Source organism: Ceratotherium simum, chromosome 25 (genome assembly GCF_057802395.1).
Source record: "Ceratotherium simum simum isolate JZ-2026a chromosome 25, ASM5780239v1, whole genome shotgun sequence".
In the NCBI taxonomy this organism is placed as follows: domain Eukaryota; kingdom Metazoa; phylum Chordata; class Mammalia; order Perissodactyla; family Rhinocerotidae; genus Ceratotherium; species Ceratotherium simum.
The window spans coordinates 21,012,276-21,156,454 of NC_141924.1; the positions used below are offsets into that span (position 1 = coordinate 21,012,276).

Here is a 144,179-nt window from a genome sequence, read left to right on the forward strand (position 1 = left end):
GGCCATGAAAACTGCCTAAAGTAGACTGTAAGTCCCAGGAGGGAAGAGATCTTATCCATTTCTTCTCTATTGAACTCCCTGCACAGAGCATAGTTCTTGACTCAGAGCAAGGAGCTGATAATTATTTATTATACAAAAGAAAGAAAGAGAGAATGGATGAATGAAATGAATGATTAATTAACTTCATTGAAGATGCATGAACTTTTGGGGCACTTTTCCAAACATGTGTTTCTCCATCTCCTTAACACACACACATCTTCATAAAAGAATGCCGAAATAGTTCTTCTTAGATTCTGTCCCTGATTCCATTTCAACATGAATTTTAGATATTTGTAAAGAGCAGTGTGATCCTTTGCCAAGTGCCTTTTCTGGGAGATCTCACGAGGAGTCAAGGACTGGCTTTGATTTCCCCAAAGGGCTTTGAAGTCTTTTACCTTGATGCTCTGTTGCCTCTCTACAATTTCCAGAGAGCAGCTAGGGTGAAATTTTTCAAGGGCAATTATGATCATGTCATTCAGCCACTGAAAACCCTCCAATGTCCTTCCATTGTGCTTACAATAAAGCTCAAACTCCTAGCTGGGATCCCCAAGTTCCTGCCCTTCCTAGCTCATGTCCATCTCTCCAGCCTCATCTCTTAGCATCTTTCTCCCACACTGGCCTCCTTTCATTTCCCTGACCCCCAGAACCTGCAATCCGTTCCCACCAAGGCCCCTGCATCTGCTTTTTCCTCTGCCTGGCCTTCTCCTCCACAGCTCTTCCTAAAGGTGGTTTGTCTTCATCCTTCAGGCCTCTGATCCACTGCCCTGGGACAATGTTATTTAAAATGGGCCTCCTCTTTTCCATCACACTGTCATCATATGTAGTTATCTTATTTATTTGTTCCCTTGCTCGTTATCCCTCTTCCCACCAGAATAGAAGCCCCATGAAGAAAGATAATTTATTTACCTTATTTACTTATTTATCTTATTCAGCCCAGGGTCTAACTCCTAAGGTTGTGGCTTGTTCTTGGGCCTAAATGTCCACATTGTTTCTCAGGTCATAAGTAGACTGCCCTGTTCTCCCTGCTTCTCCCTCTACCTTATTCTTGTTCACTCTCCTCCCACTCTAGGAGTTAGAGTCCTGGTCCTTATCCCAGTCCCTGGGCTGGGGCTGTGCTGCTGCTGACCTCGTGGGACCCCTCTGGATCTATCCCCATAGCTCGCATCAAAGTCTTTCCCATTCCCCTTCCCCCAACCTTCCCTAGAGCAGCCAACACCCAGATGTTAAGTGCTATTACACCAAGAGCAAGCAAACTTGGCTTGTCCCTCCTCCATGGAAGGGGGAAGGGTGTCCCCAAGATCTTGAAAAGGAAGAGGAAGTGGGTCTGTTTCTCTCATAAACACTTAGAATAAGAAGAAACATCAGCATTTTAGATTTGAACTATTAAGTTGAACCACGTGAAATTCCCAGTATGCCATCTACCAAAAATAGAAGGTTTATATCACTCAACCTAAACATCTCCCGGCCTGCCTCTCCCACCCAGGCATGGCACGCAGAGCTATTGTCAGCTATTTTGAACTAATTTGGAGTGAAGAAAACATGGACCTTAATTAAAGGGCGAAGTTTGGGACCAAACAACTCTATGGAGGAGGAAGACTTCCAAACCCCTTTGCCATTGCTTAGGACACTTGAGTCAAGGGTTAGAAGGAACTATTGGTCATTCATTCTCTTCCTCAGCACAAATGCATTCAAGTCCTACTGTGTGCTAGGAATTATGAGTATAATCTAATATTATCTTTATACCTTATGTTTAATTCCAGCCTTATTCTTCCTTTCTAGGAAAGAATATATTTGTGTTATAACAGAAACAGCACTAGTTTAAAGCCAGAAAAATCATTGTTCAGCTCCCAGGTCTGTTCTGTACGTAGTTGTATGACCAAGAGGCAAGTTTCAGACTCTGAATTCTCAGTCTTTTCATTGATAAAATGGGTATAAAAAATACCTACACTCTACTTTCAGGATGAATTAAGTTGATCCATGGCAAGTGCACTCACTATGGGTAAGTTCCCTTCACTTCTCCTTTTCTCTTAAACCCTTTATTTATTCTCAAGTTTCTTCGTGGCAGCCATGGCCTCTGGTTTAAACAGGTTAGTTCAGGTTGGAGCAGACACTTATATTAAGTGGGAGAAAAGTCTAGGATAAGGTTCATAGACACCAGGTGAAGAATCCCTGATGTATGCTTAGATGGTTCAATATCAGTGGATGACTCTGACTCCGAATGATCAATGTTGCTGTTTGCTTTCCTGCTCTATTTTCGGATGTTTTATAAACACACCTCTATCAAAGAGCAATATCAGAGTTCGGCTGTCACACTGGACTTTGCCGCTGCTCAAAGCCCTAGGCCAACGTGACCACTGGTCATGACTAATTGTTGGCAAAGCTACAAGGAGGAGTCACTTCTTATATAAATTGAGAACACCTTTTGGAAGACAATTTGACAGTCCACATTAAAAACCCAGAAATGTATATAACTTGCACTCTAGAAATTCACCATTAAGAATATCTGGTGAGAAAGTAATTCATTAGATGTTCATTTATAAAAACTCCGGGTGGGAACCCCTCAATATCCAACCAGATATTTAATTAAATCAAGTATGGCTACTCATCAAATGGAATACAATTGAGCCATTAGAAATCTCATGATGAAATGAGAAATGGAATCTATTGCTAAGTGAATAAAGTTGATTATAAAACAGCACAGTACAATGTTTATCTTTTTTTACCAAATACACCAAAGTTCAACAGTGGTTATATCTGCATGGAGGGATTATGGGTGATTTGTGTCATCCACTGTGCTTTTCTATATTTTCCAAATTTTCTGCAATCTGTATAAAGTACTTATAACACTTTCAAAATTAGGAGGTAGGGCGAAGGATTAATCTTTTTGTTTCTAAGTAGTTAACTTAAACACAACTCTTTAAATAGCACTCCACCACATGGGAACAGAGCAGAGAATAGGGACAAATGGCTACTGTTACATCATGGTTATGAAATAGTTAAGGCTCAGCCTTATTGCTATTTCCCTGTTCTGTACTGGTACGTGTTTAAGGATGTTGTTGTGAGTTTTCCAGGCTACATGTAAAAAATTGCCTTGGCCAGTCTCATTCAACTCAGTGAATAATACAACGGAATGTCAGCACAGCAAGGAATCTTAGAAATCAATTTGTTTTACTCCCTTCCTTAGAGGAGGCATCCAAGCTCAGAGGAGCCAAGTGACTTGTCTTAGGCTGCAGAGCTGGTCATGTCCCTACATATGGCACTATGTAGCAAGTACATTGGGGTTCATTTGATGAATAGGGAAAGATTATCACAGATTAAGAGGACCGTCACAAAACTATCCATTTGGAACAAGGTGGGGTATAAAAAACAGTAACAAAACAAGACGAAAATGATGTTCGCCAGCATTCCACTTAAGGAGAGCTCAGCGTTTGTTTCAAGGAATGTTGTGATAAGCTTGCTTGGACTACAAGCTGAGGCCTTGGGGCCGTGAAATGGTTGGTGCCAAGGCTTTGGGAGGGGGGCCAGAACCCCTCTGCATAAGAAGAGAGCATTGTATTTGTTCCTTAAAACAGGAAGGAAAGGGAAAAAGGAAAGAGATGGCAAGTGTTGGGTCATGAAATGTTGGTGAGTAGATGGTTTTTTTTGAGGTCCATGAAATAGCTGAGTTCTGTATCCAAGTTGGGGCAACCAGTAGGCTGACTTATGCCAACTCATCCCAGTTTGCCTGAGACTTTCCCAGTTTTAGCAGTGACAGTCCCATGTGCCAGAAACCCCTCAGCCCTGGGCAAACCAGGGTAGTTATTAACCCTAGAGCAACATACACAGTTATGGGAGTTGGAGACCTCATCTGACATCTAGGTTACAAAATAATTTTTAAAAATCCAAGAGACTTTCAAATTTTGCAAAACATTGTCAAGTTTTGCAACAGGTTAAATGAGCAAAACGGGAAAGAAAACATCTCTTCTCACATCCAAATAATCTATAATTTTTCAAAACCCACTTCCTTGGCTATAACAATTCTTTAAATTATTTACAAATGTGAGAACCTTAATTAGAAAGCTTCTCTCTTGCCATTCTTGTGCCTGAAGACCAGAAATTAAATTCCTGCCCTGCCAATTGTGCAACTCACCAAACCTCTGTGATATATGTAGAAATTACATCTCCTGTAAATAAAACCAAACTTCCACATGTAAAATGGAGATGTAATTGTTGTACTACTTCAAAGTACTGAGGTTTAAACGAGCTCATGTGTGTAATGATGACTTATAAATTGTTAGTTTCCCTGGCTTTGACTGGTTAGAGCTGTTGTTTGCCTTTCTATCCCAGTTTTAGATCCTCTACAAATACGCTAACATTGAAGGCAGAAGAAAGGCAGATGTAAAGCCCCACATTGTAGTGCTGGACCAGGAGCTGCTCCCTAGACTGTAGAAGCTGCTGCCACATTTTCCTCTCCTAAGTTTTGTCACTTTTTCTTTCCTAGTCTATCTAATTCTCTGCAGCTCCAGAATGAGGATTTGGGGTGCCAGGCTCGTGCTCCTCCTCCTTCAGAGGAGAACCCGTACTTGGGAGGTTCAGACCAGGTCGGAACAGATGTACCTTCCTCCTGGTCATTCCATTAAAGCCCCTCAGGGTTTGGCATAGCTCTCATAATAGCTTTTCTCATGGTATCTTCGTGGTTGTGATGGTAAGATGGAGTAAGGGGGAGGCGATGGGAAGATGTAAGTAATACTGTCCATTGCACTCCTAAGTAGGAGTTAGGAGGATCTGGGTCTAGTGAATAGAGATTAATGGTTCTCAATCCTGCATGAGCATCAGAAGCACCAAAAAAATTTGTTAAAAACAGAGATGCCTGGGGATCCATTATAGACTTCCTCCATCTGTAGGTCAGCTATGGTCTGAATGTTTGTGCCCTCCCAAAATTCATATGCTGAAATCTTAACCCCTCAGAGGAAGGTATTAGGAAGTGGAGTCTTTGGGAGGTGATTACGTCGTGAGGGTGGCACACTCATGAATGAGATTAGTGTCCTTATGAAAAATGCCCCAGAGAGCTCCCTTGCCCCTTCTGTCATGTGAGGATACAAAGAAAAGTCTGCAACCTGGAAGAGGCACCTCACCTGACCATGCTGGCACCCTGATCTCAGACTTCCCGTCTCTAGAACTGTAAGGAATAAATTTCTGTTGTTTATAAGCTACTCAGTCTGTGGTATTTTGTTATAACAGCCCAAACAGGCTAAGACAAGCTTTATATTTTTAGCAGGCACCTGTGTATTAACGACCTCCTCAGGTAATTCCAGTGTATAGCCAGGGTCAAGAACCTTGAGTACAGCATATGTGTGGTGCAATGGGTCTCACACTGGGTGGTTCCAAGGCAAGTGGAATGTAGACTGCACTTTGAGAAAGGCTGCTGCAGTGGTTAAGAGCACAGATTCTGGAGTCAGGAAGACCTAGGTTGGGATTCTAGCTCTGCCCCTGTGTAATCAGACAAATTATTTAACCTGAGTTCTCACTTTCCTTAAGCATAAATTTGGAATGGAAACAGGACGTTCCTGTTAGATGAAAGGAGAGAGTGTTTGCAAAATGTTTAGAAACACAAAACAAGGTATACAGTAAATAGTAAAAAATGGTCATTACTCTACTTCTATTTAGTCAATTAATCCTCTATGAGCTTCAACATCCTCATCCATAGAATAGAGTGCTCTCAAGATCATCTCTAAGGTGACTCTCTGCTCCAACTCTCTACGATTGAGTAGAATGCAAAGCAGGCAATGGCAAATTTTTTCTCTTAAGGAGCAAAGAGTGAATATTTTAGTCTTTGCAGGCCATAAGGTCTCTGTTGCAACTACTAGACTCTGCCATTATAATGTGAAAGCAGCCATAATTAATACACAAATGAATGTGTGGCTGTGTTCCAATAAAACTTTATCAACAGTTTAGCCAACAGGCACTGGGCTAGATTTGGCCCTGGGCTGTAGTTTGCAGAACCCTGATGTAAAGGAGAAAAGGAGAAGGTAAGTTCTCTCCACTCTGTGCTAGTCAGAACAACTGCAGTAGTGTGTCTTCTCCCAGGTACTACACTTTTAGAATATACCAAGGCACAGAGAGGTTACATAATATGCCTGTGGTAGCTTATATTTTTCAAATACGGCCATAACAATATCTCCCATTACACATACTCTTCATACAATGAGACTTTGACACTCTTGTCGTCAAGAGGTGGTGGCCTTGTTTCTTACCTTTAACTCTGGGCAAAATTATGACTTTGTCACAGGTAGCACTCTGTGACTTTTGAGACAATGTCACAAAATGTGATACAGCTTCCACCTGGTTCCGTTAGAATACTTGCCTTTATAACCAGACGCTATGCTGTGAGGAAAGCCAAGTCACCTAGTGGAGGGAAACTAGCAGTCAGCATCACATTGGCAGTCACGTGAATAAGCCATCTTAGAAGTGGATTGTCCAATGCTAGATGAACCATCCCAACTGGGAGAAGCAGAGATGAAACATTCCTGCTGACCACCGCCCAGGTTGAAGATTCATGAACCAAATAAATGATTGGTTTTACTCTAAGCCGTAAGTTTGGAATGGTATGTTATGGAGCAACAGATAAAGAAAGTTTGGTACTGAGAATGGGAAAAAAAGTAAAATATACGACAGTGGCTCTGGAATTGGACAGTGGGCAGAAACCTAAAGGGTCTTGAAGAGAGTGTTAGTGAAAGCCTAAAGAGCCTCAAGGAGGTGTCAGAAAGAAAAATGAATAAAATGTTGTTTTGAAGCTGGAGGAAAGAGTTTCCATATTGTGTAGTGGCAGAAAATCGACAAGTCAGTCACCTGGAGTAGCATAGCCAATAGGAAATGTACCTAGTGAATATGATGATTTAGCTAAGGGGATTTCCATGAGGAATATTGAAAGTGCTACCTTGCTTCCTTTCAACACCTATGATAAAATGTGAGAGGACAGAGATGAGCTAAAGAAAAAAACATTACATACAAATGAGTCAGGATTTGTAGGGTTTGAAAATAAAACTGTGTCTCATTCCAAACCTATCCAAAATTGTCAAATCCATAAATGGCTTCAAGGCAAAGATGATCAAATACAGCGTGTGACTATAAATCCTTTTGTCAAAACTTCAGAAATATTTAAGGTGGTGCCTCAGAGATACTTTCAGACAAAAGGAATTCTAGGGATATGCGGGGTGTATATCACAGATACCCTCCATTAAATAATAGGGTTTCCAAGAATCTTAAGGGTGATGTCCTTCAGGAGACTCACAGGGGCCCAAAGATTAAGAGCCTGTCTCAAATAGCTTCATGCGTGTAACTTTTGTCTAATGGGTAAACATCAATATGGTTCATAGAAAATCCACAATGTTTTTAAGATAACTTTTCTGGTGGAAACACTGCCAATTTGGGCTTAAAGGGACAGAGACTGTACAAAATTAAAAGAGACCTTTCAACTGAGAGGTGGACTAAGAAAATTACTCAGCTGCAAACATGGGCTACAGTTTATAGAAGATAAAGGATAATTCAGAAGATAGAACCAAGAGTCCGAGGGTAAAACCAAGATCTGTGGAGAACCATTCCCAAGGAATAAGATGAGCAGGAGCCCCTAATCAAGGAGCTAACAATGTGTGCCTGGCTGGATTCCAGAATTATTATGGCCCCAAAGAGTTGTGCATTTCTTATTTTCCTCTTTGAATGGAAATGTCTATGAGGTTATTCAATGCCTGTCCCAGATTACATGTTGGGTGTGAGTAGAACAGATGACTTGCCTCTTTAGTCACAGGTCTTCAGAATGGTATTCAAACGGTTGTACCTGATGCCATAATGGGATGAGACTTGGAGATCTGGGAGAGGAGTTTGAGTATATTTTGCATAAAGGATGAATGTGAATTATTGTGGCCAGAAGATAGATTATAGAAAACTGCATTTTCTAAAAATAGTCATAACAATAGCTCCAACCTCACATCCTCTTCTTAAAAAGTAGCGTTGACACCCCCTATCAATATGTGATGCTCTGTGATTTCTGAGGCTTGGTCATAAAAGGTGGTATAGCTTCTGCCTAGTTATCTTGAAATGTTCATCCTTGGAATCCAGCCACCATGCTGTGAGACAACCCAAGCTCCCTTGTGGAGAAGTCCATGTTAAAATTGCCAACCATGTAAGTGAGCCATCTTAGAAGTGGATTTTCCAACCTTAGATGAGCCACCCCAGCTGACACATCTTATAGAGCAGAGATGAGCTGTCCTCACTGAACCCCACCTAAATTGCAGATTTGTGCTATAAATCAATGATTGTTGGTTTTTAAGCCATTAAGTTTTGGGGTGGTTTTTCACAAAGCAATAGATAACTGGAACACTTAGCAAATGGTGGAGCTCACATTTGAACATAGGCATTCTAATCCCAGAGTCCATGTTTGCAGTTGATGCAGAATGCTGCACTGCCCAGAAGCCCCTTCAGGACTGAAAGGCATATTCATTCAAATGACGGGAGTGTTGCCCACCAAGAGCTCTTGGCTCTCCAGCCACTACAGTAATTGCCCTTGGCTGAAAAGAGCCACCTTGCCCAAGATCTGACTCTCTCCAGGGGCAGCCTGCATCCGATGTCTGGTTGATGCGGGGATATAGATCTCAGCCTCCTTACCCCTACTTGGGCCAACTCTGAAGGGCTACTCTCTGTGGGGTCAGCTAAGGCCTTGTTGTTGCTGTACCACAGTCCGACTTCTCTCTTTTTCCCAATTCGCTTCTTTCACTTCCTCCACACGTGCTGATCCTGAGAGACCTTCCCCAAAACTTCCTGCACGCAAATCTCCATTTCAGAATCTTCTTCTTGGGGAACCCAAACTGCAACACTATTCTTAAGCATCATTAAAATAGTAAGCATAGAATGAGATGTCTACAAAGGTGGCAAGCTGGAGGCATTTGATAGGAATAGGATAGAGAGAAGTAAGTCTATGTAAACAACTTTTATTGAATGCCTACTGCATGGGAATATAAAGATAAGAGATTGACTTTATCTAGAAAGGTCTATCACCAATAAAAGATATAGATAATGAAACAAAATTACAATACAGTGTAATAAGTAGTTGATGAGAAGGATTTTAAAAGGGCCACGGGGATCCAGAGGGCCAGGAAAGGTGTCTCTGATCTCGGAAATATGGGAGAACATAGCAGCGTATAGAGATCCATAGGCACTGTCGAAAATACAAAAGGTTGGGAAATGGTAAATGATGTAGCTAGAAAAGTTGGCATGGGCTAGACCAGGAAAGGCTTTGAGTACCCTGGTTAGTGGAATGCATTTTCCTTTATAGGAAATTAGATCTTCACTGAAGCATTTCAAGAAATGGACCATCAGTTATATCCACATTCTAGAAAACTCACTATGGCCTCATCTTGGAAGATGATTTAAAAAGTGGCAAGACTGGAGACAGAGAGAGCATTTATGGTTTGCTGTTGCAATGATCCAGATGAGAAATTATGATCTTTTTAATTATTATTCAGTGGTGACGACTAAGAGAAATGGAAAATCTGTACCTCTCCCCCAACTGCCTGCCAAAGATTAAACCATCTAATCTGGGCAGTCTATGCTAAATGTGGCTGCCTGTACTGATTAAATTGAGCAATTAGCTGATTAATCCTCTCCTCCACAGAGAGGCTGAGAAAGCAGAAGAAACAGCAGCAGTTCACCAGTTTCACAAGGGCAAGTTAGTTCCTCTATCCCCCGGCACTCCAGAAAAAGCACCAGTTCCTCAAAATGAAGATATATGTTAGACACTTCTGTGACACGCCACTGCCTGGCCAAATGTTGAGACATTCTGAGTACCCCTAAGGAGTGGCTTCCCTGTTCGAGAATGTCATGACCACTCCAAGGACTTTTCTCAAGGATGAGGACGTTTCTGCTGGCAATGTATTATCAAAAACATCTAGTCCAGCTTGAGCCAGGACTTATTTGTTGTTTGTGTTTGTCTTAAAAACATTCATCAGCCACCATTTTCTTGGTTCACAGGCAAGCAGAGACCTGTGAAAAATGCAACAAGCCTGGAGGACGTCACTTTCATGATTGGCTTGGAATGGACTAATCCCAACATTAGGGCATCTAAGAGCTCCAGAAAATTGCTAGAATCCTTTGAGATCCAGTTCCCTTGGGATTAGCAGGTGGTAATGGAGGTAGGGGAAGAAGTTCCTATTTTATATTATTAACTACAATCTATACACACATCTACTTCAATTCGCTTAAAATTTTAATTTCTTAAAAGAGGTTTACATGAACATATTAAAAAATTAGATAGTATAACAGATTATAGTAAAAAAAATTTCTCATTCACCTTGTCTGCCTTTTCTCCCATTCTCAATTTCCATGCCAGAGAAATCATTGTTTCCAATATCTTCTATATCCTTCCAGTGATATTCTATGCATATATAAGTATATATATATATTTTTTTTACACATATGGTAGCATACTAATCAAACCATTAGGCATCTTGCTTTTTTTAACTTAATAATATACATTGAAGATCTTTCTGTATCAGTACAGATAGAATCTTCTTATTTATTTAGCAGCCACATAGGGTTCCAGGATATGGTTGTGCCATATTTTATTTAACCAGCCTCCTTTCAATAGACATTGAGATTGTGTCCAAAATTTCGCTACTACAAATAATTCTGCAGTGACTATCCACGTGTGTATTTGTACAGATGTGTGCATTTATCAAGTGCATAAATTCATAGAACTGGAATTATTGCACAGAAGGATACGTGCATTTAAAATGTTGAAAGATACTGGCAAATCGCTCTGTAGCTTTGCTCTTGATGCCCCACCATACCCCTCCCTCAGTCACTTGTGGCTTCCGAGCCCCTGCACCTCTTTGCCTGAGGCATTTCCCTGGCTATAAGAGTGTGCTTTGTCCACCCACAGGGTAGGCCAGAAATGCTGAGGAGTGAACATACACAAGAGCAGTCCTCAGTCAATGACAAATAGGAGCTGATGTATAAATGTCCCACTTTCTTCACCCTTTGGCAGAGGATAAAACTATAGAGGTCCCGAGTGGAACTGAGCCTCAGCTGTTCACAATGGTCACCCTCTCATTAAGTAGCCTTCTATTGGTTTCCTTTCCTTTCCTCTCTCGTTTCCCCACTCCCTTACCAGTACTACATAGGATCAGCAAATAAACCACTTGCCTTCAAATCTTTGTCTCAAGGTTGACTTCTGAGGAAACTCAAAATGTACCCTCCACAAAGGTTGTAATAATCTGTACTTCCACCAGCAATGTCTGTTCCCCATCCCCACCTCAATTCCATTCCCACCCCAACTCACCGTCAGTTTTATCTTTTAGTCATTCATTTATTCATTTGTTCGTTCAACTCACCGTCTGTTTTATCTTTTAGTCATTCATTTATTCATTTGTTCATCCACTCGATAGATATTTGCTGAGCATTTTCTGTGTGTCAGGAAGCTTGCTGACCCCTGGATACAATACAGAGCACTGGAGATCAGACATACTGTCCCCATTACCTTCATTCCTCCATTAAGTTAACACCTAAATTTTTTTAAGAACAGTAAGTCCAATATTATTCCACAGTGGAGCAAAAGCATTTAAAATGCATAATCTTGACTAAAGTAACACACGAGTGAGGGATTCCAGCAATCTGTAATCAGCAGCAACAAGACTGGTTCTCAAACTCTTCCCAAGCTTGCTGAGGGATGGGGCCAAAGAGAATAAGAGATGTCAGATCCCTGAAGTAGGTCAAGAGGACCTGAGACAGATCTTCAGAGATTCATGTGTTGATCCAGACAAGGGTCTGGTCCAGGACAAAAAGAAGCTTTGTACCGAGCAATTTTGTCATAAGGCTGCAAATGTTCTGCTTTCATGATTTATGGACGTGTTTTTGTTTTTCAGACTGCCTGTTTTCATAGTAAAGAGCTTTATTCCCGGAGTATTAATTAATGGAGATATTATTGTTCGTAAAAGAACAAGAAGGAAAGTCACCCCTATCCTGGATAAATGCCACAGTCTGCCTTCTCTGCCCCTAAGCCAGGCCTGCCAAGCTTTGCTGGGAAGAGGTCCCTCCATTCTATAATCACCAACTCCAACCACAGCTGGGCCCTCGATGCTCTGAATAACACTTGTACTTGTCCATGGTCGACTTTCTCCCATTCTTCTCAGTGGCTCTTTCGCACTTTCTCCTTCCTCTTTAAACACCCTGCTCTTCTGGTTTTTCTCTTGCTCTAAGCGCATGAACCTCTTTTCTATTTTAAGGAAAAAACTGGGCAATCCAAACATGGGCTTCTCCATCCACGAACCTCTCCACAAGTGCCTCCATCCCCTGCTCTTGGTTACTGGCTTCTCTACCCGAGGACCTCACCTACTTCCTCTGGTCCCCTCCAACTCATTACTCTACAGCTCACCTCCCATACCTTCAGCTTCTCGAGGCTTCATGACAGCGCTTTGTCTTCAGCAAATAAGCACGTGCAAATTTCTCCATCTTTAAATAAAAAGGCTTTCCTGTCATTCCCTCTAGCTGGCTCCCTCTCTCATTTCTTTGATGATTTAATGCTTCGAAAGAATCCTCTATCCTCACTGCCTTCTCTTCTCCCCCCAAGCATTCCTAACTCCTTGTATCTTCTTGCACCCACCACAACACAGATACTGTTCTCCTTTTCCATGTTTTCAAGTCCAATAAACTCCTTTCAAATCGCACCTTACTCAAAATCTCTATAGCAGTGGTTCTCAAAGGCTGTCCTTAGACCAGCAAAAAAATCATCACCCAGGAATTAGTTAGAGACTTAAATTCTTGGGTCCCACCCAAGACTTACTGAATTATAAATGCTGGGGTGAGACCCAGCAATCTGTGTTCTTGCAAGGCCTCTAGGTGACTCTGATGTACACTCTGAGTTTGACTTCTACACTGCTAACCTCTCCTCTTCCTTTTCGAAATTCTTTCTTCATTTGGTTTCTGTGAACTAGATATTGCTCGTTCTTTTACATTTCAAGCTGTTTCTTTTTAGTCTCCTCCTTCCCTTCACCCATAAATATGGTTATTCCTGGTGCTTTAGTCTCACACTATCTTCTGTCCATGTGATGTCATCTATTTACAAAACATTAGTTACAACCTTTATTAATCAGGACTCTTGGTTATAAATGGCAGAAAATGCAATTCAATTTAAGTGAATTTAAACAAAAGATAGAATTTATTGGTTCACATAACATGCTTGTCTTGATCCAAGATCTTAAATAATGTCATCAGGATTTGGCCTCATTCCCTTTGTCTCTCAGCTGTGCTTCCATCTGAGTTGGTTTTGTTTCTAGTCCAGGTTCCCCTGTGCAGTCCCTTGAAACTCCAAAAGTACATGTTCACAGTTTCATGGCCATGCTGGCTTATGGGCCCAGCGTAAAGCAATCATTGTCACCAACAAAGTAGAATACGATGACTTTCTTAAGCCTGAGTCTCATCACCATCCCTGGAGGTAGGAGTGAGGTCAATCTTAACCAAACTGACACTCATTTATTTAACATACATTAAGTACCTACTGTGTGCCAAGTACTGCTCTTGGTGCTGGGAATGCAACAATGAACAACAAAGTCCCTCAGTTCATGGAGCTTGTATTCCAGAGGGAGATAGGGGCAATAAACAAATAAAATGAACAAATAAAAAGATAACATAAACACAGGAGGATAAAGGGATAGAGAGTAATGAGGCTGCTGACTGGAGACAGGGGCGACTTCCCAGAGAATATCAGGATGTTGTTAACAGAAGGATTAATGAATTCTAGGTGCGTAAAAACAAAAGATACAATTCCCAGGTCTACATCTTTAACAATTATATCAAATTGCCCATCGACCCTGTCACTTAATAAGGAAATTGAAATGTCCCAAACTGAAATCAGCATATTCCCTACTTTTCACTTTCTACTCAGTTTTCTTTGAATTGATTTTTCTTTTTAAATAAGTGATTTTTTTAAACTAATAGGAATCAGTATCTTCTTTCCACCCCCTCATATTGGAGATAATAATTAACAAGGGTAATAGAATGGAAGCCAAAGAATAGGAATAGAGAGAAGCTACAAGGACTATTTTTGAGAAGTGTGAGGTAGGAAGCTTATTGAACGATGGTCAGGGTGAAAAGAAATGACCTTCCTAAGAAGTCCTTCCAATCCTCCAACCAAGTACTCTGGGTAAAACCTTAAATTTAGAAGGACTTAATTTGTCCATTGTCTCTAGCTTCCATCTGATGATTCACGATATGTGCAAAGCCGATTATCCAATTGCCCAAGCCCAGTTTCACTCACCACATCAAGCCAATTCTGCATCCTTAATGTTTCTGGAAAGTATTCTCTGACCTACATTCTTGTGACCACTTCTCTAGTCCATGGACCATCATCTCTTTTCTGAATATCTCATCCGAATCCTACCCAGTCTTCTTGCTTATAGTCTTGTCCCCTCCCCCAATATTCTCCACATTATTTGGGGGATGGTCTTGGATTTCCTGAAGGTTGACTTGATGTTTGTGTTCAAAAATCGAACATGAGGCCACTCAGCCTGATTATGTGTTTTCTTCAGCCACATTCATCTGCTCAGGTGCAGGCATGGAGTTCAGAGAGATTCAGAGTTGGGGTTTTGCCTGACAAGCACGATGGGAAGAAGGATGGATAATGTATATATACACAAGCGGATGGGTTAAAGTGATGAGTCATGGAATCTAAGTTGGATAAAGAGGGAAGCAAGGGCATGAGGGGATAATAGACAGGAAAATATGGATTGGATAAATCAAAGGATTGGAGACTTCAATTGGCGGCAAAGAATGGATAGAGGAAGAGTAGTAAAAGAAGTGAGCTGGAAAGACAGAAGATGTTATGCAGGGAGTGGGATACTTGAAGATTTTGGAGATAATTCTTTTTGTTTATTTGTTTGTTTTCTTCCCTGAGAACATGTTTATCTAGCATATTCTGAAATCAATGAAAAACTAATTGAATTTGATTCATGCTTCATCATTCACATTGGGATTTCCATGTGATAATATGTATTTGGTAATCTAAGTAAGGAGAAAAAGCCACAACTGCAAATAGGGATTTGAACCCTGGACTCTTGGATTAAAGGTCTGATGTGCTACCAGTTGAGCTATCCAGGCTAGAGGTAACTCAGTTAACAACATCTATGGTATAAGCATGGCGGGTGATAGCTGAGGTAGACTAGAGGAACAGATGATTGGATGAGAAGTGGTCAAGGAGTTGAAAGACCAGGTAGTCAGATGGACTGTCCATATGGATGCTGAAGTCCTCAAGAACGGCGACAAGAACAATAGTGGAAAGAAAGGCAATGATCCAAACAACAAATCTTCAATGAACAAAGGGGAATGACCAGGAAGACAATGGATAACAGCAACAAGCTGGGAGAGAAGTGGCATATTCTGATAGCTTGTACTCCAAATGAGCTAGACGTGGAGTAGCTTAGAGAAGAGAGAGTAAAAATCAGAAAGCAATTATAGGGAATAAGGAGGACACTTATCCATCATCTCCAGACTTTGTTGTGCATGAAATATGACAAGAAAAAAGGATACAGTCCCAAGAGAAGGCTGGAAAAAATCACTATCCTTAAGAGGGAGATGAATTTCAGCTAGAGCAAAAAGGGGAAGCAAAATAAGATGAAGAAATAGGGGATTTTGCTGATGACATGTCATGAGTTCCAGAGGGCACAGTAGAAGAGTTTGCGGAAGGGATATAGAAGATTAAGTCAGATTAAGTAATGTGCAGAGCAGTATAGAGAGTTCCCATGATGAGAGGTGACCTGGAATGTAAAGAGAGATCAAAAGCAGGATCAGGTTAGTACATGTGATCTTTTAGAAGGAGGTGGTAACCAGCTCTGACTGTAGCCTCCCTTCTGAGACTAGTCTCCGAAGCAGTTTTCAGTGATGAGGTGGGAAGCGTTGGAAAGCAATATGATCTTGCTAAAAAGCCTGAAAAGCTCTGTTAGCCTTTCATGGAACCCCAAAGCAATTCCTATTAAGCTCTGGGTAAACTGTAACCTTTCCAGGAATTCTTTGTATTTTTAAAAGAGGCTCTTTTCCTTAAGTAGATGGAGGAAAGGGATTTTGAGCCTCTGTATCTTGCCTCCTCTGACCTACCTTTATGTATGCTCCTACTTCACCTCAGCTAATCACCTAGAGAATTATTATGGTAGAACAAAGATTACATTTGCAACTCTCCCATCATCAAATCACCAAAATCAGATAAATGCTAATATTTGATGTCATGTCTCTCAAAATTACAGTTGGTAAATATAACAGAAAGATCAATGTGACTATTTGTGGTTTGAATAAAATTTCAGAATCTGAAATCCTCTTGAATAGTTGTTTAGGTTGAATATTTAGATTTGGTGTCCACTGTGGATTAATGACAGGGATGGTAAATTTTACAGTAGGTGATAATTTCTAAGGGCTTTGCAGTCATTCACTTTAGCTGGCTTATTTCTCAAGGCTTAAATAAATTTGGAAATACTCAAACAGTTTGAAACAGGTCACGCTGACCTTGACCCAACTTTTCCACCAAGGAGAGGCCATCAGGAAACTCTGTATACAGATAACACAAAATATGTTCCCAATTGAAGAACTTTATAGGTTAGTGATTTATACTAAATATATACAAACATCCTCATACTAACAACATCTACTACTATTATCTACTACTATTAAGCACTTTTTGTGTGCTCAATCTGTGAAGCAGGTATTGATATCCCAATTTTATAGGTAAGAGGTTTGCCAGAGAATGAATAACTTGCCCAAGGTCACACAAGCAGTCGGTGATGCTGCTGGGATTTAAATCCTAATCCAGAGGGCCTGGCCCGGTGGCGCAAGCGGTTAACTGCGCTCGCTCCGCTGCGGTGGTCCGGGGTTCACCGGTTCGGATCCCGGGCGCGCACCGACGCACTGCTTGGCAGGCCACGCTGTGGCAGCATCCCATATAAAGTGGAGGAAGATGGGAGGATGTTAGCCCAGGGCCACTCTTCCTCAGCAAAAAAAGAGGAGGATTGGCAGATGTTAGCTCAGGGCCGATCTTCCTCACAAAAAATGAAAATAAATAAATAAATCCCAATCCATCTCAACCCAGGATTATAGATAGGAAAATTCACAGAGAATGAGTAACTTGCCCAAGGCCATAGAACTATTCGGGATAATTTTGGGATGTAAATCCAGGTCTTGTCTCAAGTTCTGTGCCACCTATTTTGGGGGAGAGTTATTTACTCTTTCCAACATGATGCTTGTGTCCCCCCACCTAAACCAGCCTGAAGCTTGGCTTATCCACCCGAAAATCTGTTTCTAAACTGTTTTTCTCTTAGTGGCGCCTCTCTTTTCTAAGGCACACAAATCTAGAAGAAATGCTTTTCCCAGGAAGGTGCTCATCAATGCATCCAAGAAGCTGTCCTATTTATCATTTGCCTCTTCTACAAAGTGCCACACGAGTGAACATATGTAGCAAAAATACACATTTCTTCCCTCTTGTTCTCTTGCCCAGTTGAGATCACCATAGCTCTGTACATTATCCCTCATCAGATATCTCTTTCTCCATTTCAATGAGATATCAAATGAATAGGCAGTTGGACCTGAGAGGGCTTCTAAGGTTCCTTCCAATTCTAAAACTCCATGAGCCTATCAATACTGTACTTCGGATTGTTGTCTTGAAACATGGTACGTTAAACACTAGCAACAGATAAATGCTTTTATTGCCCCCCTTATCACCCAGCAAGAATATGCATAGTAATTATTTTCAATGTTTGATTTGCATTTCTGTAGTTTCTTCTATGATGTCGAGTAAAAAGGTTTGATCGTGAAGTGGGAAGATGGTTGTGGGTTTCTGTATATGTCCATCCAAGTTTCCAAGTACTTAGTAGTAAGATGAAAAGATGACGCTGATTGGCTTGTCTTTGAGGCTGAGGATAGGTATGTATTTATCAAGTGGTTCATGTTCTTCATCTAGATGTCTACAAATTGACTGTTTTACAAACTGTCTTGGCAATTTACCAGTTGAGCTTTGTCTATTGCAGTTTCTGATTTTCCATGATTTTTATCCTGGAAGCTACCCACCTACATCTAGCACAATTTTGGTACAGTTCTATGAGACAGATTAAATTATTCCCTGTCAATACACTAAAATTATCATATTTATAATTCAGTTATATAAGCAGCAGTACCTAATTCACGAATAATTTGTGTTTTAAATGTTCATTGACTCAGAGAAACCAGAGGTTCATGAAGAAACTGAGTCCTGGGGACATTAACCCACTTGCTTGACTATTGGCTATGAAGTCACACTACAATACATAAGTCCTTATATTTATCCCAATTTTCTTTTTACTTAACCTACTTTTAAGAGATGTTTTCTTTTTTTTCCTAAAGAAAATACTGTTTCTATCCAGTTGGAATCAGATCTTTAGAAATCCTTGGCACTGATAAACTGTGATTTCTCCTGCTTCCCATAACAATAATTTTTTAAAAATTAAGTGGACAAAAGTTCAACAAAATAATGCTTGTGGTAAAAGGAAGGAGAGAAATGAGGTGGTAGCTAGATGGGGAAGGAGAATCAAGATTGGAGAAGTGCCAGCATATTTATGTGCTGATGAGAATGATGTAGGAGAGAGAACTAATTGAGAACACAGCAGAGAGGGGAAGGATTTCTGGAGTGAGGTCCTTGAAGAGGCAAGAGGGGATGCAAGTGGCAGTTGGCCTCAACTAGGAGCATGGACTTTTATGTCTAATAATAGGAAAGAAAACAATATACATGGTGACAAAAAATGGGTGGGTAGGTGAGTATTGTGGGAGGAGCTTGCAGACAGTCTCTTATAACTACTTCTATCTCTTTGATGAAACGGGAAGTAAAGTCTTCAACTAAAAGTGAGGATGGTGGTGGAGGTGGCAGAGACTTTGGGAGAGAAGAGATCTGAAACAGCCATCTACAAGAGGAGGTGGGTGAACAGACAAGGGAAATGGAGTGTGATTGCCAGGCGAGGTCAAGGGCCCATTCTTCCCTCTCTGCCCACCATAGCAATAAAGACATAACAATAATCACTTAATTTAGCAATTGATCACATGTTCAATTTAACACTTCATGGTTATATCATCTCTTATTTTTTTTTTCCCCGAAGCCCCAGTAGATAGTTGTATGTCATAGTTGCACATCCTTCTAGTTGCTGCATGTGGGACGCGGCCTCAGCATGGCCGGAGAAGCGGTGCGTTGGTGCGCGCCCGGGATCCGAACCTGGGCCGCCAACAGCGGAGCGCGCACACTTAACCACTAAGCCATGGGGCCGGCCCCTATCATCTCTAATTTTTTTATGTTTAGTGTCTCTTAAACAAGATAGCAAGCTCCTCAAGGTCATAGATCATGTCTTGTATTTCATTGTGTCCCTACCGTGCCTTCCAAAGGAGCTGGGCACATAGCAGAAGTTCCATGAACAATCACTGCATTCAAATAGAACCATAACGGCTACCTCTCTAGAATCAAAAACTGTCCTGATGGGGCAGAGCTCACAAGCCTGATGCCAACGCAGAAAGAGAATGTGATTCGGGATGGTTGATTTTGAGCTCCTTGGTCTTTTTGGCTTGGAGATTTTGGCTTGGGGGTCATGGTTAGGAGGGCACCAACTAAGATGCAAATATCCACACTGGAGAGTCATCAGCTCCGTTCAGACTTCAGAGGTCACTTGGGAAGACTTACTTGTGTTCATTATAACGTTGCCAGGCAGGCATGACAAAACCTTATCTGGCCCATGGCAAATACAGCAAAGTCTTTACCTGTAGCATTTAGACGAGTTAACTGAGATTTATTCTTCATCCATTTGCTTGCTCATTTTTCAAGAACATTTGGATATTTGTTTCCTACCTCTGTGCTTTCAATTTATAGAAACTACAATTTCGAATGAGGAGAACATTTGATTCAGCTTATAGTACTAAGCTTATTCTTTCAGCTAAGTGGTTTGAGGCAACTTGAGATTTTCATTTTTATTATTACTTCTTTAAACCGTGATTACTATAACAGGTAATTTTTACATGTTCAATTTTTTATAAGAACTACCTCTAGACTCTTATATTTCTAATGTTATTTCAACTTTAAATTATCTACCATCGCTCGAGTCCAGCCTATTTTCTACCTGCACTTAAAAAAAAAATTACTCTGGGTTCATGTTGTTTAGTGAAAGCCCACAGTCAGTGCCCATAGCAGAGTTTCCCTTTGTGTCTCTAGGAGGCCTCTTTTCAAAGCGGGTTGATGACACAATCAATTAATCCAGGTATTGGGTAGAAAAATAGAGACAAAAGAACATACGTTGTATTTTTAGTTCTTAGCATGTTGCCTATTATGCTCAATAACTATTTTATGAAAGAAGGAACAAATATATGAATGAATGACTACATACATGCATAAATGCATAGAAGAGGAGAAGACACGAAGAAAGTGATATGGGAGTTCAGAGGGATGATTCACCACTTCTAGTCGGTGCAGGGCTGGGGGCATGGAAGAGAGGGCAGGTGCACTGAAGAAGGACAGGTGGAACCTGTGCCAGAATTTTCAGCCTAAAGGGCTGGGGTTGAGGTGGGGATGAAGATACATTAGCAGGAACTAAAGGTACAAATGGGACAAAACATATCTAGAGTGTAGTAATCTAGAGTGTAGTAAGTCATCCAATATGGCCAGGGAGACAGATGGAGTGATGTAATATGAGGTATATTTGTTTGCGAAGACCAGTTCAGACAGAATTGTAAAGGGCTTGGGAGTTGTGTTGATTCCATAAGAACTTCAACAAAAAAGTTGGTGTGATTCAATACCTTACCCTCCAGAATAAAAAACATTGTGAAGGAGACATCTACAGACAAAAAGTCTAAACACTTTTTAAGAGGACTCATTAGAAGTTGCTTAGAACTAATTCCTTTTAGAGGAGATTTTGAAATCTAGCAACACAACAGACAAAACCGTCTTTTTCTGATCATGCAAGATGTTGAACGGTCTGATTTTACAAAGGTCAGTTACTCAGTGATACAGTTGAGCTGATCTACATCTGCATTCACTTTCCATGCCCCTAGACCTTTCCAGCGAAGGCTGTTTGACAGGAGAAATGAGCATGGTGCTGTGAGGCCAAATTGGAAAGAAAGATCTCAGATGGAAAAGTCCTATAGTATTGCCTTCACTTGCTCTTTCTTTCCTTTTTATCTTTCTTTCTTCCCACTACTTTTTACACGTTTGTTTTGCTTTGCACACACACACTTACTTAACTGGAACTATGGGATTTAGCACTGTAATTCCAAACATATCAGATTTCAAGTGCGTCTCTGTCTCAATTACTAAAATCAGACTTTCTGAGCAAAGAGAAAGCCTCCACTTTGCTCTCAGCAAATGATTGGGATATAATGAACATCTGGAATGTATACTCTGCTTCTTTACATGATTACTGATAGACCCAATCCCATTGCGTTCTTTCAGGACTATAAAAATGTGTTAACATGGTTACATCACACACTTCAGCTGGTTTGTATAAGGTATGATTTTGCCACATGATATTTATTTAAGAAAGTAAATAATAGTCCCATTCAAAGTGATGCTATACCTCAGGGCACCCATGTCAGCCCAGCCCTGGCATTTCCTGCCCATTTTCTGGACTTAACCAAATTGCTTGACACTGAGCTGTGTATATTTATTCTCCAGGCAGCATACTTTAGTAGTTCCAAGAGAATGAAGTTTTCTCTAATTTGAGGTGACCCTAGCTTCATTGTGGGTGGTTGGACTGCCCCAACTGATGAGTTGCATCTTCCAGACGTGTTTGAGAAATGGCTTTCCCTTCACAAAGAATATCCCTCTTACGTAGGGTAACACAGCCCTGGGTTTGCCATGCTTGGGACATGGTGGCCATTGAAATTTTTCAAAAGGGCTCAATGAAGATCCTGTGGAATTGTTATTTATAAACTGCAAAAAATGTAAATTTATCACCACTGGTGCTAAATGCTGACGATTGCCATTCTCTGGTTATTCCTGACTACATTTAGCGTCTGTTCTTGGTTCTTCTCTCCCGCTGAAAAGATTCCCTTCATTGCCCAGGAGCATTGGGTTTTATGTTTTGTTTGTTTCATGTTTGGGTCCTAAAAGTTGGTCAGGTTTGGATCACAAGATTCCCTTGCCCCATTGAGGCTGTCCACCAGCTCAATACCTGGCAAATTGTCTGTGGTTTGAAAACACTTGCTTTATCTGCAAAATCCACAAAAGTGAGTGGGTCAGCAAAGTCCAGACATTGGAAGATTTAACCTAGACAACCTCTTGGGAAAAACAGATGCCCTCACTTAGCAGTCCCATCCTCTCTCCAAATTTTGCAAAGGCTACAATTGCCTCTGGATGTCTCTTGCCTTCTAAGGCCATGGAGTGAATTTAACAACCTTGGCATCTTGCAGAGAAGTTGCCAGTCCGGGATGTAGGATTGCTACCTTGATGGGAACCCAAGCTGGGAAGGAGCCTGCCAGTGATTGGTGGTGCTCTAGGCCTGGTAAGATCCAGATCTGAAGTCACCATTTTCTTTGGGAAGAATCGGATCTGTAAAGCCGGGGAGCAGTTGATTAAAGAGAACTAGTTCAGCTAGTATTCACTAGCCTGGGAAAGAAGGGGGATAAAAAAGATCACAAAGAATAACAAAGACCAAAATACCAGTCAGTGAACATACAACCTGGTCTAACCATCCTGCCTTGAATTGCAGGAAAGTCAGCAAGACTTTAGAAATTGTCCCTAATCCATCACAAGCTCCATTTGGGACTTGCCAGACAGCAAAAGCAATTGCTTTCTGAGAACCCCCAAGCTGCACAGATTCTAAGGGAGATTGAGAGGGATTTGCTAGGTTATCTATCCCATGACAACCTGTGGATGCTTCAATAACCTTAGGAAGTATAGACACCAAAGACTGATCTTGCCCTGGCCTCTAGGACTCTAAGAAGTAGAGCATAAACTGTCCTTAAGTGAAAAATGTTAAGGTCTTTATGTCTCATCAGAACAATTTATCTAAATCAGAGTGGGCTTAGGTAGACAGATGTTTGGCAGTGTGAGTTGCTTTATTGCAGTTCCCACATCTAAAGCTCCAGTAAGATGACGCCCCAGGAAATCTATCCTCTGTTCTTCCTGTAGTTGGAGGAGTATAAGTGTAAGTGGCCTCCTGTCTGAGGCAGGCTTTGCCTGTGCTTCTGGCTTGGACTCTTGTACCTCTTGCTTCTGGAGAACAATTATCTATTTCTGCAGCTTTGGTTGCTTGTTTTATTTTATCAGAGGCGACATAGTACAGTGAAAAATCTGTAGGGACTCGTTTCCTTCTCTGTATTCTCACAGCAGCTCAAGCTGGAAGTAGTGCGAATGAAGACCAGTAAACATAATCTTTCACTGTTAGTTTCCCCTAAAATGCTCCAAACATGGCTGTAATCAGACTCTATCCTAAGTATACGTCTCTGAACTTTTCAGCCTGGTTATATTGAAAATGGCTTACACAATTATGCTAAACTCATGTTCAGAATTCGTTACCCTTTCTTGAGCACCAGTGAAAGTACAGCATTGTACTGTGGGGAATGTGGGGATTATATAACAAAATATTGAAAGAGATCATCCACCTACTAAAGATGTATAAACCATGTATCAGACCGATTGTGTATTAGACCAACCTGAATTTGAATCCTGGCTCTGTAATTTACTAGCCATGGGACATTAGGCAAATCATTTTACTTCTCCTAACTCAATTTTCTCTTCATTCATCCAAAAAATATTTTTGAGAACCTGGTGTGTTCTCAGAACTGCATCAGGCACTTTGAAACGAAAGTAGTAGTAGAATATCTATTTCATTGAGGTATGTGAGAATTAAGTGATATAATTAAAACAATATGAAATAAGGAATTAAAAATAATAGATATTCAATAATGCTAGTGGTTATTATCATTATTAATTAACAAATATTTATTGAGAATCTATTAAAAACAAAGCACTATGCCGGGCTAGGGATACGCTGGTGAACAATAACACGTTATGAAGACTCATGACGGGCATTAGCAAGAGAGGAGACTACTGAGGAAGGGAGTGTTTTGAAAGGCAGGAGGGAGACTTAGACATGACCAAGGGACTCTGAGGAAGTGTGAAATACATGAACATGGCATTTGAGGAAGATGATCCCAGCAACCAGAATTAGCGAGACTGCCACGCAGAAAGACTGTAAGAAGCTCATACGATAATCCAGGAACTCATCAATCCAATCTAGAACAATCCTGGGCAAATTGAGAGGAAGAGGCTGAACTTTGGAAGAATGAGGGTGAGGTTTGATGAGTGAGTACATATAGATGTCACATAAGCAAGCCAAGACCAAGACAACAATCACAGAGACTCAAAAGCTTTGAAGAATAAAGAAGTAAATTGAGTCACTAAATACACATCCACACAAACACACACACATATGCTACATTTTCAGTCAATACTAAGGACAGATAACACCTATCAATGAGTTTTTTTTTTTTCCACTGAGGAAGATTCACCCTGAGCCAACATCTGTGCCAATCTTCCTCTATTTTGTATGTGGGTCACCGCTACAGTATGGCTGCTGACAAGGGGTGTGGGTCCATTCCTGGGAACCCAACCCTGGCTGCCAAAGCGGAGGATGCTGAACTTAACCACTAGGCCATGGGGCCAGCCCCTCAATGATGTTTTAATGACTTTTTGTGAGACTATTCCTGACTATAAAAGTAATATCTGCTGAATGTAAAAACTAATAATAATTAGAAAATATAGAAAAGTATTAACAAAAAAGCTAAAAACACTTGTCATGCTGCTATTCAAGGGCCATGGTCCCCTATAAGGCCAGGCATAGAGTCAGTCTCTGGGGGCAGAAGCACATGGGAAACCTCCCTCTCTGCTTTGCCAAAGAGCAGGACATCATCTCACCCCAAACACCACCTTAGGCCTGCAACCTCTCCATTGGTCTAAACAGCAATTTTTTTTTTTTTTAGGTGAGGACAGTTGGCCCTGTGCTAACATCTGTGCCCATCTTCCTCTATTTTGTTTGTGGATCACCGCCACAGCATGGCTTGATGAGTAACGTAGGTCTGTGCCCAGGATCCGAACCTGCAAACCCCGGGCCACCAAAGCGGAGTGCACCAAACTTAACCACTGCACCACTGGGCTGGCCCCTAAACAGCAATTATTTACATAAAGGAATGAACACACTTATTATTATCCAGAGAAACTAAGCACATATGTTTATGTGTGTGTGTGCATGTGTTTGAGTGCTATGAGTGTATGTGTATATGTGTAATATGTGTGCTTGTTCACCTTAGTGGTGGGCAAAACAAAACACTGTTTATTTTCTTGTCATCAATGAGCAGTATCTTTGTAAAATACTAATGACATAGTCAAGGCAAGTGCCTATGACTTCCTTTTGGCAATGATCAGGGAACAGCAAGTGCAGAAGCTAAAGGTTTAAGAAAAATGTATGGGGGCTGGCCTGGTGGCTTAGTGGTTAAGTGCTCACGCTCTGCTACTGGCGGCCCGGGTTCGATCCCGGGTGTGCACCGACACACCGCTTCTCCGGCCATGCTGAGACTGCGTCCCACATACAGCAACTAGAAGGATGTGCAGCTATGACATACAACTATCTACTGGGGCTTTGGGGAAAAATAAGGAGGAGGATTGGCAATAGATGTTAGCTCAGAGCCGGTCTTCCGCAGCAAAAAGAGGAGGATTAGCATGGATGTTAGCTCAGGGCTGATCTCCCTCACAAAAAAAAAAGAAAAATGTATGGGAGGGAAACTAAAATTGGGAAATGTAATCCATTAACTTGAGTTTTCTTTTCTCCAACTGGGAGAAGACTATTATAATCTTTCAGTTTTAGTGAGGGAGGACCAGTGAGTACACCTTTTCAGAACCACTGGTGTGGTGGTTAATTATATTTGACGAAAGCACAATACCCAGATATTCTGTCAAACATTATTCTAGATGTCTCTATGAAGGTATTTTTTAGATGAGATTAATATTTAAATCAGTAGACTTTGAGTAAAGCAGATTATCCTCCATAAGGTGGGTGGTCCTCATCCAATCAGTTAAAGATCTTAATAGAAAAAGATTGGCCTTCCTGGAAGAAGAGAGAATTCTTCTAGCAGGTGACCTTTGGATTCAAACTGAAACTCCTCCCTGAGTCTCCAGCCTGCAGCCTACCCTGAAGATTTTGGTCTTGTTCAAACCCCTACAATTGCATGAGCCAATTCCTTAAAGTAAATCTCTAGGTAGGTAGGTAGGTAGGTAGATGGATGGATGGATGGATGGATAGATGACAGATAGATAGATAGATAGATAGATAGATAGATAGATAGATAGATGATGGATTGATCAATCCTGTTGGCTCTATTTTCTGGAGAACCCTGACTAATAAGACTGGGTTTAAATATTTATTTTGAGCTCTGAAAGAAATTGAGGACTTCATCAATATGTTGTGAAAAGGAGCAAAGTGTGTTGTAGGTACATCTGGGTGTCTGCAAGGTGTCCGTGGCATACCTTCACTCCATGCCCAAGGGTCTGTGCTGGGCAGAGGATGAGGTACAGTCTCCAAGGACCAGAAGGATCATTACTCTAGAGTCTGTGTCTGCTCTTCCATTGGTTACTCAAACTTCTGTTTACCCGGGGAACCCTAACAAGAAGTGGTCCGAAATGTTCCCCTGCAGCCATCTTTAAGTAAAAGATTAAGGCTGGAGGCTGTGTGCCCTGCTCTCAAAGAGCACAATAAAAACTCGCTTAATTGACCCACATGAAGAGTGGGATCCTCTGATGAACCAGTTTTTCTAGGAAGTTCAGGGCTCACCAGAAACAAGACGTTTTTGCCTCAACTCTTTTTTTTTTATTTTTTATTTTTGGTGAGGAAGACTAGCCCTGAGCTAACATCTTTTGCCAATCCTCCTCTTTTTGCTGAGGAAGATTGGCCCTGGGCTAACACCCATGCCCATCCTCCTCTATTTTATATGGGACGCCGCCACAGCATGGCTTGACAAGCAGTGCATCGGTCCACACCCAGGATCTGAACCTGCGAACTCCGGGCCACGGAAGTGGAACGCACGCACTTAACCACTACGCCACCAGGCCGGCCCCCTTGCCTCAACTCTTATTGTGGAAAATCTTTATCAAGTGTAATCATTTCGTTTTTCCATTAAAATCTACTTACCAGAGTATAAATACTACAATTAAATCTTTAAAAAGGGAATCTCTGGCAAGAGCGTTGGGTGATCAATCTACATCTCAGTTCTTCTTAGCCAGCCTGCTCAGACGGACCTGGGTTATAATGTAACCCAGGACCATTGTTCCATATTTACCTTGAGGCACTATGCCATTCCCAGAGTTAATCACAGATTCAGTTACATACAAATCTTTGCATACAGGGGAATCACGAGGGAATTAAGACTTTTTCCAGTCTCGCAGCTATGTGAAGGCTACTGATGGGGAGAAGAGGAGAAGAAAGGCCTCCACAGCGCCAGCGTCTAAAAGCACGGCTACAGCCTCATCTCCCACAACACCCCAACACTGGGAACCTACTCATTCCTCTACAAGCTTGTCCGTGCTGTTCCCTCTGCCTTGAATAGCCTTCACTGTTTTTTTCCATCTTGAAGGTGAACTCATGCCTCAAGACTTACCTCAACTGTTATTCACTCTACCAAGCCTTTTTCAACATCTCCAAACTCTATGAAAGGCTGGAACAAAAAATGAGTGTGAGCAAAAAGTGCCTCCAAATTATCAAGAAACAACATTAATACAATTATAGGATGGCATTTTTTATATACAGGGTCTTTGTTCTCTGCTTTTTCGTAGTGGCTATGTATTTTTTTTCCCCGAACACGTGATATTAGCTATACTGCAGTGATTCCCAAACAGCAGACACTCAATCATCAATCACACATTTTTTGTCATAACTGTCAGCCACTTGTAATACTATTTATTTACTTTAAAAATATTTTTTTCTTAAATTGATTTTTTAAGACTTAGATACATATATTTTAAAATATCCATTTCAAAAACAGCATCCCTTGCCCAAAATAGAAAGCATTCTTAGAAACAAATACCATGCAAACACAACATTATTATTAAATTCTGGGTAAAACCGCTGCCAGCAAAGACTTTGGGCTTGAGGTCCAGTTTCTCTTTGCTGAAAGCGGAGATTAGCAAGTAGTAGAGAGGCGTTGAGGACAGAGTAGTCCCCAACTGAGGCTTTCCCCTCGGTAAATTCAGGATAGAAAGAGAATTGACAAGTGAACCATGTCCACGCTTACGTGATTTTTAAATGCCGTGTCTTTGACCATCAGTGTTATGGGCCACATTTTGAACAATGATGTGGTATAAAGAGTGCAGAACAGACAGGGAGAGTGGATTCGAGCTTCCTTTACCAGCACCTAAACTGGTTTCTTAAGTCACTTTTCTATCCACCTGCCCCCCTCATTTTTCTTATTTATAAAATGAGGAAGTTGGTCATTTCACTCTCAAAGTTTATTATCTTTTTTGTGTGAAACAGTTTACCTTGATCGTCATTTATTTTCCAGACTTTCATTCAATCAACAAAATGTTCTGAGCCCACACCAGGAGTTAAGCATGGGGAATACAGGCGTGAAGAAGACACCCGTGCCCTCATGAAGTTTATGAGCTTTCTTTCTCTTCTTAGCACTCTTCCCCTTTTTGAAACTACAGTGAATCAAATATATAGCTTATGTATTTTAAAGGGGTTCATAAAACCAAAGATAAGCGCAGCTTAAAGTATATTTGAATCCAGAGCTTTTCCAAAAGGTCCCACGCCTTCCAACTCCCCACACACGTCAACGATTGATTGCGGTGGCAGTTTCCCCGTAGGCCACTAGAGGGCGCGCACATTTTTCGATTCCAGAAGAAAGCGCGTCTGTGGGTACTACCCTTGAAGTTTGGAATTGGTGTCTCGTTTCCCCACTTTCTCTCCAAGTTGGGGCAATTGTGGTGAGCTTTCAGGTTCTGCCGCTCCACCAAGCCACCCTCGCCCCACGCAGTGACTCCTCATCTGCCATTACGATGAATCCTTTTGCTCCCAAAAACACAACAGTTTTGCTTCTGACTGTTCTCAGTATTTGCCCTTTTGACGTTTTAGAAGAAATAAGATCCAAGTTTGATGTTGAAAAGAAAGCACTGATTTGTTTAGTGAGAGGATTTCTTCTCCCTTTTACTGTTTTCCCTAGCTGTGGGGAAAATGCTCCTCTAAGGATTTGGAGCAACTCCTCTGAGCTCAAGAAGATCTTTCTGAGGAATAACAGATCTCCTTCTGAGCAGATCTTTTGGAGCTGACATTAGTCCTCTTGTTCAACAGCATGTTGTATTTTTGAGGTCTGGCCTTTTCCTCTGAGTTTTACATTTTGAATTGACAAGGTGTTGATCTCAAACATCAGAGAATACACTCCCAGACCAACCCTCCCCACACACCATCATCCAAGAGACATGTCCACTACTTTCCTCAAGTTCTTTGCCTGGTGGGTGGCCCTGGAACCTTAGACCTCACATTTTATTTGGTTCCAAAGTCCCCTTCCCTCCTAATATCCATTCTGAGCTTTTCTTGGGAGTCGGCAAAACATTAATAAAATAAATTGTAAATATGCCCTATTGCGCATGGATATTAAATGACCTTTTGGATGAGTTCCTCTGCAGTTGACATGGGGAAGACTGGGAACATGGATTGAGCAAAAGGAGTGGGGACTGGGCCTTGCCCACCCCTTCTGTGACTCTCAATCAGTCTGCTCTTGAAGGAGATGAACAACTTGTTTTTTGTAAAGAAAGGTGTCAGAAGTCTTCTGAAGCTGCAGCTTTATGCAAATATGCCACTCAAGAAGAAGGCTGTGGGGAGAGTTATTTATATCCCACAGGCATTACACATGCAAAAGGTGAAACTGTGAATCTCTGAATTGCCAGGAGTGGATGTTCTCATGATGAGCACATCCTTGCAGTTAGCTATTTTGGTGGCACACAATTCCCATATCTAACTATCAGTTTGTTCCAGGCAGGAGACAACATCATCATTCAGTAATTTTAGAATGACCCCGTATGTTTCTCTACAAAGGGACTTCATGACTTGGGGATTAGATTTACTACCCCCTTGAACTCTCTAGTAATAGGTGCATTCATTTCTTTTTCTCCTAAACAGGTACAGCACTCAGTCGTTAAAGGTAATCATGTGGCACATTTATTGCCCTTTGCTTTCAGATTGACTCCTGGAATTAGCAAAGAAAATGGCCATTTCTCTAGGAATTATTACCCTGCTCTGTTGATGGCTCACCCTACCCAGAAATATAGACCATTCTCCACGTTGAAATATACAATAATCACTTCAGGAAATTGCTTTCCCTATTGGAAACTGAGAGCTCACATCGGAATGTTTCCACAGCACAGCTGATGATAATTACGACTCACTGAAATTTCAGTTTTCTTTGATTGTGACATAAAAACTGGGACATAAATTAAAACCTAATTATCCTTTAAGGGTAATTGGGGTTATAAAACCAAGAGACTGTGAGTCAGTGTGTCGATATCGCAGGGACACAGTGTCTGATGGAAGGGTATGTGCTCTCTCTCCCACACCAGCCTTTCACATGAAATGGTTGAGGATAAGGTGATCTGTGCACAGTGGTGCCAAGAGAGGACGTCAGACTGGGTTACAGCCTTGGAGAAATGCAGGGAGCTTCTAGGACACCCTGGAATGATTAAAATATGCTGAAACTCCAGTGGGAAAGTCCTGGCTTTCACCTGCAAATGTTCCCAGTGGTGGAGCAAGGCACTTAGCATCAAGACTCTAGCCCGTAGCTGACTCTGCGCTTGGAAATTACAATTCTTTCTACCTGGGAGATATGTGTAGCTCTTTGGTTCAAGACAATCGACATTGTCAAAGTCCATGAGAGGAGGATGGACTTTGTTTTCCACAGGAGGCGTGATCCACAAAGCTGCAGAAAAACAAGATCTTTGGTAAACCAAGTCATAGGGGCAGGAAGGGGAGCTTGTTAAAGGAAGCCTTGGATTATTCCTTAAGTACAGGGATTGCTCCCACACCTGCAGGTGCCTACTGGGCCACTTCTTGAAGCATATTTGCATGGTCTTCAGGTCAAAACGTACCCTCTGGATCTCCCCAACCGTGTACCCCAAAGCCTCTCATGACGCATCCCTCCTCCTTCATTCTGGGTTTTCAAAAGGATTTCACTTCCCTGTCTTTCTGGAGAATTTGTCACTCCCGTCCAGTGTGCACTGGTCATATTTTTAAAAGAGCACATACTCCCCACATGACAGTGACATTTTCCCCTGTCTCTGCCACTCAGCTGAAGGCCCTTGTGGGGCCTTGACCATGATACCTGTAGTGGGGCACATAGTAGGCACTCACCAAATGGTGCTGAGTATGTGCACCATTGAAATGACATAACTCCAGATTGCTACCCTTTATTTCTGGAAGGTAAACATTGCCACAAGTTATTAACCACACAGAAGACTTGACCAAACCCAACCCCCTTTCAAAACCAACCAGGGTTTCCTTTGAGGACATTCACCTCTGCAAACAACTTTCTGGCCACATGACAACATAAAGATCTAGACGAGGGATTCCAGTGGACCTTTGCTTTTGGTTGATGTCAGTATCATCGAATCCCCTGAGAGTCCCAAGAGAGAAATAAATGTAAGGTCCAGGTAATTCCCACCATCCCCAGGAAACCATACCTGGATAGACATCTAGGGAATGTGGTATGTCTGATCTGGACTTTTGCAACCTTATTTCATAATCCACTTTCTTATCTACTACCTCTCAAAACCAAAGAGAAATTGGTACAAACTGTATCGACAAAAGATCAGAAGTTGATTCTCAATGGCAAAGGCAAGTATACATTATAAATAGCAAAACAGCTGGCTTGGACCATGTCGCTGGCCACTCATGAAGTTGAGGGATTTGAATGACATCATAACCCTTGAGAGGGTATTGCTAGCCAGCTGGTGTTGTTTAGAATACACAAAAATTAGAGAAAGAAAACACACTCACACACATACACACACACACACACAGGTTCAAGTTATGCAGAAAAATATGAACAACAGGAAAATAATTTGCCCCTCAAGTGCCCTTCCCTTGGGGGGTGATAGGCAGCCTAGTAGAGGAAGGAAGAAAAAGATTTTATTTTATTTTTTTAGTTGGCTTTACAGCTCAGCAAAGTTTTTACCCTGTCTCGGGCAAAAAGCATGAGACAGTGTCCGAAAGGGGGCCAATTACAATGCTGCCTGCCCCTTTTCTAGATTCTAGGAAATGAGATCATTCCCCTCACTTGGCAAGTAGGACAAGGGGTCACCCCAGGGCTATCTTCCAATCTAGTTTACCCCAGTCATTTCAGGGTTAAAATTGTAGGGTTTGCTTGAAATGGCCTTTTTTCTTTTTTTTTAATTTTGTATATGCTCTAAAATATAAAATTCCTCGCCCATCCTCCACGTATATTCCTTTAGTACTGGTAAGGTGTATTAGCAGATGTGTGTGTCTTCGTGGCCAGTAGAAAGTTAATCAGAGAACGGATCCTTATTTTCTATGGCAGCATCCGTATTTTAATGTCTGCTAACCCTGTCACTAACACACATTCTTTTAAGGGAAAAAAATGCTTCTGTGCTCTAGTTTCAAAATGCAAAGGTATGATGTTATTTGTCACCATGCCCAAAAAAGTCCTTACTCGATAACTTTGCCAGAAGAGGGAGAGAGAGAGAAGGCAAATGTTCCCCCAGCTGTTTCCTGTCTACAGTGTCTGTGTTTTGTAGATAAATGTGAGGATTTTCTCTAAATCCCTCTTCTGTTTGCTAAATCTCACTGTCACTGCTAAATTCAGAGCAGATAGAGCCTGCGCAATGGAATAAAGTCCTCAAAATTGAAATGTGACATTGCTCTCAACATCTCCCATCTCTCTGGATTTCTTTTTGCCTCATTATTCCTGCTAACCAATTCATTTCCAGACTTTGCACTTCAGAAGCAATGGGAAAAATCAGCAGTCTTCCAACCCAATTATTTAAGTGCTGCTTTTGTGATTTCTTGAAGGTAAATATTTCTTACTCTTTGAAGTCATTGGGGAATTTTCTTTAAATTGTGTACTGTTTGCTTCTGCCTAGAAATGTGATTCACTTTAGAATTTTCATTGTTTCGGAGCTGGGAGTTATTTATAAATTGCTGAATATGCAATTCTGTGGGATCTGAAAAAATAGCTCCGGGAGATGGATGCCTTTGCACAGATATCTGTATGAGTAGAAACTATTGCAAAGGTACTTATGCTAAATCCTCCACTCCTGCAGGGCTTCAGTGGTCTCATTATAGAAGATTCCTTTAAATCCTCTCTAGTATATGGTTAAGGGCTATAGAGTATGCATATGAACTTTTGGATTTTTTTTTTTGCAGGTGCAGATTTTTTTTAAAGACCATGTTCATGTGTGTATGAGTGTGTGTGTATCTGTGTGTGTGTGTGTGTGTGTGTGTGTGTAACTTGTCAGGACTTTGTTACAAGGCATGCCACATATGAAGAGTTTCATTTTAGATGATATTAAAGCTTTTAAATGTGATCTTTGGTGCTAAGGTCCCGGAACTCTCTGCACTTATGCCCAGAGAGTCAAAGTTAGAGTGAAGTTTAATTTGTTCTTCTGAAAAAGAAGTCCTTGACAACTCTTGCTGACCTGGCATATTCATATAATTTAAACAAATGCATACTGGATATGGAAAGCGGAAACTTTCTAGCAACTGCTTGTCCAAGTTTTATCTTTTGAAGAGGGCTTTCATGGGCGAAGTTTGGACTTGGGGTTTTGTGTTGTAAAACTCTGATTTTGTACTCGGTGTTGTAAAGTCCCTTTAGGTAAATTTGGCTGCCGTTGTCAATGCACCGACTTCTCGTTTCCAATCACTGGCTCTAGTTCAAGTTTCCATTCTCAGCAAAATTATATCCTTCAAGACTTGTGTTTTTCCAATTTGCAAGCACTTTCAAGCCGCTGTCACTGGCTCCCCGTTGCAATTGCCCGAGGGCTCAATTCATTCGCTGCTTTCAGATACTCACCACCAGGACTTTTCTTAGTCTAGTAAGTGGCTTAGGAGTTAAGGATACATCCTTGTCAGGCACCTGATTCTGCTGCCCTTGAGATGCTAAGACGCATGCTAGCTACCTTGCTTTTGAAAGAAATGAAGTCAATATACATATGTCCTATGTGGTCTGACAGCCAGGGGTTTTGTCTCCCTACTTAGATGATCATAAAAGACTGCTGTGGAGTGTTATCTCTGCATTCGTTACAAGTTTGAAAAACTGTCTCCAAATGAACTTGTCATGCTGTGTGTGCTGAACTTTTCAGAAGTAGAACTAGCAATAAGTTACCTTTTCCTGGACTTGGAGCAGGAAGTGGTTTGAGGGAGCTGCTGGTCTTTCAGACGTAATTCAGTGAGTAAAGGTGTCCTGCCTGGAAGCAGAACTCACAAGCTGATTTGTACTCTGAGTCTCAAGATATTTCCAAGTGCTTGAGTCAGAGGGAAGAGGGTACGGGAGAGGGGCTGGAGCTTGGGTCACTGTTCGGGGCGGCCACAATAGGCACACAATGGAAATTGGTGGCTTGATTGGGGGGAAAAGATTGACTCAAATCCCAGCTGTGCAATTTGTTCATTGTTTGAATGGACAAAAGGCAGTTTATCCAGGCTCATAGTATACCTGCCTGGGTGTCCAAATGTAACTAGATGCTTTCACAAACCCCACCCACAAAGCAGCACATGTTTTTAAGTCCTCAGTTTTCAATTCACATCAGCCTCATAATACCCACCCTGACCTGCTGTAAAAGATCTGGAACAAACAAAAATGGTTACACCTACAGTGAGTATTTTCTTATGACTATTGCCCTCAAATTTTGCTGGGCATTTTCATTGTAGCCCAGACATCTGGAATCAATTGATATTCCATTTATTTAAGATAAAAAGAAAGGTCTTTTAAATTTTGAATTCGGGAATGATTTTTTGGAAAGAGCGCTCTACATTTTTTTTTTTTTCTTTTTTCTCTTCTTCTCTGGTTCTTTCCTTCCTTTCTCTCTAGCATATCTTTCCTCTCTCTCTCTTCGTTTCTTTTGTGTTTGGCAAAATAAAAGGCCAAGGAAATGATGAACATATGGGGCCACTTGTTTCAAACTTTTAACTCCTAAGCAAGTTCGTTATTGTTTTCTTTTTGGGAACATAATGTGATAAATTCTCTGGTTCTCTGTGGGTGTACTGGACTGTTCCCTGAACTAAAGGAAAATGCACTAGAGGTTCTATCTTGTCCTAGAACTATAAGTGCTGATATTTATCTGACAACATAACTCAGCAAAAAAAGAAAAAGAAAAATCTGTAAAAAATAAATCTTAAGTTCTGAAATGCTAGAGATTTATATGTATTGCTGGGCTTAAATGTGTTATACCAGAAATAACTATTAAAAATACAGGTTTCACATCTAATGAAGTTCTCAATTCACTAAGACTATAAGTTGAGTACATTTTCCCCTGGATTTCACAAGAACTGAAGAACTCTAAGGCATCTACCATTGCAGGTGCTTGACCTTCAATCTTACTATAAACTCAACAAGGAAGGGAGGGGTAGAGACATAAGCTGGGTAGAATAATGTACATTCTAGAACTGACCCATTGCCAGAGCGTGGGGTATGTTCTGTAAGATCAATTATGAGTTTGCCCTTTTCAGGCAATGAAATCCAGTTGGGTTATATTTGTTGAGGTTTCCACTGGAAATATTGAAGGGGAAAATCCCCACCAATTATTTTATAACTAAGAAAAATGAGGATTGGATGATAACTTGTTTCTGGCAGTCCCACTGGCTTTGGCTGTGGGGGGATGGCCATGGAAGGGAGTAGCCGTCTATGCAGAGGTCCTATTAAGAAAATGGAAGAAATGTTCTGTTGAGTTTTCACCTTTTCTTCTATTTTATGGCCATTGTTTATGATGATTTGCAAATAGAGGGCGCTTTTCATCTTCAACTGTTTTACAAGCATTAACTAAATTGGTACATTGTGTTAATGAGAGTCAGGGGTTTACTTTTTTTTCCCAATTGCTGAGCTGAAGGTCTGGCCACAAAAATGGAAATCTTAATTAAAATGATGGAGCAAACTTGGCCACTGATGTAGAGCCATTAAGTTGAGAGTTCATGGAGGGCAAAGAGGGTGGTCAGAAAATAAAGGATTGAGTCTTTCTCTCCAGAAGTGATGGGGTTGAATGGACCCACCACTACTGTGAGGTTCACAAAAGGCTCTTTTGATAATGATAGCTTCCAGCGTAACTCCATGAGCCTTTTGATAGGGTCCCTCAATTAACATCCTGTTGGTGACTCTTTCAGTGCCACTGAAAGTAAATGCACCTGAGAGAGTTGCAGCTACTCACCTTGGGAGGCTTCCTGGAAGAATCACATCTTTGTGCCACAAGTAGCAATATGGAAAAATTTAATGATCACCTTAGCGTTGTTTCTACTACGTAGAGTGAGGATGGGGACTTGAGCCACAGGAATCCTGTTTCTGGCAGGGCTGCCATTTGGCTGTCTACCATTGGCTAAGTCAAGCCAACCAGGGGTCCCTCAATATATTTTGCTATAAAATGGATACAGTGACACATAAGTCCCTCCAAGAGATGAAGTCAGAATTCCTATGACTAAAAAAGAAGACTTTTTCAGGTTTTGAGCCCAGTGCCCAGTTCATAGAAGGCACTCTCTACATATGGGTTGATTTGATATTGAGCTTGACACAAGGGACTTTAGAATGCAGAAGGAGTAGGGTTTACTTAGCATGAGCCAATTTCATTCTTAAACCTTCACGTTTTTCCTGTTTCTGTTTTTTTACTTCCACTTGTGGTTATATTAACTGCTGACATCCCCCAGGTAAGAAATCTCTCTCTGTGTCTCTCTGTCTTTCTCTGTCTCTCTTTTTCTCTCTATCTTGTTCTGTCCATCTCTGTTTCTCTGGCTCTCTGTCTCTCTCTTTAAGCGAAAAAAAAAAAAAACTATAACACTATATAGTATTTTCACAAGTCCATTTTTAGCCACAGTAAATTCTCTTTAATCAGTAGCTAGGGAATGATGTTCTGGTTAATTTAATATTCTGGTCAATAATGAATGCATATGCCATCTGTGGATGGACAATCTTGGGAGAATTTAAATTAATAAAACACATTTGACCCCAAATCTGGACCGAGCACAATTTAACCTTTGATCATTCAAAAGGTTTACCAGGATCTCTGAGGGGTGTGGAATCCCACTGCAATAATAGCATCTTTCATTTACATAGTAAATGTTTCTAGATATTTTGTCTCATTGAGTTGTAACAGGAACCCATAAAGAAGGGGTTCAGGGAGGACTTCCCCAAGGTTCCACAGTAGCAAGGACATTAAACACACGTTGTTTGATGCCAAGACAGGCTCAGTCCACGCCACCCTGCGGTCACTCATGCACGCTGTTGCACTTCTCTGCAGGGTAGTTTTGATTAATGACAGTAATGGAATGCTGGGGTAGGTGCACCCGGGCCTCACCCCTACTCCCCTTCAAGGACCAAGAAGGAAACATGACCTTCCTTCTGTTTCTTCGGCAGGTCAAGATGCACATCATGTCCTCCTCGCATCTCTTCTACCTAGCCCTGTGCTTGCTCACCTTCACCAGCTCTGCCTCAGCTGGACCGGAGACGCTCTGCGGGGCTGAGCTGGTGGACGCTCTTCAGTTCGTGTGTGGAGACAGGGGCTTTTATTTCAGTAAGTAGCCCTCCCTCTCACTGCTCTGTGGATTTACAACCGCAGGGAGTGTGTGAATAACTGAATAACTGCCCGTTGCTGGCAGTCATGCTCAGCCTCTGAGATTCCTCACCTTAAAGTAAGCCTAGTGTTTCAGCGGCGCTGTGGCAGGTTTTGCAGATTTAGGATGGAATTTTCCTCCTTAGCAGTTTGTCTTTTAATGACTTTCTGCTGAGCTGTCCTGCAACTACTACACTCTACCTTGACTATTCATTCCTTTCAGTGAAAGGATGGGACGAATGACCCTGGAGGACTGAGGTTTTTGTTTTCGAGATCTCGCTGTGCACATATAAACATATGGAAACGTGTGGGCCTGTTTTTAAGTGCTAGGTAATTTGGACTAAAATAGTAAGGTGGACTTGGAAAAAGAATGAAGGGGGCACATCCCAGGTGTCTCCATGGAATATGAAATCACCAGAAACAGACAGAAGGTGAACTTCGCTCAAAGGCACATTTTCAAATACACAGGCTCTCTCTAAATACAAAGTGAGATGCTGTATTAATTTGCCTTCTGTGCAAATTGACCTTGATTTTTTTTGTTATTGCCTTCCTTTGACGTGGCTCTTCTCTGGGGCTCTCTGGTGATATCTCCATCTGGAAAAGGGTTTCTGACAAGTGCAGGGTCACTTCTCCCAGAAGTAGGTCTCAGGTGATTAAGAAGTTGACAGTCAATAACAAGTAGACAGCCAAGTCAGTTCTTGCAAACAGTAAACCCAAACAAAAGTCAATGCTGCCTGAGGGAACTGATCACTTAAAGAGTCTACCTCAGAGGCACCAGTCTCATTGCATATTACGGGACAGTGAAAGATTTAAAGCCAGATGCTCATTCTATATAATTCTTTGGAATTTTAGAGAGTTCCAGGAAACTGACGGTCAGGTCCTCTGTGAGCATGAATCATTCTTAGAGGTTCATATCGCTCAAGTGGAGACAGCTTACCTCAGTTACCCACTAAGCTTTGAATAGCTCCTGTGATGATTCACACACTTCAGGTCTCTCTCTTCTTTTTCCCAGGAAAGGTGGTGTGTGTGTGTGTGTGTGTGCGTGTGTGTGTATGTGTGTGTGTCACTGTGGGGAGGAGTCGGTGTACGTCAGTCTGGGATGGGTAGAGGGAAAGGGAAGGAAGAGGCTTATAGGTGGACTGATGTTCTGGAATCATTGTAGATTTGGCAACAAATAGCCTTTAAACAACTAGTGAGAGAGAAGATGTGCTTTCTACTATTTGAATGGGCAAATTCTCGCTCTCTGTGATCAGCCAATGCCTTAATTGAGTGAATTCATTTATTTTTCTGGCAATAAAGCAAGTCTATCCAGTTCTCTGTTGCAGTGCAGATGAATGAGTTCATCGGGTGAGTGCTTTTCAAATAGCAGACTTGTTTTATCTTTAAAATATCTTGTGGAAGGCAATGTGTCACATCAACGTCACCCAACGATGGGTTGTCATTATTCTCTAGTCTGCTGTTCCTGATCCACATTTTAAAAACTGAATAAGTGGTTCTCAGGAGGATTTTATTTTTTGCCTTGATAATCCATTCGTGCAATTTCCTTTGATCCACTTCCCTAGGTGATTGCCAAGCCCACAAGTGTCTTCTGTTATATGCCAGGTTGAATTGTGATGTTCAACATGACATGCTCCAGGATTTCCATGCACAGTGCGTGGAAACTGCATCCTTCTACGCCTGTGATGTTTGCATTAGATGACGAAAAATGAGAATGGAAAGAAATGATTTGGTTCCAAGTAACCATATGATACTTACACATGTTCACACAGATAGTTAAGAGTTTTGGACAACAATGATGGAAATCAATTTCAAAACACTGAAAAGCTTCTTTCATTCTATTACTCCAATGATCAAATTTTAGCAAAGATTTTTTTTATTCTATTTTAATAACTTGAGAGGGGAATGTTATATATGGCAACTCTCGATGTTTAAAGGACAACTTTGAATAGAAAATGGTTTTATAATTTGTGTGTTATTATTGTCAGTATTGTCATTGGGAGTCTATGTTCCATAAGTTCTGTCTCATAGAATTTCGTGACTCGTAAATTCTTTGTCTGATATAGATCCTAGTGCACAAAAGTATTCTCATTAACTTTCTAGTCAACTGGACAATCCTTTTTGTCCAAGAAAAGTTAGCCCCTTTAAAGTCTTTAATTCAAAGCATTGATGGAGCATTTGCTATGTGTAAGACACTGTACTAGGCATGAATGAGATGCCTAGAAATGAATGAGGGATTGACTTTGCCTTCAAGGAACTCACAGTCTAGTTGGGAGGTAAAAAAAAAAAAACATGCACATAAGTATTATCAAGTGCAGTAAGAGAAAAATAATCATGGGAGAATAGATTATAGTCCTTTATGCTTTTCCTGAATACTTTGTCCCACATTTAAAATAGCCTAACCAGGATCTACCCTCTCCATGGGCTCCTTGATGCCAAAGGCCATATTTATTTACCATTGAATCCCAGTATCTAGCTCAATGCCTGGCCGGTATAGGAAAGGCTCATATTTGATTGTTGAACTGACATGACTGAATTGAATTGAATCCAATTGAGTGGAATGGAATTACTCGTTTGGGATCTCAGTCTTTAGAACCATCAAGAATTAGGTTTGTCAGGTACTTTGGACAATTCTTCTTGCTGCATATTTATCCAGCTATTTGACAAAACTGTTTTTCCTTTTTCAGCTGAATACAATGTATACTAACAATGACTTAAAAGCTGCATTTTGGTCGTCCCTAAGCTACGTTGATGGTCTGTTTTGTGTCTGAGCCAATTATTCTTACAGGCATTAACTGTTGTCAACAAATTTTATTGAGTTTCCTTTTTGTCCCCTGAGATTTACTGTGTGTGGAGAAGTCAGCTTGAAGCATTTACAGTCTTTGAAATATTTTTTACAGGAAAGCAGTCATCCCCACTTGCATCCCTTGTCAGTTGACTCTTATTATTGTTTTTACCCTTATTTTCAAAGTTTTCTTGAGGCCGTGCCTTTTATTTCAGGCTGCTTCAAATCACGGATTTTTTTTAATAGTAAAAGGCAGTTTCTGATCTCAGTTTGAAATTCAAACATCTAAAAGCAAATTGCCTCCATATCTATCTTTTTCGTTGAGCCATAATGTTTAACAAGGAGAGGTTTTTTTAACCCTGTTAGAGACAAAAGGGTTCTGAATAAAATTTTTTTGCAATGCTTATTTTGGATAGATCGACTCAATGTTGTGGATGAGCTCATATTTCTCTACAAGCCTGAGTTCCACGAGAGCACAGTGGAAGCAACCTTCTAGATTATCTGTTTTGTGAACATCTTCCCAGCATAAGTGGAACAGTTCCTCTATAATTAATGCAGCTTCCCCAGACATTTTATGAAATGAAAGTTCCAATGAAGAGCTAATTACCGCTTCTTCCCTATGCATCATAGTGAGAGGGCATATCAACCAGTCTTGTGCGCTCATAGTCCTATGAGAAAAATTGTGGCATAATGGAGGGCGCATAATGGGAAAGAGCTAGCTATTATCTTAGCAGATTGATGGAGCCCTCATAGAGGGTGACTGGTGATAACCTTGTTTTGCATGAAACAGCAAGAGGAAAAGAACTTCAAGTGAAATAGGAGAAGTTAAGCTTGCCATAGATAAAATTTTTGACAGCCTTTGCGATTCACCATTTTAACACGCGCTTTAGGGGCTTGTGGAATTTCTCTCCTTGGAGATACTTAAAAAATTGACAGACAACCAACATCTTGGATGGTTTCAATTAAGAGCAACCAAAAGAAAACAAGTTTCTGGGGTCCTTTTTCGTTTTAAGAGTCTATAAACAGTCCCTTAAATAAACTGTATATGCTTTACCTCGGCAGTCTGGGAAAAAGGAGAAGTAAATCAATTAGAAATGAAAGTTGGATACCCTTTTGGCTATTTCAGATTTATAGCTTTTGTAAAATATACTTCCAATGCATAGTTATTAAGAACAGGTCTGAATAAATGAATGGCATTCTTCATGGGTTAAAACATACTGTTTTGTAGAGTTTAAGCGAAACTTTGCAATGAATTTCATTATTATTGATTGCAACAACCTTTCTAGATCTAGGTTATTATTATTAACTCAAGCTTCTTTCATCTGAAATATAGTGCTCAGAAAACTGCTCCCAGACCTGTCATTCATTAGCTATATGACTTTGGTAGGCATTTAAACATCCTGGGCCGAAATGTCCTTGTCTATAAAACAAGGAGATTTTGTTAAAGTAAATGACCTCTTCTAACTTTAACAGACTCTTAGTCTAGGCTGTAATTAACAAGGATTTGGTGCTATTCAAGAAAGGAGAACCTTGGATTTAAGTAGTGACCAAAGAACATTTAATCTTCTTTATCTTCTATACATAGTTTCTGTTCATCCCCAAAGATAGGAGATTACACCTACTTAAAGAAAGAGGAGCCAGCTTCTTTTTTGTTTTAAGCTGGATTTCAACCCCTCAGGGATGGAATAGCTCAAACAAGACCAAATACACTCAGGTCATCTGGCCAAACGAGCACATGCCTCATGAAAACAGATGGCCACTTTTCTTTGCTAGGAAAGACCAGCTAACAGTTCCCATGTTTGCATTTTCTCACTCTCTTGAACATGAGGACGAGTAGGTCAGTTTTGGGCTGTCCTTTACTAAATTAGAGGGGATAAATAAGAATCAATAAGCTTCTAAACTTGACCAAAAGCTTTTTCCCAGTCTATTGATACTGCCTTTCCAATTAAAGAAGAGAGTACACAATTTGGGGCACTCAAAGATACACTCACTCACCATTAGCATTGCTTTGAGTGGCACACCATTTGCATTCCTTGGCTTGGTACCTTGTAGACTGGCAGCCATGCGTTTCTATGATAGCTGGTCAAAGTTAGGGATATAGTCACTGGCTGTGGAAAAGCTTTTCTCTTTGAAACTAATTGGCATATGTGGGTTTGACCTTATGGCCCTGAGTTCATTAGCCCTACTAAGCTAATAGGCCACAGGTATTCTTAAAGAAAAACAGTGAGTTTTTATATTGACCCTAAGTGCTTGCTACTACTCTTTAAATATGCCCAGGAGGACCAAGGGACCACTAAAAAAGTGATAGTTTCTATGCAAAATTAGAAAATAATTTGCATTTTTTTTTTTTTTTGGACATTTTAATGCTCTTCAAGACCATCTCCTCTCTGATGGAGAATTATAAGACGCAGGAGAGTGAAGAGTTCAAGACCAAGAGCATGGTCTCTATTATCAGGAATCCAGGGTTTGAATCCCAACTCTGCAACTTACTTGGAGGTTGACCTTGAGCAAGTTACTTAACCTCTTTGTTCCTCAATTTCCTCGTCTGTAAAATGAGACAGAGTTTCATTAAGAAACTGCCTCAGTTCTGCCCCATAGAACTGGTGTTAGAATTAAATGGGTTAATATATTAGAACGTAATACCTTAGAATACTGCCTGGCACATAGTAAGTACCATACACATGTTAGCTACTATACTTATTTATTCTCTTGTGGGATCAGTTGCAGAGTCTACTGCATAAGTTGTGATATCTTAACAGCCCAATTAATTACACACTCATTTTGTCTCCTTAGGGGTAGCTGATAAAACCTGTTATTAGTAGTAATAGTTACATAGTAGTATTAATAACAAGAAGAATGTCTAATGTTCGACTAGTATATTTGCTTTTTCAAAATCCAGTTATATTAGCTGTCTCACTTTGTCTTGACCCCAGTCTTGGAAGGCAATAATTATTGCTTCATTGGACAAATGGGAAATATGAGACACTGAGATTTTGTGACTTACCTCACTGGATGGATCCAGAACCAAAATCAAGGTCTCTTATCTCCAAGAAACATGTTCCTCTGGCCATTCATATTGTTTAGAGGCACCAAGTGTTGTAGCAGAGGGAGATGCTTCCAAAATTCCTGTTCTCTTCTGAGAGAGAAGGAGCAGGAATCCCTAGGTGACCTTGCTGATTCTGAATATTCCTTTGAAATGAGGCTTGAGAGAGAGATCCAAGTAATGACCCTACATTTTACCTTCTGGAAAAATTTAGGAAATACTAATAGAATTTCCTCGGAGTGAACAAGAAAAGTCTTCTTTGATTAGAGCTGCTAATCAAGAGCGTTCAGACTGAATTCTTGCACCCCACTCAGACAGAACACTGCAGCTCACCTGTGAGCACCAGGATATGCAGTATGATCTGAGGGAGGCCCTCCTCTGGTCAACTTCAAGTTTTCTTCTTCTGCCAGCAAACCTCAAGTATTTCATTTCTTGTAGCTATTAGTTCTGTTAGGTTTTCTCAAAGACCTACTGAAGAAGGGCTATTTATTTGGACCAAGGATCTTTCTCTGGGTGCTGTGAGAGAAGTGGTAAAGGAGAGGTGGCCACAAGGCATCATAATCCAGATAGTGAACCAGGCAGGAAGAGAGTTCCTCAACTTGACCATGAAAGGAGCAGTGGGAGCAGCCAAGTGTTTGGATGCAAGGCTCCACCTGTGCAGGTATTACTCAACCAGCTGTTTGAAGACCACAGGTATTGGAATGTCTCCTATCTTCAGTGGCTGGTAGGTTTGACATTTTGGATCCAAGAGTTTTGGCATTCTTCAAATTCTCTGGGCCTCCATATACACTGTCCAGACATCACGTACCATGCCAGCATTCCTTAGGGCCTCTATTAAGAGCCGACCTCATCCCTCTAGCAGCCTTCCCTCTGATCCCACAGCCTATACCAAAAATCAGACATACTGAAAACAGGCACAAGATCTCTTCCAAGGAGATTTCTCATTGTTCTCAATAACAGGCTACAAAGCCTTTGCTCTTTTATGCAGCCAGACATCTCTGACAACCATGGTGGCAAAAAATTGTTTTTGCACTGAGCTGCTGCCCTGGCAGAGTTCCATCCTACACCTCTCCATGAAACATCAGCAAACTCTTACATCACAAAGAATTACTTTGGGTTGCCTGGAAAGTTCAAATCCCTAGGCCTTATTAGCTGTTAGACTAAGGAGATGACAACACAGCATTCTGTTTGTCTCTGTCTACATGCGAGATCATGTTTAAAACATAGCAAAGAGCTGTTATTTGACACGCAATTCCTTAACTGCAGTAAGTTGTATGCCTATTTAATGCACTGTTTAGTCTCACATTGGCTAAAGCCGCTTAAAGAAGCACTTGGCAAGCTCTGGTTCTCATTCTTGGCATAGCTGCCCCTCTTACTTTTTCACTGAACCTTAAATACCAAGAAAAACCCTTCACTTACTTTACATCTGGCATATTGCTTTATGCAATTGGCCAGAACTTTTGCACGTGGCCCTCTGCATTTGTTCTAAGGTAATTAATGGCTTTGCAATATTTGATCAGCAGCAGCACGGACACAAAGAGAAATTGTGCAACCAGCAGAGACCACACAGTCTTTTAAATTAAAACCTTTTGCCTTAAATGTTCAGGCGTTCTGTAGGGATAAGGATTTCCATGCCAAAAAAAAGACATGCTAAAGCCCCTGGGAAGACACCCAAGAACCTGATTATTGATTAAATATACATCTCTCTAATATCTCCCTCTTAAAACTACCTAATTGTTCAAAGAAGTAAAATTGAAGATTGTTATAAGCTTGGAAACCCTTGAAAAATAATCTGGGCAAACACTAAGAATGAAACTCAGAAAGAAGTGACATGTCTAAGGTCACACTGCTAGTTAGTGGCAGAGGCAGAAGAAGATACTGTTGATTCTCTTTTCTGATTCCAATGCAGTGTTCTGCCTTTAGCAGAAATGAACCATGCCTTTGTCAAAGTTACCTGGTAAATTAAAATGGCCAGGAGAGGCCTCCAATCAAACTCATCCAAATGAACATGGATCTTCGTGGCTCTTTTATTCCATTCAACTTGCTTGAGACTTAAGTTAACACTTTTCTTCCCTTGCTGTAGAAATTTGCACAGACTGAAGTGATTTTCTGCTGTTTCCTATACAGTACACAAAGTCTTCAGATGCGCTTCGGGCATTCCAAGTCCACTTAAGGTCATAATTTAGACTATTATTGTATATTATACTATTCTGACTCTTTGGTCAATCTCTCCAATGTCAACTTGGGTAGAACTGCTTTGGAATGACTTAGCAAAGCTGTGCTCCTGGAAAAACTGAAACAGTCTGACGAGTTGTTGGATCAGCTTTTTTTCTGGAGATTTCTCTGACGGCCCCAAGCCAAAAGAAATTTACACCTGATTTTTTTGCAGATTTCCAAGCAAACACTCTGTGAGTCTCTTCAGACTTTCTTCTTTCATCTGTGGTCTTTGTGAGGTACTAGGAAGGCTGTCGGAGGGGTCTTTTTAAACTTTGAAAATTTGTTGGTCATAGTGTCAATTCTGTGAATATTGCTGGGAAGATGGTACTACTTCTATGCCTTTTACCCTGATGAAATGGGTCTTTCATCGGAAGCAAGTGATTAAGAAAGTCTGTGCTGTGCCAACTCACATGCAGCCAACTCCTGGTTATCTATGAAACCGGGGAAAGGAGCACCAAGAGTTGCAATTCTGGATGAAACTGACTTGAGGACACTATAGATTTCAGCCTCCTCACTCCTCCTTCCTCCTTGCCGCCAACCCCAGACCCTTTGTGAGACCAAGTGGCATGCTTTTAAATCCAACTTCAGTCTCCCTCACCTCCCCCAGCAGCACCATTGACAACAGGATTTCTCAACCTCAGCACTATTGACATTTTAAACCAGATAATGTTTTGTTGGGGGAGAGGGGCTGTCCTGTGCATTGTAGAATGTTTAGCACAATACTTAGCTTCTACCTTCTACATTCCAGTAGTCCCATCCTCCTAGTCATGACAATCAAAAGTGTCTCCAGTCATTGCCAAATGTCCCCTTGGGAGGGGGTAAAATCACCCCTAGTTGAAAACTACTGGACTAGAGAAGTGTCCAGAAGAAAAGCAACTAGAGTTATAGGAAGGCCATGAGTGAAAGTAACACACAAACTAATTATCAGTCATTGGTTAATCAGGAGTCTATGGTCCATTGCCAGGAGTAAGCAATGAGAAGAGTCATTGTGGTTTTGAAAGCTCTTTTCTAAAAATACAAAGCTCTTCCTTTAGGCTATATAAAAGGTATTTGCAGGCCTTCCCTTTCGTCTTATAGCTATGGAACTCATTTATTTTAGTAACAGCAAGAAGGGAAGGCAGAAATTGTGTAGAGCAAAACTGTGCACTTAGTTTGATTATGACCACCTAGAGCAAGTGAAAAAGAAGCTGGTTACCCTTGACCTTGATATTTGTGTCCATTCCCTTCTTGGTCATGTAATAAAGAAGCTCTTAAGTCCTCACAAGTGAAAAAGCCTGGTTCAGAGGTAGTAGCCACAATTTTTCTCCTCCCTTCTTGTGTCTTTCCTATCTGAGTATCATCACAGTTGTTTTATTGTCCATAAACAGCCCCACCAGAGAGGAGAAAGAGATCAATGAAGCATTACTTGGAAATAAGAAGTTCCACGTTTGGGCCCCACCCAGCTCCCTTACTTAATAGTTCTCTGACCTTGGAGAAATCACTTAATTTCCTTGGGTTTTACATTCTTCATTAGTAAAATGGGAATAAAAATATTATACCTCAGAGTTCTTTTGAGGCTCAACTATAGAAGGGTTTTGGAAACTGAATGGGCCATCCATATATGTCACTATTAATGGATTGAATTAAATACTCTGCCTTGTCCCTCTAATCACCACCCACAAATTTGTTCAATGGTTCGACTTCAACCATTAATGATATTGAACCATTAGTTCAATGGTTCCGTAATAATTATAATCTAGAGAAGGTAATTTGGCAGTGTATCTTCTCAACCTTATTAATTAAAAAGAAAAGCATGTTGGTATCTCCTATTCACATGTCACTTTGCATTCGGACCACCCAAGAGTTAATTAATGAATCTTCAAATTGCTCACTCAGTATTACTGTTTATGTCCTCATTGGAGGAAGCAGAAAAAAGATGGAGCCTATCACTTTACCACACTGAGCTTGCCTAAAGAGTTTGTCTCCACAAGGTGGTTATGTAGTCACTGAGGTATCACACGTAGGCAAAAGATTTCCATTCTCCCAAGTCAGCTATTGGTGATTTCTGCTTAGCCTCAAAAAGCAGTGTTCAGCAGAGAGAATGTCCTCACTAATCAGAAAAGTATCTCTGCGCTCTCAAGTTGCCCATCTAAACCACTTCCTTATCATAGCCTGACTTAGGGGAATTGAATTTTTTTGAGCATGGCTTTAATGAAATCAAAATTGTGAGTTTTTATCACCATATGGACCAGTGACTATTAGATTCTTCTATCCCAGAGGTTTCACATCCAGCAGCTCCCAATGACACAACATTTGACATAGCAAGGACACTTTTGAACCACACAGTCAAATACCGGTTACTGCTGCTATGGATTTTCATCCTCTCTATATTGAGCTCTTTCAGAAAAACAGAGACTAAGTTTTAAAAGTTTTTTTCTGTCCTCCACAGCATCAGCATTGGGCACTTAATAAAACTCCTTGACTTGATGTTGAAACGTCTTTCCAAAAGCTATTTCCTTCTACTAGTCCCCAGAATATACCCCATGACTTTCCATTTGTTACTGCCACCATTATGGATCTGAGATTGAAGGTGTAGAAGAAAAAATTCTACTTGAGGCATCACATCTTGGGACTCCTTCACTGTTGCCCAAGGGAAGACTTCTCCTAGATCAAGAGTAAGCCAATTATAGTCAAGAAGGAGTTTTCCAGGGCTACCATACGAGCCCTCACAAATAGATTCCACCTACGGAAATAGTTTTGAGAACAGAACCCCCACTCAAGTTTTCTCTCTTATTTCATATGAGATATTCACACTAAAAGGAGCAGTGGTAGTCAAGGGAAGGTAGGTAACAAATGGTACATCCCTAGCAAATAAGCCCCAAGGTAGGTACAACAGCTGGAGCACCAGCCCTCAGAGAACACTACAAGTAGTTTCTAATTGCCAGTTGAAGAGTTGGAGAGCTAGAAAGAACCATAGAGAGCAATATAGTCTAGTGCTCTCACTTCCCAGATGAGGGAAGCGAGATCCAGAAAAACATGATGTGCATGAGGTCACAAAGCGTGCTAGTGGAAAAGCCAGGCCTGTAGTTCAGTCACCTCACTCTCAGTCAAGCGCTCTCTGAACAGCTGGACACTTTAAACTTAACTTTGATAAACTCACGTGAAGGTAACACTGGCAACCATAGTCCTTAAACTCAGAGTGAACTGCTATGTCATATTCTTCCAGTGTAATGCATCGGAATAGTCTTTGAAAATTCAAACCCTTAATCATTCATAAAAACTTTCTTCCAATTTCTTCCACCCATTGAATAACGTCAAATCTCTGTCTCAAATCTGAGCAACTTGACTCTAGGTCTGTGGCTCTTCATAGACTCTAGTTGTTTGATGGGTTGGAGACAAAAAAAAAAAAGCAAAGAGCTAATTCCTTTTTGGAGATCATTTTAATTTGAAGTCATGTCAGGTGGTTGACTAATGTATGCATTTCGTATTGCTTGTTAACTCAGAAGCTACCCAAAACAAAAGGTATTGTCGATGCATTATTTCTGTCTCCACACATTCCTGACTTGCTAGTCTTCCATGAAGGTCTTCCATGAAGAAGCTTAAATTTTCCTACGTATTTTGAGTTTTATGTTTCTTTCCATTAAAGTTTCCAGCCGTTCATAGACATATTTAGTTTGGCAGAAGGTAGTGGTGACTCATGGAATGAAGAAATTTGAAAGCAAAGCTACTGAAAATGGATCTAATTTCTTTTTTGGGTAATTTGGGAGTGAGTGATTGATAATTTGTCTAATTTTTCCTGGTTTCATCATGTGCCATACTGCCAAATATTTGTTCCATATGGATGCTTTGTGATTCCTGAAACATATAACAAATTTCAGCTGCAACTATATCTAATATGGTCAAAGGGTAAGACTATTGTTGGCTCATTTTCTCATTGCTTTTGGCTGGGCACCCTCAATCAATGGCTATTGAGTGAAAAAACAGGATCATATTGAAACCATTTTCAGCATGTTCCTTTCTATGGATCCAACCATTTCACTGTGAGTTTGTCAAGCACAGCAAATGTTCCCTATTAAAGGGGTGATTATGTTTTCGGCACAGACGCAACTGCCAGTTAATTGCATTCACCTTACAATTCCACTCTCTCAATTTGGTGTAGAGATGTTTTTCGCTCTCCAAAGATTCCTTCTTTTCTGCTGATTCTTGCCTCCCTCTATGGAACAGATATTTGAGGATAGATTCTGAGAAGACCAATGACATACCATGCAACAGGAATCATTTCAGGCTTACCTTAAGATAGACAGTCTGTGGGCCCTGAGTCATATGAATCATAAGACTTGTAAAAGGTATTAGTGCCACAAATCTGGCTGGCATTTCTGTAGATTACTAGTGCTTTGCGTGCAATTATGGAAATCTCCCTTACCAGAGAAGCCAGACAAGAGTTCAGCAATATTGCAACAAAAACACCGTGATGTGTAAGCTAAAGACACAGTAGGACTTAATTCTGGCTGGTTCTGAAGTAGGCACTGATCTCTTAGTGTCTTAAAGTCATTCAGCAGATGATTGGTTTCGATCAATGTAAATGATTTCAATGCCCTGCCCAATTAAAAACAGAAATAATAAAGAACAGAAAAGTCTATCTCTTAGAAGAAACCAGACTCTATTGAAGGCCAGGGAAAGTATTTTGTGGCAAGAAACAACCTCTTATTTATATTGTGAAAATTTCATTTGATTAATAAATGTTCTAAGGGACACACACATCAATGTCACATAGTAAAAATATAGTTTAGTATGTGAAGGCAGATCTAGAACCTTGCTACTCAAAGCAACCTGAAAGCTTGTTAGAAATGCAGGATCAAGGACCCTACTCCAGAATAATTAAAACAAAATCTGCATTTTAACTAGATAGCCAGGGGATTTGTATGTACATTAGGGTTTGAGGTGCCCTGGTCCAGGAAATCCCAGGAAATAACATGTTGATTGGTGACTCTCCTGTGTTAAGAGAGAGAACACAAAACAGTCAGAGCTGAACTTTCACTGAAGATTTGAAAAATATTGTTGGGGCCAAACCTGCTTGTTGTCGTTAACAATATATATGCTGATTCAATTGTATCAAGTCTCGATTCTCCCAAGCCGGTGGAGCCTTTCCTCAGAGGAAGTATAGAACTGCTCTAAGGATAACCCCATGGCCTGACCTTCTGTGAACTGGAAATTGGAACTCCTAATTGCTGTGGCTGCAATTTCCAAACCCATCACTGGGGCCAGGAACTGAGATCCAGTCCTTAAGATCTTGCCAGTTTCTTTTTCAATAGTTACATTTTTCAAGAACAGCCAAGCAAGAGTCCTTAAAAAAAATATTTCTAATTGCATTGAGTGGACAAATGTGTGTTTTACTCATATCAAATTGCTTTCTTTGTCACGCTCAGCCAGGTTCTAATAATATTCTCATGACTCTGAGTTGATTAGTTCCATTAGGATTCTTACAGGGATTTAAGGGAAAAGTGGGTTTCTGTCACCTATTGAAAGGTGCAGGGTAAACTTTAAAACTGCTTTTCAAAGAGACAGCTGGCTCCCCAGTTGAAAGCCTTCACTATACCCATTCTGGAACTCGGCAGATTCCCCAGCCTCAGCCAATTAATGAAGGTCTAGATATCTAAAGGACATGGCCTCTTCAGAAAGACCATATCCCACAGCAGGCAGGTAAAGGTGCAAGAGGGCCAGTTTGTAACTTCTATTCCTTGAATGACACTAGAAAAAAGGGAGGACTCTGAATTGGGGCATTAGGAAGTCTAGGATTTACTCCGAGTTCTACCACTAAATAACTTGGCAAATTTGGTGATTAGTCCCATGGGTCTCAAAACCTGTTTCCACTAGAACACTGATATTAAAATGTACCAAGACATTTCATTCTGAAGCAGGATCATTGTGATCTCTTTTCACAGTTCTCCACGGGAAAAAAATAAGTCTTAGATACAGTTTTCACATACTTTTTTTTAAGTACCTGCCACCTCTTGATTGTATTCAACCCTAGGATAAGGTGGTATTGGATTTATCTCACAAGTATATGTTTAATTTGTTTAGAATTAATCCACAGCATTTGAACACAACGATATTCCTGACTCCTTGGCACCACTGAAAGAATGTTGACAAGATAATTTCTAAGACCTTTTCCAAAACTAACATTTACTGTTGTTTCTTGGAAATCTCTAAAATCCTTTAAGAAATCTCACTGGATATGAAGTTTATTGTATGCTTTTTTATTAGCACTCTTCTTTCATGACTTTTGCTCAGTGCTTTAGTAAAATGTATAGAAGTAAAATTATAGCACTGCCCGGTTTAGTTATAGCATCATCAGCTGAGCACCTGCTCCGTACTAAGCAATACCCGAGGGAGGATGAAGCCATGCCTTCAAAGAAGTTTTCCAATAGTGTGTGAGGACCCCTTAAATATCAATCACACAATCCCAAGCTTGAGAATATAGGAATATTTCTCCCCTATGTTATTCCAGTCCACACCATTCATTGAGTGCCTTCTTGTTAGCAAAACACAAATGATGAAAGGAATGAGTCAAACAGAGCCCCTACTCTCATGGAGTTAATGCTCTGGAGCAGATGTCACAAAACGGCACCAGACCCTACTCCCACCCCACCTGAATCTAGCCCACAGACATGTTTTGTTTAGTCCACTCAATATATTTTTTTAATTTTGGAATTATAAAAATCAAGAAAGTTTAAACAAAAACAAAGATGAACAATTTCTCTTCAAAAAATGGGTGTTGGGCCATTCCGGTGGCGTAGTGGTTAATTTTGTGTGCTCTGCTTCTGCAGCCCAGGATTCGTGGGTTCAGATCCCAGGTGTGGACCTACACACCACTCATCAAGCCATGCTGTGGTGGCATCCCACATACAAAATAGAGGAAGATTGGCACAGATGTTAGCAAAAAGAGGAAGATTGACAACAGATGTTAGTTCAGGGCCAATCTTCCTCACCAAAAAAAAGGGGGGGGGGTGAAAAATCTAGCATTGCTGACTGGCATTCCTGAGTGGCAGCCATTGGCTGGAGCCATTTAGGTGGGGTATGTGCCCCTCCAGGTTACCGTAGTCCTTACAGGCTTGCTTTATTCATTTATATACCCATCTGGCCTTAGCATACATTGACCCATGCCACCCCTGCCCCAGATATGCAAGATCTCTTTGGATATTAACCATATACCTTTCTCTTTTATTCAATTCAACACTCATTTATTGTTTTTGAACTATCACCCAGGCTCTGGACTAGCCACTGCTGATTCAGATGAATAAGACACAAACCTTATCTTTAGGGAACTCTGTAGCTCTCCTCAAACAGAGCAAGGCTGCAGCTCAGGTAGAATGTAAAAGACAATCAAGTCCTCTTCGTGAAGGAAGAACCCAAATCTGAAAAACTGAACATTCAATAATTTAGAGATTATCAAAGGAGTATTTCTTCAAGAGCAAGTGGAGTTTTTGGCCAGTGACCTTTAAAACAGGAAAGGCCAGATTCCCGGCCAATGCAATGGACAAGTTACGCAATCACTCCTAGTGTTTAGGACAGTGGAGACCATCAAACCCAACTCTTCAGACAAAGTGAGTTGTAGCATTGTAGTTTGTTTTGCACCAAGATCCAGAACAGCTGTTACCAATTCACTGGAAGATTACACATGTGTCCCTTCTTCCATTCCCATCACTATTTAGGTCCTCCTCTTCACTCACCAAAACTATTGCAACAGCGTCCTCAATGATCACTCTGTGTCCAACACTGCTTGACACCGGCCATCCCACCCATGAGATTAATCTTTCTAAAGCAGAGTTCTAATCACTTGATCCCTTTTCTAAACAACTTCCATTGACCATCCGTGGCTAAGTAAATTGAATCCAAACTCCCCAATTTGACAGTAAGGCATTTTATATAAGGCCTCTAACTAACTTTCCAATTGTATTTTCTAATGTTTCCCTACAGCAAAGCTCACAAACTGGCAGTCTGTAAGTCATATCCAATCTTCAGAAGTATTTTGTTTGGTGAATACAGTGTTTTTACAAAACTGAGTTATCTGTCAATATTTACTAAATAATTCTTCCCTCTAGATTGGCACGTGCTTTCTGCTTTACTCAAATCCCCACCACTCTCTATTACCTTACTCTGGCCCACTTCACTCTTTTATATGACTTGGTTGCTTCTGATGTCCATTTGAGTTACAAATGCCCCCTACATATTCCAACATCCAACCTAGACAACTTACTACCACATTTTTTATTTTCCTAGACTTTCTTTCTGTTTGTCTCTCAAATGTCACCTCCTCTGTAAAATCTACTAGATGTCAGCTCTCTTTCCTCTGAATAGTAATAATATTACTCTTACAACACATCATCTAGTCTGTATTGTGGTTTTTTTGGCAAGTGTTCGTGCTTTATACCATCTGGTTGACTATAAGCTCCTCAAAGGTGAGGGCTGTTTTATTATCTCTGTAAGATCCCACATACTCCCTGAATAGTCAATGTCTACATGGAATTAATTAAGTCATCCATTTTTCTTCGGCCTTCCAGGCCTAGATTAGTTGTGTGTGCTCGTAAGAAGGCAGTAACTCATTTGAAATGCAGACATGGCTGAGTCGGAAGGCCCCCGTGGAGTTTTAGGCATTTTCAAGTAGGGAGTGAGAAATGCTGTATCTAAAGGAAACTACTGAGGGAATTTAGGTAAACAGAACATGATCCTTTTCGTTGGAAGCTGGCTGTGATCTTCAGATTAAATCTCTATTGCATGTCTCACAAGCAGCTTCAGCAAACCCTTTAGTATGCTCAACTTGTGTCAGAATTACAGGAGTCAATCCATTCCTGGGGGCCCAGCCAGCACTAGGTAGAGCACAAACACCCTGCAAAAAATGAAACAGAAAGAGCTCTGCACACTGCATTCAGAAGTGTCCATTTCTAAAGTTACTGAATGCCCGGAAAGGAGCTCTCATTCCTGTTTGCCCTGGCAGAAGGGCTGTCAACAAGTTACAAGGTTATAAAGTCACAACTCAACGGCTCCAGAAATGGATCCAACTTAGTGGATTTTGACCAAAATGACCAGTTGTAAAATATGGGCTAAAAAGAAGCAAGTCACTCTTCTAAAATGTAATTCAATATAGCAATGTTTTATGGACTCCTGTGTACCCAGGACAGTGCTAGAAATCAAGAGAAAGCTAAAATAATAAAGCCGGTGGAGACAACTAATATTAATAAACACCTATCATGTTCTCAAAGTGTGACATAAAAGCCTGCCTTAAGGTTACCTTCAATCTGGTTAAGAATGCAACCCTTACCCCTGTGTAGGAATTATCATCAAAGTAAACTGACAGCATTCAAATAAATCATAATATAGAAAAATGCCATTCCTTTTTTCTATTCCTCCTGGACATGGCAGATCTCAAAACATGTTTACTGAATTTCCAAATGACTACCAAGAATTTTCATTCTCCTCTCCCTATATCCAGTCTTGTGAGGTTTTCCATTGATGTTTAGAAGTAAGATGGAATTTGTCACCTTCATGCATTTTCTGTCTGCCTGGGTCCTTGACTAGGTAGAGGTATGGATGTGCTCTCTCACCTGAGAGAGGCCAGAAACACTGTGTGTGAACAGGCTGCTTTGACTTTGACTTGATGGAAAGCTCATGAAAGAATCCCTCCTTTTGTGAAGTTGCTGGGCCAATCTTTCCAACTCAAGTTCAATGATGCATCCGAATCCTATCTGGAGTCATCAGATTCCCTTCCCATCTGATCCTCTGTATCCCCAACCCAGATAGGATCTGATGCAAACAACATGGACATCATTGGTTCCTTTTCTTTTAGCACAAGAATTCCTCAAAACAGTGATTTTTCCAAATTAAACAGAAATCCAACTGTAAGTGTCTGGGTATATTTGATTAATATTGATTTGTAACCAAAGAGACAACATTAGGTACCAGAAGGAGCTCTGAATATGAGGTGAGGAGACCTGAAACCCCTAAGGAGACTTGGCTTTGCTGGTTATAAGCTGGGTGCCTTTGGGCAATTCTCTTGCTTGTAAAGTGGATACAGTCAGCCCTGCCCTGCCTCTCAAAAGGGGTTTTTGTGAGTATCAGGTGAGATAATACCTGCGGAGTCGTGACAAAATTCTCAGGGATTCAAAGCCAGCTACAGGTTTCTAGAAATAATTTGAATGAGGCATTGTTCACATTGAAGGAGTGCCAGGCCAGGGTACATTCTGAAGTTGCAAGTGGGTTAGCTAAGATGGCATTCATGCATCTTCCTCTAGAGATTGGAGACTGCCACTCCTTTTTGGGTCGAGTATGCTTTCTGTGGACTGGGATTACAAGGGCAAAAGTAAGAGTAGCTGTATTATTGGTCAGTGCTTCTCACATTCCACCATCCTGTGAGTAGGGATAAGAGGTTAATTAAATACATCTCTCGGGCAACAGAAATGATCGAGGCTGTCCCTGGAACACAGTTGCTTCGAAAAGTAGGCTTTTGTTTCAGGGAAAATCTCCCACAGAGAAACATGGAACACCAAAGAGAACTATAAATAGGACTATCATTTATGTCAATTATAAATAGATTTGTTCCCTTTTGATTAGAAGATTCACGCTAGCTGAAAGCCTGCAGTTGAACAAAAATGAGGGAAAAACTCTTGACAAAATATTAGTACATGCTAACAGTTAGATTTGATACCTTTTCCTTCCTGAAGTATTTTCTCTGATTTTCCCTAAATGAAGACATTCTTCTCATTTGAGTTTACAATTCAGTTTTTAGCCTTTAAAGTACATTTGTTCATGCTTCATCAGCTCCATAGGATCTCTCTTTACCTTCTAGATTAGAAGACACACACACTTCTTTCTTTAAAGGGAAAGATTGAATAAATTGGATATCAGTGTTAGGAATTCAAAAGGGGCAAAACTTTCTCCTCAGATTGTCTCAAAATGGTCACCATGCCCTCTTACAAAAGTTCTCCTTTTCACGGAGATTCTTTACCAAAATACTATATACATGTGGATCCTTAGCAAAAACTTATCTGCCAGCGTAATGACCAAAAGGATTAAGTTAAAGGTCAGTAGAGAAATGGCCACATCCCACAGGCTGTTGCTACTGAGCACTTGTCAGATATGCAGCCATTTTCCTTTCATTCTGGAGGAGGCATTATTGAGAGGGTTCCCAACTCTTTGTGTCTGGTTAGCCAACTCCTTGTCCGCTGCTTGCATTCATGACTCATCTCTTCCCAGGGCCAGGGGGAGAAATGGCAGTTTCCCATCCAAGCTGTCTGCTAGGTTCATCCTGGGACGAGGTTTGCCGATGGAGCAGCAGGGTTCCGCCATCATGTACCAGGCACAATGGAATGCAATGGAATGCATGTCTCCCACCTGCAAGGATGAGGGGATGGAAAATCCTGCCTGAGTCTACTCACCTTGCCTCATGGAGGCTCTTGATTTCAGCTACCCCAGATTCAGCACTAAGAAAGAGGCTGTAAGTAGAGGTAATTGCGAGGAGAGAGCAGATGCAATGAACAGAGACCCTTCTGGGAAATTCCTCCCCCACTTTAAATGCCCTACTCTGGTTTCACTGTAGGATATTTTAAAATGAACTTAGCTTGTCAACTGGAAATTCACTGCCTGACCCAAGATTCAGGGGAGATTTCTGGAAAAACACTAATCAGGGATTTGGAAAGCCTGGGTCCCAACACATAAAGAAATATATTGAATATTTTTAAAGATATAAAATTCTTAGAACCGTTGGACAGGTTTCTGTGTGTGACCTCTCTCTTCCAAATGGCATTGCTCAACAGCCCAGCTCCCATCAGAAGGCTGACATCATGCTGTTGTGCAACTCACAGCCATTGCAATGTCACTTTGCTAACTACGCTTGCTGTGCATTCAACTACTGAGAAGCCGAGCGGCTTTAGGTTTTGAGTCAGAAGTTCTGAGCATGATCATTCCCGTGAAACCTGAGCCCTTGGTTCTTCTAAAAAGTCAAAATACATTTGGATCTTGCAAATCGAGAATGTCAGAGCCAATATTTTTCTCTTTAATCAAAACCAAGGAATGGCACGGTGGGTGGCTGGGGCCATGCCCTCCCTTCCTTTCATTCCCTTCCCCCCAACATCCAGCCAAGATTCTCCAGGCTTCAGAGAGCTGAATGGGAAAGGAGCTCTGGGCCTTGCGCATTCAGTCCTAAACCTCTCTGCCAAGCACTGCATTATGGTGGACTCTGACATGGTGGGATGTGCAAACATGAGCCTGAGATCATCAATCTGTTCCCAGACTGATAGCTAAACAGAAAATAGGAAAGGCTTCTTCCCACTCATCCTTGCACTTCCAGTCAAATATCTGGGGTTCTGTCCAACAGCCAGACTCTATAATCCAATGTTGGCCTCTGACTCAGTTGACCCTTTGATGGAAAATCTTCCATCCAGTTGGATCATTCCTCTGGTTCAATCTATGAAACAATTTTCAAAATTGAGGAGATGAGACCCATTTCCATTCTTAAATAGGAAGGCCCAGAATGTTCTTGAGAGCTTCATGAAGAGAGCTGAGTCTTGACTTGTTCACAAAGGTGGCCTTCAGATTGGTTAAGTGAAACATTGGCACATGCAGGTGACCAGCTTTATCTTGTTCCTTCTGTGTTGCTGTCATCTTTCAGGGTAATCTGGGACTAGGATAAAGATGAATCTGCCCTTCCCCCTGGTACATGCACTCCTCTCTAGTGAGAAGGAAGAGAAACCTCAGACCTCAAGAATCACACCAGTGGGTTTGTAGTAGCCTTGATTCATGTCAAGTTTCAGAAAGAGAGCTACTGAAAACTTGCCACGATGCCTGTGAAGTGGAATGAGGGTACTTACATTTGTCTGGAAGTCACATATGGTGTTTAAGATAGGCCTTGAATAGACAGGATTTTGATAGAAATTCTGGAGAAATTCTGGGCTGAGAAACCAACTTAATGGAAAAGCACATAACCAGCAGAGTATGGGACATGTTTGCGGGTTCATGAGCCATGCAGCCAGTTGTTTGGGTAATATGCTAGTGGAGAGTAGTACAAGATAAGCCCAAAAAGATAGGTTAGAGCAACATTTGTATTAAAGAATAATAATAGCCAGCACTTTCTGAGTGCTTATTATATGCATGATACTGTTCTAAGCACTGTTATGTATTGACTCTTTTAATCTTCACAACAAACCTGTGACATAGGTAGTATCATTATCTTCACTTTACAAGTGAGACCACTGAGGCACAGAGAAGTACATAACGTGCCTAAAGGCACATAGCTTCTAGTGGGACAAAACCAAAATTTAACTCAGGTAGCCAATCTCAGCACCCATGGTACCTGGTAGCCTTTATAGCATACTGCCCATAACACGCCTTTATTCTTTGCTTTTTCTTCCATCTCCTCTTCCCTAGCTGTGGAAATACTGGGTAGTATCTAAGGCCAAGCTCATATATTCCTTCCTTAGTGAGACCTCTTCCAACTCCGTCAGCAAGACTTTATCTTTCTCTACTCCAGGCTCCTCTATACCTATAGTAATTTTTCAAATCTTACTTATATTAGAGTTAAGTATATGTTCATTTGTGAATGTCTTCAGGCCAGAATTGACATCATATTCCCCTTTATATCTACTGAACCTGGGACAGTGCTTTGCATGTATTGAATGTTCAATTTACATTACCTGAACTGAATTGAATATCGCAGTCCACTGGTGGACATCTGAAGAAATGCCCCCTAATCCTACCACTCTCTTTAAGACCATCTTTCCAAATGCAAAACAAAAAACTAAGACATCTTGAGCCCCACAGGGAACTCTCTCACTCATGAAAACCTACAACCCATAAAAAAAAATGTTTGGGAAAGCACAGTGTGGACAATTCCAGGCCACAGACCAAGAACACCATTCCAGGTTTAGCCCTGCTTGGCTGCAAAAGAATGCTAATGTTAACAGTGCTTCTAAAGGCAAAAACGTGGCCACATGTAGATGAAGTGTCTCATCAAGGGCTGTGGGGTTCCAGGATTTCTGAGAAGGCTCCCTTTATCCTAATAAAGTTCTCAGCTTCTCGACCCCCAAATCCCAACTCCCTGCAGGAGACTCAAAAACACCCAATTTAATTAAAACCTCTTTTTTACACATTGAAGTCACAAGTTTTCACAGGGTGCAATGTGTTGCTAACCCAGCAATTTCCAGACTAGACTGCACAGCAAGGCAGGTGCTGTTTTCTTTTCAGGGCCCATGTCCTTAAATTGCTTTCTGCTTAGGTATCTCTGAGGGCCAAATTACTCTGGCAGATTCCAGCCCAAGCTCTCCCTCTTTCACCCAGCTCTTTCCTGACCCGGAAGATTTCTTTCTCCCACAGGTGAGATTAGCCAACAGGAAGAGAATGTCTTATCTTTTTTAGAAAGTATACTTTTAATGTTTATCATTAGTTACCTCCAAGCTCAGAGAGTCAATAACAACAGTAAGCATAGCACTATGCCTTCTGGAAAAATGTCAAACAAGCATGTGGAATGGCCTACAATTATCTAATTGGCAAATTATCTAATTGGCAAGACCCACATTACACAGATTGAGCATAATAGACCTGCAAAGTTGAGTTCTAAAATGTGATTGGTAAGTGCACAGATATTTACTGAGCATCTATTATATGCCACACTCTGTAGAAAGTGCTGGAGATAGAGTGCTGAACCAGACTGACAAGAGTTTCCGCCTTAAGTGCTTAGAGTTTAGCCAGAAAGATACAGACAGCCAGTGCTAATGGAGAAAAGGAATGGTGAAACGCTGGTGCCCTGGAATCATCTGGAAGGAGTACATTCCCCAAGTTTTCTTTCTTTCCCATCTGTTGGAATATCTAACCAATCTCCCATCTTCTTCTTTTCACCTTTTCTTCTTCTTACTGCCCTCTACAGCATGCACTGTTGCACACCCACTGTTATAGCCACTTGTTTTAGATTTCTTGTGGCAAGGAAGCCTCAGTGTTAGGTTCGGTTTGGGTTCTTGGTCTTTCCTCTTCTTATTCCAGCCAACCAAGGGAGGCAACTTAAATGGTGTGACTTGTTGGCTTCCATCTGGGGTCAGACTCATTGTCTTCTCTGTTTTCCTACACATATTGGGACATTCCAGGTACACTGGAGTCTCTTGTCCTGGGAAGGCCCACAGTTTCTGAGGTGTTAAGAAAAGGAAACCATAAAATGTCCATGGGCCTATATCTTGGCATCTTGAGCTCAAGCTTCTGGAAGCACTGGCTTCATGGAAATTTATTACCCACTCTGTGTAAACAACAAAATAGAGAATGGTAAAAAACATTAGGTAGTTCTCAAATTACTTATTTGAGAAATACTCAAGTGCTCTGTGGAAGGGAGAATAATGGTCTCTTATCCTTGAATATCAAGTCCACAAAGAAGTCACAGGGTTTGATACAACTTCATTGATGAACGCAAGCCTGATCTTGGAGCCAACTGGTCTACCTAGACAAGTTCTGGGAATAAACAAGCTAGACTAGTTGTGGGGAACCATTGATCAAATTTCAGATATGAAACTGTGACTCACCTGATATGGCATTAGAATGTATATTTTGACATTTGCTTATTTTCTCACCAGTAGCCTTTCTGATTTTCCAAAATCTTTTTCCTTGCTCTCTTCTGACACTATCAGACTAACCTTCTATAACAAGATCATATGAAGCCTCTTTCGAGGCTGAACCTCTGTATCCCTAGATCCCAAATCCTGCAATTAGCAGAGGTTTAGGAGAAATGACCCAAGACCCTTCTTCTGAAAATCTACCCGAGGTATTATTGGAGTCTTATTAGAATTGGAAAGAATGAATCAAAATTAGATACATTGATAGAAGGATAGAATATTGATAAATAGTATGTAGATCTTGAGAAAATGAAATTTAAAATAGCAAGAGAACTTGTCTAAGTGCACCAAATGAGTTTGAAAGAAAGAAAAGTAAATGTGTCCTTTATCAGTATTTACCAATATAGAATAGTAATCATAATCTCCAAATTAGATGGTGAATGGTCTTGGCCTTCAAATAGGGAGTGAAAAGGGTCCAGTGAAGCAGTGTTTTATCAGGTCTATTTTAGTCCTAGAGCTATCACGAGTCCATTTGTCTCCAAGTGGAACACTGCCTGGGTGGCTGTGTTTCCGTTCATGGCAGAAAGCTGCTGGGGCCGTCAGAGCAAGAGAGGCTTCACAAAGTCAGAAAGCAGCGCCAAAAGGCAAATACGGTTCCCATCACAGCCAAAATAGTTCACTTAGCTCTTTGTGCTACTCTCTTACTCTTTGTAATGGAGCAATTTCTATGAGAGTTGTGTAAAAGTAAGGAAATTTTCAGCTTTGAACAGCAAATGAGTGAACTGGGCAAGAAAAGCATGAAATTTAGTGAGGGAAAGACAGAGTGATAAGGGAATAATATGAAAGCCCTGGAAAAGAATGCTTCCCTTTCTACTATGTGAAAACCCATACCTGTAAAACAGATATACTCTGAATGGATTTTCTCAGTTCAGAGGAATCCATCACTTTACTAAAACACTTTGAAGTCTTCATCTCGTGACTTCACATTCAACATGGTTGAGCACTTCCCTTTGGACACACTGCTCTCTCTACTCTACTGGAAGAGATGAAGAGGAGATTCCATGAGGTGGGGCCCCTTGGAGGTCTCTGTGCCTACTCATGTTTGTGCTTCGCTTTTTCCAAGTGGATATAATATGACAAGACAGAAACCCTAGATAGACCAGAGGGTGAGAGTTTCTGTCAAGAATAGAGGTAGAAGAACCATAGAATTATAGAGTTGGATAAGACCTTCAATCTCATAAAATCCCTCTGCTGAGAAAGCAGTCCCTTCTTCAACATCCTGACAGAAGGCCTCTGCTGAAATCCCCCAAGTGATAGGGACAACAGTGGTAGAACAACTCTACTCCCTCCCGCATTCTGCAAACAGAAAACCATAGCAATGGGGTGCTATACCAATCCATGAGACGGTCATCTCTCTCATGAGTAGAGTTCACCCCTCTGTGACTCAGCAAGGTTCCTTCTCTGAACCTTCCTTGTACCTTGTATCTGCTGAGGCATTTAACCATATTCTGCTTTATTCGTTTGACCCTAACTCTCCTGTTTCAGTCTAGTATTGCTGATACAAAGGTGTCATCATCACCGTTAATCTAATACTGATGTAACCCGAACTTTTGCTCTACATAATCACAGATCTCGGTGAATTTCCTAGAAGAGAACAGTCCCTGAACTAAACTGTTAAGTAGACAAAATATAAGTTAGGCCTCTTCCATATTGTCAAGAGCGAGGGAGGCCCTAACTCTGCTATGCCCCTTCAATCTTGGCCTCTCATCCCCCATAGCACACCTACCAAGTCCTACAACAGGATTATAGGCACCCCAAGCTTGCCTATTTTGTGCCTCCTCCTGGTCCATTCATGCACCCTGGGTGATCTGTTACCTTCCTTCCCAGAAGCTCTATATAAATACATCCTAAGCCAGTGGAATAAAGCTGTAATGGGGTCATCTGAGGCACCAGTAACCAGCCAGTGACCTTCAACGAACTTTGTTCATTCAAGAAGTGGTTATCATTAAGATACTCCACAAGTAACAGAGTTCCAGGATTACATTGGCTTAAGCAACATGGAATTTTATTTCTCTCTCATGTAGAAGTCCCAAGATACATAGTTCAGGGCTGCTGAACTGTCTGCTGAACAGCAGCTCTGTTCCACAAAATCCTCAGGGATTCAGGCTCCTTCTAGCTTTCTACTTCACCATCCTTATATTGTGGCCCTCATCTATATGGCCAGATAGCTGCTGGGGCATCTTGTAGCAATATTCTAGCCAGGAGGAAGATTTTTTAAAAGCAAGTATGCATGCTGATTGTCTTTTAAGGAAGGATCCCAGAAGCTGTCATGTGACACTTTCACTTATTTTCCATTGTCTAGAATTTGAGCAAATGGCCACACATAGCTGCAAGGGAGGCTGGGAAATATAATTAGCTGAAAATTAGTGCTTCCATTATTATGGAAAGAAGAAGAATGGATATTGGGCAATGAGTAGGAATTCCTGCCAGAAGGACCATCCCAGAGCTCTTTAAGTCATATCACTTAGGTGTTCACCTATGCCCTGCAAAATCAAAGGTTGATCTAGTGTCAGCCAGATCTAGATGCCAATCCTGACAGCATCACCTGGTGAGCTGTGTGATCTTTGAACTATTTCCCATGCTATCATAAACAGCAATAATACCTCCCTCTTAGGTTTCTGTAGGATGATGTGAGATGACTGGTGATGCCCTGCACACTGCCTGGCACATAGTAGATGCTCAGCCAACATTTATTATTATATTATTATTAATATTATTATTATTATCATCATCACCATCGTCATTCTGCCTGCAGATAAGACTGGCTCTGCTCCAGGATTTAGACCGACTTAGGTATGAAAACATTAACAAAGCTCCTGGTGGCTGTGTTTCTTGAGCAACTTCACACCGTATCCATTAGCCAGCTGCATTAAGGCAAATGAATGGCTGCTCAAGAGAATGTCTTTATACTTAGCACCTTTCCTTTGTTGGATGGTGTCAAACAAGACAAAAGCAGTTAACATACTTCTCAGCACTGTAAGAGATTACAATCAGGATCAGCAGAGCTCAAAAAGAAGCCTAAAATGATGGAATGGGGTAGTGGACTTTTTAGAATGCAAAGATCATTCATTTTCACTTCACTCTGTTTATCAAGCCAAGCAAACTAATGTTGGAAGTCACTCTGAAAAAGGGTAAAGAAAAATATACCTCTTTTGGTGCCTTCCACTGTGCCATATCAAGTAGATGGGTTAAGAGGTGTACTGGGCTTTATTTTCCATTGTTTCCTACTAAGTTCCTCTTAGATGATGCTCTAAGAGGCACTGAGCTCTTTTTATTGACTTCTGCCTAGGCAGGAGTTTCTACTCAAATTGAGAAGCACTGTAGTAGAATGATTTAGTGTTCAGGCAGGCCTGAGTTTGAATCCTGGCTTGGCCATTTAATAGGTGGGCGATCTTGAGACAAATTAATAAACTTTTCTAAGACTCAGTATTTTCAACTGTAAGATGGGGATAACAATGGTGTCTATCTCATAAGATTGTTGTAAGAATTAGATGAGATTGTGTATGTATAAACCAGATGTCCCCAGGTTTTCCAGTCTCCTTGGGTCACATTTTTATCCAATGTCTACATTCAATGGCTTATGACACCTTTCCACATTCCATGGGAAGTCCATGCACTGCCCAAAAGCTCTGAAGATTTGGCACACCACCCTTCTCCCAAGTTAGTCCACTTCACCGTTTGCCTCCCAACTATTTCCTACTCCCAGTTGTCACTCTTGACTCCTGAAACTGCCATCCTCTGTCACCTGCTCCCTTGGCTTTAGCTCATCTAAAAGATGAATCAAGAGTAGGAAAAAGCTGGAGGCGAGAAAGTCATGATACCTGGAATTTTGCAGAAGCAGTGGGAATGGGCAAGAAGAGGGAGATCTGAGAGCTATGATAAAGGAAGGTGGAATGCAATATGTTGCCTGCCTGGATAAAGGGAAAAAGGAGTAGAAAGTAGTCAAAGATGTTTGTAAGATTTTGGGTCTGGATAAGCAAGAGGACGATGTTGCAGACATGAGCAAGTCCAAAGGAGAATTTGACTTTGGTTGATTTTAGTCATTGGCAATGACGTTGACGTTGGTTTTAAAGATACTGAATCATAATGGGGCATTCGAAGACAATCCCTATGGCTCTTCAATGGTGCTGGCCCGAAGCTTGGACCACCCAGGGAGAGGGAAGCCCAGGGAAATAGGTTTGGAAGTTTCCTTGTACAGGTGGTAACTGAAGCATGGCCTTTCCCCACCCCAATATTAAAATTTTAGTCATTTTTTAAAATAAAAAGAAAGAAAAGAAAATTGCGATTTTGGAGTCTCAAAAGGACTGTTATCCAATTATATCACAATGATCTCCCAAACAACTCATTCCTTTAGCCCATCAACTGAGTTTCTATTCATTATTATTTTTGTAACTAAAATTTAGAATCACAGAATCATATCATATTGCAATTGCAATAAGCCTTAAAATGTTCCTGCTCCAAATGCCTCACTTACACATGGGGAAATTGACCTGCTAGAGAATACAGGTGACCTATCTTTGCTCATTAAAGCTGAATAACGCTGCCAGGTAATCTATAACACACTAGTAAAATTTCTGTTCTTCCTTGCTAATTTTTTCACCTGCAGTTCAGCTACCAAAGATACATTTTTAAACATTCTAGCTGCATTAAAAATGTTCTTTCTAACTGAAATACAAATGCAGGTAGTGAGGAGAGAGTATGGAATACAGAGCCAGAGGCCTGGATTTTGATTCTTGGAGGTATCAACTGTCTCTGGATCCACATCTTCCAATCCCACACAAGATGGAGAGCAGCCCCATCCTGGTATTTGGGGAGGCCTATCAGGACAAGAGCTGGCCTCTCTGTGGGGGCTGGAGAAAGGAAGCAGCTGAAGCAACACTATCAGTTTCCTTCCCCTTCAGAAGAGAACAATCGAGCTCCTCCCAGGGGAAGCCATTTGGATTTCGACAGTGTGGGGTCTGTCTTATGACGGGAATGGAGGATTACCGTAGAATGGGGGTGCTTAGTGGCCGTGATTCTGAACACAAAATCAAAGATGGAAGGAAAGCCAAGAGGTCCTGAGGTCCAGTCCCCTGCCTCTATCTAAGCCTTCCAAGGCAGATGGTTGTCAGCCCACATTTAAAGATCACCAGGGCAGCTTCCCACAGCGCCCTGGGTTCGGCGTGTTTTCCCCTTACAATCAAGAAATTCTTCCCGATGTTTAAGTGGAAACGCTGTCAATGTAGCACGAGTCTGTTTATCCTTATCTAGTCCTCAGTGGAGATGAGAATGAATACCCTGTGTAATAATAACCCTTCTTATACCTGGTGGTGGGGATTAAGTCACCTCTTAGCCTTTTGTTTTTGGGGCTAAATCTTAACTCCATTTTCTACCCAGTTAATCATTTTTTTTTTTTTTACTCCTATCTGGATCATTTCCAGCTTCTCCAAATGAGTCTTAAAATAGGAGGATGAAATCTGAGTTCCCACTCTAATTAAAACCTCAACAATGCCAAGTTTTGTGGAAAGATTACTCTCTAGGCTTTCATTTCATAATTCTCGACATACGCCTGCCTCATATTACAATTTTGTTGTACTACTTTCTTGCTCACTTGGCCCACAGCTATTTTGCTATAGCACTTGTCTATGCAAGTTGGAGCCCATTTTTGTCCATTTTAAACATCTTTCTGTTTTTAATGACTCTCCCCCTTTCTAAATTGTTAAAGGTCACTTTAAATTCTAATCATACCTCCTAATGTTTGAAGATCTTTTCATGCCTTAGTGCAATCCAAAAAACATTCTAGTCTATTATTTCAGTCATTGAGAAAGGAATCTCAATTTATATCAGTCCTAGAAGGGTCTGAATATTGCTTATTTCTCCCAATACCCACAAGCATAGTTTGAGCATGAAAAACAATGCAGACCATCCCTCTCCATTCATTTATTCAACAAACATCTTTTTGAGCAGCAATGATAGAGACTGGAGATACAGCGAACAAATCACAATTTCTCTATCCATTCAGTAACGTGTCCATACAATGTATACTAAAAAATGTATTCATTAAGCACTTACTCTTTGCAGACCTATGGCGGGTGTTGGGGCTACAGCAATGAACAGGTCATACAGTATAAGGCTCTTGCCTTCCTGGATCTTACATTCCAACAGGGGTGGGAAAAGAGGGAGACAAAGTACAAGTCAACCAATAAATAAACAGGACCATGTCCAATCTTGATAAATGTTTTGAAAGAAACAATGGAATGATAGATGGCAGGGTGATGGCAATCTTAGGTGAGGCAGACAGGAGAGACTTCCCCGAGGAGGGGGCTCTGAAGATCTTACAGCTTAGCAGGGCTCTGCTATTCTGAACCAATCTCCGTTAGCAAACCAAACCTTCCTCATGGTTTCTTCTCCCAGATCTAGAACTAACTTTTGCTGGGATGTTAATGACTGATATTGCACTTTTCCTTAGTTAATTATTTACATTTCCAAAGGACTCTTTCATGTTCTTTAATCAAAAGAAGTGATAAATGGAAGGAATTTCAGGATACAAGAGCCTTAGTTCCTCAGGAAGTTAATAGACATTCCTAGAAGACAGGGGTCCAGTGGTCAATTAAGTGTGGGGAGAGTGAACTTCAGTACCATAAAATAGATTTCTCACAACCTTGAATAGGCTGGTGAACTTTAAGACTCTCCACAATGGGACAATGTTTACAGCTGATTCCCAAGCTTTTTGAATGGATCCTCTTGAAGAACACTCGATGATGAGTGCTGGGCTGAAGAGATATTTTGGGCCTTTTGATGTCTTTTGACATTGGATTTGGGATATGATTCCAAGTCACAAGCAGCCAATGTGCAGGCCATCCCTGGATGTTTCTGAAAGGTGTAATAGAAACAAGACGAGCTTGTCTGCGAGCCTAGACCTGTACTTTTCTGGTTTCCTCAGATCATGGAGCCTTTTGAGAATCTTTTGAGTGTCTGAATTTCCTCTTTCCAGGAAAATCCACAAACATACATAATTGCACATTGTACAGAGGGTTCACAGGTTTCCTACCAAAATTCATCCATGGACTAGAGGATTTCTGAGGACCTGTCCTGTGCTAAAGCTCTAATAAGTTTCTGCTGTCAGGTCATGATGACCTCTGGGTCCATGTTTTTGATTAGCCTATGGGTTTCTTGTGACCAGACCAAGTGTTCTACCTCCTCCCAAGCTTCCTTCAGCCTTGGTGAAGTGCCCAGTACACAAGGAGTGCTGATACAAATCCCTGTGCCTGCTGCAGGCTCCCCACAGGGTCCTGTGGCGGCTGCTGCCTGAGAAACAGCTAGGGAGGGTGGGGAGACCCCTCAACACAGAAGTACCAGCCAACCCTGGGTATACCCAGTTGGCTTCCCAATTAGTGAATGAGGTCATTTTCCCTCTGATCTTTTCCAGAAATAGATCTGTGAAGAAGGCGTGAGCTGAAATGACCTAGCGAGGCAACGGGAAGGAAGTGACTAGAAAGGGAATCATTAAAAACCCAACTTCTTCTTTAAAGGGAAAGGGAAACAGGGACCTGGAGGAAGGTTATAATTGCCAAGCCAGCAGTGGTCCCTGCTTTCCTCTCTGTGCTCCCAATATGGATTTCCTGCCTGCGGGGCACCATTTGATTTAAAGCTATGGGAGCCTCACGCAGTCTCATGAGAAGGGCTCGGAAAAGAAATAGAGCAACGTTTGCCTTCTTCCTGCCACTTCTGGATGGAAGCAGTTAGATTAATTAACCCTGTTTCCTCAACAGGATTGATCCCGACACTTGCTTGAGAAATTTTGATGATTATATGTAGCCTGACTGACAAATAAATTATGATTTTTCTTTTTGCAGAATTGAATGTCCTCTGGTTTATATAACCACCTCAGTTCTATAGGCAATCATCAGCAGTGTATTTCCCTTTTGCTCTCCTTTGTCATGAGTTTTGAATGATCTGTGAAAGGATGTTTTGATGATGTAGTCCTGAAGGTGTGCCAAAAACCTACCCCACCCATTTGGCTTCTCTGCATTGCCCTGGGAGGTCATAAAGGGTGAAGGCATAGAAAAGGTAGATTTGGGTCCTTGGAAAGTCTGTCTTCTGAACTGAGTTTTACAATTGAGCAGATTGGCTTGAATACCCACCTGACCATTTTGAAAGCCTAAAAATAAATTGAACCTGGTACTTAGAAAAGGCACCTCTCAGTATCAGAGGATGTCCCTGTGTTTCTAGCTTTTCTTTTGGCTGGGGAACTTGTTAAGGCTCTAATTTCCTTCCCTGCGACCTGGCTTGTTGTCTTCAGGTGCTAGCTGGACGTCAGAATGACACAGATCTTGCAAATAAAAAATGCAGGGAAGGGAAAAAGGTCAACATGTGTTTTTCGTTTCAGTTTAGTTTCTTACTTTGAAGGGTTATGATTTTTTTTCCCCTTTTTACAATAAAACTGGTTCTGCTACTAGACTAACATATGGATACCTTTATGAGGCAATTATCAAAAGAGATTTGAAGACTTTCTGGAGTTTTTCAAGTGGAAAAGTTCTTTCCCAGGACTTCAGTCCTCACCGGCCCTTTCCTCCTCGCTAGCGCTCTCTACTTCGCCGTATATTATGTACACACGTTGGAAGTCTATATAGCACACAGAGGCATGGTCATCATCTGAGAACTAGTTGGAAATGCAAATTCCCAAGCACCACCTCAGACCTATTGAAACAGAGACTCTGAGGTGGGGCCCAGCAATGTTGTTTTAACCAGTCCTCTAGGTGATATGTATCATTGTGTAACCACCCACCCCATGGCGTGTTTATCATGTTGGGCGCTGGCTGCTTCTGGAAGCCCCACAGATTTATGAACCTGAAATCCATCCTTTCATGGGGATCAGGGGGACAGGTATGTGGGTAGTGAAGTTTTACCACTTGAAATCAAAGGAACTTCCAGATTCATAAGTCACTTAAACTCTGTTTTCTCATCTATAAAATGGGACTGATTCCATCTGCCTCATAGGGTTGTTGAAATGGCTGAAGGACAGAATGTGTGTGAAAGTGATTTGTGAACTGCCAGGCGCTCCCTGCAGTTAGCTCTGGAGTTAGCTGTATGAATCAATCATGCCGAAGTGCATTATGAACTGCAGACCCCTTGGGGGGTGGGGGCAGACAGTGGGGCAGGGACGGTGTCTCCTTTGTCCTCATCTGTATCCTGAACCCTGAGTCCAGGCACATAATGGCCAGTCACTGACTCTTTGCTGAATAACTGTAACTCACATTTGGTAAGTGTTTGCTCATTCCTTCATCACAAGTACCCTGTGAAGTGGTATTTGCATTTCCCTTTATGGATGAAAACTGAGAGGTTAAGTAACTTACCCACAGCCACATAGTTAGAAATGGTGGAGTCAGCATCTGAACTCAGGCAAACTGGCTCTGGTGACTGTGCTCTAACCACTTCACCGCATGGCCTCACAATTAATTCATTAATGGTGATGCTGAGGATGGTGATGTGAGGTGACATTTCATGAGTGCTTGCTCTGTGCCCCTCACTGTTCCAAGCTCTCCATGTTCCTTAACTCACCACAACCTGATAGAGGTAAATACTATTGTCATCCCCCTTTAACAAGAGAGGAAATAGAGACACAGATATGCCCTGGTGTTGGGTTTCTTCTTTCCAATGTAAAAAAAATTCTTCATATTGCGCCTCTCTGTGTACTGTTTGTGCACCCAACTTATCAATTCACTAATCAATGGGCATTTATGAAGTGCCTGATAAGTGTCCAGTGCTGTGCTTCTAAACACAGAAATATGAGACACACTTTTTGCCCTTAAGATGCTTCAAATCAAGTTGGGGAAATGGGCCAATCGTCATAAGACAGAAAATAAAGGCTAATATGTAGTTAAGTCTAGTTTATGATGCAGAAAGTAATCGTTTTACACCTTCAGAAAGGTTAGTGGGAATGAAATCCTCAGACAAGAAGTCTCATGGGGGCCTGAAGGAAACATCTCTTGCTAGACTCAGACTCCAATTGTTCTGGAAAATTGTCATTGAACTGTTGAGTTCAGCTTCCCGGCATTACAGTTTCCCTGAAGGTTGTCATGGTAATCAGGGTTATAAAGGAGATAGTGACCTGTTATTGCATTTTTGTCTATTTTGTTCTCTTCTTATCCTCAGTACTAAGAGCAGTGTCCTGAACGTGGTAGGTGCTCAATAAACATTTGCGATGGAATGATTATAAGCAGGGGAAGAATAATGTGGTGGAAGGAGAACAGATGTAGTTGGCCAAATTTGGGCTTGGATGGAGAGGCAGATTGTCAGGGATATCCTCCCTGGAAGAAGGCTGAGAGACAGAAGATTGGGCAGGAGCCTGGTATCCAGAGAGGACCTGGGTTCAGAAGAAGCATGGGAGCAGAGCCTTTGTCATTTAGAACACAAATTCTCCCACTCCATACAGTGGGGTGTGGGGAAGTCTTGGCCCCTTGAGCCCCTCCCCCCACGCCACCCCCCGCCCCAAGCCCCCTCGAAAAGAAATCTCATAGCTACTTGGTGATTTTGAAAGGTGAGAACCAGGGTCTCTTGTCATCAATTTCATTTCCCCTGCTTTTTCTTCTCTTTAGCAAACCTTCGGATGCCAAGCCCAAGTCTTGGTTACACCCCATGTTTCCTTCAGAGGAAACTGCACTAGTAATTGAAAACAGAAATCAGTTCTTTTATTCTAATTCATGGGATGCAGGTACAATTCCTGTTTGTGCTCTACCTTGGCTGTTTCTTTTCTAATCCCGGGAGAAAATCTGGATATAATTCTCTGCTTCAGTCTTTTGGTCTTCTCTTCTGGTCCTTATGCAAAATTGTGGACTTCCATCAAAATAGGTTTGTCTGATAATCTTCTTTGACTCAGTAATTCCATTCCTTGGAATTTGTTCTTATAAATGATCTCAAAGGAGTAGAAAGTTATGTGCACAAAGACACTTACTGCTGCATTAGTTAAAATAATTATAAAACTGGAAATAGCCTATATGTGTAGTAACAGGAAAAAAAATGATGGAAAATCTACTCAATAAGATATTCTGCAGCTTTAAAATTATCATTATGAGGATTTTGTAGCAATATGGAAAATGCTTGCAGTATAATGTTAAGTAGAAAAAAACATAATACTACATTAAATTTAGGCTGTGACCATAGCTATGTCAAAATGATGTGTGCATCTGGATGAGAACTAGAAAAAATGAGAAAAATGAAGATAATATGATTTGCTGTGATACCAAGATTATGGGTATAATTCCTTTATTTCGATTTCTCCTAAAGTTGTTACAACTTCGTGCAATTCCAAGGGGTTTGGAAACAAGATGGTCTGGCTGCATGACAGATCTGACTACCCCTTCTGAAACTGGAAAGAATCACAGTGTACTGGGTGAGATGTGAGCATCCAATACCCAGACATGCCCAAAATGGCAGGATTGCACAGACTTCTCTCCCAAGGGCAAAAGCCACGCATGCCGTTCATTCTGGCACTCTCTGAAATACCTAGTTTAAAGCTCTGTCTCCTGCATCTGCTCAAACCCTGGGGTTAGTGGGATGACTTAGATGACCTCCCCCATATTCTTCACGGATTTTAACACTACATGCCTTTAGGAATCCAAGCAACAGTGTCAACTTCAGAGTTTTTCCTCACCTGGGAATTCTTCCACTTTCAAGGTATCCCCTGTTGAGGTGAACTGGCTTTGCAACTTACTAACTGTATAGTTTGGGTCAAGTTACTGAACCTTGCTAAACCTCAGTTTCCTCATATGTAGAATGGATATAGTAATAATGCCTACTCCATGTAGTTGCTGTAGGATGTAAATGAGATAAGACATGAAAAGTAATATTTACTATAGTAGCTTAATAAAAGCACTCACCAAAGGGAATCTATTGGTAGTGTATTACTGCAAAAGTCCACATTGTTCCAAATGTCAAAGAAATAAGTCTAAATATAAAATGAACAGAAGAATGAAATGCCCCCTTTCAATCTCAGGAAAACTTGTGTTTAATGGAAAACTTTCCAACCTCATTTGATTATATCTTTGGGTCTTACTACAGCTCCTTCTCTCTCACTAGCTAATCATATCCTCTAGGTTCTCAAGTGTTCTTGCTGCACGGACGTATTGTCTGCACTACTGTGTTTAAATTGTGTTTGGGATATTAACTAAGCATGTTCTGCATAGTAACTCTGACACTTGAAGAAATGCATTATTTCAGGCCAGATAGAAGGCTAGGATAGAGAGATACTGTTGGTGATGCCACAGATGACTAACTCAGATGGGGGAGATGAGAAGGCTGGGAAGCCAAAAGCCACAGCCAAGGACGAGAGAGGAATTTGGTTTGAAAGAAGAGTGTTAGGACATCAACAGCCTGGAAAGAGAAGTCCAGGGTTATTTGTGGCCTGTGGAGTACCAGGAAAAAAAATGTGGCAAAAGAAGGCACAGATGTTCTGAGGAATGCAAGGAATTTATGACGGTTCATAGTCCGACTGCGGGAAATGCCTGCCGAGGGCAGATCTCAGTGCACTGTGGGAGCGTTGGATCATGAGGAGATATGAGAAGACTAGGACTTCACAAATGACCTTTACCGGCGTATTGTCTTGAACCAAAAGCAAAGGAGGAGAAGGAAGTAGAGTACAAGAAGTTGCTTAAGAAGCAAAATAAATAAATTAGAAAGTCTATAGAAGTAGATTAAAATGTTCTTAAACCAACAGCCCCTTTTTCCTATCATTCTTTTCTCTGAAAGTCATCAGCAATGACTTGAACTCACAGTTCAGAAATGAGGATGTGTGTAGCTCTCTCCACATTCTCTTACCAGAACGCCTACTACTCAGAGTCAAAAAGCTTCACTTCTCTCCTCCCATCCCTGTTATATGGAAGCTGCTACAAGATCTTGAGGCTCGTTTCTTCTCATCAACCTAAAGGTTTAGGTATGCAGTTTTTACACAAATATGCATCTAACTGACAAAGTGAAGACCATACCCATCAAGAGATCAATGGATTTGATAGTCTCCTTTCTCACAGGTGTGAGAGTCTTGATGTGAGGTTGCAAGGAAGTAGGTACTTGCTGGAAGGCTGGGAAGAGAGAATGGAGACTGCCCTGCAAAAAGACTACGCATCAGAAGAGAGCATTTAGCCCCTGAACTTGGGCCCTCACTTCCTGCTAGTTAGGACAGAGCTAATTGCGCCTAAGTATTAGCAGAAGCAATGCTTCCATGCAGCCTTCCCAAACCCAGATCTGAGCCAAAGAGAACAGACAGAAGGCAAGTGTTGAGGGAAATAAAATGTCCTACAAGCAGTTGTCCCAGCCCAGTGTCCCCAGCTGTAGGACACATTAGGCCTCACACTGCTTGCACCTAATGAGGCCAACTAATCCTGCAACCATGGTTAGCTTTTGTGATAAAATGGAAAATGACTTCTGGGGCAACTGTCTCTAGTTCTCAGAAAGGAAATTCATGGAAGTGAGTGACTGGCTTGAAGGCCAAGAGATCATTGCCTCAGAGTGGGGTGCCAGAGCAGAGTGATGTGGTCATTCACAGCATGTTTGAGTATGTGAGAAAAAAATAAGAGTTCAATTTCTTCAGCCAATATCACAGGCTGAAAATATTTTTCTTTGCTGAATTTAGTAAAATAAATAAGAGAATCAAAGACTTTTCTCAATTGATAATAATAGTTGCTAAAAAGCATTTAATGAGGTTTGGAGATGTAGACATATCAGTCCCAGATGAAACAAAGATGAGAACAGGATTTAGCTTGGAGACAAGCTACAACTTAACCACACTTCTTTCTCCCCTTATTCATAGTTCACTTCTTTAATTCAGAAAAATAATATTTGGCCGGGATGAGGGAGGTGGGGAGGGAGGTTAGGAGGAGTGGAGTGGCTAAAAGCTAGTAGGATCAGTGATTGCCAGAAGATTACTAAGAAACTTCTTCAGTTGACCTTGAGTTTTCTATAATGTCCAAAGATATAGGAAATTCTAAAATACAATAATTGGAGGAAAGCACTTAAAGTCTCTTGGTCATGTGTATGCAATCAAATATTAAGGGAAAAGGGAGAAAAATTATAGCAGCAAAATTCCGTAGAAAGAAAAGAAATAAAGGATGGTCTGACGAGTTCAGATTTTAGCTGAAAGTTCCTGAAATAATAAAATCACTCTCTAAATGAGATATTCAGCCTCACTTTGCATACCTGCTTGATTTTTGATGAATAATACTACAACTTGCTTGAGAACTCCTTCTACAGATTTTAAACTTCTAATAATCTTTTTTTTTTTTTTTTTTTTTAAAGATTTTATTTATTCAGTTTTTTCCCCCTAAAGCCCCAGTAGACAGTTGCATGTCATAGGTTCACATCCTTCTAGCTGCTGCACGTGGGACTCGGCCTCGCGTTGGACGGAGAAGTGGTGCCTCCGGGCACTCCCGGGATCCGAACCCGGGCCGCCAGCATCAGAGCGCGCGCACTTAACCACTAAGCCACGGAGCCGGCCCTCTAATAATCTTAACATTAGTTTATTTTACCACAAAAGGGGGTGGCATTGGACCATGTTTATAATGGTCATCTTCTAATTTTGTCTTCTGAGCAGATGTCACATGTGATGACCTGTCTGGAAGCCCATTTGTCTCATTAGAGATGAAATAACATGTAGTTGTAGCTGGAATTTTCCAGGGAAACTATGCATCTGTCCTTCGTGGGAGGAACTGAATATTGCATAGAGGATTCATATACCATTGACAGACACCAACGAAACTAGTGAAATAAAATATTGACCACATTGAGCGCTAGGAAGTTCAGCACTCTGGTCAACCATATTAACAACCGTCCTAGGGCTTGTCACTTATGCGCTCTTTGAAGATGCAGCTTTGCGAGGAGTAATGGTTAAAGGCCATGCCCAGGGATTCCTAGAAAGACTCTTCTCACACTATTCTCATTTCTAACTACCCACACAAGTTAGAGGGTCATCCCTCTTCCTCATTCCTCAAAGCCTTCAGGACCCTGGTTATCAATTCACACCTGTATTCTAATCCTTTTAATTCGCACCTGTATTCTGCCTTGAGCTGGCTTCTGCAGTCCCCATAGATGGTCTTGTCTCCGCCCCGTACTGAAACACACCTCCATATTGGACATTTTCCCTCCAAAATTTTTCTCCATTTTCCCCATGTTCCTCCTCAACACTGATCCCTGCTTTCCTTAAACTCAGCCTATAAATGTTGTTTTCATCTAAAATTAAACCTGACAAAGAGGAAACTCCTGGTTCTCTCATCAAGCTTCTCTTCACTGCTATATTTCCCTATTATTAGAGAGAAGCACTGATATGTCATATATACATTGTTATTAAAAGGTGGGTAGCATAACCATCCTGTTAATCCTTAGAGTCATATTGTTAGAAGGAGTGCTTGATACTGTCTAGTACTTTGGTTGTCTACATGTTCTCATGTAGCCTCAGAGAATTCTGGTGACTTGTGAGTTCACACAAAGGATCTGGGGCTGGAATCCAATGTTGTTTTCTTATTATTTCATATTGCCTTCTTTTTATTCCCTCTCTGCATATGGCACTGTGCTAGGTGCCATAGAAACACTTCTCGGGACCTTTCAATTCAAGAGCAACACTGTTGATACACCGACGTGAAAGGGACATCACACACAATCCAACTGACAGTGAAGTGCACACCGTGCAGTTATTTATATCATGTAACGTCCTAACCACCTTCTCCCTCCCTCCTTCTCTCCGTGTTCAATCTGTCACTGTCTCTAGCTGTTCCTTCTCTGCGACAGTGCCAAGGGCTGTCTCTGCTGCTGTTCACTCCCTGATGCAGGCCCAGATGCCTCTCCTTATGGGGCCTCCACCTCCCGACACTCTCCCTTCAGACATGGCACACTGCCCTGGCAGCCATCACCCTTTCACCTGCCATCCTGACCATGTCACACCCATCCCTGGGAAAATCTCCAGATGTGCCCTGAGCAAAACACAGAGGCCCGAGTGAGGAGACTGACAGGGAGCAGGGCCCCTGAGAAGGCAGGGCAGGTGCCAAGTTGCAAAGAAAAGAGAAATCATAGACTTTAGAGTGAAATTAAAAATAAAGAGGATGTGTTTTAATACCCCTTAGCTGATCCATCTTCTTGTGTCACCAGAAAGAGGGGAGTTACTCTCTATTCATGAGAGCCTTATGTTTTGCCTACAAGGCCTCTCTTCCCACATCTGAAAGAGTAAACTAACAATAACAGTGTAAGTATAGGAGATAATGCTGGTGGCATGGCTACAATCTCCAGGTTGGAGCCAGACTCACCTTACAATTTCCATCACAGTCTTTCTCAAAAAAATGAGATAACTAAGGTCCACATACACTATTCCTCAACATCAACACCCTTCTTATTTTTTCTCTCGTTGTCTGTTTTCATCTCACTCAGGCTTGGGTCCAAGATGGAGTAGTGATTAAGCAGGCCTGGTGACACTGTATACTTGATGGCTGCTTATTCCCAAAGTGTGGTTGGCAGGAGAGCGAACCCTAGCTTTCAGTCATTTCAGGGAAGGAACTAAACTCTAATTCCTAGGCTACCATGAACTCTGTATAGCCTGAGCTTTGCCCTAGAGTTCATCAGTGAGTAAAAGATTGTCAATGGCTGTCACTAGCAGGAGAGGGAAAGATGTAGAGGAAGAAGAGAAAAGAAAGAAGCGAGGCATGAAGTGGAGAGAGAGGAAATACATATGCTGGTTGAAAGTGATTGGGAAACCACTTCTGACCATGTATTTTGCCCATACCCATCCCATGCCTTGCATTATTGTTGTGAAATAAGTGGATGGATACTAACTCTGAAAAACCAATTATTTTAGCTAGTGAGTTATGTGTGAGAAATCAAAGGTAAAAAGAGGTCAAGATAAGCCCAAATGACTTTGCCTTGTTTTACTTGATTGGAGGATCCATTTTCATAGAGAGTTTATTCTAGATTAAAACTATTCTGGACAGTCTATAAAACATAAAGTTTGGATATCCTTTCAAAGGAACAGTTATTCCTTTATTTTAATAGAGAACAGTCCTCCTTTATCTAGAAAAGCCATCTTTTTTAATCAAATGTTGGAAAGGATGCATTTTTAAGAGGAAGAGAGGAAGAGGATACCTGCCCAGCTATGTTAGCCAACTCAACTCCAAATAATAATAATTATAATAGCTAACTTTTATTTAGAGTTTATTGCACACCAGACATTGTGCTAAACACTTTATGTACATTCTCACTTAATCTTCATAACAGTTCTGGGAGGTACTCTTTTATATATGTCCATTTTACATGAGAGGATCTGAGTCTTAGAAGATTTGGTGCCTTGCCCAAGGTGAACAGTGATTGCAGGTCTGTCTGACTCTAAAACCTGCGCTTTTAACCACTCTATATATTGCCTCCTTCATTGGTATGACAGATGTCACAGGCAGATCATACTCAAATCCTGTAATATGTTCTAAATAATTGAAACTATATAACCAGAAAATGGTAGCTAACTTATATAACAGGCCCAACTGAAATAATTCAAACATAAAAATGACCTTTTGGCATTTGATTATCTTTTACCTTAGACGTTGATAAACCAAACCATTTCCTTAGGACAACATTTCTGTCCAGCAAAGCATTTCTGTTGCCAAAGTATAATTTTTTTGGCTACATCTATCTCCCCCAAGCCCTGGAATCAGACCTAAGCTAGTAAATTGTGCTGTGCTGGCAAGACGCTCGTCCTCCAGGGCATTGTATCAGGCTAAAGTAATACATCACGTTGCTTCCCACTGTCGGCCCATATCTCCAAAGAGTCCTAAAACAGTAATGTTTCTGCTCTGAATCTCTAGTTTTCTTGCCCTAGGCCTTGTGCCCTCACTCCCTGGCCTTGGAGACAGAGGCAGGCTGAATAGCACTATTTTCACACCTGCCCTTGAGTTGAGGCTTCCAAAAGAAAGGAGGATTTGAAGAAAGGGGCAGCTCCATAGAGCTCTGCTTCATTCCTTTTAGAACCAAAGATACACAAACATTGACTTGATTGGGTAACGGGAAGACTTTGGTCTTTGGGGTTGTGGAGATTTAGTAGCTGAGAAAGAGTTGCTGAGTAGTGGGGGTGGTGGCCGGTCAAATTGGGCTATGATTCCTAGAAAAGATGACCTCGTCCAATTGAGAAGTAGTGGGACCAGCAAACACTGGCAATTAAAAATTAACACAGGCCAAAGTGAAATCAATGCCTAAATTTGATAGGTTTTCAGGAAAAGTTTAGGACATGCAGTTCATAGAAAAGAGGACATTTTCTCAGGGTCCACTTTTACAGATGCCAGAGGTCAATCCTACTTGGAAAGATCCTTCTACAAAAAGCAGAAATATACTGAGTCCACTAGCAACATATAAGGCAGGCAATGGTAAATATTTTAGAAAACCTTCAAAAACAATCCTAATTTCAAAATGTTTGACAATAGCTTTGATACTTATGGTAAATCACTCAATTCCCCATTATATGTTTGAGTATGTGTGTGTACATACCCATGTTATTCTAAGTACATAATGATGTGGCTACTTTATAGTAGTGGAAGCTTCTTTTCATATCTTTACTAAGTACATGACTATATATATCTCAATAATTGTTTTAATTCAAGTGTGATTTTCATGGAATTTTTTTTAAAGGTGTGTTTTTCTTGACTCATTAAAAGGCTTTAAGTTAAACGCAAATCCTACAAATTCAGGAAATAACCATTCAATAGTATCAATGTATTACATTTTGGGTCTGGATAATGTCTTATCACAATTTTCCTTATATTATGAATTCACAAAAGGAGTCCAGTTTTCCATATAAAGCCATAAAATGTGTAGGAAAGGCTGAGAAGTGATTCTCACTATTCCACAAATGAAAATAGCAATTAAAATGCTAAAATGGAGACAACTTTAAGATTACTCATATTTTACACAACTTTCCTACTAGTGTCCCATGCAAAATTATGTCAACTGAATAAATTTTTATTAGATACAGTGGCCCATGGAGCAATGATGCCCTAAGAAATTAACCACCCTGAGTTATTCTAAATTGTCAACATGTCTGGAGGTTATGGATAAATAATTGGTGTAAAAACCTAATTTTCTGGTTTCTATAGATTTTAACTGTAATATTTGATTGTATAATCAATTATCAGTTAATCAAACTTAAATGCAAATTAGTTTATTAGTTAATAATCCCATTTGTGTTTTCTATCAGACACATAATTGTAAATTTTCTAGAAACAGCCCTCAAAATCCAACTTGAATTGTCTTACTTCCTTTTTCCTGCTTTCAAAACATGATGGACTTTAGAACCTCCTCCTGTTAGCAATTTCTAGAAAATAGTTTTATTCCTCAGAACCCAAAGAGTAACAAGTGTATGTCTTCAGAACTGGATATTTCCCTACTTGAAAAATGTTTGCATTTTTTATTATTTAAGTACTGATTCTTCAAATCAATGTCTCTTCTTTCCAATGATAGAGTTAAAATAATTTAAAGTAAAGCTTTCTCAATAAGCAAGAGGGGAAGTTTCAAAGGAAATTAAAGTTGAGTCCAGTGTCCCAACTGTGTTCCCAGAAACCTGTAAGAAACTCAAGCTTATGCACCACCAGTAGAGGTAGTACCATTTTACCAGTGATGAACAACCAGAGCTCTTTGCTTGAGAGGTAATGACCCTAGTTAAATCTCAGCATTACACCTACTCCTTCAGAGATGGAGGGAAGCGAGTCACTTGCATCCATGACAAAATGTGAGACTCAGCTAATTGGTGTGGTTTTGATGATGCCACAATTCTGCCCAAAACCCTTGTAACTAGCAAGTTTGCCCTGAAGATTATTGAATTACTCCACTGACCATGCATTATTTAAAGGGAAGTGCTATTATTATAGAAGCCAGTTGTTTAACCATTGGAATTCTGTCTGTTGGCCAACTTTCAAGATACAGCAGTGTGCTGTGAGTACACATTATATCTACTCATAGAGGAGTCAAGGTCCTGGTTAGTTGGTGGCCAACTTATCTGATAAGCAATCTTCGGTCTGCATGCTCTGGAAAAAATTACTGATAAAATAAATATATAAATTTTCAATGTCAAGACTTTATCAGCAAGGAAAATTTGTGAAATTTTATACATGCCTGCCCACTCTAACAGTTGAGTGAGTACATGGACACTTCATAATGACAGTACAGTAGAACTTTGGGACTGTACCTAGTTGTAGAAGGGACTATCCCAGTCACCTGTCTTTTGTTGTAGTATTAAGTAAGGAAAAATTTCTGAGCATCTGGGAGAACTCACATGATAGATCAAAAACAAATTTTCACCTTCTAAGTTAGAAACAATTTGAACCTCTTCCTTGGAGACAATGTTAAGTGTCTTCCCATCATACTGAATATTTGGCCTAGATGGGTTTTCTCCTCCATTTCTTCACTTGTTACAGAATCTTTAGAATAAAAGGACCATAGCGGTCATATACTGTGTTCAATATAGGAATATAATCCTAGGATCTCTGACAGATGTTCATACAATCTTTACTTAACTGCTTCCCACAAAGAGAAGTTCATTATCTTTAAAAGAAGTCTGTCCCATTTTTAACACTTTTGAGTTCAAATTGTTAGAAATTTTTTTCTTACATTAAGCCAATATTTGTTTCCTGTTTGCCTACCAATTCGGATTCTACCTGCTGGAGCAGAATTACATAATGCCTAATAAGAAGTTTTTAAAGGTGTAAATGGAACAATTCATTCTATCTCATTTAAAAATTAGTCATAATGACATTAGCTGCAATTTAAAGGTCATTAAAAAATCCCTATTTTTCTCACAATTGATACTGGAGCAAATTATTTTACTGCCTTTCTAGTAAGCCACATTGTGTCAGGCTTCTAGTTTTAGCGTGTAGCAACAAGTGTCTTTATTTTAGCTCTGGAAAAAGAAATAATGTGAGGTATTTGAAGAAAAAGGGCAAAACTTTGACCCTCCACTGTGGCATCTCAATTGGTGAGAAATGATTTTTTTGTTAAATATCTTGATGTAGAACCAGAAATTAAGCCTATAGGACACTTCAAAGGAAGAACTAAACTTTAAAAGGCAATAGGAAGGGGCCGGCCCTATGGCCTAGTGGTTAAGTGCGCGCACTCCGCTGCTGGCAGGTTCGGATCCCGGGCGCGCACTGACACACCGCTTGTCAGGCCATGCTGTGGCGGCATCCCATATAAAGTGGAGGAAGATGGGCACGGATGTTAGCTCAGGGCCAGTCTTCCTCAGCAAAAAGAGGAGGATTGGCATGGATGTTAGCTCGGGGCTGATCTTCCTCACAGAAAAAAAAAAAAAGGCAATAGGTAGACACTTGTTATATTCATATATTCCCAATGAAGTACAATTATTTCATTGTAGATATTACAAACAGACAAAGAAAAGCATCTCTCTAGGATTGTGGTAGCCAGAGATAACTGGTAGTTACATTTAGGGGAAATTCCAAGTCTGTATACCACTATGTCACAGCATTAAAAAAAAAAGATTAGACATAAGGTAAACTTTCTTTATGGAACATTACAGAAAAGTCCTAAATTTCTCTGTTCCTAAATTCGTTGATCTATGGACTAAAAAAGCACAGCTATTTTATAGCCTGAGCCTATCAAACTCTGATTTCATCTAAGAATGGTGACAAACCAGATGCCTGGTGTGTGCTATTATTTGTTGCTGTGCTGATGATTACTTTCTATCTCACAAGAGGAAATAGACCTGTGGTGAGTTTCATGGCTGTTGATAGTCGCCAAGAAGGGAATACGCAAGACATACAACATTTTCTGCCATCCCAAGATAAAAGTTGGTGTCTTCTTTCCATAGCAGGCAAGTTGTTCCAACACCTATTGGTCAGAATCAGAAGGAAGATTATTTTAGAGATGCTTGAAATGGAAACACTAAATAGGTCCCGGAATCACAAAGCCTTTCCTTCTCCATCTCCAACCCATAAGCATGAATTTTGAAACTGAGTTAGCCAAGTTTGAAGGTCTCTGGAACTACTCCAACCACTCTACCTCCAAATATCAAAGTACTATTCAATAGTCAACAAACATATCCCAATTATGTCCCATTAAGAAATGTATAGTCTCAACAAAGAGCATTCGTTACCTGTGGTGGACAACAGGGTAAGTCACCTCAAAGTAGGCCGAGTCACTTTCTCCTTCCTCCTCACACCAGGAGAAAAACCAAAGTGTCTCAGCTACTCTCCACTGGCTGACCCCTTCAGCCTCTTGAAATAGCCACTTAGCAAAAAGTATGTAGAAGTCCTTTGTGGATTACAAAGAACCATGTAATCCGATTTGTGTCTTTCCTCTAATTTATAGTCCCAGGAAAAGATTATGAAAACAAAAAACCAAAAAAAATTGTTTACATTGCCCAAGGGACCAGCCGAGTCTCTGCTTGCCAGGCCCCTGCGTTAGTCGATCCTCCAATGGCAAGTGAAAGCACTGCTGAGGCTCCATTGGGGTTGGTTGTCTGGTCTTTCCCAAACCCCTCAACCATGAGGAGCCCACAGGGTTTGCCCCCAACCAAAAGTAGCAGACCCTGCCCAGAGAGACCACAAATGAATCCTCACTGAGTTACTACCCTCAGTGGCCCTAAGAACGACAATAAACCTGCCTTCTGGGGAGGAAGCTTCCCCAGGCTCTTGTGCCAAGCATCAGGAAAACGTTGGGTTCTTAGAGGGTGACATGAATGGTTGGCCCTATGAAAAGCGAGGTGGCCAAACTAGTTTGGTAGCAGGTCCATGACCGTGGGTCTAATCTTCCCCGACTAAAGAGTTCAAAATATACTTGGGGATTTTGATTTTCAAAACTCCATCCTGAAATATGGTGTCATTATCATGTGAACATAAGACTTTTTATTTAAAATATAATGCTGTCTTCTGTGTCAGGAATTAAGATTGAATATATGTCAGATTAATTAGATTCTTCTGGATCAATGGTTCACAAATTTTCTTCCATGAAGGCTGGACATCAGTACAGAAGACTCAGCCCCCCACCTCCCAAGGGAAGTAAGGGAGAGGAGAGAAAGCCGAGATCCAGTCCCCCTGCCTTTGCCTGAGCCACAGCAGTTTGGCTTTGTCTGTTTTACATATTGGTGTATAAGCAAGATTTAACAAAAGCTCTACTGGAACAAAAAGTTTACAAAGAATTCAGATACATTTAAGTTCTTCTAACAAGTTCATGTAAGCTTGTTTTGCCCTCTTTTTTTAATTCTAGAGCCAAGAAAATTGTGTCCAAATCAAAACAAAACAAAATAAAACCATACCAAAACTTACTTGCAAAGGAAAGAGGTCTAATTGATTTGTAAATATCAAAAGAAATTTGATTTATGGTGTTCCCTCTGGGCAATCAGAATCACATGAGAGATGGACATTTAGTTCATTTGGTCTCAGTCTAGTAGTTATTCTATAAGAAAACAGAAGGTTGCTCTGGTCTCTCTACGGTGATAGGAGAGGGAGCCCTATCACACTGGTTTTGTCATCAATTCCAAGTTCCAAGGTTTCTGGGTGCAGACAGTAGTGGAACGCTGTTTCTTCGCAAACTGTATCAGATCCTGGAAAGGGGTGCTCAGAGGAAGCAAACCCATATTTACTCAAGACCTACTACATGTCAGTAATGTGCTAAGCACTTTTCATACAGTATCTCATGTATTCCTCAAGCAATCCTTACAAGGAAGATATTTTTAAGCCCAGCTTACAAATGGGTAAACTGAGGCCAAGGAAGCTTACATGATGTGTCCAGAGTCTTACAACTGGTCTCCTGAGCTCTATGAGTCACTTGAGCTTTGCAGGGCGTAGATCTGAGTTTGAATCCTGGCTCCCTACTTACTGTATAAATGACCTTGAGCAAGTCATTCTCACCACTGAGTCTCAATTTTCACATCAGTAAAATGAGGATCCCTTTCCAGACTAAAACCTCTTTGATGCTCAATTTTTTTTTAACAATGAGACATATACAACTTTATTTAATAATCTGTAAAAAGCCGCACTCTGGCAGAGTGACACATTCCCTATCTCAGGAGAAAGTGAACGCTAAGTCTGAAAAGCCCCTTCCTAAGATTCGAAACCATGTAACTCTGAGCTCACACCCTGACGCCCTCAAGAGCTGGGCCCTTGCTGTGTGGCAGCTGGTTTCAGCTGTGACCCCCTCACATAGCAGTAGACTGAACACAGTTTTACCTGGACAGGCTGCCCTTACAGGTTGGCCCTTTCCCTCTTACAAAAGGGAGTTCACAGGATTAAGGATCTTTCTGAGAAATTATAATGGAATTATAAGAAGTTATAATGGAAGCAGCTAAGCAAAAAGAGCAAACATTTGAGCTGTCCTGTGCATAAAAACTACGCCGATTTGCTAACAAGATTAAGACAACTTAAAACATGATCTTTTAATTAATATTCCTAGCAGCTAAGTTGACTTCCCAACTAAGTCAATATGAGGAAAAGCTAGGATTGGGCGTATACAAGACCCTTGACTACAGGTTGCTGAGAACTTGAGGAGAATTAACACAAATAAAGTGCATGGTGTATGAGTTAGTCCTAATGAGTGTGGTACAGACTCCAGGAGACATACTGGAATCCAGAAGGATCTGTGGGGTCATGAATTGTTGGAGAAGCTTCAAGAAGAGGTTGAAATGTGCAGATGGACTAGGTGTGGGGAGAGGAGAGTCTTCAGAGTCTGGGTGGAACTGCAAAGATAACAGATTCCACTCTAAAGCCAGGCCACTCTGCTTTTGATTTGTACAGACAAGCCCACAGGGTACGGCTCCAGCAGTCGGAGGGCACCTCAGACAGGCATCGTGGACGAGTGCTGCTTCCGGAGCTGTGATCTGAGGAGGCTGGAGATGTACTGCGCACCCCTCAAGCCTGCCAAGTCGGCCCGCTCCGTCCGTGCCCAGCGCCACACTGACATGCCCAAGGCTCAGAAGGTAAGCCAGCCCCAGTGGGATCTGGCCATCCTCAAGTGATCTGTATCTTATGTGTGGATGGGCCAAACAGAAATTATGCCCCGTAGTCTCCTGCCTTATAAATCAAAACAGCTCCATTCTCAACTTCGATGTCCACCCTCTTGGTCACACCACATTGCAAATTCTCCTTTCCACTGCTCTGGACGATCTGATAACCAGAAGATGGTGGAGAACAGTCACTAAACATGGGCTTTGGTATCAGACAAAACTGAAGTTATACCCTCTCCAACCAGCAGCTGAGAGCTCTTGGCCAAATAACATAATCTATCAAAGCCTTAGCTTCATCAGTAAAATTGGGATAACGAGAATATCTACCTCATCAGGTTGTTATAAGAATTATGTAAGTTAATGCACATACAATGCTTTTCACGTGCCTGCACAAAGTAACTGTTGGACAAGTGTTAACGTCTGTCGTAACTGTAATTAATAACAAAGCATGTAACCTTTCAAGTCCTAGTATTCTGCAAAGATGCAAAGAAAAAGTATTCTAAAATGAGAACTTTTTGAAATTCACATTCAGCGGCAAACGTAATTAAAGAAAAAAACATTAAAAATAGAAATTTCTGTTTGGCTCTAAGAACACCTAAGTTTCTAATGATCAAAATCTGCGGGTGTCTTTTACTAAGAGCTAGACTAAACAAACGTTACAGGTACTATCTACACCATCAAAAGTATGCAAACCATCTCATGCATATTAGTCACTTGATAAACTTTTGTTGAATGAGTGAATGAATGAGTGAAGAAATGAATACAAGTAATTAACCAAAATTTTAGTCATTAATTAGAAAGAATGAGAACTAAAGAGTAGGTGAAGGAGGAAAAGGAAAGCGAGGAAGGATGAGTGAGGAGGAAAGGAAAAGCTCTCATTTAGGTCTCCTTGGGGACTCTGTTGACAAAGAAAAACCAACCTGTGGTTTTAATCTTTGGAGCCAAAACTAGCATTGTGCAGACAGCACAAGACAAAGACCAAGAAGTCCACAATGACATCCTTGCTGCTTCCTGGTCCTAGACTACAGCTGAGACTGGAGGAGGACCAGGGGGCTTGGCAGAGATGTGACCCCAGGGAGCCACCCTGAGAGATGAAAAGGGACTGAGCACAACCTGGTGCACAGAGGACAGGTAGCCAGTGAGTGAGTCAGGGAGTAAGCACAACAGAGGTAACTTTTAGGTGAAGGTGGCTGGAAAGTGTGCTTGAGGGGGCAAGGGTAGGTTAATTCTTTCTCTTCCCAGGTGACCCAGTGCCTCTCGATTTCTAGTTGGGGCGGGGGTCAGAGATGAGTCCCAAAGTTCTGGAATGTTGGGGGGTCAGAGATGAGTCCCAAAGTTCTGGAATGTTGGGTCTTGTAACCGAGGTCTAGACACCTCTCCAGCACCAATGCTGTCTCCTGCATCGTATGGAGTCCAGGCATTCTGGGCAACTCAAAGGCTCTGTCTTCCGGGACACCGAGGGAACCACCTGTTCTCAATGCAATTATTTTTGTGATGTTTACAGTATCAGCCCCCATCTACCAACAAGAAAACGAAGTCTCAGAGGAGAAGGAAAGGTGGGCCAAAGAAACACCCAGGAGGGAAACAGAAGGAGGGGACAGAAGCAAGTCAGCGGATGAAAGAAAAGAAGAAAGAGCAGAGAAGGGAGAGTGGAGCTAGAAACTGAACACAGAGGCAAAAACAAAGGAAAATGGAGGAGAGAAGGACTAATCAGACAGAGGCATGGACGATGAGAGAGAAGCAGACAGCCGTAAAGGGAAGTGGGAAATGCTATAGAGGAAATGAAGAACAGTAGGCTGGATGGAGCTAGATAATGCATGTGACGGAAGGAGGAGGAGCAGTAATCTTGTTGTAGGATGTGGCTAATAAGCATGGAGAAAGTGGAAAAGAAAAATGTAATGGCCAAGAAAGTCCAAAGAAAGACAATGACGAGAATGAAAAAAGAATAAAAATTATGAAAGAGGCAAACAAGATACAACATTCCCCTCCCCCAAAAAACAATTAAAGTAAAAGAATTAAGATAAAAATCAAGGCTTTTATATGCATTTTAAAATTTTGTATGCATCTATTATAGAAGAATTGCCCATGTCAATATATGTCCAGAGTTAAATATTAGCCCAAAATTCTCAGCAAGACTGAATTGTGTCATAGAAGTTCCCAGATTTCCTTTCCTGCAGTGTCACTGGAGGCTGCATTTCTTAGTCAAGTGCAGGTTCAGGCCAAAGGCCATCCAGTATTTGCCTAAAGGCCTGGGAGGTAACCTATGAGAGGAGGTCATTGAACTTTTTTTTTTTTTTTGCTCTTTGGAATCAGATATAAAAGATGTATTAGTTTGCTCGGGCTGCCAATACAAAGTACCACAGACTAGGTGGCTTAAACAACAGAAGTTTATTTTCACATACTTCTGGAGGCTGGAAGTCCAAGATCAAGGTGCTGTTAGGGTCAATTCCTTCTGAGAATTGTGAGGGAAGGATCTGTTCCAGGCCTCTCTCCTTGACTTGTAATTGGCCTTCTTTCCCTGTGTCTTCACATAGTCTTCACTCTGTACGTATTTCTGTACCCGGATTTCCTCTTCTTATAAGGACACTGGTTATTGGATTAAGACCTGCCATAATGACCTCATTTAATTACCTGTGTCAAGACCCTGTCTCCAAATACAGTCACATTTTGAGGTAGTGGGGGTCAGGACTTCAACGTATGAATTTGGGGGGATACACAATTCAGCCCATAACAGAAGACATCTGATGTCTGACTACTGCCTTCTGATTCCATCTCCTATAAAACTCTTTCTCTGTCTCTCTGTCTTTCTCTTTCTCTCTCTTTCATACACACAGACACACATAAATCTAGATTTTTAGATCTGAAATCCTATGAGTTTTTGCTCCACGGAAATACTAGGACTGTGTTATGTTAGAGCTGTAAAAGACCTCAGAAATCATTTAGTTCAATCCCTTCATTTTAAAGATAAGGATACCAAGATCTAGAAATGGGTAAATTTGTGCTTGGGTTCTAAGCTGCCCTCCTTCTGGCCAGCACAGCACATAATCAACATGGACTAATAAGAATTCCAAATGGAAAAGATGGGGCAGAAATGGCCACATGAAGTCTCCTACTAATTTAATATTTTTCCACCAGAAGGAAGGGAGTGAATGAGAACAAGGGCACTGGATTTCCTTGAGGGTAAAGAAAAGCTAAGTAGAATCACAGAATTTAGATCTTAGAGATCTTTTCCTTCAGCTGCCTTGATTTAAACAGTAGGGTTAGGGTCTTCATAGATAATAAAGCAAAGAGTCTCAAGATCATTCACAGTGTGAATTATAAGAGCTGAGAAAGAGTGCAAGACAGAAGTGCTCAGCCAAGCAAATGATGACACTTGGGGTAAAAAGATGACTAAACCAAGAAGTGAAGCATTTCATCCAGTTGCCTACTTTGAAAGCATCATGGTATAAAGGAACCTCCTTTCTGCCTGGTCCTTCGTGCCTCTGTCTTGCTTTCTACTTCAGGATCATCCTTTTTCCATGGTTCACTGAAAACCCAGGATATATAATATACGGATATTCCCAAGGCTCAATCCAGGAGAAAAAGCCCAAGCAGAAGCATGTTAAAGCCCCAGATGGAAGCCAAGCCACTGCTGCTATGGGTGCAAAGTGGATCCTGGCTTATCAGAACAGACAAAAGCCAGGCTGGGGCCTGAGCCCATCTGGCCAGTCACCTTATTCAGGAGATGCTGAGTTCTCCTCCTAAGCATCCATGCTTTGGGACCATCCTCAGGCACAGGCCAAAAGCCTCTGCAACCACCACCTGAGGGTAGCCCACAAACAAAGATGGCTCTTCAAGGGACCACAGTTCAGCAGAAGAATTAACAGTTCATGTCCTATGGAAAGGTTCCTTGGAGGATTATCTCTTCCCTCTTTCATTGATGACTGAGTAAATGTCAATAATAACTCAAGGCTTTGGATAAACTATAATTATACCCAGTGATGAATTTCATTCAAAAAGAAGTAAGGCAAAGACTAAAAAAAAAAAAAAAAAAAAGCAATAGAACTTTCTAGTTAAAGAATGTTTAACTCCCAGTCTATGGATTAAAAGACACTTCTCTTTGGAATGTGTTTTATCAACTCTAAAGCAATCACCTTGAATGTCTACATGTGATTTCAGAATAATTGAGCTAAGTAAACAGCAAGATTCTATTATCATCTTTCCATCTCCTTTCTGGTGTCAATACTAAGCACCTAGTGATACATGGCATATGTTGGATGGATGGATGGATGGATGGATGGATGGATGGATGGATGGATGGATGGACAAATGAGTGATATAGGAAGCTGAATAGTGGTAGACAGACAGAAAATAAAAATAAGTAGCACTACTGAGATGAAATGATTCCTCTCATTCTTGCATAGGATAATGAGGCAAGCACAGAGCAAAAAAAGGAATTGTGTTTATGCAAGTCTTGCATGTTTGGAATTTCCTTCTCTGACCTAAATTGAAATCATTCAAAGACCTACTGCTAAAGGTGGCAACTGGCTGAGTACTTTATAGTGAAAGTTATGTACCTATTAGTCCCCTCAATGCTTTCTTGAAGTAGGCAGAGTATTAATCATCATTTAAAAATCTGTTTCACCTGTTTTTCTTAAGGAAAATTGATGATTGGGTATGAAACTAATGGGAATATGTAAGAAACCATGATCCTAAAATAAAATTGTTGAAAATATTTTTTATTGGGCATCTACAATGTGCAAACCTCCATACTAGGCATGAAGGAGAATCATAAAGATTGGAGATGCAATAAAACATAGCAGTTAAGAATACAGAATCTAAATCAGACTGCCTGGGTTCAAATCCTGGCTCTCTCACTTACTAGCTATGTGGCCTTGGGCAAATCATGTAACTTACCTGTGCATCAGTTTCCTCATCTGTCAAATGGGGGTAATAATTGAATCTACCTCATACAGTTGTGAGGATTTATTGAGATTACGTGTGTGTGTGTGTGTGTGTGAGCATGTGTGTGCACAAATATATATTATAGTGCTTAAAATGGTGCCTGGAACATAACACTATTAAAGCTTTAGTTACTATTATTTTGCTTAGTTCTGAAAATTAGAGCCATCTGAAAAAAATAGTTCTCCTTAAGTGGAAGTGGGTCTTGTATCACCAAAAACTTCAAGCCCAATCACCAACACTTTTCAGTGAGGTAGCAGTGGGTTTCAAGCATATGATGAAAGAAGAGAACTTGATGACCTAAGACCTCTTCCAATCCAGAGAACCCCAGTTCTATGAATAATTCCAACTTATATGGATGTTCAGCTTTCCCATGAGAGGAACCATTAACTTTTATTTCAAAGTCACAGAATGAACTTTCAGAAAACCACCATTTTTTTTCAACCAGTTAAAATCAAATGTAATATGTGTTTTCATTTCATGGTGGCTGAGGAAAATTTAATTATAGCATAAACTCCAGCTCTTACTAGTTTTAAGTAAAATTGCCAAAATAAATAAAAATGTGGGATATTTCCGGGCTCACACAGCTTCCGGGATATTTCAGTTTCTAGGGCTGCCTATCCAGTGCCTTTCACAAGCATTTGATCTTCTTTCAAACATCTCTTGAAAACAAACAAAACCTCATACAGCTTCTAATGTGCATACTGTTAGGATGTAAGGGTGGGAAAGGAGGCAAAGAAATGAGATCCCAAAGAGCCTCTCCCGTTCTCTCCCCTCCAATCCATGACCACCTCCCACCTCCCAACCACCAACGGTTTTCTTCAGTAATAAATTTTGCAATTTCCCAAGTCCATTGGGAAGATGAGGTCTCTTCTCTTTAATTCCTATGTGAAAGGAATAGCTCTTTTTGCAATATTTATTAGATAACAAGATGCTCACTTTTAATCCAAGGGCAAAATCGATAGTCTGAAGTTAAAATGGAAGCCTTTGGTAGCAATGAAAACATAAATAGTTTTAGATGAAGCAGAATTCCCTTTTACGAGGTTTGGAATATCTACTATAGAATTCCTCAGGTTGTATGCTTACTTCAATGAATAAAAGCCCAGCTACTGATTCCTTTGAAAATGAGTGACAATATTTATTGACCCAAGAAGGAAAGTTCACTTTTAAAGAAGGAACAGGTACAGTTAGCAAAAGTTCTTCAGTGGCCACTAAACTTCCAGACCTACAAGGTCAAAATCATCTTCTCCATCGTCAAGGGCCTAAGTGAAGTTTGAGCACCTTTCCCTAATGCCCACATATTTGGAGTTCTTCTTTAATGGGACTCCTTTAATGCCTTTAGTCCTCCCTCATTTTTATCCAGCAACCAAAAGAGATGATTTAGAAATGTAGACTTATATTTAAACTCAAGAACAGGGAAATGGAAATTGAGAACAGCAGGGAAATTATGAGAGACATGGAATGGGGTCTATGAATCCATGTCTGCTATTTCTAGAGAGCAGCTAAAAACATTCTCACCATACTAGGAACTCAATTATAGCTCCCATGGGCTATTGCCAGATAAATAACAAGAACTAGAAAACATTTTGGGAAATTCCCATCTTTATTTTATTAACTGATGTGGTTATAGTTTTAAGACCCATTGGTCAGGAAACTAACTCTTTTGAAAAAGTAGAAGTTTTATAGATATAAGAATGGTAAAGGTGCATCCAATTAATTTTAATTCTAAATGCCCTTGGTGGTAATTTACAATCTGTAATTAATTACAGCAAATAGTTTTGGGGGTAAGGGGATTATTTGCTCTTCTTTACTTTTGCTGCGTGTGTGCGGGTGTGTGTATGCATGTGTTTGTGTAGTTTTGTGTTCTAGCATTGTTGCACCCACTAGGGATTTGGAGTGGATCATTTTCCAAGATTATAGGTAAACAGTTTCCTGGTTTTTTTTTAGTGAAGGGAAATACTTCTGTAAAAACTAATCACCATTCAGGAGAAACTGCATGATTCCTTTGTCTTCTCAAAGGCCTAGGTTCTAGTCCTAAATTAAATATTATTCAAGAAATAAAAGGGACATTACTGAAGGGGCAGAAAGAAGTTGGTTTTCTTTCTATCTTATCTTCTAAGGATCTTGGGACTTCAACCACTTCAAATCTTCCAAACTCAATTTGGGTTCCAAAAGAACCCAGTAACTTTTCACATAGAATCAGTTTGCAACTTCAGAAACTTCCAGGTCTAATTCTTGATCCAGCACGATCAATGGTCAGTGCATTTAGCCAGTCTTCCTTCCAGTGTTTGTCCCTTGTTCCTACTTCTATTAGAGAGGGGTTATTGGCAAAAACTATCAAATGCCTTTTCTACCACTTCCCCCTTCCTTAACCATAAACCTCTAACTTCCTCTACTCATTCTGACATACCCTTTTCTTCCCAATGGATCAGATAAAGGAACATACATTTATTTGAGCAGGCACAGGTCATTGTCACTCTGGAAGAAAGGTGGCAATGGTTTATACTGTCCTCCTTGGCTCCTCTACCTGGCCATAATTTCCATAGAAAGGTGGGATTTTAACAGCAAGACCTGTGAAAGGCTGAGCATGATGGCAAAATAGCTGGTAAAATAGCTCAAAAGTTCCCAATGAGAGATCAAGAAATTTTACATCAAACGCAAACTGGCCAAATGGCATAGGCTTCCAAGCTGGGATTCATAAGCCAAAAGTTTTTATAAAATTCTGTCTAAAATATATAAACATTCGCATGGGGCTTTCTGTCTGGCCAACTCCAAGAGGTCAAGTAATCAAAGACCAAGCAGCCCTGCCATCTGTGAAAATATGATGTGCTATTTTCACAGCTGTAGATAACAATTATGGCAAGACAAAATTCCAAATGATTAGGAGCAAGACCATGGCAGGTTGAGGGTTGGGTAAGGATTCCTAATCAGTTGACACTTGTAGACTTGGAAACATGCAATATTTATGTCATGGTGTGAGTGTGGCATGCTTGAATAGTTTATGAGGCATTGCAGGACTAGAAAATATGAAAAGTATAAGTGAATCAATAAATACATAGCATTATTATTTTTACATTGTCAGTATTGGTTGACTTAGGCCATTGGATGCTCTGGTTTGTCTCTGTAAATAATGATATTTGTTTCCTTCTTCAAAAGAACACTAAGATGGAGGTAGAAGTGCTTTGGGCACAAGGCAACAATTCTGATTTTTTAAAACTGTATACATGCATGAATTGTTCTTGCACCATTTTCTGCCTTGGAAAAGCACTGGCTGGCACCCTGCATGTTTACTTTTACATGCTGAAGGCTCCCATCAGCCTCAAACAGATGCAAATCACTTCAACTTGTCATAGTGTTATTTTGTTCATCCCAAAAGTTCAGAAGAGCCTTCCAAACTTCCAAAATTTCTCTCAATTCAGTGAGGAGGAAAATTTAGAACACAGCATTTGAATGTTCTGCCCAGATTTGTCACACACACAAAGAATGAGTGAAGGAGGGCAACACCCTTTCCTACCAATCCTATGAACTCATTACTATTGCGCTGAAATGATACCAAAAGGTAAAAACCCTGGACCACATACCACCCCAGAACATTGTAATATAAATGGCTGCACACATTAGTTTAAGGACTCTAGGCCAAGCAATGGCATTTTGGAGGCTTAACAGAAAAAATAAATCCAGTTTTTAGGTAAAAATGTGCTGAATCTTTAGCGCACATCAGTGAAATTGCCAGAATCTGGTGTTTCACTTTTTTCAATGCCACAACATTTGAACTTTTCAGCAATTCCAAAATCAACTCCTTCTGGGAAAGATAATGTGCTTAAACTTTTTTTTATTTAAAAATGTAACACAAACACAAACAGCTAACTAAACAAGCTGCCTATAAAATCAACAGTCTAAGCAGCCCTGAACCATGAAGTGTTTTACAACATCCTTCAAGACTATTAAAGGCAACATAAATACCTCTTGCCAGTGAGGGAAAATACCCTTCAGCATTTTTTCTTTTCTTTTCTTTTTTTTCAGGTTTTTAAACCATTTTGGTAGTGATTTCTTACATCACAGGCAGAAATATTTGAAATAGAGTCAGGTGGTGTCCTTTGAAGAGTAAGAAAGTTGCTAAGTCAGGATAATCGTGGAATAGTGATGAGACAAATACAAATTTCCTGGTTCCTGGGATTCCTAGCACTGGACCAATCACTGGAAAGAGCTATACATCTGCTATCCCAGCAGTCAAGGGAACACTGGGTACCCAGCAGGGAGCTACTCTGTCTCCAGCCAGAAAAAGGGCAACACCCTAGCATAGGATGTGCTTTAACAACAGTAACTACAAAAAAAAAAAGGCCATAATAATAGCCAATATTTATTAGGCACATACCCTGTGCTAAGGGCTATAGAGAATCAGCTCATTTAATCTTCACCATTGGCCTGTAGGTTAAATATTATAACTATCCCCATTGTACAGATTAGAAAACTTGGGCTAAGTAAGGCTAAATATCTTGCCAAGGTCTTGCTTCAACAAGTGGCCATGCCAGAATCCAAACTCAAGATGGACTCCAGTGTGCTAACCACACAATGGCTCTCTCTCCCGCATTTCTTCATTGATATTTACTGTACCACAACCCACCAACTGTAAGTTCTGTGACAGGAGAGGGCTCTGTGCTATTTGCCCTTGTACAGAGCACAGGAGGAGTTAGGTAGCCATGCAAGGCTTGCTGTTGACTTGAATTCTATTCCACCACACCTGCAGGAAATTTAATCAATTTAACAAGCATTTCCTGGTTTGCTACTTTGCTCAAAGCACCATACATCTGGGAAGGATAGAGAGGGAAAGGAAGCACGCTACCTGCCCTCAAGGAGTTTCCCTTAGGGTGGGGAAACAAACACGTACATAATTTACACTACAGCACATCAATGCTCTAACACAGGTAGACCCATAGTGGACTCTGACAGCAAAGAAGCCGGAACAGAATGACATCACTAACAATCAAATTCACAAAATGGATCTAAACCAAGGGCCCGTGAAACAGTAGGCTCTCTTGGACACAACTAGGCCAGGTAAATGTATGAGGGTGGTCCAATGCAATCATAACAACATCATGAGGTGGGTACTTTATCCCACCCTTTAATTTTACAGAAGAGGAAACTAAGAAGGAGAGATCAATGTAGTGATTGTCAAAGGTCACATTTCCTGTGTGGGGAGCTGAGAGCCAAGCCAGGCTTGTAAACCCAGATCCTCCAAGAAATAGAGATGAGCCCAGGTTAAATGAGCAAGGATTTTATTAGGGGAAATGCCTGTGTGAAAGGAAATAGGAGAGGATCAGGGAAGCCTGGACAAACCATCAGAACGCAATGCAAGTCTGACCCCAAGTGAAGGGGAGAAGGAGAGAAGGTTGGGTGGCAGCATCTTGGACTGCCGTGTAGTCCAAGGAAAGTTCAGTAAAGCCACCAAGGAGTCCTTGAGCCAAAGCTGGCCAATAAAGAAGCCCTACATTTCCTAGGAGTTAGTCTGCCTTGGCATCCCCACCACACTTAGTCTTGGGCTTGGGGGAGGGGCCTGCCCTGGTCCAACCCACTATGGCCAGAGGAGGGGGTCACACTGGAAAAAATGGCCTTTCTACCATAACTACATAAAAGATGGGATGAGGTAGTTTCCAGAAGAAAAAAACAACAAGAGGCTGGGCAGACCAACATTGTGTCCAGTCTACATGTCTCTCACTTTTTATTAAAGAGGCAGCCACTCCACCAGGAGAACAAGTCTCTTGAAATGTGCACCTTGTCCTTTGGTTTTAAAAGTCACATCCCAAAGCGTTGAGTAGATCACATGACACTCACTCTGCTTGGGTCCCAGAGATGAAAGGCTGACCTAACTCCCCTGGAATTTGAACTTGTGGTTCCCCAAAGTAAAGAAATATCAAAGCTGATACTGAGACATCTAAATTGTCCTTCACAATTTCACATCTCTAGGCCAAGCCAGCAAAATAGCTAGAGCATGTCCTTTTCAACAGGTAAAGAGCTGATGTCTGGGCCATGTTTCCAATCATCTGCTGCTCTTTTTTTCCCCCCATTTTGCCCTTTTTAGGAGAAGGTCAATGCTGAGTTAGAACTTTATGCTGTACAATAGGCTGCTAATATTCCATGCTGGACAGTATTTTCCCAGCATTTTTTATGGGGTGCCAGGCTTTTCTTAGACTTTATGTCATACAATACTTAACTTGTTTGGAGTGGGTGGAGATGGAAACACAGTCTATTGAAAACATCACTGCTTCCTCTCTGAAATTTAAAGAGCCTATTACCATCCTTCTTTTAGATTCTTTCTCTCAGGGAAAAATCTCATAAAGATAGGCAGGGAGAAAAGAAGGGCTTATAATATCCACAGGGTTAGCTTTTGCTAACTGAATACTGCACTACTAGACCCCTGTCAATAACTGTACAATTGTGGCCCAGCTCACACTTGTGGTAAGGGAGGACATCCACTCTCCTAGTCTAGAGTCTTGCCTTACCCTCTAAACAGCATCTACCACCATGTGGGATCACGGGCAGCTCATGACATTATCAACTGTTGTTATTGGAAAGACATTTGGACCTTGAGGCACCAGATATTGTTCTACCTCTTGGAGAGGCAGTATGGCAGAATGGCTAACTGACAAACTCCAGGATCAGAAGGAACTGGTACAAATCCCAACCACAGTCACATCTTCACCGTAAGAAATTAGGCAAGTTGTTTAGCTTTTCTAAGCTTCCGATTCCTTAAAGGTAAAATGGGCAACACACTAGTATCCATCCCCCAGAGAACTATGAGAAACAAATAAGAAACAATGTGCAATTAACATACGTAATACAGTGCCCAGCACATAATAAATGTCCAAGTGATGGAATTGTTATTTTATCAAAATAATAAATTGTTTTATTGTTAGTCCTAGGTCTATCAATTTGTTCCTACGTGGCCTCAAGCAAGTCACTAAATCTTAGCGAGCTGCAGATTATAAATGAGACATGCAAGTAACATCACCTCACTTGAAATTACTGTGTAAACTGTAAAGTGTCTGCAACTGTCAATCAAGATTATTATTATTGCCATTGTTATTAGCACTCAGTGATCTTTTTAGTCAAAAAGTTTGTGGATAGCTTTCCTTTGGAAATCTAGGAGCTAGGACAAGAGGCAAGAGATAATGTGAGAATGTGGATAACCCTTTCAGGGCATTTTCCAGCTTCCCAAATATCTGTATAGACTGCACTGGTGGTCTAGTGGTTAAGATTCAGTGCTCTCACCACCATGGCCTGGGGTTCGTTTCTGGACAGACCACCCACCTGTCACTTGTCATATTGTGGTGGCTGCATGTTGCTGTGATGCTGAAAACTAGGCCACCAGTATTTCAAATACCAGCAGGGTCACTCATGGTGGATGGGTTTCAGACTAAGACAGACTAGGAAGGAGGACATAGCCACCCACTTCTGAAAAAATTGGCCATGAAAACCCCATGAGTAGCAGCAAAGTATGTCCGATATAGCGCCAGAAGGTGAGAGGACAGAGCAAAAATACCTGGCAGGGTTCCGCTCTGCTGGACACAGGGTCACTAAGAGTTGGAATCAACTTGATGGTATTAACAACAACAGTAAATGTCTTTGTATGGTACACAATGTGTAATAATGTATATCACAAATTAAACCCTTCTCAAACCTATTCCCTGATGAGTTGGTTGACCCTTCCTTCAGAGGGAAAAATTTCCTCACCAGCCCCAGTGAGCCAGGGGAGAACCAACATTTTTTTTTAAATAATCTTACCTTCCCTGGTGTCAATAGGAAACAGTATTTACTCACTACTGTTTTCCTTTCAAAAATCCAACTAGTTGCATACTAGAAACAGTTTCAGCTGGTTTGTTTGTCTTGGATGAGCTGTTGAAGTGAAAAGTTTCTGCTTGGCTGAATGTGGGACAGTTTCATAAGCTTCGAGAAGTGCATTGAAGGTGAGTGCCAGCTCCGACAACTGCTTCTGACATGCCTCCACTTGCTGCCCATTGTCAAGGGTGGCCAGCGTAATTAAATTAAGACAATGAGCAAAGCAACAGATGCAACTGAGACCAAATCCCTGAGTGCTTTTGTTTTGTCACTGTCGTTGTCTGCAACAAAGAAGTCACATGTGCGAGCCTGGGAAGAGAGCCAAATGCAAACCAGACGACATCCCAGCTGGTTTTGAATGGCCTCCACGGTAAGCGTGTGTTCATGGGAACCATGCTACTTGGAGCAGTGTCGGCTTTACTCAAGTGAGTTTCTGCCCATGGCTTTGCTGCAATGCCGAGACAGACCCAGAAGAAATAGGCCAGAGGACCTCCTCTGCTCAGACTTCTCACTTTACTCTTCTGCTCTGAGAGAAAAGAAAAAGAATCTCTCTGTTGGGCACAAAGGATAAGATCTATATGATTGGCCCTTCTAACCTCAGTCCTTTTTGCTACATGAATTTGAAGAGTAAAGCATAGAATATACCTGAATTTTTTCTTCTGGAAATCTGGGATTAATATGGTTTGAGAGGAAGACTGGAGATTAAATCCTCCAAGTGACTTTCTTTTAATTTGTTACCATTTCATTCTTGAGCATTTTCCAAGTTTGGGCATTATCCAGATTCTTAAAAATCTTTTTCTAAGCTGATAGGCCTCAAACAGAAAACAAGGTAAAACTCAAATTAGCATATTTTTACACCTGTTATTAATTTGGTTAGTAGTTTGGTAGAGAGGTGGTATCCTTAATAATAGCTATTTTGGGGTTTTGATGAGCCACATGCCATCAGCAGGGTCTACTGAGAAGTGAACAGAAATGTTTCAAGGAGCATTTGAGACAATAGTGATCCTACTCTGTAGCCTCATATGTCTTTCTTCCCTTTTTCTGGAGAACTCCTTTAAGAAAGCAGAATGGATGGACCTTGAGGATATTATGCCAAGCGAAATAAAGTCAGACAGAAAGATAAAAACCATATGATTTCGCTCATATGTGGAAGATAAACAAACAAACAAACACATAGATAGAGAGAACAGATTGGTGGTTACCAGAGGGGAAGTGGGTGGAGGGAGGGTGAAAGGAGTAAAGGGACACATGTGTATGGAGACAGATGGAAGCTAGACTTCTTGTGGTGAACACAATGCAGTCTATACAGAAGCCGAAATATAATGATATACACCTGAAATTTACACAATGTTATAAACCAATGTGACCTCAATAAAATAATAAAATTTTTTTAAAAAAGCAGAATAAAATGTAATATTAGGAATACAAATTTACTGGTAGCTTAATAGTAGATGCCTTTACAGCAATAAATGCACGTTAAGTGGACTTGGTAAAAGTTGTATGATATATGGGGAAAAAAGGGCCAGGATTTTAAACAGAGGGCATTTCAAGCTCTCCTATACAAATGCCCAGTTTCTTCCCACAAGCTTTTTTTCAGTGGCCATGGAGCTAGATATTTCAATAAACATTTTTATACAATGATGCCATCTTCCTTCTATTCAATCAGTACAGGATATTGACCATCAATTTACAAAGTCCTAACTAGCTTTTATGAAGAACGTGGTGACAAACTCTAATGTTCCAGGTAGAGCTGAAAAACATGTGTAAGAAAAATTACCAAATCCTTATTGGCCTTACCCAATGGCTATTATTTCCAGGGATTGGTAGATGATTCTGCCCTAGCTTCTCACTCTCTCCAGAGGTCAGGTCTGAGTGATCTCCAAGGTCCCTTACAATGATCTCTAAGCTCTTAACAATGATTGGGTGAATGGTCATTATCTTTGTCAGAAGAAAGAATTCAGAGATTCTAGCCACCACGGTGACAACTCTTGTTTTTGGTGTTGATGGAAACATGTTCTGGGGAAAAGGGACACTGTGGATCATTGAACCTCATTCTGTACCAATAATTATCCATTACAACCTCCTATAAGGGCCTCCTGGCTGGAGGTGAAACCATGAGAAGCAGCAGCTTATGTTTATACATGCAAACGCCACTTCCTCCTGGATTTTATTTCACATCTTCTTGTTTGTCTAAATAAACTTTGCTATTTAAACATATTCAAGGATAGAATAATAACTCTAGGAAAAGTATAATGACTGGATTCTGCACATCATCAGAGGGTCTATTATACTCATTCATTCATTCATTCATTCAATTCATTCTACAGCTATTTGTTGAGCACCTGCAATAACCTGGGCACTGTTCTAGACATGAGCTATACCACTGAACAGACAGACAAGTCTCTGCTGTCTTAGGGCTTCTATTCCAAGCAAAACTCAATATTCTTTGGAACACAGCATTGCTTGTTGATGAGTTAATGGTAGCACCAAAGCAAGGAACTCAGGATTTTTAGTATACAGATGGTTACTTTCCAATAAAGATGAAATAAGAAGAAGAAGAGGAGGAAGAGTGAGTAAATAATAATGACAATAGCTAATACTATGTAGTGCTTACCATGTGCCAGAACTATTATAAGTGCTTTTATGTACTAATTCTTTCATCCTTAATCCTACAAGGTAGACACTATTATTATCCTGGTTAATGGATGAAATTGAGACACAAGAGATTGTTGCTTGCACAAGTTCACATCACTAGAAAATAGAAGAGCTAGAATTTGAGCCCAGCTCAGAATGTCTGTGATTTTCTAGATTATAAATCAATTACAAAACTTCCCAATCTTCTACTTCTAAAACTCTGCCTCTCTCCAAAGGAGAAAAAGAAAAAAAAATTAAAAAGTAAATATCTCCTTTATACAAAAATTAAAACAGAACAAAATGCAATAAAACAACAGAGGATGATCCCAGAATGTGATTGTTTTTTCTCACTAGGAAAAGATACTACAGGCCAGAAGACTGGATTTTTCAATGTCTCCTTCCTGTCAACCAATCTGCGATAGGGGCAGACGAATAGAAACTCATTTTTGTGTGGTTATAAAGCAATCTGTGGTCCCTGTGCCACATAGAAGTAGCCTGAGTGAGGTTTGGCTAAACTAAAAACCAAAGTGGTCATGATCCACTTATATATGTCTTTCTCAGAAAAACCAGCCCCAAGCTCTCTAGTAGATTGACTGGTGAGACATTAGATGAAAAAGGTTGAAGACCAATGTTAGAAATAGATGGGTAGGGTACTTAAAACTTCATCAAGTTAATGTCACTTTTTCTCCCTTATTTTTAGGAAGTACATTTGAAGAACGCAAGTAGGGGAAGTGCAGGAAACAAGAACTACAGAATGTAGGAAGACTTTCCTCAAGAGTGAAGAATGACATGCCGCTGGCAGGATCCTTTGCTCTGCACGAGTTACCTGTTAAACACCAGAAGACCTACCAAAAAAATAAGTTTGATAACATTTCAAAAGATGGGCATTCCCCCCAATGAAATACGCAAGTAAACATTCCAACATTGTCTTTAGGAGTGATTGTTAAAAGCTTTGCACCTTGCAAAAATGGTCCTGGAGTTGGTAGATTGCTGTTGATCCTCTATCGGTAATGTTCTATAGAGAAAATATATATATATCTATATATATATCTTAGTCCCTGCCTCTCAAGAGCCACACATGCATGGGTGTTGTATAGATCCAGTTGCACTAAATTTGTCTCTGAATCTTGGCTGCTGGAGCCATTCATTCAGCAGCCTTGTCTAAGTGGTTTATTAATTTTTTTATTTGCACTTCTTTCTACACAACACAGGCGGTTTGTTTTCCAGTGTCTGATAACCTGGTTTGTCTATCCTCGCCCCCCCTTCATCATCTTTATATTTGCCGAATTTGGCCTCCTCAATAGCAGCAGCAAGCAGACAAGTAGCACACCAATTTTTAACCCACAAGATTCCATCTGTGGCATTTGTACCAAATATAAGTTGGATGCATTTATTTTAGACACAAAGCTTTATATTTCCACATCTTGCTAAAAAAAAATGCAAGTAGTTGCAACTTCGAGGCCAATCATTTTTAGGCATATGTTTCAAGCATAGAAAGTCTCAAACTCTGAACGGTTCCTTCAAATGATGAGTTAGTGTGCAACCTGATTAGCAACTTTTCTCTTTTTATTTTTTCCATATAGAGCACTATGTAAATTCAGCATATCAATAATGCAGGATATATCAAATAGTATGTAAAACTCTGTTTTTTAGTACAATGGTGCTATTTTGTAGTTTGTTATATGAAAGAGTCTGGCCAAAACGGTAAAGGGTGAAAGCAAAACAAAGGAGGAAGCCTGGAGCCAAAGATGACGCAGAGGGGAAGGGTGCGAAAAATCCATCCATTTGGGAAAGAAGGCAAAGTTCCCCAAATTACGCCTTCCAAGAGCAACTTAAGACACAAAGTCCACTGATGTCAATTTGATTGGCGAGTCCAGAGAGGAGTGGAAAAAGCAGAGAGCTTCTTCTCGCTGAAGAAACAAACATCTGCCGACTCTGCCACGGACTCACCACTGTGTGACCTTGGGCAAGTCACTTCACCTCTCTGTGCCTCAGTTTCCTCATCTGCAAAATGAGGGCAATACACCATCTACCTACCTCACAGGGGTGGTATGAGGATTAAAAAGATAAGCTCCAGATTTTTATCCTGGGTTGCTATGAGGGCTTAAGGTCAGAGCCCTTGAGTTGCTGAGATGCAAGGAATTCTATAAACAACACATTCACAGAATAGCTAGAAAATTGATTAGCCCAATGCTCCTGACATGCCAATTCTTGTCAATGAAACAATCCAACTAACTCATTGTTAAAAGCTAACAGTGCCATCTCTTTTAAAACACTTTTCAAAATAAGTTAGAAACATTTGATTTACAATTTGATTTTGAATTCCACATTTGGATTTATGAACACAAAGTGAAAAGAGAGAAAGGGAAAAAAATGGAGAAAAACAAAAAATATTTCTACCAGTGAAAGGATGATTATTCTCTGTGTTAGCACTCACTGACTCTTCTAGGCAGTTACTAGTAATATAGTAATACTTCTAATATTATAAATGATACCCTATTTATTTTGTAAAACACAGTTATTCCTTCTCTTTAGGCAATCTGAAAAAATGGCCCAAGATTTCAAATATTGAAATAATAACTAATAAAATGTCACAAAGTTACTTGCTTTACTAAATTTTGCTGTTATCCTTGGCTGTACGTACATATATAAATGTTTTTGTTAAAATATGCTTAGTTGCTAGTTGAGAGGCAAAAATTTCCTTCACAACTAGAAATTTCCCCTCGTGTCTGCTTAGAAGAGTAGCCCCTAGCCCTCTGTGGAGGTGTCTTGTCCATTCAACTGAAAACTGGTGTCAAGAAAATCCAATGCTGAGGACAGGCCCACGGTGGCCTGGAAAATGTTTCCTGTCTATGTATCAAGATTTTCTTATTAGAACAGTGAATCATCCATCATTCAAATCTTTTGTCAGCCTTAGCACTTTTGGTGAAAAGTATCCAGGTTTGATTATTTCATGCAAATTGTATCCCTTTTATTCTTGGAATATGTATATGGAAAACAAAAATAGCATCTTGAGTTTTCATCCCACTGGTTCACCTCAAGGTTCAGAGGCCAGAAAAAAAAAAGACTTCCTGGATCTCCGAACTCATGCAAAAAGAAGGCCTATTTAGCAAGCGCCCCTGCACAGCCAACAAGTATTTGAATCCTCAGCCCACAGCGTTATTTAAAGTGAGCACCTCTGGCATTCTGAGCAATGTTCTGATCACTATGGACGGATGTAAAAGAAATTACAAGTCATTTTTGCCCTTCATCTGTTTTCCAGACAAATGGGTTCTATGGAATGAGATGCTGGACCCCGCTTCCCAAAATGGTACTTCTCATTTTTATTTCTTGTTCCTAGTGTGTACATTTTTAAATTACTGACTCCCAGCAACACTTTACATGCAATCTTCTGCAGACATGTGGGTTTCCAGACATAGAAGGGTAAGTCAATTCTAAGTGTCTATGACTTATTTGATTCACTTAATAATTCTATTCACAGCCAAAAATGCCCCAGTGAGGAAAGCTTCAATATGCAAAGCCACATTATCTTTCTTAACTTTTTACAACACATAATCCTCTCCAACTGGATCATAAATCAACTAATTAAAAATTAACTAATTATACTAACCCACTGTCTTATTTTCAAATGAATTAAAACTAGAAGACAAATTGATGTAAATTCCAAAAGTCAGTTGATCACTATATACTACAGCAGAATGGCCCAGGATTGGTCGCAGGGAGCACCTAAAACTTCACAACTCAAAACTTTATAAGCTTTGCTTTAGAATTTTAAAATGAGACAATTTCAAGATGTTTATGAAATAGCTATAAATATTGGTAAGAATGAGCTTTCAACTTACAGGTGTATTTCCAATTTAATTGACAGTACTGAACACCTAGGTCAAATTTCTGTTCCCATTTCCCCAAATAGTGTAATAATATTATTTGACAATTTTAAGACGAGGAGGCTCCACTAAAAAAGTTAATGCATCTTTACATCAGAAGCTACTCATCTAGAGATAAAGAAATCTCTCCCGCCACCCACACTACACACACATACACACACACGCACACACACACACTCATCCTAAAAGTCCAATGGAACACTGAGAAGAAATCACTTCCTTGGAAAATTTTATTTAAAAAAAAAAGAAGCCTGGCCTCCCTTGAGAATCCTTCCCCTCCTTGGAATGTCAATGTTTGTGTAGATGAAACCGTCTCATGCACTGTGGCTCCAGAGTTTCTGTTACTAGTTTATGCACTTGGGAAAAAGCTTAAAATGGAAGATGTCGCACATTTTGCTTTCCCATTTATTGTTTGGCCAGCTATGCCAATGTGGTGCTATTGTTTCTTTAAGAAAGTACTTGACTAAAAAAAAGAAAAAAAGAAAAAAAAAGAAAGCATAGACATATTTTTTTAAAGTGAAAACAACAATTCTATCAATAGATGGCTTAATAAAATAGCATTAGGTCTAGACACCACCACCTTTCAACATTTTATCACTCACAACTAGTGTACTGTTCACCAAATTGTGAGTTTGGGGGTGCAGGGGCAGAAGATGAAAAGTTTTTGTATGTTAGGAGGCTCCATTATTTTGTTGGCTCTCAAACTCAGCAAAATTAGCAATATATTATCCTATCTGAACACTTTGATCAAGAACATGACATATAAATGGAAAAAAAAAGACCTTATAGGCAAACGGCAGAACTAAAAAGATGATTGTTACTTATTGATTTTTTGTGCTCTCTGCTCTAAAACACATATTCAGCAAGTGGAGAAAATAAAAACAGAGAAAAAATGCATAGATTCACCTGCTAAAAATAGCTTCTGCCACATCCCCGTTGAGTAATTCTTTGGCATTTACTGATATATAGAAGATATTCTCCCTTCATCTAAACATCTCAAAGAGCAGCAGCTCTCATAAAAAGCAATCACTGATCTCATTGGGAAGTGTTGGAAGGTATTTCCTTATGAGATGGGGGTTATCTACTGAGAAGGAAAGAGAAGAATTTATGAGAAATCGTTGAAAGAGATGGCTAACAATCTGTGAAGATTTTTTTTGTTTTTGTCTTTGTTTTTTTTTTGTTTTTTACTTTATACAGTCTTTATGAATATCGTAATGTTCAAAAATGACTTGGTTCTTTCTTCTTTTTTTTATATTGGAATGAGGGATGATAAGTTAAACCCACATAGACTCTTTAAAACTATAGGCTAGATAGAAATGTATGTTTGACTTGTTGAAGCTATAATCAGACTATTTAAAATGTTTTTGCTATTTTTAATCTTAAAAGATTGTACTAATTTATTAGAGACAGATCCTGTTTGACTCTTTTCATAAGAAAGAGCATTCCCACTCAAATCACCTGGGCTTTCCCATCAACGTTTTCAAAAGATAAATCTGATCGATGCATCATTATGGCATCATTTATTTTAAAATAGAAGACTCGTGATTCTTTATACCCCTCTCCTGCAATAATCATAAAGTCCAGAATCTGAGGGGGCAAAAACAAGAGGAAAATTTTGTTGAATCTTCATTTTTGGTTTGTTTGTTTTCAATGCTAGAGTTTAATCCTATAGTACATATTTGCTTATCGCTATTTTAATATTCTGAGACTTTCCTGTTAGGTATTAGAACCTGATACACAGATATCTTTTTTGTGTGATTTCTATTTAAAAAAAAAAAAAAAGGAGATGAGAAGACTGAAGCTTTAAGTGCGTATGGTACAGGATAAAGATATCAATTTAAATAACCAAGTTCTATCTGGAATGATATATTTTTTAGGAAACCTTACATAGATGATACAGAGGCCCAGGGAATTTTTGAAACTGTCTTTATTCCTCTCAGTCCTTATTCATTCATTATCTGCCTCAGAATCTTATAGATGGCTGATCAAGCTGAAACCCTAGAATTAAAGGGACCTTTTTAAAAACAATTCACATGTTCTGTCTTAATTTATGATTACACATTATTGATCTTAAACATGGTCCCTTTTACTTCCCATTCTTCAGATGTCATTAAAAAGATCTTTTAAGAAAAATTTAAAAAACATTTTTTTTTAATTTAATAAAAGACAACACAAAAGTCCAAATGTTACAGCTCAATTGAAATATGAGCTAAGATGGAGACAATTTCTCCTACTTAACCCCTGCTGAATCACCTGTCACCTTCAAAATGACCTTTCAAAATCCTTAGAATCTGCCGGTTTTTTAATTGCCCAGGCCTACTGTATCTTAAAAGTAAACATTACTCATTTTCTTTTGCCCAAAATGCGCTGATGTAAAAGTAGGAAAAATGAAAACAGAACTTGAAATCCCTTCCAAGCCACCCATTGGCCCCACTCACCCATCCATAGCAAAGTCACTTCTGTTAATCCCTTAATCTGATTTTGTTTGGATATTTATCTTGTACCTGCTGCTAAACACACTGCAGGAGGGACTCTGAAACCTCAAGCCGTCTACTCACATCTCTTATCTGTGTCTGTGTATCATTAAAATGTCTATTCAAAATATCAAAAACTTTCAAACATCATGCAGCTTGTATTCAGTTTACATAAAAGCCCCAAATACCGTGTCGGATCTCTTTTTGCTGAGAGAGTTAATGAGCTATGAGAACTGGGATTACATCACGTGTTTTGCTTCATATGCTTTTATTACACTTGTAGGCCAAGTGTGATAAATAAACTTACAGACACTGAATTAATTTTCCCTGCTACTTTGAAACCAGAAAATAATGATTTTGTCATTTGTTATATCTGTCTTAGTTCAAAAGCATACTTTTTATTAAATTAACTCTGATTGTATTTGAAATTATTATTCAATTCATTTATGGCAGAAGAATATCAATCTTAATGACTTCTAAAAATGTAACTAACTGAATCACTATCTTACATTTACTGTTTAATAAGCATATTTTGAAAATGTATGGCTAGAGCGTCATAATAAAATGATATATCTTTCTTTAGTAATTACATTAAAATTAATCATGTTTGATTAATTAGTTCTTTTGGACAATGTTGTGTAATGTGTCATTCTTAAGAATTCTATTGTTATGTAGCATTTTTATTAATTAAGGTCATTGCGACAAATAAACATGAAAACTTACCCAGAAAAATAAAACTAATCATACACCAGAATGGAGATATAGAATTTACAGATTATATTTAAAAATAAATGTGTTTCAAAGAACTTGTACAAACTATGTAAGAGATACATGAATTGTACAATATATGCATTAACAATAAAGCAGGTTTAAGTAACTGACCCCACTCACTGTAACCCAACAGTGAGTTATAATCCATGACACAAAGAGTTGGGAAAAGATTTTCTATCATATAGGGTGCATAACATACAAGTGGCATTTAATACACTCCTATATCAAGAGATTTTATAAGAATGTGACCTCTCAGCATTTGGTTTTTGTTTCAATAAATCTTTCTAATTCTTTACTGAATAGATAGTGTGAATATCAAACTCACAGCAGCATTTGTAGAAGCACAAGGTAAAAAGATTAGTAATTTTCCTCTTGTTTAAAAGCATTTCATTCTATTTTCCTTTTAAATCCTCCGTGAGCTTTTTGGAAAGTTACCTAACTGTAAGAAAGGCTCATGGGTTTTGTACTTGATTTTAAGGAACTAATAACAATACTGAAGTTTCCTTTATTATTTTCTCACGTGCAGCTCAACGTTACTCCCAACTTCACTCCCTCAAAGTTTTGGTGACTCCCCCTAGGACTAACATTCCCCAGGCCTCCTTGTACTCTTTGTGCTCAGCATCTTGTCTGCTGTGGCCATGAGCTTCTAACTGCATTGCTTCTCTCCACCCTCTACCCTGGACAATACTTTTCTCCCTTCATTACACCAGGCCAATCTGCATACAGCCTTTCACTAAAGGTTTTGTGGATGATGAAGTGGAAGGCAATAAAGCATAGGGCAGAAAATGGCTGCCAACGTCAAACATTGCTGTTACTAAAATCCATTAAGGAATTTCTCGCTGCTCATGTGCCTCCTGTCATCTTAGTAAGAGCCCTTCCTCTCTTCTGCAAATTCTCCCAGGAATTACTTCCTATCCAGCCCTTCATCCTCTCCCTTGGAAAGAACTTGCAAGAAAATTCTATTACATTCTTAGGCAGAGCAAGCTTCTACCATCACAGCCTCACTCCTGGTGGGGCTGGGGGCAGGTCTCGCTCACCTTTTATTACTGAATATGCCCAAAAAGTGTTTTTTCCTAAACAAAAGAGCAGTCGTGTTCCTAACAGGAATTCTGTCTTCCTTCAAGGTCATCTAGGTCAAATTACAGCCTCTTTTTGAAAATGACATTTTTTCCTTCCTGTAAGATCTGTATGAATAATAACCACCATCCCAACAATAATGATGGGTAATATTTGCCAAGCACTTAGTATGGGTCAGTCACTACACCAAGTGGTTTACCTATAGTATCTCATTAATCCTTATAAAAATCCTAGGAGTCAAGCACTATTTTGAACCCTATTTTACAGATAAGGAAATGGAGTTTCAAAAACATTATTTAACTTATTGAAGGTCACAGATAGGCAGAGCAGCTTCAATCTGGGTGAGGACATCAAAACCCGTGTTTTTTCTACTTCACCATTCATGCCCCAATCCAGACACAAGGACAATTCCATATACTGCCTGATACATTCTTATTCAAATTTGGTTTTATATGCTATAGGCAGAAATATAGTTAATTGTACCTCTGAGTGATAAACTATTTTTGAATATGATATTATTAAGATAAATAAGCATTTCTGCTCAATAACCAGTGTATCTAACTGGGCTTTCCCCCTTACTCACATTGCAAAGTCAGTTCTTGATGATCCTTCACATCATGTACGTAACGTCCAGTGGTAAACCAATCTCAGGGCACCTCAGGGAGGAAGAGTATGTCTTGGGCCCTTATACAGTCCAGAAATAAACCATTTCCACATAAGTAAAGCTAGAAGCTGATCGTCAAGAATCTCGCCAAGAGCTCTGGCAACAATATACCGATTATTCTCTTGACAGTTCATCAAAGTCAGTGTGGTCTCAAGGGACATGGTTGAGACAGGGTTTCCAGAGACAAAAATATGGACTCACAGAGTGAGTTTCATGAGACCCATGTTCCTATATCCCTGCCCTTCAAAAAAGCCTTAGTCATCTCACTCTAGGGATTCCCAATGGGTACAGTGGTAGCCCTAGATGGCATTTTGGAAACGTGCAGGGACTTTTGGGGTTGTCACTCAAGATGATTGAGGAAGGTGTTGTTGGCATTTGTTGGGCAGGGGTTAGGCTCCAGACATTTCACGTAGATGATAAACCTAATTATAATCACCTAAGCCTAGAACATAACTTCAATTTATTTATAAACTCAAAGTATTTTTGCATGATTTTAATATAAGCTGAATTCTCCAGGAATGCAATCACCATGTAAATCAAGGGGAAGGTGGTATTTTATCTGGCACTTTACCAAGTGTTGTCCACTCTTTCAGAAAAAACATCACCAATGACAACGCTAATTGTGCGATTAGACTCTCTCCATTCTCCACCTGTATCAGTCTGCTTGCCGCTATCACATTCATGATTCTCCACAAAGGTGTAAACATCTGACCACTTCATGATGCTTTCTAATAGAGTTGTGCCTGAGCATTTCTATCTTGTAATGCATGTTATTTTATTATAAACTGTTTTCATTTTAGCTTTCCTTTATATTACAGCTCAGGCAACGTATTGATTTCTGTTAAAATTGTATGTGTAAGTATCATCTGTGAATTTCACTTTGGGACACTAAAGGGTATATCATAAGTTACTTGTTATAAAAAGGGGAGCTTTGGGTCTAATAGGGCTGAACCACTGGGCTATACACACCGATTGTGATCGTCTCTGGGTCATAATGGCAGATGGATGGCAGAGCCTCTGCCCTCTTCTCACTGAGGCGTCTTTAAAGTGTAAAACTGAGCTGAAAGCTGGTGTCTTCCTCACCTGTTTATGGATGGAGATTAAACCGCTTTGGGATCCAATAAAAGACAATGGTTATGGTTAATAAAACATCTGGTTTCTAAATGTTCTTTCCTTCATTCTGTGATGGGATGAGATGATTTTGAAAAGAATAAAGCAATCACTAGAAACAGAAACAGATGTAAATTGGATTTGAGACAATTGCAGCAGTACATTAGAAGTAAAATTTGACCTTGGATTTCAAGTAAGGCAGGAAATGTCGGCCTAGAAGGGAGGTTTCTCTTTATAATGGTTACTATCAGGGAAGTTAAAGATTGAGTAACTGTCCTATAATTTCCTAACTCTACTTTGCTTATTTAACTTAGTGGCTCCTGCTTAGCCCCCAACCTCCTCCGGAGGAAACAGAGACATCCCTCCAGAGGGAACAGTGGGGAGAGTCTGTCTCTCCAAATGGAAATTTGGGTGGGCATCATAATCTTTATTCATGGCAACTTCCCTTTACAAGTGCTGTGGCTGAATCCATCATTCCACCCCACAAACATAGAACTCTTCTTCCCAATCTCAAATCTCTAAAAGAGGAGAGAGAGAGAGAGAGAGAAAAAGAGAGAGAGAGAGAGAAAGTGATTGCTCCTCTAGAGAGGGAAGGAGACAATAGTAAGAGAGGCAGAAACTATACCCAGGATTCTTCTCCCTCATCTTATATGGCCTAGAGTTTGTAATTCAGCCACCCTTATAGAACCTAAAATACTCAAAGATAGGTTTAAGCCAAGACAAAAATTCTCTCCTTGTTTTTTCTGCCTCTCTCTTCTTTAAAGGTCATTTGGAAATGGAGATATTTCCATCCTCCTCCTCGAGCCCAATACATTCTTAGACTCTTAATATTGAAAAGTCCCTTCCAGTATCTCTAGACCTCACCACCATAGCAAAAAGTACAGTGAAATAATTTAATACATATTTATACTAGAATGTGCTGGTTGTTTACCTGTTTGCTCTCATATTCATTACCCAACATTCCCTTCATCTGCTCTGTTTCACAAGGAACTACATTTCCCAGGACTTATGTTCTCTGCTTTCTGGGTAGATTTGGCTAGTAGGAGGCACTAACAAAAGATGGAGGGCAGGAGAAAAGGAGAAGCCAGGATATTTTCCCCTTTTTCTCTCTTTGCTTCAAGTAGCATCTTCAGCAGTAATGGCTGTGGTTCCTGCCCCCCAACCCTGAGTAGTATCCTGTCCTCTCAGTGGACCTAGATCCATCCAGATGGTTTTTCCCAAATGGGAACACCACCCCCTCTCTGTGTCTCTCTGGTTCTAGGGATGGTAGTGACCTTCTGATGCTGTGAATCTCTGGGTTGACTCCCCTCTCTTACTTGGCTATTCATCCCTTCCATTACCAGTATTAACCCCCCTCTGTTTAAAATACATAAAATGGTTTCTGCTTCCCTCACTGGACTCTAACTAATACCCATAGGAATAACATAGTGGTAAGAAGCACGAACACTGAAATCAGGCAGATGTGGGTTTGTGTTGTGGCTCTGACACCTTTAGCTGGGTGCTTTGGACAAATTAAAATAGCTTCTGGGGGCCGGCCCTGTGGCATAGTGGTTAAGTGTGCGTGCTCCACTGCTGGTGACCCGGATGTGGAGCCCGGGCACGCACCAACGCACCACTTGTCAGGCCATGCTGTGGCGGCATCCCACATGAAGTGGAGGAAGATGGGCACAGATGTTAGCTCAGGGCTGATCTTCCTCACACACACAAAAAAATCAAAATAAATAAATTAATTAAATAACTACTGCAAGGCTCAGTTTCCTCTTTTAGAAAATAGTAATAATAATAATATCTGCCTCCTATCAGTATTTGAGAATTAAACATTATCATGCAAGTTCCTAAACTGCTATATTTCTCAAAATAGTAAAATTTCCAAAAATAAAAGTAGAAAGTGACATAAGATGACAAAATCTTTATTTGGCTAAAATAATGATATTTAAGAAAAAACTTCAACCATCATCATTATGTCATTATAAAGGAATTCACTTTAAAAACATGGATATAATCTCAGAACAAAGGGCAGTTTCTTAAATTTAATAAATCAAGCTTTATGGAAAACTCATCACATTGTCTTAATTTGTTCTTTTCATCTTTTCAATTTCTCTATGGCTAGATGAAAACACTGGCACTGGTCTGCTCATCAGCTCTTGTTTTGTGTGGTTCCCGACATTTGTATGATTACTTTTATTATCACTATTTCCCTTGTTATTATTAGGAATGATAGTATTAATTAAGGATTCTAAGATATCCAAGGTAGATATCTCCATTGGTTTTGTCACACCCTTTTCTAGGTACACTCTGATTCACGGCCTAAACTTTTCTGACACTGACCAAGTGACCACCTTTTCCCCTAATTTGACTCTGACTTAGCAAAATCAGGTGAAAAGTACTATTAGAATCTAAAAATCCTTGCACCACAGAGGCAAATGTAAAATTTCAAGTCTAGCATTTTCTTGCTGTGTCACTATGATCTTTTCTCTATCTTTACCCCAGCCCAGTTCAGCCAGCAAAGCTACAAATTTTCCACATACATAATGATTTTTAACTACTTATATGATATCTTCAGGCTATCCTCTTATAATACCAAAATAATTACTCTTATCAATATAATCAATTCAAGGAAACAATGCAAATAGGTCAGTTGTTTGTCATTATGCACAACCTAAACACCAATAGTTTTTCAACCAGTTTTGCTGGATTCATCAGCACATCACTTTACTTATTCTGCATCTTACTTTTTGTCATATTTGTTCCACACCATATTCTTCTAAGTCCTCGCTGTTAATAGCAATCTATTGTTTAATAGCAATCTATTGTTTAATAGCAATCTATTAAATGATATTTGATGATATGGTCTCTTACTCCTCGGCCTTTTAAATTTTCCACAATGTCAAATAATAGAAATATCCATAATGTGGCAAACACCAAGGCCCTGAAAGAAAAGTGAACCTATTTTCAAGTCCTTCTTAAGCCGCGAGGATTTACTTTGAATCTTTCAATATGTGTGTAACATTATTCCAAATCCTCTTTGGGGTTGCTCCTGAAGGAACCAGGAGTGTATCAGTCAACTAGAAAAGCAATTTGAGAACCTCTAGGGTTGATTTTGAAAATGCAGGATCCACAGAAACAGACTTCAGATGCTATCCCAGCAAATGCTGGCTACCCTGTACTTGTGTGGAAAATGCCTTCTGAGGGTTTGTCTAAGGGCTGTTCTATGGACACCGTCACTCTTTGAAACTAGCACATTCTATGTTGAATCCTTGTATGACCATTTCGCAAGAATTCTGAGTATAGACTTGTATTTCCCAGTAAAAGTATGCAGCAAGCTAAGGCAGCCTGATAAGATAAGGAAAATCTGTCAGTGAAAGGCTTGCTTAGAGAGTCTTTGGGGCACATTCATGCTCTCCAGGGTTTAGTTGTATAATATTAGTAAGCCAATTCTCAAAGTCAAACTGATAATACGCCAACATTTACAAGTAGACACTTGCACGGAAGAAACACACACTCCTGGATCATCATACTGCTTTCTACTCGAGAAGTAAATGAATGTGGGAAAACAGATGTGAGTGGTCATAAACATGATGGTTCCACGTGCTTTTGATCAGGATATTGTCTCTGAAAATCTGATCTCTGTCCTACAAGCTGAGGGAGGAAGGTAGACAAAGCTTCTTGGAGAAGCAACCCAGATAAACCTACTCGGAGCCACTCTTCCAGTAGTTTTAATGGATTGCACACAACCACTCACACTTTCTCACTGGGACCCCTTGGGACCAACATTACGTAGTTTGGAGACAAGTAGACAGGATTAAGGGTGAAGTCTGTGAACCACGGAACACAATTTTCTTTTCCATGAAACTAACTGGCCCTTCTGGGGATCAAACCCATGACCTTGGGCTCGTTAGCACTCTACTCCAACCATGCCCAAAACAAATACAGGTTTGAAGCCAGAGGAGCTTCAAACCACACATAAGAATGTAATCAACAGAGCCGCAGGGAAACACATAAAGTAAACACTTTCTATATAGGCAAAAAGAACAGAAGATTTGGAAGGAGCCTACATTCTCTGAATCCCTTAGTCATTCGAAGACTTACTGGAAATTTCCACTTGGATATCTTCCATCACTTTGACTTCAACCCATTTTCCTCTCTCAGCCCCCACCCCTGAAAGGAATTTACCATTTGGAACTTTCAGTCTATGGCACCATCACTCAGTCAACCAAGTTCAGAAACTTGAACTTGTCCTTAGCAACACATTTGACCATCCAATGCATATTTAGTCCAAAACAAAGTCCATTGAGGCCTTTATTCAAGCATCTCTCATATCTCTCCTCGTGCCTATGCCCAAAAGCATCACCATAGTCCAAACCTCATCATCTTCTGGACTGTTACAATAACTGCCTACCAGCTTTCCCCCCTCCAATCCATTTTATATACCATTGCTAAAATTCTGCTTAGCACACCTTTTCAAAAACTTCAGTGGCTACTCAGTGTCTATTACTCCAATCTACTGTCTTATATGTTCCCAATATCTACTACAACTAAACTACTCATATGCATCTCTACCTCTACATAAGCCCTTCCTTTCCAAATATCCAAAGGCTACCCACCATTTAAGATATAGCTCGGGTTCTGATTCTGTCTTTTGAGGCTACTTCATACCCTATGGATCTTTCTCTCTTTTGAACTCCTGGACCCCACTTTAGCAACCATTCATTAGGAACCGAATTCTCTACTAATCTATCTTTTAGATTTAAAGACTGAATTTCAAAGACTTAGCATAAAAAAAAACAATATAACAATTAATATTTTTATATTGACTACATGTTGGAATGATAATATTTTGGAATTAAGTAAAATATATTATTAAAAATTTAATCCATTTCTTTTTACTTTTTTAACGTGATTACTAAAAAAAATTTTAAATTACACATGGCTTACTTTTGTGGTTCTCATTATATTTCTATTGGACAGTGCTGACCTAGAAGACCTACCAACCATTCAACAGATATTGAGCACTTACTGCATACCTGGTATGATTCTACTTGATGCCTAACTTCTAGTACTGCCAGTACTTGAACTTGGTGAATCTAAACTGAGTGTATCCCTTTTCTTCTCAAGCCTACTCTATATTACCGCTTTCCTACTTCTGTCAATGACTCTGTCCCTACTTTCCAGAGTTAGGAAGTCAGACATCTTTATCTTTTTTCATGGTTCATCTTTTGCCAAGTGTTGTGCAGTTTCCTCTGTAGCACCGCCTCTATTTTTTCCCTCCCTTCTATTCTCATACTACTGTCATTGACATCTCTCAAAGGACAATTTAGAAAGATCTCTACCTCCATCTCTCCCCATTCCAGTCTAACATATATGCTGCTGCTATATCAGTCTTCCAAATTCACCACACTGATACCAGAATCAAAGAATGATACAATCGAAGGGACATTGGGTATACTTGTAGGATTCTTTCAACATCATGAGATGAATAGATAAAATTTAAAGAGGAAGTACTGTCTGTTTGCCACTGACTATTAAGCACCTCACATGTATAATCACATTTAATCATCCCAACAATCTTAAGAGGGAGATATTGTTAGTATGCTCATTTTGCCTATGGTGAGCCCAAGGTCCAGGGAGATTAAGTAACATGCCCCAAGGCACAACACTAGCTGTGAACCCAGGTCTATCTGACCCCAGAAGCCTTGCTCTTAATTCCTATCCTATATTATCAAAGTGAATGGAGACAGTCTTCATAATCCTATCCCCCAAAACTTGCTAATCTCTCATAGATCAGTAAATGGCATCACTATTCACCCAGTGGCTCAGATAAAATCCTGAGTCATTCTTGATGTCTCTCTTTCTCTCACACTCCAAACTGAATCCATCAGCTCTCTTTTACAAATATATCCCAAGTCCAACTTCCCACTCTCTTCATACACACATCCTCATCATAAACCCTGTCATTGCTCACTTAAAATTCTGACTTAGTTCCTTACTACTATAGTGGGTTGAACTGTGTCTCTCAAAAAGATGTGTTCAATTCCCAACCCCCTAGTACCTATGAATGTAACCTTATTTGGAAATAGAGTCTTTGCAGATGTGATTAGTTAACAATCCACAATGATATCATTCTGGATCTAGGGTGGGCCCTAAATTCAATGACTGGTGTCTTTATAAGAGAAAGGAGAGGGAGATTTGGACACAGAGACACAGACACAGATGAGAGAAGGCCCTGAGAAGATGGAGGCAGAGATTGGAGTTTTGCTGCCACAAACCAGGGAATGCCAGGAGACACTAGAGCTGGATGAATCAAGGAAAGATTCTTCCCTAGAGTCATCAGAGGGAGCAAGGCCCTGCCAGAACCTTGATTTTGGACTTCTGGCCTCCAGAACTCTGAGAGAATAAAATTTCTGTTGTTTAAAGCTACCTAATCTGTGGTAATTTTCTATGGCAGCCCTAATATACTAATAAATTGCCCTTTCGTCTTCCATAGTCTATTCTTAATATAGCAACCAGAGTTGTTCATTTGACTGAAAATCAGATCAAGGCACTCTGTGCTCACAATCTTCCCTCCCGTGGTTTCTCGTCACACTCCAAATAATATCTGAAGTCCTGCCCAGGGCCTTCCATGCTGGATGTGAACTTGTCTCTAGCTACTGTCAGACCTACCCCTCTTAAGTCTACTCACTTTGCTGCAATCTCTCTGGCCTCTCACTGTTCCTTAAAGGCAAAAGTACACTCCCACCTCATAACCTATGCACTTGCTATTTTCTGCCCGGGAGGCTTTTCCCCCAGCCATTCCCGTGGATCTTCTTCACTTCATACAGGTTTCTGCTGAAAAGGAAGAGAGGTCACTCCGGCCGCCCTACCTAAAATAGAATATCTTGTCCTGGCCTTTCAATGCCCTCGCTTTGCCCTATAGCACTTCCCACTGGCTCTGTATTATACATGTACTTATGTACTGGTTTCCTTACTGTCAGTCGACCTCACTGATGCGTCCTCAGCACCTACAACAGTCTATGATACATAATAGGCCGTCAATAAAGATTCACAGAATGCATGAATAAATGAATGAACACTTGAGTTGGAGCCTGAGGAAAATTTGGTAGGATAGTGTGATGGGTCAAAGATTATAAAACAAGATAATAAAAATATAAACAATAGCATCAGCAACCATTTCTTGAGGGATTTCTATGTACCAGGCATCGCATGAAGGGCTTTAAACATTTTATCTCAATTACTCTTCAAAAAGACTCTATTAGGTAGTCATAATTAACTATTGAGTAAACCGAGCTTAGAAAGGTAAAGTAGCTTTAATATACATAATAGAAAAAAGTATCCAGAATCCATACATAATTCATATAAATCAATATAAAAATACAAATAACTCAGTAGAAAAATGGGCAAAGATATGAAGACAGAAATTGTGGAAGTAAACATACAAATGGCTGATAGTAATATGGTAAAAAGGGCTCACTCCCATTTGTAATCAGAAAAATTAAAAGTTAAGCCACAACGAAATAGAATTTTTTTACTCAGAATATTGGCAGAATTTTAAAGTTTGGTAATATCAAGTATTGGCTAGAGTGTGGAAAAACAGATATTCTCATATCTTGTTTGGGGATGAATACTCTGGTTCATTGGAGGGCAAGTGGGCAGAAATTATTAAAATTTAAAATGCCCACATCCTATGATCCATCAGTTCTACTTCTACCCCAGAGAAGCTCTCACAGGTGTGTACACGGAGGAAAGAACAAGGATATTCATTGCAGTATTGTTTGTTAGACCAAAATCCTGTAAATAACATCAATGTCCAGAGTAGGGGGAATGGTTAAATAACTGTGAATGCATTCACGGTAATGAACACTATGAAGCAGCTAAAAAGAATGAGGTAGAACTCTATGAACCGCATGATTAGATTCCCAAGGCATATTGTTAAATGAAAAAAGCAATATTTAGAATGATATCTATAGTAACATATGATGCATGCAATAGCAAACCAAAACAATCCTATCTAAGGAATTGATAGATAGATAGATAGATAGATAGATAGATAGATAGATAGATAGATAATCTTAGTCTGTTAAGCTGCTATAACAAAATACCACAGACCAGGTGGCTTATAAACAACTGAAATTTATTTCTCACAGTCCTGGAGGCTAGAAGTTTGAGATCAGTGTGCCAGCATGGTCAGGTGAGGGGTCTCTTCCAGGTTGCAGACTTGTTGTTGTATTCTCACATGGCAGAAGGGAGTAGGGAGCTCTGTGGAGTCTCTTTTTATAAGAGCACAAATCCCATCCATAAGGATTACTTCTTCATGACCTAAGCACCTCCCAAAGGCCCCACCTTTTAACACCATCTCATTGGGCATTAGGATTTCAACATATGAATTTTGGGCAGACACAAACATTCAGGCCACAGCAATAGATATAGATAGATGATAGATAGATAGATAGATAGATAGATAGATAGATAGATAGATAGATAGATGATAGAAGAAAGGGAAGGAGGGAGGAGAGAGGGAGGGAGAAAGGGAGGAAGAAAAGAAGATAATTTAGAGCAAGGGAATGGATGAGAACACTTAAGGAGAGAGTGTAGAGAGAGAAGAGTGGAGGGCCCAGGACTAAACTCGGAGGAACTCCATTACTCAGAGTTTGGGGAAAGGAAGGGGGTTCTGAGAAGTTGTAGTCATAAAGGTAAGAAGAGAACCAGAACATTCCAATGCCACTGAGTCAGGACGACAAAGTGTTACAAGGAGATGGTCAATATTCTACTACATTGAAAGGTGATAAAATGTTTAGTAAGTTACTTTTGCAACACAGCAGACATTGGTGGCTCTTCTTGAATGGTTTTGGTGCATTAGAGAGAGCAAACACCACACTGAACCTGAAGTGAATAATGAATAAGAGGTGAGGAAATGAAGAAAAAGATGTAAAAAACTTTGGACCAAAAAGTGGTCAGAGACACAGGGGGATGTGAGCCCAAGAGTTATTTTTAATGGAAGATACTGGGTATGTATGCTAATAGAAATGATCCAGTAAAAAGGTAAAGACTAAAGATGAAAAAGGGAGAAAGGGGGAAACTTGAAGAACAAAGTCCTTGAGAAAATGAGAAGGGATAAGATCCAGACCCTTGCAGAAAAACTGGTCTTTGATAGGAGAAAGAGTACTTTCTTAATGATAGCAGGAGGGAAGAAGAAAAAGAGAGGTGCAGCTGCAGGTAGGTTTATAAACTTGATAACAAAAAAATGAGGGTGTGCATATCTGATGATGTCTACATTCTCCATGAAGTAGGATTCAAGGCCATCATTAAAAATGAGGGCAATGTGGGGGATAGGGGAGGTGGAAGTTCGAGGTAGGAGTAAAAGGTATAAAATATATTCATTGTCATAGGTAGAAGCACAATCTTAGTAGAGAAATGTATTAACAGAGAATGTCTATTTGAGGTTGAGGATTAGAAATATATAGTGATGCCAACATGACCATTTGTCTCTGTGGCTGTAGGTTGAATGTACTAGAGAGAAAGGTCTTTGCTAAAAACAGCATTTTTACTTTTAACCTTCAGTAAACTCTTTACAGTCAATGAAAAGGTGTGCATTCTATCTGGCATTTACTTTTTAAGATCAAAAAATTATTTGAGGAATATTATTTGATGCTGCTTCATTAAAACTGTTCTGGAAGCTTCCCCATCAATTAAAGCTTCATCACTTAAATGAGCAGTATTCTTTTTGTTTTTATAATTGAACTGAGAAACAATATGTATAAATGAATTATCTTTGCCTCTTCTCTCTCTTTCATTCCTGTAGCCACTATAGCCATCAAGCCCTCCCTTTCTGCCTTCTAGATCCTTCTTCAATGTGTCATTTTGTTCTATAACCACCTCTATCACTCTAGTCCTGCACATCAGTGGGGCCAAAGCTAGCTGCACATAAGAATCCTAAGAGTTCTACCCAAACTGGTTGAGAACTTCTGGAAATTGGGACCCTAAATTCTCCATTTTTAACAAGTTCCTCAAGTGATACTTTTTCAGTCAACATCAGTCCACATTTGGAACACACTCTACCATGTGCAAGGTGTATTTTGGTCTTTCCTGACCTTGGAAAGAAGCAGCCCTCCACCCCCACCCCCACCCCACTCAACAGAGAAACAAATCTGAGGAAGTGAAGTAAGATTTCCATTTCTGAACCAATACATTATCCTCAGAGATGATTGCTTGAGTCTAAAGTACAAAAAGCCATTTTGTGTGTAAGAATTAATGTGTGTGGAATGAATAGATTAACAGTTGGGCCCAAGGAGGAGGTGAGGAGACACTGCATTCAGTAGTAGTCTATAAAACTGGACAAGAACTTTGCACATCCTGTGTTGACAAGCCGCCAGAGAGAAGGAATGCGCAAGGCTAAGGAAAAGTTGTGTAAGAGGAAAACTTAAAGAGGAGTATGGAAGCTTATAAGGAGCTACATATGAAATAAAATGTCATTTATTCTTTTCTAATCACAACTCAGTTTAATGAGGAGATTTGGCAGGGAGGGGGACCTAGTTGAAATAAAGATGCTCTATTCACCAAAGAAGCCAGTGAGGATTACGTAGCCAAATAAACTGTATCGGCCTTCCCTAATTTACCAGCTGTTTCCTTTCTGTTGAATGGAAATAGAAAAATTAAACCTTCTAAACTCAGTATGAAAATAATTCCTTCAGACTCTAGAGAGCATGATCAGGTTCTTACAAGAGAAACTATTTAGCGGTGACTTAATAATGTATCTCCAGAATACAAATTCAAAGGACCAGACATGGAATGTTCATCAGCCTTTCTAATGACATTCACAGAGTTATTTTTATGCTTAATCAAATGAGTCTCAGACAGCTTTTGAATATGGAAAGGATGATACACAAATGTTTGTGCCAATTTCTGGTTATGCACTTTGCTTAAAAATTGACTTGGACCAGCTAAAATTTTGGCTGAAGGGTTTTCTTGGTGAGAAGAGTAAAATATGTGGACATTTCATCCACGTTGGGGAAGGTGTCACTTCACTTTGGGTCTCAGGGTTGTAAAATGTCAGCTAGGTGACAAAGTGAGAAATTCTCTTTACACTATTTAACGAGATTTTAGAGATTACATGTTGAAGTAGGCAATTTCCATTACCATTTCCTGGATGGGGAATACATTGAAATCTTCTATTAAAAGGATAATAAATGACTCAAAATATAAAAATGAAAGCATGTTCCCTTCATTTGCTTTTGCCTTAGAAATACAAATTTGTAACATAATTTAGAACTAAAAAAGACATAAGAAAACATGTAACTCAAAATATTTATTTCACAAATGAAGAGAAGCTGTCAGGTTTATTTCAAAATTAGAGCACCTAAGAGTTGATTGGATTTATGACAGCACTGCCAATTTAGTACGACTCAGAACCCTGCTTTGATCTTCCATATACGCACTAGAAATAAGACGAGGGCTCCCCACATAATATCCCTTGAATGGACCATGGTCGTTTTCCTCAAAGTCCTTGTCTTTGTATCCTTCCCACAATGTACTGGTTTCTAGGAAATACCTGGTGGAACAAAGCAAAAAGGGAAGGGAGACCCCAGCAAAATCTTATAAAAACTACTAATTCATGTGAAGAGAAAAAAAAATCATTTTTTCCTTGGCTAAAATAATTTGGTTTGGCTTTCCACATGACCCAAATTCACCAGATAATTACCAGTTCTCTGTTTCTCTTCGTGCCATTTTGGTCTGGCCTTTGAATTCTGAGTGTACCCACAGTCCAAGGGATTAACTGAAAATTTCCCCTGACATTATTAAACCCATAGACCATGCATTTTATGGCCTGCTGCAAGACCCCAGATTGCCAGAACTAGGAAATATGCTCAGAAGATTGGCACAGGTCTCCAGATCAGATAAAGGGAAAGACATTATTGGAAGAGACTAGTTGGGGTTGCAAACCACATGAGGGCAGGGATATGTCTGTCTTATATGTCACTTTATCCTCAGCACTTTGCACAGTGCCTGGCAGGCACATAGAAGGAGCTCAATAAATATTTCTTGAAAGCATGTACAAATCAATGAATAGAAAATCAAATGAACAACCCCAGAAATTTGAGATAGCAAAAACGTAACTTCTCTTGGTCAGTGTAAAAAAACTGTCAGAGTTTGTCAGCTCCGTACCACACACACGAGCGCGCACACACACACACTAATTTGCCCTGGTGTCGCTGAACACGAACAGTAAGAACAACTGTAACTACCCAGTTACAGTTAGTTGAGCTCTACTAGGTACCAGGCATTGTTCTAAGTCCTTCATGTGTATTAATTCATTTAATCACTGCAAACCTATGTGGCAGATATTGTGATATATTATCTGACAGACAAGGAAGCCAAGAGTTTCATAAACTTCCTCAAAACTTCCCAGCTAATAAGGGCAGAGAACCAGAGTGTAAGGCAGTCAGCCTGGCTCCAGAGACCACATTCTTAATCACTATGCTCTATTAACTCCTAAAATTGAAATTAAACCTAAGTAATGAAGATGGTTGGTGTGGTCAGTATGAGTGCTGGGGGCTTCTCCTCCACATCTCCATCTACATTCTGGGGACTGCGCCTGTATTTCATGGCATTCATTAGTGTCCTTGGCCGTTAAAAAGAGAAATATCCAAACAGGTAGCTTCTATGAAGCTCAATAAAATCTTGGGACATTTTGGGGTATTACTTCTGCTGACAATCCATGGGTGACATGCAGGCAGCTGTTTACAGAAGGTCCTCAACAGAAAAGGCTGAGAGAAACAGCTAACACGTCCCTCCTCTGAATGGCAATGCATAGTCTGTAGGGTACACGGTCCCTCTCTGCTCGCCAGTTCCCCTCCCTGTGGTCCCCTCAGGTCTGGCCTCCTCATCCCAACCCTCATCCCACTATTTCTCCTCTCCTTCTTCTAATCAGGCGAGCACCACCTGCTCGCCCAGAGAGGGGGTGCGGTAACCTCGTTCTTTCCCTATTCTCCTTTTCACCTAATTCTATGTCACAGATTCCACAGCATGCTTCCTTAAGGGCCTTCCGTTTGGATTCTCAAGGGCTCTTTTCTCTCTCAACAAAACCCAGCCCTTACAAATCAAAAAGCTTTGGCATTTGAATCCATGCTTCAGTTGTGGGCTGCAAGAAGCTATTTTATTAGTTTCTTCCTTTTTGCGTTCTTGATCTAACAATCCTAACACTCCTCAAAGCAACATAGATGCCTCTGGCTGAACAGGGAAGAAATGCTGAAAGATAAAGAGAGATTAATATTCCAAAAACAAAAACCTAAACCTCCCTTTCATGCCAGTCCACGACAGCCCACTCAGTTGCAGAAATCAGCAAACCTTAATAATACACCTCATTAAAGTGTTTTGTTGCATTTTGTTTTGTTTTGTTTTGTTTTGCCTCCTCCCCAAACCTGTGGAAGCGATTCTTGGACATGGCCCCCTTTGCTCCAGAGTGGAAAAGAGCTCTGGGCCTTAGCTTTGGTTCTAAGTCTGCCATTAACTTACTGCAAAACTTGGGTTGGTTGCTTCCCTGAACTGGGTGATCTATCCCAGTTGCACAATCTATGGAACAATCATTTCACTCACTGTTTATGAGGCAATTATTGTGGGCTAGACCTCCCCGGGAAGGTGTACATGCATTGCCTCTCTTGACCTCACAAGAATCCTGACAGCAAGGAAGATATTTTTATCCCCATTTTACAGATAAGGCAGCTGAGGCTTGTCATCCAGGTGTAGCAATAAATCCAGCGTTCAAACCTAGGTTTTTTGGATTCTGAAACCCTTGTCACTCTACACCTATAGTGTTGAGATGAGTTGTGTGTGTGTGTGTGTGTATTACTACAGAGCTGCTATCATAGGGGAAACATTAGTGGGTAAATACCAAGTCTGAAACATGTCCATGCACAATACTGGAAAAGAAATATCCAATAGTTAGTCACCCCAGTCAAGGGGCAGAGCCATGGGGTATCCTGGTCCAAGAAGATACGGGCAGCAAATGTGAGTGAACAAGCAAATTCCCTTTGGTTGACCAATCTGGGTTGATTACGTTGTTGCAACAATTTCTCACCCTACTAAGGCGAGACCAGAGTTGCAAAATCTTTAAAAAGGGCAAGGCAGAGACCACAAGCATTCTGGCAAAATTCTGATTTGCAGTGGCCTCTCCTGCTGACTTATTTCTGCTGAAATGATAAGGATCCCAGGCAGGCTGTCTGGACAGGAAACTCCAGTGCCTAGGGAGGGAGCCTAGTTGGGAAATGGACGATGAACCATATGCAGACTCTTGTAGCCCTGATACAGCAAAACACTCTCTGCTCTGGATGGCAAAGTTGTTTTCCCACTGTGCGCAGGGGAGAGACATGACGCATTCTGTGACAGTAACTGCGAACAGGTGGGGGGAAAACAAGGGTCACTTCCAAGAGGTCTGTTAAAACTTTCCCTTTTCAAAGTCTGAGGAAATAATAATGTGGCTGCCCAAGTGAAAATCTATCTGTTGCTATGCGTTCAGTGTACACCTTGCTTATCCACTAAAAACTCTCAATTAAAATCACAGCTGTTATTTGTGTGTTGGATTCAGACACTCTCCCACGGCCATGGCAAGGGAACAGAGGAAAATACCCGTGTTGGTTGTTACACCTGCAACTGGGATGAATGGTGGTTGATGTCAGCTGCATTCATATAGTATCTGGAATAATAATAATGCCTTTGATTTGCAGAGACCTTTACAGTTTTTGAAGCCCTTTTATGTGCATTTCATGCATTCGTTAAAATTAAACATGGTGCCTCCCTTACAGAAAACAATACAAAAGGATACTTTTTTAAAAATCAGCTTCTGCAGCATGTAGATGACCAAACATTTCTGAGTGTTTAAATATATTCATTACATGGTCATAGCACCCCAAGATTTCCCACTCAACAAATTTCTTCTCCATTATAACAACAGTAACAAACACACACACACACAAAGCATATTTTCTGTTTTTAGTTGGATTGTCTATCTTTTTTGTTATTGCTTTATAGGAGTCCCTGATACATTTCTTTCTTTTTTTTTTTTTTTTAACTTGGAGAAGGGGTGGGGTGACAGATAGTCTCAACTAGGGAGTGCAGCACAGGAATAATGAAAGCTTGGACAGTTCATAGCTTGTTTTAGCTCTGTTGTTAGTGCCATAGAGTGGATTCCAACTCCTAATGACCCTGTGGACAGCAGAGCAGAACCCTGCCCTGTCTTTTTGTACCATCCTCTCACCTTCTGGGGCTACATCAGACAATGCTCTGCTGCTATTCATAGGGTCTTCATGGCCAATTTTTCAGAAGTGGGTGGCCAGGTGTTTCATCCTAGTCTTAGTCTGGAAGCTCCAATGAAACCTTTCCACCATGGGTGACCTTGCTGGTATTTGAAATGCTGGTGTCATTGCTTTCAGCATCACAGCAACATGCAGCCGCCGCCACACCATGACAACTGACAGATGGGTGCTGCGGTTCCCTGACCGGGAAATGAACCTGGGCCGCGACGGTGAGAGAGCTGAATCTTAACCACTAGACGGTGAGGGCTGGCTTATACTTTGTGTGTGTGTGTGTGTGTGTGTGTGTGTGTGTGTGTGTGTGAGAGAGGAAGATCAGCCCTGTGCTAACATCTGCCAATCCTCCTCTTTTTGCTGAGGAAGACTGCCCCTGGGCTAACATCCATGCCCATCTTCCTCTGCTTTATATGGGACGCCACCACAGCACGGCTTGACAAGCGGTGTGTCGGTGTGCGCCCGGGATCCGAACCAGCGAACCCTGGGCCACAGCACTGGAGCACGCGCACTTAACCGCTTGCGCCACCAGGCAGGCTCCCCATACTTGTTTTTTTAATTGAGGTCACGTTGGTTTATAACTTTCTGTAAATTTCAGGTGTACATCATTATATTTTGGCTTCTGTATCCATTTTTGATATGAGTTCTTTGTTGGATATATGATTGTGACTATCTTCTAATTGCTTATTGAGTCTGTGATTCATATACTATTTTTTGAACTTTAGAGTTAGAAAAATTGCTAGTGATTCTTTAGCCCAATCTCTTCATTCACAAATGGAGAAAATAGGCCCAGAGAGAAATTCACATAACTACTTCGCGGTAAAATTAAGATTAGAACCCAAGTCTTCTGACTTTTTCTCCTGGGACATAGCTAATATTCTGCACTGGTGAATTCTTAAGTTGTGGTAGTCAGACAATGCGATATAGCCATACAATTCACATATAGCAAGTAAAAATAAAAACAACCTACTGACATATGAAACATCACGGATAAATCTCAAACATAATGTTGAATGAAAAAGTCAGACATAATAGGTTATGTACTGTGCGATTCCATTCATATAAAGTTCAAAACTAGGCAGAACCAACCTATGGTGGTAGAAATTAGATACTATTTCTTGGGAGAGGATAGTGACTAGAAGATGGTGTGAGGGAGCTTTCTCCTGGTGTTGAAATGTTCTATATCTTGATATGGGAGATATTTGCCTGAATGGATACATATGTAAAAATTCATCAAGCTATACATTTAAGATTTGTGCCTTTTTCTGAATGTTATACATCAGTAGAAAATAAAGACAACTAAAACAGAGACTTAAGTATTTCTTATTAACCTGATGGATATTGAGCAAAAGAGAATAATTCTGGCCCTCAAATGATTTTTAATCTGAATTATTCTTTGGCTGACTTTCACTATTACACAAACCACAAAGTTGCCAAATCTCTACTTCTTTGAATAGTCTGGCTCTTCCTTGAACAAGCTGTGGGTTGGGCTGATTGACCTTCAAAGTCATCCTAGGTCCAAATTTCTGGGATTTTTTGAAAAAGAGATGCCAAAATATATGTAATCTCTGAGTGGGAAGGAACATCAGAGGTTGTCTGGTTCTTGTCTGTTATTTTGCAGGAAAAAAGAGTGAGCTTGGAGAATGGAAATGACTAGCCCAAGGTTGCCCCAATAGTAATTCTGTGTAGCTCTGCAGACGTCATCTCAACTCACTTCAACGAATAACCCTTGAGTGCCTGCTATGTGCCAGGCACTGAGTCAGACACTACGTTGAGTTCCCAGGTTTCATAAACCACGGCCAAAGAAACCATCGTGTTGCTTTGTGAGAGAAGTGATGAGCTCATTTCCCACATCCTAGTGTGAGAGCACCAGCACACAAGGTCAGAAGACTTAAAAAGAAAGCAAGACAAAGTCAAAGCCCCAAAGTAATGTAAACACAGAATGTCCATTCCTGCACTCAACCACAGAACCATCAAAGTCTCTCCCTGCCTCAGGGTAGTGGTTCTGAGACTCTAAATCATGAGAATGGCAAGCTATAATTCTAGAATCTACCATATGAAAATTCTGATCATATGGCCTAAAATTACGTGAACCTGAAATTCCTTATTTTGTAAATTTGTACTTCCTTTCTGGTGAAGCTTGTATTTTTAAGCAAAGTACTTTTCTTCTTCAGTTGACTTAGCAAACGTGAGGAACAAATTGCTATAGACTTCTTACAAAGTGTTTGTAGGAACCAAGCATGATGAATGTAAAATTTACGCACACAAAATGTAAGAATTCACAAGCTTAGGACAGTAGACACAGGTTCAGAAAGACAGAAGACATGGGTCTGTCTTAATTTGACCACTAACTCTGTGACCCTTTCCTCTCTGGGCAGTCACTTCTCCTCTCTGAGCCTCTATTTCTTCATTTTCAAATTGAAGCGGTTGAACCAAAGAATCACCCACATTTTCTCAGCTCTAAGATTCAACAAAGGCTGTGACTCATGGGCTCATTAAAGAACTTCTGAGTCTGGTGGGGTTTGCTGGTTGTTCCTGGGAGCATTATGGGTAGTGAGGATGCAGAGGGTTAAAGAAGAGGAAAAAGGATGGAGAAAGGGAAAGGGGAGAAAATTGAGGAGACTATAAGAGGGAGAAACTTCACTGAGGTCTGTATGCCTAGGTGCTAGGTAGGGCCTCCTGCACTGGACTTCTGACTTTTCCTTTCCTTTCATGCCTGTACCCACAAAATATCTGGTTCTATCTTGACCAAGTTGGCCCAATAAGGTCCCAGGACCTCAGCCTGGGGGCGGTGAGGGAGGAGGTGGCTCATTGTTTTCCTGTACTTTCCCTTCACCTTCCACCTCTCCCTCTTCTATGCCGTTCTGGTCCATCCCAAACTTCTCCTCTATGCTCCAAAGGCACTGTAATCCACACAACACATTTCCTCCTATTCATGAACCTCAGGGACTTGGCTGAAGTTTATACTGCTAACCCCTGAGCCTAACGGAGACTATGTCAATGTGTAACCCCCACCATCAATCTCCCTGCCATCTTGCCTCCTTGAAGTTTAGCATGGCTTAGAATTCACCTGGGGTACAGATGGGGATTTTTCAACAGTGGGCATAGGACAAGTACCCAAAGCATCTCTGAAGAAAGTAACAGGAATACTCAGTGCCCAGTTACCAGGAAAGAACAGTAATCCTGAGGGCACAGCTGAGCCACTTCATCCAGACAAGCTCCCAGGAAAGCATCCACTCCCCCAACACAAGGGGTGTACAAACCAGATTAGGTCTTGTTTCCTAACACCACCATTTAATGAGACCTAAACAGAAATGTGAGCTTGTAGGAGCCACCTCCTCCATTCTCTCTCCATCACCTATAAAATCAAAGCCAAACTCCCCAGCCTGGTACGGAAAACCCTTCATGAACTTCTTCCAGCTCCATCCTAATTTGTAGCAGCTCTCCATGTGTCTGCTTCACCTTCTTGAATCTGATGCTCCGGTTCTGTGGTTCTCAAGTTCGGTGCAGTGGTTCTTCACATTAGAATCACCGGGGGAGCTTTAAAAATCCAGATGCCCAGACCACAACCCAGACCCATCAAACGAGAATCTCTGAGAGTGAGACTTAGGCATCAATATTTTGTAAAGCCCCCTGTGATTATAGTGTACCAAGGTAGAGAACCACTACTCTAATTGGTTTAAGAATCACCTAGGAGACTGTTAAGAATAAAGATTGCTTAGGTCCCACCCCTGAGATTCTAAATCAGTAAGTATGAGGTGGGGGCCTTGAGATGTGTATTTTCAATAATCTCCCCAGGGAATTATGGTGCAGGTGGCCTGAGGACCACAGTTGGAAAAAACACTGCTCTTAGTTCACCAGATTGCTCAGTCCAAGTTGCCGGAGTGCAGCGAGCACTCTCACTCTCCTTGGCTTTGATTTGGCTTTGCTCTCTGCCTGGAATACCCTCCCCTCCCCCTGACCTCTGAGAGAACTTTCAGTCACCTTCCAAACATAAACTTTTCTCTGTGACTTTTCCTGACCCTTCCCAAGAGGATTAATCACTCCCCCATCTGAGTTTCCATAGCACTTTGTACATGCTCTACTATACCATTTATCACTCGGTATTATGGCTATTACTTTATGTGTCTGTCACACCCTTTAAACTATGAGTATTTTCCTGTTTTCATCTTGCCAGCACCTAGCACAGTGCCTGGGACATAAGTCAGTAAATGTGTATTGAATTAAACGAAGTTGTTTGTGGAGTTGGTTATCACATTCGATATCCATCCATCTGTGTGTGGCAAGACTACAGACACTGGGGTAGGGCACAGGAAAGATCCTAGTGCCAGAGAGGAAGGTTAGCCATAACAAAGTGAAGTAGGAGAACTGTCAGCCCCAGGACTAGGGCTGGGGCATGACTCCTCCAACACAGAGGGCATACAAAACAGTTCAGGTTTGTTTCCTGACACCAGCAGGGACAAGGAAAATACATAGGATGGTAATTGAAAGCTAGAAATAGATATGAAGCAGAAGTCCAGGCTCATGGATATGGTTGGTGATCATAAGAATAACTGGTGCATTTATTATTTAAATTAAAATAACAGGGACTCAGGGCTGGCCCGGTGGCATAGCAGTTAAGTTTGCAACCTCTGCTTCGGTGGCCCAGGGTTTGTAGTTTTGGGTCCTGGGCACAGACTGATGCACCACTTATCAAGCTGCACTGTGGCGGCATCCCATATAAAGTAGAGGAAGATGGGCACGGATGTTAGCCCAGGGCCAGTCTTCCTCAGCAAAAAGGGGAGGATTGGCAATGGATGTTAGCTCAGGGCTGATCTTCCTCACAAATAAATAAATAAAAAATAAGAGGGACTCCCAAACCAAAGCCTAGACTTACAATCAAAATCTTCAAAAGACATGCTGAGAATCTGAAAGTTTAACTAGAGCCCCAGGTGATCCTTATGATCAGCCAGGTTTATGAAATACCTGGCTAAGCAGCTTCAGGAAGTGCTGAGAATGCGTAGAAAAAATTGTCTATGCAAAGGAAAGCCAGCATCCCCAGGCGCCTAATGACCTTCCCTGGTGGCACTAAGTCCATATCTGATAGGGAGTGAGGGAAGTTTGAAGTCTGGGGAACAGTGACCAAGGGTCATCTCTGGGTCCCAGGAGGCCAGGTCTGACTTTTAGAGAACCCGAATAGTGAGCTGCACCAGCTGAGAGGCAGCTCTTTCTATCTATCCTACCTCCATGAAACCTGAAGCTGGGCAAGGCTGAGTATAAGGTGACCAACATTGTGGAGAGAGGAACCAGACGCTGAGAAAGGCTGTAGAAATGAAGCTAGCACTGACAGAGTGGGTGGAAAAATAAATCAGAACACAAGCAAAGGTCAGCCCTGTCTCTCCCAAACTACAACAGTGTTTCATGTTTCAAATTCTGGGAAAGGAGGGGAATGTGGGGGTGTCATCATCGGAGTTAGCCAACTGCAAAGTTTCAGGACACAGTCTCCCAGACTACCCTCACTTCTGACACTAACTGCAAGTTCGGGGGATTCTGAAACCAACATAGGTTTGATCATTCATTAGAAAGATTTATAGAACTCATTGAAATCTGTTATATACACGGTCATGATTTATTATAGGGAAGGGATTAGAACCAACAAAAGGAAAACTCTCATAGGACAGAGTTCAGGATGGATCTAAATGCAAAGCTTCTGTTGCCCTCAGGATGCATTACCATCCCAGCATCACTGTGTGACAATATGAACAGAGCATTGCCAACTTGAGAAACTCAGATTCAGTGTCCAGAGTTTTTACTGGGGCTTCATTATATAGGTATGATTGATTGATTGATTGATTGTCCACATTATTGAACTCAGTCTCCAGTGGCACTTCCCCTTCCCCAGACGTTGGGCTGGGAGAGGCCTGAGGGTGATAGGATGCCTGGTCTTTGCTATACTTGAAGTGGAGTTAATGCTTGCAGAATCAAAACTGGATTTTCCGTGGAGCTGTAGGACCCTCACCCACATTGCATAGTCATAGGATCAATCCAAGAACAGATTAGAACTAGTACAGATTTACTGAACGTTTGGAATATAGGTAAAGATATTCAAATACATAGGCATCATGCCTCGCCTAAATTTCAGTAAAACCCTCCAATAGGAATCAATCAAAAAATCTATCAATCAATTGCTTTCTGTTGAAAAGAGTACTTACTATGTGCCCAGTACTATCTGAAATGTTAACCCACCATTTGGGGGAATATTTTAGAAGACCGATACAATCAAGGTTCCCAGAAGTTACAAGCTAGTTGAGGAAGATAATCCAGACAAATGAAATAGGCAGAGGTTTTCAAATAGAATGCAGGGGAGCACGTCAAATTCTCCAATACTGATGATCATTGACAGGAGAAGTATGTTGGTGATGGGAATGTTTGAAGTGATAACCCTGTGGAGGCAGAAAAGAATTTTAAACCCTGCTAGAATAGAATGTCTAACAGTCTATAATTAAAGGCTTAACTGTGAGGTAGAAACTATATATGTTAAATGAGCTCAAAGGGAAAACCAGTGAGGCCGGGACGAGCAGTAGGCGGTTCTGGACAAATCTTGAAGTAGCAGGATGGTTTGGACAGAACAAGTGGAAAAAGAAGGCCAATGCAACTGCCTAACAGACAGTAAAGAGTTAACCCGATACTGTATCTGTTTCACTAGATCCCGCCATCTGAGTAGCGGTATATATATTCTGATGGTGAAAGTACCAAGCAAAAGCTTCAGAAGAGCTTCAAAAACTGATACACAGAAGCAAATGGCACATTACTCAGGATGTCAGGTGATCACAAAGATATAAGGTCCTTTCCCGCCATCTTTATGGAGCAGCTACTAGATAATCAAGATATACCACTTGGAGAAGAAAATATTAAAAAAAAAAACAAAAACAGAAGTCAGTAGTTTGCTGAAAAAGGAAATGAGGATACTCAGACGGGAGGTTTGGAAGTAGTTACTGAAGAACAGGGATCAACATAAAGCATTCTCAGAGCAGAATAAGCCACTGGTACAGCTCTGAACTGCTAAAAAACTTGGAAGATAGCAAAGGTCCCTGAGAAATTTCAAAAACTCTTTAAAACATCTTCTATTTTATGCCTTATTAAGCCATCTGAACTTTGAGAGGTCCAAACATCTCATCTCATTTCCAAGGCTTTCCATGATGTGTTAATAAATATTATCTCTGTCATTAATTCATTAATTGAATTACTTATTCAACAAATATTCAAGCACCTCCACTATTCTAGGTTCTATGGATACAGTAGTAAACAAACAAAAAGTCTCTGTCCTCATGGAGATTATATTCCATTGGAGAAGGACAGACAATAAACACATATATGTCTAAAATCTAATACGCAATATAGTTATTAGTTCTATGATGGAAACTAAAGCATGGTTAAGGTGGGGGAGAGAGAGAATGGGGTAGTACTGTTTATATAGGGTGGGCAAGGAAAGTTTCACTGATAAGGGGTGTTTGAGTGGAGATCCAAAGGAAGTGAGGGTTGAAACCACATGGATATCTAGGGGGAAAGCATTCGAGGTTGGGGGACCAGCTAGCATAAATCCTTGAGGCTAGAAGGAACTTCACCCGTAGGCTTAAACATGGCGGGCAATGGGGTGAGTGGAATGAAATGAGGTGAGAAAGGTAGGCAGTGGCCAACTCACACAGGTTTTTGTAAACCAGAATAAACTTTGGATTTTATTCTGGTTGCAGAAGAAAATCTTTGGAGGGTTTCCTTTATGTTCTTGTAAATACAGATATTCCCTACTCTTTTCATGTCTACTCTCAAACCATGACTTCCCTGGTAAGGAGACCATAGCGAATATTTGTTATTTCCATCATCCAGTACTCATTCTATGTTCCCTTTACTTTCTCTTCAAATGGCCAGTATTCCTACCGTGGAGTGACCCAAAACTTTATTCCTGAGGATTCTCGGCTTTCACTGCTTCTTGCTTGCAGAGAATTGCTATAGCCTTCCCTTAACTTATGACTGAACAGGGAAGTGCTAGGAGGTTCCTCTGGATTTCATTCATATTCCTCTCTGACCCCACTGTATATTAGAATGTGTATCTGAAATCTTTGATAACCAGGATCAGTCACCCCAGCCAATACTGTGGCCTATATTTTTCTGGCCCAGTGATAAAAGGAGCCTGGAATGGCAGAGCAACAGTCTCTGTTGCTTCCTCTGGTGGAAGTATTTCTCCTCTAAGTACTAAAGCTCCTATACAAGTATTGCCCAGAGTCATGGGTATAATACTAAATGTAATTTTGAGAAATGGCACTCTCATTTCCTCACCTTGGCCCCTGGGTCCACGCTTTCTGCAAGGGCCTGCACCATATATCAAACAGAGGTATATGTAAGTCTCACCTCTAAGATGGCACGCCAACCTTTCAAGATGTTGACTTCAATTTGGCACCATAACTGATGCTTACTTTAGTCATTCCGCTGTTTTATAAAGCCAGCTCCTTCCAGGACAAAGAGATTATGATAAGACCATGAATTTCCATGGGCATCAGCCCATTAGCTTCCTCTTCTAAAATGTGAGTTTCTTGGTGAGAAGCAACATTGAGTGGGACACTGTGATAGTGAACAAGGCATTCAGAATATCTACAGATGATGGCCTTGGCAGAAGCATAGAGGGAGGAGAAGTAAATCCAAATCCAAATAGTGTCTGTTTTAGCAAGGACATATTGCTTCTCCCTCCACAAAGGAAGGAGACAAATGTAATGAACCTGCCGCTTGAATGACTGTTCCCCTTGGAGTGGTATCAGTTGGAAAGATCAGGGTTGGTCACTAGAGTTGGCAAGTTGGTGATGCTAGGAAAGCCTTGGTGAAGGAAGTTCACATAATTGAGCCAGTATGTCAGTTTCTACACCATGGCCACTTAACTAATAGCTCTCTGAGCACCATTGGCACAGCTGAGGACAAAGACCTACTGTCATCCAAAGGGCAAATCAGACTGATCATCTGATTATTGCAGGCCCTTTTGGTGAATATTTACATAGAACTCAGATATTGTGGACCCATTTTGAGAGTACATCAGAATACAGTGTACCTAGGCACACCTAAATGTATGGTTTTGTGGATCAGAAGACACTGTTCATGGTTCCAATTTCTATGTATATTATTTAGTTATAAGCATCAAAAACAAATTTTTAATAATTTACCCAAAAAATGGTATTGGGTAGCTCACAAAATCTCTAGGAAAGCCAGTGAACCAGACTCATATGCTACACATTCAAGGATCACATTCAAAATCATTCTACAGAACTTGGTTGGTGAAGACACCACTGCCACCAAGACTAACACTGGATGACCCACACCCCCATCACCAGACATTGCTGACAGCCCTGCAGCCATTGCTGTCCCTAGAAATCAGATGTAGCTTATGATCCTTTAATGGATCTGTGTGGTCCTTGATGCTCTGCATCCCTAGCTTGTTTTTGGGTTTGTGTTTATTTGTTTTATTTAAAGGCTTATCTTTAGCAGCAAAGTCTAGAGGAATAACACAGAGTTTATAATATAAACCAAAGAAAAGCAGAAAAGAGACGAGGAACTGAGAGCAGTTTTTTGACTCCAAAAGAAATTAGTTTAACCAACAGGTGGGAGGACAAGGACAATCTCAAGAAGCTTGACCGGTGTTTATATAAAGCAGGTCACTAAGAAATGACAAGCACCCTTTCTCCTTCATAAGGTCAAAAGCCCAAATAGATAAGTGAAACCCAGCATATGTTCAGGGAAACCTAAGAGCTAGCTGAAGGAAGCATTGCCTAGTTTCCCAGTGCATAGCCTGGGAGACTGCAAACCTCACAGGGGAGACTTAGGTCCAACATGAAGGTAAAATAGCAGTGACTGAGGGAGGTAGAGCAGCGAGAGTCTAGTGAGGAAAACAGAAGCCACCTGAAGCATTTCAAACAGAAACAAATTAATACAGGGAATTGGTTACACAGGCGATGAAAGAGCTAAAAAGACAAACAAAGGATGGTGAGGCAACTCAGACATTCGCAAGAACAGAAAGCCACCACCACCCCTAGGCCTGAAGGGACATGGGGAGGATGTGGCATCACCAGAGGCAGAAACTGAAGCCATTTAGTGAGAGTTAGAACTGCGGCAGAGGCCACTCCACAGGAGCTGAGAACGCAGAGGATGGGGCTGACCAACAGGAGCTGAACTTGCATAAGCAAACAAACAAAGCAGCTAGTGCTGAAGGTCTTATATGAAACAAAAAGGAGAAATACTCTGGTTCATCTTGCCCTCCACTCTTCCACCAGGACCTCCCACTGGCCAAACCTACTTGAAAAACCAGTTGGCAAGGGAACCTGGGAAATGTAGTTCTCTGCACTGCAAATAACATGAGCTCTTCAAGGAGTCTGCCGGAAAGTACGGAAGTCCACACAGAGCAAACAGTTGAGCTCGACCCTCTGAATCAAGGAGCCTTCAGCACCAACACTGCAGGCCTGGAGAGGTCACAGACAGACTCGAGGTGCTCAGTCTCTCCCAGGTTTTATGGCTGGAAGATGAGTCATCATTACAGTCACATTTGTGTGATGCCTGGTGATTATTTAATAACCTGCGGCTAAAAGAGTAATGCAATGCTGGTGCAACCATGAAGTGACCCCACTCTGGGTTCTGGGGTGATCTGGTTGAGGGTCAGAGAGGCACCTAAATGTGTCGCCTATTAGGATTTGTGGGTTCCTGGGAAGCCACACTCAGCAAATGTCCCATTGGATATCATTCCTAGCCTTTGCTGAGACCTGTTTTCTTTAAGTTGACCTCAGTAAAATACAATTCACATAAAAAAGTATGTGTACTGGTACCCATCTTCACCAATTCTCATACCCGGTCCTCTCTTGGACTCATGGAAGGGTTAGTGGTTTAACCCTTCAGGCAGCCAGAGCTCCAAGAAAAGGTCTGTGGGTGGGGGATGAAAGCGACAGTGGCGTGTCCATCGCTCCTGCTCGTCTGGCTGTTTAGGGGAAAGCTTGTCTCTCTGGAGCAGTCTTCCAGATTTTCATGCAAAGCTGGTGTGCTTTTTTCTGGGGCAAGACCCCCCAAGATTACTGGGGCAAAGAAGACATACTAGATACCGGGCATTCTGAGAGAAGAAGGATAACGATTATTGGAGGACTTCTGTATCCCAGACCCAGCCTTGGCACTTTTCAAATGAACCAGGTCCTCAGCTCATACGACCCCCTAAGAGCTAGTGGTGGCACTCTGTTTTACAGACGAGGAAACTGAAGCTCAGATAAGTAAGGCCGTTTCCTCTGGACGTGTAACTAATGAGTGGAGAACCAGAGTTTGAGGTAACAGCACCCACGGCCATCATCCCAGCAAACGTGTGAGAAGCCCTCCTCAGAAGAAAAGAGGCAAGTCAAGGGATTCTTGGGGTCTAGTTACCCAAACTGGGAGATCCAAGTCCCTTCAGACTAAATCAGATCTGATTCAACTGGGATTCACACAGATTGCAAGGGATAAATAGGTAGGGATTCATGACACTGAATTGACAGACGATTCTGGAGCCTTCTCCAGCATTGGTTGTTTTCCAAACTCTTCCTGTAACTGCTTTGGATTATCAGTGACCCCCTAGTGTAGCCCAAACAATGGAAACGGTACAGAGAATTACACAACGCCATCATGTGAAAGCAACATACTTAGTGGGATGGATTTATCAATCAGAGTTCCCCTTACTCACCTAATCTGAGGGTTAGGGGAAAGAAAAGAAGAAACTGCCCCCATCTGCTCTTGTTTTCCAGCTCAGCATACCTCTCCCGCCCCTTCTCTCCACCCCAACTCACATCAGACTCAGCTTCCAGAGTCGTCTCCCTCACACAGTATCCATTGGGCACCAACTCCGGTCAAGGCACTTGACCACCTGCGAGGGAATTTTAGGGTCTTATCTTCTAGAGTTGAAGTTGAATGACACACTGCTGCTAAGCTCAGCTTAAGTTCAATGCTTTCCACTCTGCACACTCACTTATTCGATAAAAGAATGCTTTTAAAGTATGAGACAAGCCCTTCCTGACAAGCAGGCCCCATTAATATGCTGGCCTTCCTGCCAGGCCTTCCCTGGCAGTCTCCGGGCTTACGCACTCAGATTCTCTCTCCTTTCAGACAGTGTGTCCCATTTCCACCTTCCAGCCCCAAGATAAGCTATTGTCTTACGAGAAGGTTTAAGGCAGGGATAAAGGGAGGGGGAAGGAGGGGCAGGCCTCGCTCTCTGGGTCCCTAGAGAAGCCGGGCTCTTTCCTGTTATCTATCTTCTCCCTCCAGCCCGTAACCTAGGTCCTTTTAGAGGATGTCCTTTTTCCTGTCTCTGGACTAAACAAACTGGGATTCTCTCTGGCTTTTGGTCCTGAGGGCTTTGTCTGCAGCCCCGCCTTTATTCTGTATCCTCTCTGATCACCTCCCTCTTCCTGCCTCAGTTTTTCTCCCCTCCACCACCCCCAGGCTGGCTTTTCCTGCCCCCTACTCTTTCCAGTTCCCTGATCTCTCAGGCTATTGTCCCAGGAACTCAACCATCCTCCCCCATCATCACCTTTTCTACAAATAACCTTGGCATTACCTGCTCACATCTGACACAGGTCCTGGCCTTTTCCTCCATCCTAGACAATGCCATTTTCCTTGCACAATCCTGTCCATGGCTTCACAATCCACATCTGCATTTCAAAGCAATAGTCATTGATCCCAACCACACTAATAAAATACTTAAGACTGCACTTAACAAAAAATTTTTAGCCAATGACGACTACTTTTTCAGGGGACAATGCATTCTTTCTTAGAGAAAGCACCAGCAAATATACACAGCAAATCAGAAATACTCCTGCAAATATGTGTATATGAAATGTTTTGGTATAATGTTAAAGTCAATATGTGTCTAACAAAAAGGTTTTCTCCTCTCCCCTCTTCATTGTCTCTAGAAGATCTTAACACATTTACCATCAAAAACTCTCCATAATCTCTTGGGGAAATTTCCGTGACATATTCCAGATCTTATTTAATATAGACATGTGCAAGTCTATTAAAAGGAAAATTTATGTTGTCCTGTGTTAAAAGCCAAAAAGAAAAATATATTTCAGAATGAGAAAGAAGCAAGCAACTACAAAGTCAACTAGAATTCTGGAACAACTTCAAGGAATGATGGAGAAGGACAAGCAGGAGAAAGTTGAGGCAGAATAAATTGTTTTTTTGTAGATGGATTTCTTGCTATGTCAGACAAACTCTGCTAGCATCAGTTCCTACATACACCACAAACTCAAACCACAATGAAAGCTACTCTGAGGAAAGTTAGGGACCAGAAAGCAAGATATCTCATGGAAGCGTAGAGTTTTAGAGCTAGAAGGGACTTTAATGATCAGTAATCCAAACCATCAGACCCTAAAAGGATAGGCTCCATAAAGAGAGTCTCAAGTGGTACTAGATAATAGAATGATAGCTAATGTTTATTTTTAAATTATTACTGTAAAAAGAACACTTAACTTGAGATCCACCCTCTTAACAAATGTTTAAGTCTGCAATATATTATTGTTGACTATAGGTACAATGGAGAACAGCAGATTCTAGAGCTTATTCTTCTTGCTTGACTGAAACTCTATGCCCATTGATTAGTAACTCTCCATTTTCCTCTCTCCCCAAAACCTTACAAAATGATATCCTCCACACTAAGTGTTTTTCATACATTATTTTATTTCACAACACAATAGCCCTGTAAGGTAGGTGCTACTAGCACTATCATATTCCAAATGAGGAAATTGAGACTCAGAGACATGAGTAACTCATTCAAGTTTTTACAGGTAGAAAGCAGCAGGGCCAGTACTCGAATGGAGGCAGCTTGACTGCATAGATCTCTTAACCTCTATGCTATCTAACCATTACAAGGGTTTGGTCAATTCAAACCTCCGGGAAAACTACTCAGATAATGAAAGCAGATACATTTAGAAAGGACTTTTTGGGTTTCTGCTTTCTAGATGGATGGTGCCTACATTAGTTAGAATAATCCAGGTTGTGCTACAGTAACAAACAATCCCCAAATCTCAATGTGTTATAACAACAAAAGTTTATTTCTCACTCATGCTATATTGGGTCAGTAGTGAATTTGGCTTCACATTATCCTCACTCAGGACTCAGTCTGGCAGAGCCTCCCCCTCTGGAATGTTGTGTGTGACTATAGCTGGAAGATGGTAAGTTGGCAACTTGCACACTGGCCCTAAGGCTTCTACCTAAAGGTGATACTCATCAATTGTGCACACATTTCATTGGCCAAAGCAAGTTATACGGCCACACCTAATTTCAAGGATTTGGGGAAATACAGTCTAACTATGAGTAGTGCTTGCTAATATGTTATATGGCACAAGAGTGTTGCCAAAGGTGGAAGCCTAAAAATGTTGATGAATAGTCCCAATGACTACCACAGTACCAAACTCATGACACTGCCCTGTGAGTTCACTTCACTCTGGTTCTGTAATTTAAATTTGTTTGAGTACTTTGAATTTAAAATTCAAATTTATTTGTATACTTTGTGAACAAGTCTAATTCCAAATTATTTACTCCCACTGTTGCTCTTTTATTTATTTTTTTATTTTTTTATTTTTTGCTGAGGAAGATTTGCCCTAAGCTAACATCCGTTGTCAATCTTCCTCTTTTTGTATGTGAGCCAAGGCCACCAACAAATGAGTGGTACAGGTCAGCACCCGGGAACCAAACCCAGGCTGCTGAAGCAGAGTGCACTGAACTCAACCACTAGGCCACTGGGGCTGGCCCCCACTGTTGCTCTTTTAGAACACTGAATACACTTTCCCTCGAGTACAAAACTACATAGGTAATATTTTAGACCAAATTAATAAAAATAAGATTTGAATAAAACTAAATAAAATCTATATTCCAACTAATAAACAGAAGAAATGAAACTTTATGACATGAGACAATACATGCAGAAATTCCTAACATATTGCCTGGCACAAAGTGGGCACTCAGTAATTGTTAGCTTCCTTAAACATAACAGGCTCCAATTAATCTTTCTTTAAGAGACACATCTGTCTCAATATCTGCCAAAGACTGTTGAAGGCTAGCAACACTTCTGGCTCTAATGCTGATTACCAGACACACAGCATAATAAAAAATTAAAAGACACAAATGAATGACCTTGAGAGATGTTGTCTCAAAGCTCTTCCCCAGGGAGAAAATGTTAAACGAAGTTAGTTCTCTCAGTTATTTTCACATGAGCTAAATCTCCTAAACCTTAGCTCTTTCTAATTACCCAGAACAGTTTTCAAACATTTCTGACACGTGCTAATCATCATCACCACCCTCTTTGACATGCAATTACACAGTAGCACCGAATACTGGACATAAAGGCAGGTGGAGGATAATAGATGTTGTTTTCTCAGGAAATAAGAGCAAAACCACAATTGGCACAATGGAATTTTCCTATTAACTGCTGGAAAGATAGATATTGGTGTCCAAAGGCAAAATGCAGAAAACTCCACCCAAAAGTGAACCATGGTAATCAGAATTGTAGATCTTGAGGGAAACCCATGGTATGAGAGCAATTCTCTTTGAGAATTTAGAAAACAAACAAGGGCAGTGCCAATCGCATAATTCTGCTCATCTCTTTTCTGATTAAAACCAGGGCCAAAGGAATGCCAGTCTACTAGAAAAGAGAGTGTATTTTTTTTAGTGGTCTCACCCATGATGATGGAAGATCTCCCCAACTTTACTCTACCTTACTTGACCCCAGATATGAATACCTCCAACTGAAACCTTGCTTCTTAATTTTGCAATATGAAGAAATGCTTGCTGGGGGAACTTTCTAGCCGGATACCCTTGAATGCACTTCCTGATGAAGTGGGAGATGCGCCAGCTGCCACTACAGATGCTGAAAGAACTGGAAACAAGTGAAGCTGATTGTAATAATATGTTGCACAAGACTGAAGGAACTACAGTGGTGGAGAGCCCCAGTTCAGTGGGGAGGCACCTTCTAGCTAAACAAAAGCCAAGGCAAAATTTGGCGCATTGCTCTAGCAAAACGATGAGGATCACTTGCTAATATGTTACATGGTACAGGAGGGCTGTAGAATATGTCTTAAAAAGAAAAAGAAATAGTGGCATTAGGGGGAAACTGAAAGTTTCTTGTTCTAGAGATTATGATTGGCAATTTAAGTAAGCTGTATAGGCTGTGATTTCTGAGACATGGAGAAGGCTCCCAGCCAAGAAATATATCATTTTACTACTTGCAAATGCTTTAATTTCCATCATTACAGATGTGTTTCTTTGATCTAAGTCTCGTTCTGTTGTTAAAATAAAAATTCAGGCCATAGTAAATGAGCATCAAATCATTTACACCTTACTATGAATTAATTAATATATTAAAATGCTATCCCAGAGATGTGTCAACACTTGCTAGTAACCAAATGGGGGAGAAAGAAAAATAAAAGGGTGATGCCTGTCTGAGGGGGATTTTATAGCATACAGGAACAGACTCCTTTAGACTTAAAAATCAGACGTTCAGAGTTAGGTTTCTGGAAATATCATGGGAAGAGGAAAACAGATGGGGAAGGCAAAGTTAAAGTTAAATTTTATTTCTTCGTTTGAATGTTTTTGTTTCAATAAATTGATTAATTGAGGATTTGCAAAAATGGGGTTTTTGGAAGCTAAGATATACTCATCTTTTAGGCCAAAGATGAAGTTCTAAAAACTCGCCTTGTCTTATTCTTTTTATTGCTTGTAACTGCCTTTTCACTGCCTAGAAAACCACCTGGCACATGGCAGATAATAAATATTTTTTCATGAATGAATAAGTGAATGAATCAATAAAACTAGAACTTCAAATCCAAATAAACAGCATTTCCTTCAAAGTTATCACATGAGAGGCTGTGTACTCATTCCAATCATCCTCTTACTGCTCAAAACATATCCAGACACTGTTCTGAGAAGTGCCAAAGCAAATGACAAAGTCATTTGAAATCATCAGTGGTATCAAGTCATCTCCCTCTGGTGAAGTATTTGGTTTTATTTAAAA

General features: G+C 40.6%; 1 protein-coding gene across 3 annotated transcripts; it reads left to right on the forward strand.

The window, feature by feature from the left end:
* The first annotated feature begins 32,649 nt into the window (after positions 1 to 32,649).
* On the forward strand, positions 32,650 to 102,838 carry IGF1 (insulin like growth factor 1). 3 transcript variants are annotated; one of them, XM_087449029.1, is made up of 5 exons: positions 32,650 to 33,116; positions 35,238 to 35,240; positions 37,657 to 37,813; positions 86,252 to 86,433; positions 87,965 to 88,285. In XM_087449029.1, exons 1-5 carry the CDS (start codon positions 33,054 to 33,056, stop codon positions 88,124 to 88,126), a joined length of 567 nt encoding a protein of 188 aa, XP_087305155.1. In that variant the 5' UTR covers positions 32,650 to 33,053; the 3' UTR covers positions 88,127 to 88,285. The 3 variants fall into 3 exon arrangements, with proteins under 3 accessions (XP_087305155.1, XP_004418090.1, XP_087305154.1); XM_004418033.3 differs by lacking the exons at positions 35,238 to 35,240; positions 87,965 to 88,285 and adding an exon at positions 102,572 to 102,838; XM_087449028.1 differs by lacking the exons at positions 32,650 to 33,116; positions 35,238 to 35,240; positions 87,965 to 88,285 and adding an exon at positions 102,572 to 102,838 and having other exon boundaries at positions 37,663 to 37,813.
* Positions 102,839 to 144,179: the final 41,341 nt, after the last annotated feature.

Excerpts from the sequence above, each read along its gene's own strand:
- IGF1 (XM_087449029.1), top strand. The coding sequence starts at position 33,054 with ATGGGAAAAATCAGCAGTCTTCCAACCCAATTATTTAAGTGCTGCTTT. Across the intron at positions 37,814-86,251 it reads AGACAGGGGCTTTTATTTCA|ACAAGCCCACAGGGTACGGC; the intron begins GTAAGTAGCCCT and ends TGATTTGTACAG. Across the intron at positions 86,434-87,964 it reads ACATGCCCAAGGCTCAGAAG|TATCAGCCCCCATCTACCAA; the intron begins GTAAGCCAGCCC and ends TGATGTTTACAG.